This window comes from Artemia franciscana, unplaced genomic scaffold, assembly GCF_032884065.1.
Source record: "Artemia franciscana unplaced genomic scaffold, ASM3288406v1 PGA_scaffold_33, whole genome shotgun sequence".
In the NCBI taxonomy this organism is placed as follows: Eukaryota; Metazoa; Arthropoda; class Branchiopoda; order Anostraca; family Artemiidae; genus Artemia; species Artemia franciscana.
In genome coordinates, this window is record NW_027062668.1 from 191185 (window position 1) to 335363 (window position 144179).

Sequence of the window (144179 nt, forward strand, 5' to 3'; positions counted from 1 at the left end):
TTCAATGAAAATTACATAATTACAAAGTGTGAATTTAGTTTTTCGATTTAACGGAGTAGAATTTTCTTTTTAAAGTTCAAGAAATACTACTGTCTAAAAGGTTCTAGCATACCTGCTAGAAAGACGTTAAAAATCGGCTCAAAGAAAATCCAGTGCGCAATTAGGCAACTTTGGGAATTCCCTCTGGTGCTACCCACTGTCGTGGAAAACGTTGCTGATGCAGGGAACCTGTTATTTATGCTGTAAGTACATTGAATAGACAAAGCTCTGCTTAACAAAATCATTTATTTTTTTTTAAACTAGTCTCTCGTTACCTTTTATAACTATTGACTCAATTTAGATCTCCTATGAATTCTTATAAAATTTGAAGAATTATCATTCGAGCAATGTAGCAGAGTTGGGAGTTGGGTACTGGTAAAACTCACTAATAGATCCTTTGTTTTTGAGACAGTCAGCGAACGCTGAGGCGTTTTATTAGTACTTATTGGTTATATAATAAACACTCGAAAAGTGAATTTTTGATAAAACTAATGAAATAAAACAAAATATGATGAAAATATAATACTTGATTAGGAAAAATGTGAAATTAAAGCTTAGAAGTACGTACATAGAACGCAGAAATATAGTTAAGAATCGTGTTAAATGGAGGTCTTCCTTCTGCCTTTACTGCCGCCCGCCACATGTACTCTACTATGTATGATTGTAAGTGTTGGCGGTATGTACCTCGGTGCCGTTTATTATGCCACTTTACGGAACCCCACATTCTCTCTACTTTTTGGGGACACTATATTCTATCACTAGTCAAAGCAAACTAGCCAGTTATTATCCCTTCTGATCTTTGCCATCCCAATGATTGAGAGTGTAAAGAAGTTACTTGACCAGTTTCTTGTGTCGAAATTTTATAGTGTTTATTATACAACCGATAAGTACTGTTTTATTTATGAAAAATCTTCAAAATCTAGCTAGCTGTTTTTCGAAAAAGAATAAAGCACAAAAACAAGATACAAGGGAGATGAGAATAAACCAAAAAAGAATAAAGAATAAAGCTTGCGTTTTTTGTAGAGGCGTTTTGTTTCACAGTTCTTCTCCAGAAAAGATCGGGAACTTCTCAGAAGTCTGGTTCGTTCGACATGGCTTCCAAGGCTTTGGGCTCTTCTATTTGATTTCTCGATATCCTGTCCGATATCTGATATCCCTCTCTTATACCCGATATCCTTTCGGATATCCTGTCCGATATCCGCATTAGAAGCATTCTTCTATATGAAATTATCCTGCATATTCTTAAAGAATACTTTTTCAGTTTTAATGCAAACTTTTGTTTCTTTCCCAGCTTTATTAATTTATTTTATTATTTTTAGATGTTGTGTCGATATCGATTTGACAAAACCATAATGTTCAAATACAATCACAAAAGGTCACAAATTACAAAATTCCACAAAATGTAAACAAGACAAAGGCGTGGATTATTGCGTGATTACCATAGCTGAGCATTGTAGCTTAGCCAACAGTTCTAAAATACAAATTAACAGGTGAACGCAAATAGAGCGTTTTTAAAACCAAGCTGTACTGCCTTAAAATTTTATTATTATTCTTAAACATATTATTAAATATAAATTATTAAATTCTATTGAATATTATTATTTAAATATTATTTATTTTTTTATTTAAATATTATTATTAACATATTAAATATAATTATATTTAATCTTAAATTAAACGCAATGAAGTAAAATCTTTTCCAGCAAATAAAAGCTGCCTCAACAATTTTATATTAAGTTATTTTTACCATTGTTTTGGGTAGTTGTGACACATGGTAGTTTGTGACACATGGTAGTTTGGGTAGTTGTGATACATAATCAAATGAAATTTGATTTTTTGAAGGATATCGTGTCTCAGAGCTTTTATTTTAAATTTAGACCGGATCTGGTGAAATTGGGGGGGGGGAGTTGGGAGGGGGAACCTAAAATCTTGGAAAACACTTAGAGTGGAGGGATCGGGATGAAATTTGGTGGGAAAAATAAGCATAAGTCCTAGATACATGATTGACATAACCGGAACGGATCCGCTCTCTTTGGGGTAGTTGGGGGGGGTGGTATTTTTAACTTACGAACGGGTGATCGGATCTCAATGAAATTAAATGCAATGAAGTGAATTTTTTTTCAGCAAAAAAAGCTACTTCAACCATATTATATTATGTTATTTTTGCCATTGTTTTGGGTAGTAATGAAATATCCTGACATTGAAAGGACGCCGTTAAGATCCCCAAATATTAATAGATAAAACCAGGGTAGTACCCATTATCGTAAGTATTCTTAGGGAGGTTTCATAAGTAGCGCGTAGGTTAAGTAAACGATATTAGGGTGGGCTTGGAATAGCTATCTAAATCCGCATTTTCAGTGTTTAATGAATGAAAAATAAAATCTGAAGGAAAAAAATTTTTTCAAGAAAAATGTTTTATATTTCATGGTGGAAATTGTGTGAAATGGTCAGTAGACTTTTAGGTAAGTACTAAAACGAAGAGAAAGATCAAGATGAAGAAAACAAACGGGACTACGGCCAGTAGAAGCAAAAGACGAACTAAAACGACGCGGACATTTCGCTTCTATATAACAAGGCGTCTTCAATTGACTTTTTTTATTTACATTTTTGACTTGTATTTACATAATAAACAAAAATATTAACTATTACAAATATAAATCACTAAGCTCGGGAAGAATTAAAATTTTGCAAACGTAGTGAATAAACATTCCTAAAGACATAAAAACATGATAATAAGAGAAACCTAGATAAATGATCGTAGACGATACCTAAACTAATTAAAATAACAATGAAAAAAGAGAAAAAGACAATCACCTTCCCTCAAACACCCCCAGGGTAACAACCACCATCCAGATACAACTCCGTTCACTCCAACCCTTTCAACCTACTCCTCCCTCTATCCCTATAACCCACTCCAGTCACCTCTCCCAAAATAAAAAAAAAACAAAAAACTAAGATAGAACTACGATGTAAAACAATGCTAAGAAACAAAGATAAAATCCAAACTAACTTAAAATTAAATATAATCTAAAACCAAGAAACAAAAAAAAACAATGTCTATATATACAACTGTTGTTTTTGTTTAATAATTGAGGTAAATACTATCTAAACCTTACAATCCCAAAAATTAAAACAGTGTATTTAACCGTATTCCTTCATCCGATTCCATACCAAGAGTTACGTAAAATATAAATAATATAAAATGTTGTTTCAATCTACAAAAATAGTTCATTCCAATAGCCCACTAAATAAAGAAGACTGGTCAAGGGAAACAAAAACCGATTCTAAAGCTTTAAACGAATAGAACTTATCCTTTATGTGCTTATACACAGTTGATAGTTACCGTTTGTTTCTCTCTTTTTTTTTTTTTTTTTTACTGATTGCCGTTCGGAGCAATTCGACTCAAAATTCTATTGTCTGAAGCAACTGTGAATGAATGAACTTTCTGATTCAAGATGAACTGACTGATTCTGAATGAACTTTCTAAACTTTCTTATTTAAAAATAATTAACTTTTCATCATATTGCTGTTTTGTTAGAGCTTTGGTTTTTGAAGCATGGGAGGGTAAAAAAAATCTAAATGTTGCAAAAAGAGCTGCGGGTTGACGAGGCTGTGGCCCAACTCATATAAATAGAGTAATTTCTGTTACTTTTAAGCTTAAATATCGCTATTTGCTACCATTTGCAAAAGCTGTTTTCATTTTATATCCAAATTTCGCTATTTGGTTTCATTTGCATAAATTTTGGTACTTGTGTATTATTCAGAACACACTCAATAAGTGAAGTTAGATTCTTTCGTGAAACAAATTATGATGCAAGTACATTTTCTGAGAAAAACCGGTTTCATAGCCGCAAAGACGAAACTCAATTTAGTTTGCTACGCATAGTGATAGAAGATAGTGTCTGAACATGGATTTTGAAATGAAGATTTGGGATTTGCCAGAGACTGAAAAAGAGGCAACTACATTTTTCCGGGATAAGAGCTGTTGCCCACAACAAAACGGTTCTTCAATGAACACAACATGACTGTATACTCTTACGATCAGGAACATTTTTGTTTCTTCTGTTCCTATGTTTAACCTAACCTGAACCACAAAATAATTTTGTCGACTGTGTTCTGAATATTACACAAATATCCATTTTTTTATATATTTAATTTTGATTTATTTTTAAGGACTTATTTATGGTTATCCTATGTACAAAAAGCCCACCACTCCCCACTCTCATCCCCCACTGATTCTACAAAATTTTTGTATAAAAATTATCTGAAAGAAAGGGCTGTTTTGGCTCTGTTTTGCTTTCAAAAATAAAATATTATTTTTCGAAATATTAGGGAGGCTGCTACCCATCGCTGTTTGTACTTAAGTTTAACTTTTATCATCAAGCTTCAATGTACATGAAACTTAATGTATCTTCAATGAAAGGAGAGTTTCTGTCTCCTCCTTCCCTCAGTCAAAATTCGAGATCCACCTGCCCGCGTGACTCTCTTTGAAACTTCGAGCTGTTAATTTCATTTTGATAGCTTGGTAAGGCATTTATTGCAGGCTTAGTCGACATAAGTAGTTGAAAACAGAGGGAATTTAGGCTCCGTATTAAGGCCCTAAATTGAAATTTTGAGAATCAGGGCCTTAAAATTCACTATTTTAGGATATAAGTACCTCCCACACAGACACTTGGTTACCGCAACCCCCCTAGGCTGGTGCCCAACTATCCAATAGTGTTATTCTGTATACGAGTAGACGCTATATCCAATATAACTGTTAGTGTTACTCTAGTAACTTTGAAATGAACGAAAATAAAAACTGACAATCAAGTCAAACTTAATATGATCAGAAATTACCACAATTGAGATTGGATCGCCACTCCCCTAAACTCTCTAATGGCCGGATTCAGTCAGACATCAAGCGAAATTGGGCTTATCTTAGATGCCACAAATCCGTACAATCAAATTACTTTTCAATATTTTTTTATTTTCATTGAGGTCTCATTGTCCTTGTCTATATGCCCCGTACGTTTCAAGCCAGGTTTCGAGTTTGTTTTTTTACTGTTTTCAGCCAAAAACAAAATTGTTTTTGAAGTTCTTTTTCTGTGTATAGCGTTTGGACATGAGTTTGAAGCTTTTCAGAAATACATTTTAGTCCTATTTTCTGTGGACAATCATTTTGCAGACGCAAGTATTACGGCAATCTAAATCTCCCTCACAAATATGAGCTTTCAAGTCCTTTGTCCATCCCCTAATACGTCAGAAGAATTCAACACGATCCCCAAGTCGTTCCAAAGATTATGCAGATGTGGTGTTTTGATAGCTTTAGATCACCTAAAATCTTTTAATATATCTAGCTAATTCATCACAAAGGAAAAGTCCCACAAGGAATCATTGTCAAAAGATTTTGGGAGACGAAAATTATTTTGGGTTCCCTAATCCCTTTCCACAGACACCTAACTTTAGGGACCCCGATCCAATATTAACATCCATTAAAAGCTTCAACCCATTCCTCCAAGATGTTCCTATGATATTAGGGATACGCTATTTTGACGTCCAGGGTACAAATGGTTTCTTTTGATTTACTGTAAATACATAATAAATCCCACGAGGGCTTTAAGTTTCAAAAATTTTAGGAGGGATAGAAGAAAAAATATTTTACCTTACTTCCCAAGTGACCCTTCCCAAAGTCGACTTTGAGGTCTAATTGGCTCCCTCAACACTCTCTGAAAATTTCCATTTTATCGCTCAAGCCGTTCCTGATATATTGAAGATATGCTGATTTGACAACCTGGGTACACATATTGTCATTTGAATTACGTCGTTATTTCACCACAAATGGATTGTAAGTTCCACATGTACTGAGAGTGCAAACACTTCAAGATGGATCGAAGATGAATAAGGATTTGTCGCCCATCCCCTCTCCTAAACGCAAAATTTTAAGTAGCTTGCTCCCCCTCCCCACGCTCTGAAAGTCTCAATTCGATTCTATATCTGAAGTTCCACAAGGGTAATAGTACAAAAATCTTAATTGGATCGGAGACACTGTTTTTGGCTCACTTATTTTCTCCCTCTAAACGTAAAATTTAATGTTCACTTGTTCTCTCCCTCGAGTACCCTGAAAGTTTCAACTTGATACCCTTAATCCGTTCCCAGGATAATGCAGATATGCCATGTTAATTACGGACTCCACTTTGTGCCCAACATCCGCTAAAAGTTTCAATTCAATACCGAAACCAGTTCAAGAGATATGGCGGAGAGAATACTTCAATAACCTTGGTGTGCATAGCGTCTTTCGGTTTACAATACCACTTCACCAGGAATAAATCTTAGTTCCACAAGGGCTCATAGTACCAAAACTTGTAGGCGTATTGAAGACAGAAAATGTTAATCAGCCCTCTCTCTCCCTCCCCTCAGTCAAGATTCGAGATCCACCTGCCGTGTGACTCTCCTTGAAACTTCCAGCTGTTAGTTTTATTTTGATAGCCTGGTAATGCATAGTGTATACTGATTTATCTTGCTACTTAACCATGAAAAGATTCCAAGTCCTATAGGGGTTAACAGTGTTAAAACACTTTGGCGCATTGGAGGCAAAATACCACCTCTGACGCTCAACCCTTTTCCCCAGAGCCAAAATCTGAGGTCTACCCCCCTCCCCCCAAGTACCTGAAAGCTTCAACCTGATCCTAAGAAACCGTTCTCAAAAGATTGTAGATACATTCTCTTGATAACATGGCAATGAATATATTCTTTTTACTTAATTTGCTGGGGAATCATGAATAGATTACAAGTCTCTTGGGAAACTTACAATACTGAAACTTTTTGATGGAACTGGACAAAAACGTTTTAGCCTGCCCTCTCCTCCCTCAACACTAAATATGAAGTCCCTTGCCCCCATCTAAACTACCTGAAAGTTTGAACCCTATAATCAAGCGATTCCCAGAGATGCTGTAGATGTGATATTTTGATAACATAGTACATTTTGGTTAACCACTACCCCAGTCATAATTCAAGATTTCCTGGGCCCCTAACAACCCTACAAAACCTCAACTCGATTCCCCAAGCCGTTTCTGAGATATTTTGTATATGGGATTTTGAGGGCAAGAGCACGCATGGTGTCTTCCAATCTGCATCATTACCTTGCCGTGCTTAGTCTCTAGTTTTACAGGTCTATAGTGCAAAAGCGAAAAGGTGTATTCAAAACAAAATATCTTAGTCCCTTCGCTCAAGCCAAAATCTTAGTTCCATTAGCCCCCCTTTCAACGCTTCAAGGGAGTTCCAAATAGATATCACAAGCCATTACCAAGAAATTGCAAATGCGATAACACATAGGATCTATTGATTTACCTTGCTATTGAACCGTTAATAGATGCCAAGTCACAAAGAAGTTTGTTTGGAGTGAATTCGGAGACGCACATTTTTGGACTTCTATCCTTCTCTCTCCAAACACAAAACTTAAGGTCTCCTCGTCTCTCCCCCCCCCCCCCCAAACTAACTAAAAGTTTTCACCCCATCTCCCCAGCCGTTCCCAGGATATACCATTTTGATAGCCTGGAGCCCGATATTGTCTTTTGAATTAGCCCCAGTCCTCTCAAAAACAAAATTAGAAGGTTCAATTGCCCCCGTGACCTTCTTGAAAGTTTTAACTCGATCCCTTAAGTCGTCAAATGCATATAACGTCTTCTGATTTACTCAAGTATGCATGCCTTTCCGGGAGTATGCCACTGGAAAACTACGGAAAATCTTGCCCAGTGAACGATTCCAAGAAGTTCCAAGCAGATTGCACAACTAGAAACAAAACAATGAGTGTCTTTTCAACTAAAAATCCTACTAGTGAACAATTGGTAGTTTAAATAAAGTAGGGTTATTGCCCCTGAAGATACTGAGGTCCGGTGGGCCTTAGAGGATTTTTGTTAAATCTGTTGAGTATTCGGAATAAACAGACACTACAAAAACCTGATCTAATACCATTGGGGAGGGTGCCTTGGAAGAAAAGGGGGCATGAGAGGAGGCTGTTTCCAATCCAGTCACTTTTGGCCCTTAAAACGGGCAATAGAACTTTCAGTTTTTGGTCAAACAAACCCCTCCCAAGTTTTGCCAGTATGCGGCCCCTGAAGATATGGAATATATTCACTCTGAGTGGAGTGGTCTCAATTTCACTTAAACGTAAGAATTACAAATTGAGACCCGAATGGACCCTTCTTCGAAAATTTCTAACCACTGGTTTAATGTAAGCAACCGTGGAACAGAGCGATCACGCATCCATGACCATCTTTCTTGAAATAAACTTTAAAGTTGGTTCTATTTTTCATATAACATATGTTGGATTCAACGGTGCAATGTCTACCAAGACCACGTTTCTTCATGGGGAAGTTTTCCTTTCTAAAATTATGCAAATTTTTATATGTTAATGACCTTTAATACTTGAAGTTAAAATGAACTAGTGTTGCATATTTAGAATTAGCAGAAAAAGCGGGAATTTGAAAAAAATTGAAAAGTAGTCTATTTATTTATATATGAAAATTATATTTATATAGTCTTGGCTTCTATTGACAAGGGGTTCTCTTTATTTCTAGTTCTTTACGATAAACTGTTTGGGATCAGCCAAATGTAGTGAAAATGACTTCAAATAGAAAGATATGGAAACTATTTACGCTGTTGGGTGGAAGAGGAGTACTGCTATTCATTGCATTCGTAACTTCATTTAAAGCATGTGATGCAAAAGATGCTTTTTGGGAATTATTTATGAAAAAATCATATGGATAATTCTATTACGAAAAAATCTATTATGAAAAATTCTATCCCCTCAACTCCCAACAAGTTATTTTCAAGTTCAAATTTTGTCTAAAAGGTTTTTGAAAACGACAATCATCCTCTGAAAAGTACATTTTTAAAAGGATTCTTGGTGGGGGAGGGTAGGATGTCTCAGATGTATCAGAATCGACATGTTATAGTTAAGAGTCGTGTCTAAAATGCATCAGGTTTAAGAATAAAAAAAAATTAAACGTTCTGTCTTGAACAATAAATATACAAAAGGCTTAAATAATTTAATTGAAAGATTAAAATAGCGTAAGTTAAAAAAATTACAAATACATCCACAAAAAGGAAAAGTTTATAACTACTAGCGTCAAATAAAATTAATAAAACACACGGTAGAGCTTCAATTCCAATTGAAAATTAAATTAATTTAAATCTTAATTAAAATTAAATTAATTTAAAATTAATCCAATTAAATTAATTTAATTGAAAGATTAAAATAGCGTAAGTTAAAAAAATTACAAATACATCCACAAAAAGGAAAAGTTTATAACTACTAGCGTCAAATAAAATTAATAAAATACACGGTAGAGCTTCAATTCCAATTGAAAATTAAATTAATTTAAATCTTAATTAAAATTAAATTAATTTAAAATTAATCCAATTAAATTAATTTAATTGAAAGATTAAAATAGCGTAAGTTAAAAAATTACAAATACATCCACAAAAAGGAAAAGTTTATAACTACTAGCGTCAAATAAAATTAATAAAACACACGGTAGAGCTTCAATTCCAATTGAAAATTAAATTAATTTAAATCTTAATTAAAATTAAATTAATTAAAAATTAATCCAATTAAATTAATTTAATTGAAAGATTAAAATAGCGTAAGTTAAAAAATTACAAATACATCCACAAAAAGGAAAAGTTTATAACTACTAGCGTCAAATAAAAATTAATAAAACACACGGTAGAGCTTCAATTCCAATTGAAAATTAAATTAACTTAAATCTTAATTAAAATTAAATTAATTTATAATTAATCCAATTAAATTAATTTAATTGAAAGATTAAAATAGCGTAAGTTAAAAAAATTACAAATACATCCACAAAAAGGAAAAGTTTATAACTACTAGCGTCAAATAAAATTAATAAAACACACGGTAGAGCTTCAATTCCAATTGAAAATTAAATTAATTTAAATCTTAATTAAAATTCAATTAATTTAAAATTAATTCAATTAAATTAATTTAATTGAAAGATTAAAATAGCGTAAGTTAAAAAAATTACAAATACATCCACAAAAAGGAAAAGTTTATAACTACTAGCGTCAAATAAAATTAATAAAACACACGGTAGAGCTTCAATTCCAATTGAAAATTAAATTAATTTAAATCTTAATTAAAATTAAATTAATTTAAAATTAATCCAATTAAATTAATTTAATTGAAAGATTAAAATAGCGTAAGTTAAAAAATTACAAATACATCCACAAAAAGGAAAAGTTTATAATTACTAGCGTCAAATAAAATTAATAAAACACACGGTAGAGCTTCAATTCCAATTGAAAATGTGTTGAGTGTATTTGAGTATGTGGCCTCTACTGGGCTGCGCAAGGTGGCTGGGCTGGGCTGCGCAAGGTGGTGGTTATTATTGAGCAGCCAAATATAGAAACTATGTGCCAAAGGATTGTTTGAAATTTAAGCTTTTTCCCTGAATTGTTGGCTTCCTAGGTGACAGCACTTTGTTGCAGCACGCTGGTGGCTGAGTGCTACAATGAGCAGGGTTGTCACTTGGGGTAGGGGCAAGGTGGGGTGATTTACCCCCTCAATAATTTGGAAAAGAAACATTATGCAGCCCATGCCCCTTGGCTACCCAGATATAAGCCCCTTATACCCCTTCCTCCACAATAAAAATGCTGCAGATTCGCCCCTGGAAACGAATTGTCAGTAACAATATTTACACATATGCGGCTTTAATTAGAAAAAAACGAGAGGGAAAAAGTACAGGGTAAGTGACTATTACAGGAATAAAAATGGAATCCAAAATACTTTTCTCCTAATTGTTATTTTGAATCTTATTGTTTAAACCGGTCAAAACATTAGAGAACATGCATACCGACATCAAATTTAGACTCTGGAGAAACCCAGATTTTCTCTCAGCCTAGTCATTGAGTGTAAGTAGGATGTTTCGTAATTGTCACCAACGTCAAGAAATATATATTCCCTGGCTAGTACTGTACTTGTCGCATTCAGGTATACTAACATGTTCAGTAAGCGGAAGTGGATGTATTCCTAAAACCAATTTGCACAGCCTCGCTGTACTCGCAAAATGTCTATCGAAGGACAGGAAATGAAAGACTATTCCCTCGGTGTGAAATTTAATATTATAAATAGCTTAAATGTTTGTCTCTATAGTACTGAGTGCAAATAGAGTTTTGATGTTCTCATAATATTAATTGTATGCACAACTCCATCCAAAATACATTTCTTAGCTATGTTTTGTGGTAATTTTAGGAAGGTGAGTAGCAGAACTGCTAAGAGGGAAAAGGATAATCTCTTGGACCTAGGTCCAAAATTAGACTGAATAAGATTGATATTCTCATAATATTAACTGTACACACAACTACATCCAAAATACAATTCGTAGCTATGTTTTGTGGTAATTTTAGGAAGGTGAGTAGCAGAACTGCTAAGAGGGAAAAGGATAATCTCCCGGACCTAGGTCCAAAATTAGACTGCATCTATGTATTTTTGACACAGTCCTAGAAAAAGAAACTGACGAAAGAGAAAGCACCCCATGAAGTGGTTGAAAGTCCCCAGATGTGACGTATGAAACATTCATTGACGTCAGGTTAAACTTTTCATGTAAGAGCAGTGACAGAACTTTGGTATTGGTATACCACATTACCGAACAACATATGTAACATGTATATGACAATGTAAATTATGAGTATTGCATAATAATATGACATTTATTTTGGAAAAAATGGTTGTTCGTTCAAGGTCGTATCCAGGGGGAAGGGGGTTTAAACCCCCCTCCTCACCCCTCAATGTTTAGCCGACTCGTACAAACGTAACAAAAATAAATATAAACAAATTTTGGATGTGCTTTTTTACGTTTATTGTACCCCTCCCCCTGATAATCCTTTTGTAAACCCCTCCCCCAAAAAATCCAAAAATACAGCCCTTTTCGTACTGTATAACATAAAGTTGACAGAAAAAGATGAATAGAAACAAAGATGTTTGCAGTGAAGGAGATAAGTATTCCTTCATCATCAAAAATGTAGTTTCTTACTACAAAAAAGTAAAAACGGGACGAAGCATGCTACCTATCCAAAGATGTGATTTTCAATGTTGTTATTGAAGTTTGGAACTGGAAACTCCGATTTTAGGGGGGGGGTTCGATAACAGCAATTTCAGTACTGTCTTTTTATTTCAATTGAATGCCAATCTAGAGGGGCTTCAGGCTCTTTTTTTTGCATCTCCAAAAATTTCTTCTCGTATTTTATTGATTAGTGCTCAGCTGAATTAATAAGTTGAAAGAAGATTAGTTTTTGAAAATATTATTAGGTGCGAAATATTTTTCAGTCAACATTTTCTTTAGAAACCCGTTTCTTTAAGCTTTAGTTGTAAATTCACGTGGTGCCAACTCGCGAAAATTTAGTAAGGATAAGTTTTTTTTATTCCAATGAAGACACAAAAAGTTATTTGTAAAGGGAGCAGTTGCTCCCTCCTCCCTAATTGGGGCCACTGGGCGTGGTTCACTATTCACTAGGCTGGAATTACTGCTTCAACCATGACTGGACATGGATAGACCGTGCGTAGTGGCATAGCATACTTTTGCTTAGCCAATTCGCTACTCGGCCCCTTGCCCCTGACCTTTGGCCTCACACGTACTAAATGTGACACACTTTTCAGTTACCTTGGCCATCAGCTACAATGTTTGGAAATCCTCCGAACAATGTTATCCGATAATTGTCGTAAGGAAACAAGAAAAAGAAGCCATATTAGAATTTACATATGCCTCAGGGATAATTATCTTCCATATGCAGCAGGCTACTAACAAGATTTAAATAATAGTTTTTCGTTTTAATACCTGATTTCCTGATAGGACACGTCAATTGTCCAATTTAGCAAAGTACCACAATTTATAAGATATGTTGGCAATGAACATTAGAGCGGGGGGGGGGGATAAACAGAAATTAAATAGCAAGGAGTTTATGTTGAAAATATAGGACACAGGTACATGAAATGGGAGAGGGACTTCAATTAATTTTTAACATAACAAACTATTTTTGGATTAAATATCCTGCGTTTTATGCTTTTGACAATTTTAGCCATGACAACAAGTATACTTAAGACAGTGGGTACAAGGGGTGACATCGCCTAGTTAATCTCATATGGAAATGCTCATGTAAAAGCAATGGCGTAAAGGAGGTTACTGGGTTGACCCAATCACTCCGCCACGTTTAAAATTTGGAAGATGTATCCCCTAAAACCTCTTTTAAGGTCCTAGGTACTCCCTCCCCTAATTAAAATATTTAATTTTGTACTTTTAAGGAAATGAGCCTCAAATTTCTGATGTAGGGCTCTCAGACATGTCATATACCAACATCATGTTGAAGGCTACTCCAAATAAGAGGGAAGGGCTTCCATCTCCCTTAGTTCCCCAGTCTTAACGCTGAAGTTTAAAAACTCCCTTCGCAACCCCACAGCATTTATCCTGTATTTATACTGTAGGATTTATCCTGTAGCCTACGTATGTTAGCAAGTACCTGTATGTGTATCTACATGCATCAATATAGCATGTATCTGTATACTGTAGCCTACGTATGTTAACAAGTACCTGTGTATGTATCTATATGTATCTACATGTATCTATATACTGTAGCCTACGCATGTTAAAAAGTACCTGTATATGCATCTGCATGTATCAATATAGGATGTATTTGTGCATGTATGTCTGTATTTTCAAAAAAAAAGGCTATTGGGCCATAGGAAAAAAAGAGCATAAGCAGAACAAAATCAACAAAAAACATAAATAAATTAAAAAGCAAAACCGTACTTATATATGAATCTTCACAAAATTATTTATAAAGAGATGCATCTTTCACGATGCATCAGCCCTTTTTCAACATACTTAGCCAGATTCTTTAATGTCGTTTTAACTCGTGATCTTACAATCCCTTCCATCCACCTTCTATATGTCAACGCTAATGAAAAACACACATTTCTCAGATCCGCCGATTCCTTACAATTCTTCCCAAAAATGAAAAATATCTTCTTCATCTTCCCCACACATCGGACAAGGAACTGGGTTAACACTATGACCCCTAAATTTCCTCTCTCTTTCCCAAATATCAATCGACCCTCCCCTTAAATTCAAGATCCATTTTATTTCTTCCCCTTTCAACCCCGACTTAAAATAAACTTCTTCCTCCCATGTGTCTTTCACCGTACTATACAGACTCAAAGATCCCGAGACCTCCTTCCGAGCTTGCCACTGCTGCATTTCTTGCTCGTGCAACCTTTCTTTAACCTTATCAACCCATGTATCCAAATTTGATCCTTTATCTTCATTCTAAAAAAGATAATATCTTACTTCGTCTAAAATTTTCTTAATTTCCTGCGGCCACACTACCTCTATCTTATCCTCCAACAAAATAAAATACACTTCTTTCGCTAGCCTATTTTTATGGCACTTGGTATTAACCAAGTGACATATAGCAATCGCCAATTCTGTCGGTCTGTCGGTCTGTCGGTCTGTCTGTCTGTCGGTCCCGGTTTTGCTATTTTAGGCACTTCCAGGTAAGCTAGGACGATGAAATTTGGCAAGCGTATCAGGGACAGGACCAGATTAAATTAGAAATAGTCGTTTTCCCGATTTGACCACCTGGGGGGAGTGGCGGCCCGGTTAATTCGCAAAAAATAGAAAAAATGAAGTATTTTTAACTTATCAGCGGGTGATTGAATCTAAATGAAATTTGATGTTTGGAATGATATTGTGTCTCAAAGCTCTTAATTTAAATCCCGACTGGATCTGATGACATTGGGGGGAGTTGGAGGGGGAAAACCTAAAGTCCCGGTTTTGCTACTTTAGGCACTTCCAGGTAAGCTAGGACGATGAAATTTGGCAAGCGTATCAGGGACCGGACCAGATTAAATTAGAAATTGTCGTTTTCCCAATTTCTCCATCTGGGGGGGGGAGGGGGCAGTAGGGGCCGGTTAATTCGGAAAAAATAGAAAAAATGAAGTATTTTTAACTTATGAGCGGGTGATTGGATCTTAATGAAATTTGATGTTTGGAATGATATTGTGTCTCAGAGCTCTTATTTTAAATCCCGACTGGGTCTGACGACATTGGGGGGAGTTGGAGGGGGGAAACCTAAAATCTAGGAAAACACTTAGAGTGGAAGGATCGGGTGAAACTTGATGGGAAAAATAAGCGCAAGTCCCAGATACATGATTGACATAATCGGAACTGATTTGCTCTCTTTGGGGTAGTGGGGGGGGGGGGAGTAATTCTTAAAAATTAGAAAAATGAGGTATTTTCAACTTACGAACGGGTGATCGGATCTCAATGAAATTTGATGTTTAGAAGGATATCGTGTCTTAGAGCTCTTGTTTTAAATCCCGACCGGATCTGGTGAGGGGGGCGGGGAGTTGGGAGGGGGAGACCTAAAACTTGGAAAACACTTAGAGTGGAGGGATCGGGATGAAACATGGTGGGAAAAATAAACACAAGTCCTAGATAGATGATTGACATAAACAGAACGGATCCGCTCTCTTTTGGGTAGTTGGGGGGGGGGGGTGTATTTCTGAAAAAAAGAGGTATTTTTAACTTACGAACGGGTGATCGGATCTCAATGAAATTTGATATTTAGAAGGATATCGTGGCTCAAAGCTCTTATTTTAAACCCGACCGGATCTGGTGACATTGGGGGGGGGGGTTGTTGGGAGGGAGAAACCTAAAAATTGGTAAACACTTAGAGTGAAGGGATTGGGATGAAACTTGGTGGGAAAAATAAACACAAGTCCTAGATAGATGATTGACATAAACAGAACGGATCCGATCTCTTTTGGGTAGTTGGGGGGGTATTTCTGAAAAAAAGAGGTATTTTTAACTTACGAACGGGTGATCGGATCTCAATGAAATTTGATATTTAGAAGGATATCGTGGCTCAGAGCTCTTATTTTAAACCCGACCGGATCTGGTGACATTGGGGGGGGGGGGGTTGTTGGGAGGGAGAAATCTAAAAATTGGAAAACACTTAGAGTGGAGGGATCGGGATGAAACTTGGTGGAAAAAAAACACGAGTCCTAGATACATGATTGACACAACCATAACGCATCCGCACTCTTTGGGGTAGTTGGGGAGGGGGGGGGGGGGGTTAATTCTGAAAAATTAGAAAAAATGAGGTATTTTTAACTTATGAACGGGTGATTGGATCTCCATGAAATTTGATTTTTAGAAGGATATCGTGTCTCAAAGTTCTTATTTTAAATCCTGACCGGATCTGGTGACATTGGGGGAATTTTGGGGTGGGGAAACCTAAAATGATGGGAAACTCATAGATTGGAGGGATTGGGATGAAACTTGGTTGGAAAAATAAGCAGAAGTCTTGCATACGTGATTTACATAATTGGAACGGATCTGCTCAATTGCGGGGGAGGGGGGTAATTCTGAAAAATAAGAAAAATGACGTATTTTTAACTTACGAAGGATTGATCGGATCTTCTTGAAACTTCATATTTAGAAGGACCTCGTAACTCCGATATCTTATTTTAAATCTCAACCGGATCAAGCGTAATTAGGGGGGGCAGTTGGGGGGACCGGAAATCTTAGAAAATACTTAAAGCGGTGAGATCAGGATGAAACTGGATATGAAGAATAGAAATGCTGTCTAAGATACGTGACTGACATAACTGGACCGGATCTGCTCTCTTTGGTGGAATTGCGGGGGGGGGGGGTAATTTTGGAAATTGAGGTATTTGTCACTTACGAAAGGGTGACCAGATCTTAATGAAATTTGATATTTAGAAGGATCTTGTGCTTTAAAGCTCTAATTTCAAATTCCGACCAGATCCTGTAACATTCGGGGGAGTTGGAGGGGGGAACCGGAATTCTTGGAAAACATGAAAATTAGAGTATTTATATCTTACGAATAGATGATCGGATCGTAATGAAATTTGATTTTTAGAAGGAATTCATGTCTCAGAGCTCTTATTTCAAATCCCGACCAGATCTTTTGACATTGTGGGGATTTGGAGGGGGAAATCTTGGAAAAACACTTGGAGTGTAGGAATCGGGATGAAGCTTGGTGGATAGAATAAACAAATGTCCTTGATACGTGATTGACAGAATCGTACTGGATTCACTCTCTTTGGGGGAGTTGGGGGGAGGGGTTCAGTGATTTGGCGAGTTCGGTGCTTCTGGACGTGCTAGGACGATGAAAATTGGTAGGCGTGTCACGGAGCTGCACAATTTGACTTGATAAAGTTGTTTTCCCAGATTCGACCATCTGGGGGCAAAAGGGAGAGGGAAAATTAGAAAAAATTAGGTATTTATGACTTGCGAGTGGGTGATCGGATCTTAATGAATTTTGATATTTAGAAGGACTTTGTGACTCAGAGCTCTTATTTTAAATCTTGACCGGCATTAAGCCTCTTATTTTCCTTTTTAAATCAATCTATTGATTCATAGAATTTTGTTAGAGCTCATACCATATGATCTCTTGGCTCTTAGCTCTTCTCGCCTCGTCACAAGTGCCATATGAGCTCTTAGCTCTTGTTACTTCTTAAAATTTGTATCCAAAGCTTCACCATTCTTATCAACCTAACTTTTCTTAACCTACTTAGTCCCAAATCTAGTACAACACTGTGAGTGGATTTATGGGCCCAAAAAAACTCTCTTAAAATATTTCCTTTTCATTCTCCTCAACTCCTCGCTTTCTCTAAAACCCCACAGCTCACACCCGTAATGCATAACCAGGAGTAATTTAGTCCTGAACTGAATATTTATGCATTGCTAAATCCCTATTTTTTCCATCTTCACTTTTTGAAATTACATTCATACACATATTTCCTTTTTGTACTGTATGCTTTACCTCCTGTGCATACTTACCATTCGAAAAAAATAAATAAATACATGAATTCTTTTTTAATCTCTATAAAATCACCTTTTAATCTAAATTAAACTTCTCTCCTTAATTTTCCACCTAACCTACTTATTTTAACAAGTACCTGTATGTGTATCTACATGTATAAACGTAGCATGTATCTATATATTGTAGCCTACGTATGTTAACAAGTACCTGTATATGCATCCACATGTATCAATATAGCATGTATCTATATACTGTAGTCTACTTATGCTAACAAGTACCTGTATATGGATTTACATGTATCAATATAGCATGTATCTATTATATACTGTAGCCTAGGCATGTTAACAAGTACCTGTATCTGCATCTACATGTATCGATATAGCATGTATCTGTATACATATGTTAAAAAGTACCTGTATATGTATCTACATGCATCAATATAGCGTGTATCTATATACTGTAGCCTACGTTAGTTAACAAGTACCTGTAAATGCATCTGCAGGTATCAATATAGCATGCATCTATATACTGTAGCCTACTTATGTTAACATTTTTATTTAAGAATTTTTAATTTATTATTTAAGAATTAACGACGCTTCTTGACTACAAAGGTTCCTGCGTCGGCTACTTATGTTAACAAGTACCTGTATATGTATCTACATGTACCAATATAGCAGGTATCTACATACTGTACCTATATACTATATAATGTGTGTATCCCTAGATGCGCAGTTTTGTATCTATAGATACGAAACTCACCAAATGCGTATGTATTCTCAAACCTTTTGACCGCCTCCTAGACGCAGAGGAGTGATTTTTGTTTTGTATCCATCACAAAGTATCTGGGGATTTCCGCTTTACAAACAAGTCGAGGAATCAAGACGTACAATTTTAAAGTTTACAAACTTGGTTAGGAATGAAGAAAACATCTAAATTTCCAGTCTGTCAGGTTGTTTTGCTTAAACAGTAATGAGATCTAAATTGTTTTTGAACAAACAAAAGGCATTTGGATTTTTAGTAAAAATTATAGAAATTTGAGCTCACTCTGAAAAAAAAGTTGAAGTCAAACAGAATTCTAAATATTGTTTTTAGTTTTTTTTTGTTACCTCAGCGAGGCACAGATAAGATTCTTTACCAGAAAGGTTTGAAAAATTTTGTAAGAGGTCCAAGCAGGTTTTAATTTCTTTTTCCTGTCATTGTAAATACTTGGAAATTTTGCCATTTTGCTTATAAAAGGCAGGGAATTACGCAGGGGATGTCTCTTAAGCCCTCACCCCAAAATCCTATATTTTCCTGAGTATCTGGGCACTTCTTGTTCAAATTACTAAATGAAATTTATTCTATTTATTATTGCCCATTACAATTATTTTTCATTATTGATCCCAGCAAAAATCCTTCGAATCTGCCTGTGTGGAGACAGGGGGTTAGGAATAATGGTTGTAGCGGCAGCTGCAACCTAGTAAAGAGCGAACAACAGCCCATAGTAACCAAAAGTTAAAAAATATGTTTTGAAAAAAAAATTGCCTTGTCTCTACTCTAAGCGTTTTCCAAGATTTCCGGTTTCCCCCTCCAACTCCCCTCAATGTCAACAGATCTGGTCAGAATTTGAAATAAGAGCTCTGAGACATGAGTTCCTTCTAAATATCAAATTTTATTAAGTTACGATCACCCGTCCTTAAGTTGAAAATTCCTAATTTTTTCCAAATCAATACCCCTCCGGTCCTCCAAAGTGAACAGATCCACTCCAAATATGTCAATCACGTATCTATAGCTTGTGCTTATTCTTCCCATCAAGTTTCATCCCGATCTCTCCACTCTAAGCGTTGTCCAAGATTTCTGTTTCCCCCTCCAACCCCCAATGTCCCCGGATCCGATTCGAATTGAAAATAGAGCATCTGAGACATAAGATCATTCTATATATCAGGTTCATTAAGATCCGATCACCCATTCGTAAGATAAAGATACCTCAATTTTCACGTTTTCCAAGAATTTCGGTTTTCCCCTCCAGCTCCCCCCAAGGTCACCAGATCTGGTCCGGATTTAAAATGAGAGCTCTAAAGCACAAGAATCTTCTAAATATCAAATTTCATTAAGATCTGATCACCCGTTCGTAAGTTACAAATACCTCATTTTTTCTAATTTTTCCGAATTGCTCCCTCCCCCAACTCCACCAAAGAGGGCAGATCCAGTCCGGTTATGTCAGTCATGTATATTGGACATGTTTTTATTCCTCCCACCAAGTTTCATCCTAATCTCTCCGCTTTAAGTGTTTTCCAAGATTTCCACCACCCCCACTCCTCAATGACGATGGATCCGGTCGGGATTTGAAATGAGAGATCTGAGTTACGAGATCCTTCTAAATATGAGATTTCATTAAGATACGATCACTCCTTCGTAAGTTAAAAATACCTCATTTTTTCCGATTTTTCAGAATCCCCCCCCCCAACTCCCCCAAATAGCAACTAGAACTTTTATTTTTTTACGAATGTTTTTATTAGTAAAAGATATACGTAACTTACAAGTTAGGCTATGTAACGAACTTCTGTATTCTCATGTTTTTATTACGGATATGAAGGGGTTCACCCCCTCGTCGGTACCTCGCTCTTTACACTAAAGCTTCAATTTTGTCCCAATTTCTTAAGAATGACCCCTGAATCACAAAAGCCGTAGAATAAATAGTTGAAATTACTAAAAATACTTTAGCGTAAAGAACACTGTATTAGGAGGAGGTGAGCCCATCATATGCGTAATAATTACTGTTCGTTTTAAGTTTTAATGCTTCTCCTTGCTTTCAGTGGAAAAAAAACTTTTTGTCCAGTGCTTTGGTGAGTTTGGTGCTTCTGGAAGTGCTAGGACGACGTCAATTGGTAGGCGTGTCAGGGACCTGCACAAATTGACTTGATAAAGTTTTGTTTTCCCCGATTATCACCTGGGGGGCTGAAGGGAGAGGAAAAATTAGAAAAAATGAGGTATTTCTATCTTACGAGTGGGTGATTGGATCTTAATAAATTTTGATATTTAGAAGGACCTCGTGTCTCAGAGCTCTTATTTTAAATCCCGACCGGCATTAAACCTCTGATTTTCCTTTTAAATCAGTCTTTTGATTCTTATAATTTTGCTAGAGCTCATGCCATATGAGCTCTTGGCTCTTCCGACCTCGTCACAAGTGCCATATGAACTTTTATCTCTTGTTTTTGTTCTTTTTTCCATGCCTAACGGTTTACCAGAACATCATAGAGAGATGCTTAATGGCTCATTCAAAAGTTATTTCTCATATCTACGCGCACTTTTTACAAATTCCGCCATCTGCAAGTGCCATATGGAACTAAAATGGGATAAATTGAGTAGGCATAAATTGATCTTGATTTTCGATTTGGGCACCAAACGACGTCATTTGGAAACATGAATTATATTTTCGGATGTTTGATAAAAAAAAAAAAAAAAAAAAAAAAAAACGCTTAGATTCTGACGTAGTTCCAGTAAGCAAAGTCTTCAATGGCTCTGGTGGTGCAGCCAGTTGAGGAAGTTTAACTTTTCCTGAGGCGCAACACATTCCCATTGTTTCACAATTAAATTTCAAGGCCTTGTAATAGGGACAAATTTTAGACAGAGTCCCGATTTGAACACATCTACTCAAGCTATAATCACCAACTGGGCTGTACCTGAATGCCAGGCGATAATTTTCAGGTTGCTCTTGTGATTCCTCGGCACGCTTTCTTTTGGCATTATCTCTTTGAGCCTCAAGCCTGTTTTCACGATGTTCTTGTGATTCCTCGGCACGCTTTCTTTTGGTAATTTCTCTTTGAGCCGCGAGCCTGTTTTCACGTTGTTCTTGTGATTCCTCGGCACAATTTTTTTGGTAATTTCTCTTTGAGACGCAAGCCTGTTTTCACGCTGTTCTTGTGATTCCTCGGCACAGTTTCTTTTCTTACTTTCTCTATTAGCCACAAGCCTTTTGGCATTAACTCTTTGAGCAGCTTCCTCGGCTGTTTCTTCTGCCATTGTAGGATTTATACTAAAATTTCTCTTTGAATTAACTCTTTGAGCAGCTTCCTCGGCTGTTTCTTCTGCCATTGCAGGATTTATACTAAAATTTCCCTTTGAATCGTCCCTAAAATACTTATAATGACGTCATATGCGTACAAACAAACAAACATACAACTTATATATATATATATATTATATATATATTATATATATATATATATATATATATATATATATATATATATATATATATATATATATATATATATATATATATATATATATATATATATGAAGTGTCTGTGTCCCTAGACGTGAAATTAATAAACAATAAAATTATTAAAACTAAAAATTCTGAATTTTCGCTTGATGATTATATTATAGAATTTGTTCTTGAGACATTCAGGAAAATAATACAAGCTTAAAAAAGCGAGCGGAGTTGAAAAGGGTGGATGCCACCTTCATATGAACAATAATTTGTGTAGGTTTTAAGTATTAACCGGAATCTCTGCTTTCATTTTGGAACTGTTTTCACTCTCTATGCTCATTTTGGAATTCTGTTATTTAGAACCAGGTATTGATTGTATTCTCAGCTCACTCACTTTTCCTCCTGTTTTGAGTCTTTCCGCCCCTCTCTCTTCTTCTCTAAGCTTGATGCTTTCTTTCTCTGCTTCATCTCTGCTTTGTTCCATCACCACAAGCTAATCCTTTACTTTCTATCGGTTATTACATAACCGATAGAAAGCGGTTTTACATAACCGATATCATAACCGATATTACATAACCGATATCTATCGGTTATTATGGGTTATTACAAAAATAGGAGCAATCAAAATTTTAAAATCAATCTTTTTGAAATCCCTTCCCTTTCTGAAATCCTTTTTTTTAAATCCTTTTTAAGGTACGATAATCTCACTTTCAAGCCACGACAAATTTAAAACTAAGTAGCAAAAAGTTACAGTAAAATCTGACACTCCCTAAGACCAAAATCGAGATAACAGTAAAGATCAATATATTTTATTCCAAATTAAATAGTTTTCATGTACAGGATTGACAAAAACTGAGATCAATCTCATAAAAAAGTAAGTCAACGCCACTTCTTAAAGCAAAGATTTTTTCAGGAAACAAATAAAGAAAAAAAAATACACAAAAAAATATTACAAATCAAGATTTGTAATTTTTAGGCTTGCATATAAATAAGCCTGACCTCTGACAAAGCTACAATTACAATAAGCCAAACTGAAACTTGCTTCCTTGTCACCAGGGCCGTATCCAGAATTTTTTCGAAGGGGGGGGGGGGGGTACAGAAGCATTTTTTCTCTTTTTTTACAAAAAAATTTAAAAACCCACCAAACCCCAAACCTCCTCCCCGGGATATAGCCTTTCTTGCCACAAAATCAATTAACAACTTCAAAGGAAAAAGACTAAGAATTTGATATGGAGCTAGAATAGAAAAAAAACAAAACAAAAAAGAAATGAAATATAGAGTCAAAATATGTTCCTTCCAAAAATGCAGATTACTAGCTAGCACTGAACCTGATCCTTAGCCCTTTCTGCTGTCAAATTTAGTATCATACAAGCGTATACCAAAGTCACCCTTGCCAATTCAGACCGAAAACGCCCAAGGGAGGTGTAAAAAAGATCCGAATATTGATTCTAAAGACTTGATTCTTCGAGGGAGGTGCAAAAAAGATCTTAAAAGGATGTGCACTGAACTTGATCCTTAACTCTTTCTGCTGTCAAACTTAATTTCACACAAGCGAATACCAAAGTCACCCTTACCTATTCAGACCCAGAACACCCAAGGAAGGTGCAAAAAAGATCCAAATTTTGATTCTTAGGACTGGATTCTTTAAGGGAAGTGCAAAAAAAACGATCTTAAAGGGAGGTGCAAAAATATCCACACACAAAAAATCCCTTTACAATCCTTTTTTACTATTTTGTCCTCTACAAAGAAAAAATCCTTTACTATTTTGAACAAAATGGCTACATCTAAATTTTGACCGAATGCCTTTGAAGAAAGGGAGGTGGGGGGGGGGGCTGGTTGTCCTTTGATTATTTTTGACTCTTAAAAAACAAGAAGTTTAAATTTCCAATCAAAGGAGCCCCCACCGAAGTTAATACCTGAAAAGTCAACCCAAATTGACTTCCAAAGCCGATTTGAGTTAAGATGAAGTGTCACCCCCTAAATTTAGTCAGTTGCCGTGTCAATTTGAGTCAAGATCAAGCTCTAGTGTGATGCCTAAATTTGTTTGGTTGCTGTGCACTCATGTCTGCATTAACACGGTACAAATGATAAGCTCACAAAATGAAAGACTTGCTGAATTTGTAAGAAAATTGTTAGAGCTTATTTTCAATAGACCTTAGTATCTTCTGGAAACGTTCGAAATTCCTAGAATCGTGAGTGACATGGATCAATCATTTGAGAGTTCTAGAGAAAATTCTCTTGGAAAGGAAAATAAGCGAGTGATGTCAGATTATTGATTTGTAATTTTGATACTGGAAACAGGGCAATAGCACGTTAACAAATAAACTCCCATTTGACGACAAGGAGACGAGATAGTATCTATGATTTCGCTTTTCAAATTCGAAACATACCACGGGCAAAAATAACTATCGAACAATCAGTTTTCGATGAAGCATTTTGTATACTATATTAAATATATAACATAAAATATTTGTATATAATAGTAAATATAAATAATATTGTGTATTTAACATATAGCATTATTAAAAATATTCAATATTATAAATATAATGTTAAACATTATATTAATATTTGGAACCGAGAATATTGAAAACGAGGGAAGTGGTGTCTTTGATGTTACCAGTTAGTACAAAAGGACTCAAAACTAAATATTTTCGTCTAGCTCAAAATTGTAACCTACAGACATAGTTTGCTTTTTTGTGAACGACGGATTTGCACCCTTCTCCCCTCCCCCTCCTCTCCCTTCTCCCCTCAACTCCTTCCCATCTCTCCATGATGGTAGAATACTGTCTTAAATGACAATGATTTCTAGATAACCCTTAGAGGTTCAATCTTAATTTTCAAGAGCTCTTCGTAAGGAACTTAGAACTTAAATCTAACTTCCGAGAACACTTAAAACAATTTTCCAATTCACCAAAACTATGGAAGAATATGGAAACATTGTCAGGCAGTAATGCTATTGCTATTGTCATGGGTCAAATTACCCCGACTGAGTTGGAGGTCAGGCTTTCTATACAGTATACAGTTATTATAGTCTTAGAAAGAACAAACGTCTAAATAATTATTTTAAATATAACATGTAAATTTGAAACTAAGATACTCTGGAGTCTGATTTAGTTGATAAATTCTGCAAAGACACTCTTTGATGTTCAGGGCCATCAGGGATTGGCAAAATAAGAGGAGTAGTGCCAATTTACAAAAATGAAGGGAGGGGGGCAAAAAAAATTCCGATTTCTTAAAATGAAGATACAGCAGGGTACATGTTTAGTTTTCTTCGAATTCTTTTTAATGAACAGATTTTTTTAATCTATGGAGTAATTGCTCCCTTCCGCCATATATATCCCTGATCGAGACAGCTAAACCATGCAAATACTATAAACTTTCCAAAATTAAAGGGGTAGGGGCCAACTTCAATTTTTACGAAGATATTCAGAAAAGATATATCAGAAAAGATACTCTGACTCATTAATAATACGGAAATATAATCAGAAAATACAAGTATCCCGCAAATGGTCCAGGAAATTTGTCTGAAAAAATTTATTTTTTTTCAAAAAATTTTTCTACACCAATCCAACCATCCAGCAAATGGAAGAGGGATACAGGGATACAGCATCAAACTAGCCTTGGCTTATGTATACTTTTGTGTACTAATAATGTGCTAAATATAGTGTGCTAATAATATACACTATATAATATAGTATGCTATAATAATAATGTAATAATAATATAGTGTACTAATTATTCAGATATGCTTAAAATTTCAACGCAGCCTATCCTATCCCGTTTCAACAAATAAAATAAGCATACTAGCCCGTGGTACTAACGAAAAGGTCACAGTTCAAAATTGTAATAATTAACCAAAAGGAGTTAGGATTTTTTGCTAGTTGAAATGAAAAAAGCCCGAATAACATATGAAAAATAAATATAAAAAAATAATAATATATGAATAAATGAATATGAATATGAAATAATATATGAATATGAATAAAAAAAAATAATATATGAAAAATAGAGTACGTAAGCTTAAACTAATATATTCTGTAAGATTTGATCTTGGTTAAGACATTCTGCAAATAAAAATCTTCAAATTTCCAGAATGTGCACCAAAAAATTAAAACAAAAGGGATTGCACTCAGCATGGTTGCACACAGATGCACCCCTAAAGGGGGGGGGGGTCCATCGCTTTCCCCTCGGCGATTCGAAATCAGAACGTCATTTTTACTTCTGACCCATCTAAAAGAGGATTCCCCCTAATTAATTCGGTCTGACTTTAAAACTAAACAGTTGTTATAATTTAAAACTAAAGGACAGGGAAAACGAAGCAAATCTCAAATAGCTTTTTTAGAAATAAATTGAAATGAATTTTTCCTTTGAAGTCGCATGTACTGAATAATAAATACTTGTTCCAAAAAATTTAATGCCTTCGTGTTCAGATCTGGTCTAGGTTCATCATAGTAAGTTGAAAATGGTTCCAATGCGCTGGAAGTAAGTACCTATGTAGCCTTTATAGCCCTTCTGACCATTTTATGGAAGGGGGGAGGGGCAAATTCGTGCCCTAGCGCTTATTCTAGACGTAGCTCTGACCCCACAAATAACCACAAATCTTCCACCTGTCACCTTGAATAAATACAAAAAAGGTTGGAAAGAAACAAGAAACAAATTGTACAACCAAAGAGAGCAGAAAAATCACGTGGTTTACGCGAATAAATAATCAGCTTTTTTGTACTTAATTTATTATTGCATGGTATAGTTTCATCATTTCGCTCTGATTGCTCCGTCCAATGCCGTATCCAGGCGGGATAGGGGTTTGAACCCCTCCCCATCAAACATTTTTGTCCGACTCGTAAAAACGTAACAAATATGAATATAAACTTTTTTTGATGCGTTTTTAAAGTTTTCGGTATAGCCCCCAGAAAAAATATCTCCTCCCCCTCTAAAAAAAAAAATTCTGGATAGGGTCTTGGTTCAGTCACCTCAAAATTTACCTGATAAAATAAGAAGCAGGATTATTTAGTAACATCACAACTTTAACGTAAAGAAACATTTTGAGTGTGTAGGCATTTAAAAACCCGTCCTCCCCAAAATTCACGGGCGGATGTAGAGCAAAATCTTGGGGGGGGGGGCAATATGACGAGGGTGCAAATAATTGACCAAATTGACAGATCTAGTTTAAAAAAAAAGAGAGGAAGCAGGAAAAAAAACAAGGAAATAAAGCGCCAGAAGAAATCTTGAGGGGAGTGAAAAGGGGTTCCCCGACCACCTGGATCCACCACTGTCAATATTAAATCATTTATTGAATTCAAGAAGAAAAAAAAATATGCAAATTTGCAGTAACTAAAATACATTAAAGGCTTGCACACAGAAAAAGGAAAAAGAAAAGAAAAAAGAGTACACAACATGTGGAATGCATGTCTCCGGCGCTTTTCTAAAGCCACTGATTACGTATCAGCCAGTAACTTCAGATTTTCACTGGTTTGTTTTTATATACAGGGTATTATCACAGTTCAAAAAGCTTAACTTATACTGCTTGAAGCTAACAAAGAGAAACACAAATTTAGTGGAACCAAAAACCCATTAACTGTCTAAGCATACTTAGATGATAATTGCTTTGCAAGTTCACTATACTTGAGGAACTTGGCATGCGGGGTTTCCTCAATGGGAGGGGGTTGGGGGCTTTGGCTGCTTGCTTTGCCATTGGCAGATTTGCCCGTGTCTTTAACAAAGTGGACCTTTGATAGATGATGTCTGTAGGTCCCTTTGCAGGCAAACTGGGTGTCACAGAATGTACATTTTATAGTCACCGAGTCATTATTAATGGCATCACTACAAGCCCAGCTGAAAGCTAATATTGCACCTCCTTGACCACTCGACCTAGGTGGTTGCACAGTGTTTTCTGTTGTGTCACATAGTTTCTGTAAAGCAGCTAAGGGATGGGCCTTCCCTGGAGGCTTAAGGTTATCAATCATTGAACCTAATGCAGAAAGTCCTGATTCAGATCTTGGACTGGGAGGAAGGATATTACTTGCTGAGTGATCACTCGCTGAACTAGGAGAGGGACTTGGATTTTCTAGCTTGGTAGGTAAATCAGTTAGCGGTGATTGTGATTTCTGTTCCTCAGCATCCATTTTCTCTTCCTTTATTAGGGGACTTGAGGGTTTTATTTCACTTCTTTCAGAAAAAGAAGTTGACTCACTTGCACTTCGATGTCTAGGTAGCTGAAATGAAGCTGAATCAATAGCTGGTCGCGAAAATTCGGTGGATACATCTTGTTCTACAATAATAGTTTTCTTTGGTGTATATAAGCTTCCACCACTAGAGGTACGTCGAGAACTATCGAAACTCTTTTCTATCAGTTTTTCAAGAGCATTCAACACATTTGGTGGTTCATCAACAACTGAATTTGGGCTTGCGCAGGTCCCTTCGTTACTACTCGGCCTGGACACATCTTGAAGATTACTAGGAGAAATATTTGATACGGATGATAAGAGCTTTTCATTTTGCTCCCGACCACCTTCATCACACTTTTCATCACTGTCTTTATGAAAGTCTGATTGAGCTCTTTCTATTTCCAAGAGTTTTCGTACTGGCAGCGCCTTTTTTCTCTTGTCTCTTGCTGCTCGTCGTTTCCCACCAGTTTCACTTAACGATCGCATGATATGTTCTTTATAGTGTGAATTTTTTACCATGTGATTGCTAAGCTCTTTCAAACTTGAGAATGCTTGATCACAAACTTTACAAGTTAATACGGTATTTACGGGGTTCAAAGCATTTGTTTTGTCATCGGTACTTTTCCAGGAGATGATTTGCTCCTGTGATATAATATTTGTATAATGCTGCGTCTGTTGCATATGAGACGTCATTTCTGCTAAGGATCTAAAACTCTGTCCACACCACATGCACTTTAGAATTTGTCTAGTCTGTTCAGCTCCTTTACCAAGCCATACATCCTGACCGCGGACAAGTTTACGCGGAAGTTGTACTCCATCTTTAGCAGTATCAGCGTTGATGCTGTTCCGTGGGCTTTTATTAGAAGTTGTTGAAGATGTAGAAGATAAGCTGCTTGGCGACTGGCTGGCGAGTGCAGCTGTCATACCACATTGCTTAGATTCACGCATATGAGATGTCAGTGCTGCCAGAGAATCAAAACTTTGCTTACACCATACGCATTTTAGCACATCACGAGTCGCATCACCACCTTTACTAAGCCAGTGATTTTGCCAAGTTGACTGACGGCTAGCGGTTAGTCGTTCATTAGGCAGTCGGCTTAGCTCACTCATACGCTCTAGAGCGTGGGTAGCATCAGCAGGAGAAACATTCGCTGGAGCTATAGGTGATATAAGAGACTTTAATCCGTTCTTTTGCGGAAAGATAGTCTTATCAAGGCGAGGAATTTTAGCCTCTTGAATCTTATCTGGGAGTGCATCCTTGCGTTTATACGTAGAAAGATCAAGAGCACCATGATCAACACTTTCTAACTTCTTTTCAATTATTTCTTGTTTTGTCTCAACAGGGGAAGGAGTTCGCTTAGCCAAGGGTTGTATTGCTTGCTGCTGGTGTGTTGCAAAGGCAGTTAAAAGAGGGTGACCATAGGGTAGCCCTCCAATGCCCAGAGGGAAGTTCGTTGGCATAAAAACACCGTTATTAGGGAGAAAACCAGGAACTCCGGCCCCAAAAAGAAACGATTGGGCTAGGGCATCCATGGGAAAGCCAGAAGGTAGAGTTGGTGGTAACATGCTCCCAAACAAACTTGCAATGTGCTGTGTCTCAATTTGATGGACTTCCCCTTCCTTTCCGTAACTTTGAGAAGCATCTTGGGGTTCCCTAGAAGAAAAAGGAAACTTTTAGGAATTAATCAAACGAGCCGAACAAGATCGGATAGTAGAAGGTACGCGAGTTTTTGCATATAAGTCAATTATAGGTGTCAATAAGATATCAACTGAATTATTATTCAGATATTTACCTGGCTAGTGATCAGAGAGAAGAAATAGCCATTTCTATATGGCAATTTAACTCAATAAAGAAGTTATCTAAACGCTTTTTAGGTATAGGCAACCTCCTATACAGTGATATCGCCACCGAAAATATTAAAAAATTCAAATTATCTTACGGATATTTTATCTTTAACGTTACTTTTACATATGCATTTTTCTACGGCGAATGACAGGCACTTACGCAGATTGGAAGGAAACCTCAGTTCCATGCCATACAGCAAAATACCTAGGTTTTCCCAAGGGCCATATCGACGATTATTTTTTCAGGAGGGGGGAGGGGGTACGGAAAATATTTACAGGACGCAAAAAATTCTTTTACATGCATGCTCGTAACTTTCGTACGAGTTGGGCAAAAATTTTAAAATGGGTGGAGGTTCAAACTAATTTTCCAAATTACATCTTATATATACTCTACACAATATATTATTTCCCCTGTTTCTGATTTTTTTTTTTGAAGATGCACCTTATCTTTGAGAATCAGCCCACTCAAAAATAAATTCCTGCTTACGCGCCTATTGTGGAGGCCTTTAAAGGAACATATCTCACAAACTTCTGTCCAATTACTGCAATTATGAAAAACAAAGTCATCAACTTATACAATTAAGAAGTATCTTTGCACAGTTATGAATAAATAATTAAAATCAGAAAATATTGCCGTTCGGTTTCCCCTTTCTGTCAGACAAGGAAGGGCAAGCCGGACAAATTAGGCTTACAAATGCGAATCATATACAATCATTATGCTACCGAATTTCCATTATAAATGAGATTCCTTACTCGCGACTGTCAGTCATACACAAGGATAATTGTAGTCGTGGTTAGAATTTCAAAAGCTGAAAAGGTGGCAATAAATTCAAAAACCTTTCATTGCAAGAAATTGATATCCAAAATGAGAATTTGCCCAAAACAGGAATTTTATGCCACCAAATGTTTCCAATGCAAAGTTCCTAATTAGGGAAAAGTTCCTAATGCAAATTCTAGTTCTTTTATAAATGATCTTTTAATCTTCAATATTTATTTTTATTGTTCGTATATAAGGTATAAAACTATTGTTAAGTAGCAAAGATCAGATCTTAATTGTTTTCTCTCTCCAGGGGCACCAATTTACGGCAATGTAAGGGCGAATGTACTTTTAAAATCTAGGGGGAGAATAATATCTTTTTTATACTGAAAATACTGAAAAAGGTATTTGCAATGGAAATATGAAAATAATTATTTTTTTTAAATCTAGGGGGGGCAATTAACCTAGAGAGGAGTGAATGCCTCAATTCATGACGCCTTTCTCTTTATCTTAGCAATCTTAGATGGTATGACAGGAAAGAAAAATGGTCTTCAACAAAGGTAACGTCTTAACTGTTTTCTCTCTCCCTCTCTCTCCAGGGGCACCAATTCACGAAAACGTAAGGGGGGAATGTACTTTTTTAAATCTAGGGGCGGTAATTATGTTTTTTTTCAAATTTGTTCAATGCCAAAAAAAGTATTTTTAATGGAAATACTATAATATTTATTTTGTTCGAAATCTAGGGGGGCAAAAACCTAGAGGGGAGCGATTTCATACACTTCAATTGATGGCCCCCTCTCTCTTTATCTTAGTAATCTTAGATGGAATGACAGGAAAGAAAAATTGTTTTCTAGTCACCCAGCTATGTATGCCCTGAGGATGGGAGATAGGGGTTGTGTCCTCTTTAGGATATTGGTATTATCTGTTTTCTATAAATAGCCTACGCCTATTTTTGGATGGTTTTTAAGTTCTGACCAGTGAAGTTTCAACTTATCAAAAAGGCTAAAAAAAAAGGAACAAAATAGCAATGAATAACCAAAAATATCCCAAAAAGTTTGTTGACAATTGAACCGTAAATTCCGTTTTTATTTGATTTGACTAAACATGAACTTAAACATGGGGGCTGGTCGCCTGACGTCTTTTTTTATGAGCGAAATTTTTTAAGGAAAGCGACACTTTGGAGTACCCCAAGGTTTATAAGGACATAGTTGCCGTGCGTTGATACATTTTTCTATAGAAATATGCAATCGATATAAAATGAAAAGCTATTTTGCACCAGTGGTTATACATATGGTTGTTAAGATCTAAAGAAAAGAGCATACAAAGTTAATATTCAATTTTGTGCTAATTCTCGATTCAGTATGTTTGGTCTAATTTTGTTTCGCAGTATCAAGATTTAAATTTGTAGGGTTTGATTTTTCGGCCTGAGGTAAACCCAAAATGAGGTTATGGGAACATACAGCTTACGTTGAAAGAGAATCTGCCTATTTAGGCCTAAATTTACATCTCGTAGCAGTTGCCAGCCCTCTCCACTCCCCTCCTGTTACTATCCTTAGTTATTAGTCACAAATTTTAGTGATTTTTCCCTCCTTGAAATGTTTTCCTTATACCAAATTTTACTGATATCTTTGTGACTGTCTAGTTGGAGTCGTCTGGTTCAAAACTAGCAAAACTTGTATTTGAAACCACTCCAAAATGAAAAACAGTTGAGCGGTGTCTTTCAACAGAATATAGAGAGAGGGGGGAAAATTCATTGTTCAAGGTTTAAGTAGAAAAAGTAGAAGTTGAAGTTCAAAGTTTTTCAATAAAACACCAAAAAATAATTTTTTAATGAAATTACCAAAGCAGAATTTTTTTTTAATCTAAGAGGGATACAAGGGGTTACTCTTTGTCAGAAAGTCGTCTTTTTGAGTTGTTTTTGTCAATCTTTTTCGAGGTGAACACTCTTTATTGGAGCCTGCCAAGCATTTCAGAAATGTACCAAGCATGGCGGAACTGTGCAGCACATGTGGCATTCCAAGATCTACACCAGGTGGTGGGAAGTCAGCACCCTCTCAGTTGGATATTCATCCTTTTACAGGAAACTTTTTAAAAGCGGTGAGTAAGTTATGAGTCAAATAGCTAAATGAAACCAAGACTCCAATGAACTCTCGTGAATGGCATTACGCAAGTCTAGAGATATTGGGTATTTTTTTGTTATTTATTAGGTCCTTCTTTATTGGCAACCTTGACCGTCCTCTCTCTCCTCTAGGACAACAATTCATCCTCCCTTAAAGGTAAAAATTGTAAAAGGGGATGTACAGCGGAAGAGGTCAGTTATTCAACAGCACTCCATGGTTAGACCAAGATATTACAGATTTTTTTTTTTAATTCAAAATTTGACAAATTTCGTGAAAAATTCCCCCTACTTCTTTCTCCCAGCTTGCCCCTTTCTGAAAATATTCCGATTGGCCCCGTAGACACTGTCGCCAAACGATATTAAGTTAGAGATACATCGATCAAGTGCTCTAAAAAATGATTTGGGTTTGAGTTTTTCCTGTACAAAATACAAGTCAAAAGTTCTGGATTCTATGACTCCAGAGATCGCAAGTAATAAATATAATGGCACATTTATATCTGATACTAGCTGTTGGGGTGGCGCTTCGCGCCACCCCAACACCTAGTAGGTGGGGGCGCTTCGCAACCCCCACCCCCCAAGCCCCCCCGCGCGCGTAAGTCGTTACGCGCCATATTAGTTATGCGCCATTGTAGTTGTGTCCCTGTGTCCCACCTGTGAATATAGATAGATATATATATTTATGTTTTTAACTACGTAAAACCTGCGAATATACAACATTCTTCGCTGTCCCATTGTCTGTACATATAAATAGATTGTCAGGTTTACCGACTCTTGAACATGCAACATATAATTGTCCATGGGAAAAACAATCCGTATTCAGATCTATACCTCATTATTCTAATGATTGCCCTTGAGCTTTGTTGATGGTGATTGCTAATCAAACATTCCCCGTGTCCCCATCGTCATTTATATATCCCCCTGTGCCCCCCGGCGTCCCCGTTGTAGCTGTGTCCCTGTGTCCCAGTCGTCATTTATAGTCGACAAACATGACGTCAGTCGACACACAAACATGACGTCAGTCGACACACACATCCCAGTCGTCATTTGTGTCCCGGTGTCCCAGTCTGTAATTTCTCTTTGAGTGTCCCGGTCGTCATTTATATTCCCTGTGTCCCGGTCTGTATATACATTCGTTTTTGAATTGGTATATATTTTGAATTGGTATATTGGTATATGATAAAATAAATTTTTTGTTTTTTTTTTCCTTTTTTTCTTTTTAGTTTTTTTTTGGTTTTTACCTTTTTTTTAGCTTTTTAGTTTCTTTTTCTTTTTTCTTTTTAGTTTTTTTTTGGTTTTTGCCTTTTTTAGTTTTTTTATTTTATTTTTTTTAGTTTTCTTTTTCTCCTTTATTTTTCAGTTTTTTGCCTTTTTTTAGTTTTTTCTCTTTTTCAGTTTTAGTTTTTTTATTAGTTTTTAGTTTTTTTTTCTTTTTAGTTTTTTGCTGTTTTTACCTTTTTTTTAGTTTTTTTCTTTTTTTTTTCTTTTTTATTTTTCAGTTTTTTGCCTTTTTTTTAGTTTTTTTGCTTTTTTAATTATTTTAGTAGTTTTTACCTGTTTTTTAGTTTTTTTTCTTTTTTAGTTTTTTTTCTTCTTTTGTATTAATGCTAAAGCCAAGGTTCGAACCTGGAACCTCTCGGACCTAGAATCTGGAACATAACGCTTTACCGACTCGGCTACTTCGGCGTGAATACATTTACCTTTTTTAGTTTGTTTTTTATTTTTATTTTTTTAGTTTTTTTTCTCCTTTATTTGTCAGTTTTTTCCTTTTTTTAGTTTTTTTCTTTTTCAGCATTTAGTTTTTTTAGTTTTTTACTGGTTTTTAGTTTTTTTTTCTTTTTAGTTTTTTTTGTAGTTTTTACCTTTTTTTAGTTTTTTTTTGTTTTTTTTCTTTTTTAGTTTTTAGTTTTTTACCCTTTTTTTTAGATTTTTTTAGTTTTTTTTAGCTTTTTTAGTTTTTTTTAGTATTTTCTTTTTAGTTTTTTTGTAGTTTTTATCTTTTTTAGTTGTTTTTCTTCTTTTGTATTAATGCTAAAGCCAAGGTTCGAACCTGGAACCTCTCAGACCTAGAACCTGGAACATAACGCTTTACCAACTGAGCTACTGTATTTGTATTTGTATCGGATTAACGACGCTTCTTGACTACTAAGGTCCCTGCGTCGGCCCTGTAGTGCATTCCTGCAGCATGGTTCGATCTCTGGGTCCCGTATTACCACGCTAAGGTCAAACCCGCTGCGCCAACACAGGTAGCTTGAATGCATTCGTTTTTGAATTGGTATTGTGATGAAATAATTCATACGTCATATGCGGACAGTGACGTCACTCGACACACAGGCACACAGACAATTTATTTTTATATATATAGATGATGTCATTCAGCATATAGCTGCCAATATCAGACAAAAACTGAAACCCAAAAGTTGTGATTCGGGATAAAAACGGAGAATTACTATAAAGGATAACTTTGATCAGTCACAAGCGTCAGTTTCTTCGATGCTAATGGCCAAAATCTATTCAGCCGAAACACCGCAAATCACTCAACATTTCAGGAACTCTTAAATAATAGTGAAAAAATTAGGAGGCAGCAACTTGGCAGCTGGAGTACACCACTGATTGACGAACTTTTTTCCTCTGTCTCGAGGGTATGTTAAAATTGTGAAGGTTCTGTGGATTTCTCGTAAACAGAAAAGCGTTAACTTTTCCGGAGAAAAAAAAAATGCATTTGCCACTTCTTTTGTCACTCTTGTCAGGAAGAAACAGATAGGCTACTTGTGAAAAATTTTGTGACTCAAAAACAGCTTGTTCTTTTTGCATGCTTATAATGTCACGCGGGGTAGCCAATCATGCGGAGTTCAGTTCTTGTTATTGGCCCCTGGTACACAGAAGAACCAATCAGGTGTTAAAAAAGTCGGGGCAATTTGTATCTCCAAAAACCTCCCTTTCTAGCATACGCTATAGGAATAATGTCACATCACTGAATTAAAAACTTTTCTTTTTCTCGGTTTTCTCAAATTTTCTTTGTTTTCTGTTATCTTAAATTTCTTTCTTTTCAAATTTCAACAATTTTCTTTTTCTCAAACTTTTCGTTTTTTGGGAGAAGAAAACTTACAACTTTTTTTGTTAGCACAGAAAAAAAGAGGGAGTACTTAGGAAAAATCTTGTGACGCAAAACTAGTGAGTCTTTAATTGATCAAAATGTCAGACAGGAGAACCAATCAGGTCAAATTTAAGTTTTTATTTTCTTTTATTGGCTCCTAGTACACAGGAGCACCATTACGTGTTAAAAAAGATGGGTCATTTGTCTCTTCGGAAGTCTCTCTTTATGTCATACCTCAAAGGAATAGTTTGCTAGCCCTAGTAAACTAAGTTACAGACACAAACCAATCATCTTAGAGGACTTTTAATTTTGTGTTTGGGAGTAGGTTTAGATTTCTTTATGCGCAAACAGAAAACCAAATTTTACTATTTACAAAAGCTGAATTTATGAAAAACGTTTTATTCGGGTGCAGCAAAGATACAAGCCAGTAACTTCAACCTAAACACAGCAATAAAAAATGAAAAAGAGGAACACAACAGCTAAACAATAAAATAGACTTTCAACAATATCATTCACTTATCATACCCATAACACAGCCATTACCTCCCTGCCACCGCATCACCTTTCCTCCTGTAACCCCACCTCCCTACCACCCTTCATTCCTACTACCTTCCATCACATCAGACCATCGAACTCAACCTTCAAAGTAACGATCTTCCCCCTCCCTACCAACAGAAAAAAATACTCATTTTAATAACTACTCTTTTACTTTCCTCTTAAAATCTAAAAGATGTTTAGCCGTCCTGATGCTCAACGGTAACGGATTCCACACAGGAAATGCAAGAAACTGAGATCTTAATCCGGACCAACGTTCAGCAAATTCAAAGAATTAAGACAAGCAAGGAGGACGAAATATTTTTCCTCGGTTCTCATGAAAGAGTATAGACAGATAGATAGATTTATTCACACGAAAGCCCTATTGGTCCATGGTGGCACACAACAAACAAGCAAAAAAAAAACAACAAAACGTAAGCTGACAAAACACTAAAATTGATTATTCAAGAAGATCTTCACGATACCTCATACCTATCCGGACGAACGTTCCAATATTATTCATATCTAAATAACACCTACTTTTTTAAATTTCCAAAGTCCAATCCCTCCCCCGACCTCCCAAATATTTCCAGCCGCCATTCCCTAATTTCTTACATTCCCCTAAAAAATGATGCAAAGACTCATCCGTTTCTCCACACATAGGGCAACTGTAAGGACCATCCCTCAATCTAGCACTCCCTAAATATTTCCTTCATTCTCCAAGAGGCAACAAATTACCCCTCACAGACCTTACCCATACTAAATCTTCTGGACGTAACTCATTTTTAGATAAAATTCTTCGCCCAGTTCTCCTTTACCTCCGCATAAAGACCCAGGCATGATGAGGCGGCCTTCTCAGCTTGCCAAACCTGAACTTCCTGAACCTCTAACCTAGTAGCAACTAACCAAGATACAATCCCTACCATATACGCGACGTTTTTTCTGTTTTATGCCTATCATTGAGCAGGCTCTTTGGCAAGTTTAGCAAATAAAAAATTTAAATAAGCACCAACCAAGACGCATGTCAGTAGCCATTCTGCAAAAGCAGTAAAAATGTATTATTCTGACTCACACTCAATTAGTTTTTATTCGCTGATAGATGGTGAACATTTATTACATCAAATACGAAAGGCTTTTAAACAAGAAAATTTATGTTCGTCAAAGAACCTGAGCGAGTCGCCGCTCGGGCGCTCTGAAGAATTTCAATTAGACCAGTTGGCAACATCAATCCGCCAATTCCGATGTGACAGCCATCAATCTAACCTTTTTTGTGTCGAATCAGACGTTAGTCATTCGTCATTTCGGATTCCTCATTTATTTTCTGGATTCGACATTAGTTTCAAGTAAAGAGCCAAGATGAATTTTCCCTTCGATTTATGTCATCAAAGGATTGATACCAATCACATCAATATCGACGGATTGATAAATAATAAATTGGGTTTCAAAAGTTCTTCTAAATTCACTTGGTTCATTCAAGTTTTAACGGTGAACAGTTTATTGTTGGCAACCGTCCAACGATAACAGCAGGTTTCTTTAAAAACTGAAAATCGCAGTTTACTAAGGCTTTTTTATGGTTGCTTCAAAATTATAAAGTTTTTAGGGCAGTACCATATTTTTGTAAGTGTTGTCACTTAGAACCGTAAAAATAAATAAGCAGAAACTAGGCCTAACTATTTAAATTTCACAGCATCTCATGTTCGTAATAATTCAAACATAAACATTTTTTTTATTACCAAAGGTAAACTTCAAAATAAATCTTCACCTTTATAAGCGGTTTGGTGCCATGTTTTTTATTTCACTCGGTTTTTGCTGATTTTTACCCAAAAAATAATTTTTGAAAAATCAGTTTAAAAAATCAAAACTACAGGATTGAAGGAAAAAAAATGCCAAAAAATATGCACAGGGAACATATCTCTTAACATAATTTTTATACGAATCAAAACTTCTAGCGCAACAGACCGTTCAATGTTTTTTTTATTGGAAAAAAGTCCAACGATGCTTAGCTAAACTAGATAACTTTTTCGTTTTTTATTTTTCTAAAAATATAAAAAAAATGAAAAAAAAAATGATCCTTCAGTGCTCAGAAAAAACAAAAAATAAAAAAAAATCTAACCTTTTGAAATATAACTTCACGAAAGAGTAGTGTCTGTTCTCCTCTCGTGTCTTCTCTTTAGTGCCAATCCTCTTCTCGTGAAGTTTACTTCAAAGGTTAGATTTTGTTTTTGTTTTTTATTTTTCCTGAGCACTGAAGACGACTTGGCGGAGGTCCTTGTCAAAATGTCTGCTTATTTTCGTTTCACATTTTCCACTGGCTGACACTACCCTTCTTTTTCTCGCCTATTTGATTTTATTTTTCATTTATATTTTTTCTTCTTTGCTTTATGCATGATGTATATAGCCAGTATGGTCTTGTGTGTATTTAAGTAAAACTAAATTATATACAGATGCCCAGGGTATACCCTTTTGCCTCTTTTTTTTGCCAAATGTAAAGCAAAAATTAAAAATAGATAACGACAAAAACTGGAGTTGCCTCTTTCAAAATTTCTAATAGTTTTTGGCATAAATTATCCCAAATTTTTAGAAGGTAGCTTTTTCTCAATTTTATTGAATAAGAATACAATGAAAGTATTTTCCCAAAGGAAATACCCAAAAAAGTTTCTTTTCATAATCTAGGGGGTTGGACCATACCCCTACCACCCCTTCTTTCAACTGACGCCGCTGTTTGTAGGGGATAATCATGGAGAGCCACAGAGACTTCTCCAGAAACGAGATAAATGAAAAATATCTGCACGAGCGAGGCATAGGCCCCCTCTTTTTGGACAACTTACTTACGAAATAAGCAGTATCTTCAGCGCAAGCTGTAATTGGTTTCGCTAAATGTTTATTACAAATTAAAGTAAACCCACAAAGAATCGGCAAGTAAAGGTAAGTAGGTAAGTAATACCCCACAATAGGGAAGTAAAGAATTACAATAGAAATCGTAAAAAAATTGGTGGGGGGGGGCAAGGATTGATTATATTCAAGTAATGAAAATATTATGTCGTTTTAGATTTTCTTTGTGATTTCTATCTGAATAAATACTGTTCTTTTTCACTGTCTTATTTTGCTCTATTTTATCACTTTTTATAACATTTACTTTTTATTCGATTATTTTCTTATTTTATTTACTTCTATTTGATTACTTTAATTATTTTATTAGATTGCTTTTACTACTACATTTCTTGAACAAATCGTTACAAATTTTTATACACGAAAAGTACATAATTACAATAGAAATCGTAAAAGACCTTGGGGAGCAGGGGCCGATTATTATGAAATACTGGAAATGTTGTTTGATTTTAGATTTGTTTTATGATTATTATCTGATTAAATACTGTTCTTTTTCACTATCTTATTTTACTTTATTTTTCACTGCTTTTAGCATTTACTTTTTATTCGATTATGTTTTTTACTTTAAATACTTTTATGTGTTATTTATTTCATTTAGGCTGCTCTGTATTACAGTATTTTTGAACTGACCGTTATAAATTTTTATACATGGAAAGTACATAATTACAATAGAAATCTTAAAAAAAAAAACAAGATTTTGGGGAGCAAGGGCCGATTATATTGAAATAATGAAAATATTTTGTGACTTTATATTTTTTATGATTATTATCTGATTAAATGCTGTTCTTTTTCACTATCTTATTTTACTTTATTTTTCACTACTTTTAGCATTTACTTTTTAATCGATTATGTTTCTACTTTATTTACTTTATGTGTGTTATTTATTTCATTTAGACTGCTCTGTATTACAGTATTTTTAACTAAACAGTTTATGCTTAGGAGCGTTCATTTTTAAAGTCTTTTGATTGATACGATATAAATGATAAACGAATAGAAAAAGATTAAGGCTAAAAAAGAGATGGTTACTTCATTTTTATTTTCGATTAGTTTGCTTTTATATTCTTGTTATTTTAAGTTTTTCATCACAAAAAAAGAAAGAAAATGCTAGCTAACCTTGATGCTACAGGACAATCGCCTTCATCCTTCGCAATTTCGCTTTTTTGTTCTTCTTCATCCACTCGCAGTTCTCCTTCATCTTCAGTTTTACAGCTTTCCTCGTCACTCTTGTCGTCCTCTTCTGGATGAGGAAATTGAGGAAGAATGGAACTTCCAGTTGCAGCAGCAGCTGCAGCAAGTGCTGCCATCTCCTCTTCCCCTTAAAAAAGGAAAGCTATATGATAATCAAAATATAATTATAGAATGTTGACTAGTATGGGTGCTCATAAATACACATAAAAATACGCTTGGGGGAAGAATGGAACTACCAGTTGCAGCAGCAGCTGCAGCAAGTGCTGCCATCTCCTCTTCCCCTTAAAAAAGGAAAGCTATATAATAATCAAAATATAATAATAGAATGTTGACTAGCATGGGTGCTCATAAATACACATAAAAATACGCTTGGGGGAAGAATGGAACTACCAGTTGCAGCAGCAGCTGCAGCAAGTGCTGCCACCTCCTCTTCCCCTTAAAAAAGGAAAGCTATATGATAATCAAAATATAATTATAGAATGTTGACTAGTATGGGTGCTCATAAATACACATAAAAATAAGCTTGGGGGAAGAATGGAACTACCAGTTGCAGCAGCAGCTGCGGCAAGTGCTGCCATCTCCTCTTCCCCTTAAAAAAGGAAAGCTATATAATAGTCAAAAATATAATTATAGAATGTTGACTAGAATGAGCGCTCATACACATAAAAATAGTCAAATTGGTCAATTTAGTCAAAATAGTCAATTTAGTCAAATTGGATTCTTTACGAATCAATTAGTGTTCGGTGACAGAAAGGTGAATTTCCATCTTTTGGTACTAACCGTTGTCATGAGGGTATAACCTTATACATGTACTGAATAACTTTGACGGAAGTTCAAAAATGGAAACGTGGGTTTTGGCTTCTGTAGAGCTCAAATCACAAGCCACTATTCCACATTCGGACGGCTGTCTAAAGTTATTAGGTCAAAGAAATGAATTACCGTTAGAACCGTGTAATTTCAATAACCTTTAACTCCAGTAAACGTTAAACACTCCACTTATAACTCCAATAGCCGTTAAAAAGTAACTCCAATAGAATCGCAACCGTTAGAATCGTAGTAACTGACAAAACACCATTTGAAAATGACGCCACCTTATATACTCCCTAGTTCAAGAACGACTGAGCAAAAAATATAAACAGAACAGTACTCAAATGTTTAGAGCCGTCAATTTGAACTGCTTTCAGCCGGGCGTCAACTGTCATTCAAATTTGATTGACGTCTGATTGACATCTAGAGGCGATAAGTTGTAGTATACTGATGACAATAATAGACTCTTGACTTTGCTATGGAGGCTAGTGCTAACATATAAGAGCTTCCTGGCGTTTTGAACTAGTCATATTAGAAAGAGTGACACGTCTACGACAGTCGCTGACTGTAGCACTAATGGAGTATCAACGAGAAGGCATGTCAGTGGTCAACAAAAAAGAAACAAAAAACCACTTTTGAGGTGTCAACTAATCACGATCTGCCAATAGCGTTGTAATTTTGTCGTTATTTCATTGCTGTTCCTAAAGGTCGGTATCTGACATTTTCAAACTTGTAGAATATTTACCGAAACCAACTGCTCAGCTTCATTCGAAGGGAAGATCGGTAGGTCAATGCTTGATCTTCCCCTTGAGAGTAGCTTAGCAATAATTTTCGGCAATTACATGGAAAATAATTGCCAAAAACCGACTGTTGAGCTACATTCTAAGGGATGATCGACAGGGCGATGCATGTTCAATCACACGTCAATCCTCCTTATTTTGGTGATATTCCCCTTGAGAGAGATTTGCAAGCCGCTTTTAGCAATTACTTCTAAAATAATTACCGAAACAGATTCCTGAGCTGCATTTAAAGGGAAGATCGGCAAGGGATTGCATGTTCAATCACTCTTCAGTCTTCCTTACCTACATTACTCTGATAACCTTCCCTTTGAGAGTAGCTTAGCAAACGATTTTTGGCAATAACTTCTAAAACAGTAGCATAAAACCGACTGCTCAACTGCGTTCAAAGGGAAGATCGGCAGAGTAATGCATGAACAGTCACGCTTCGATCCTCTTTACCTATATTACCTTGATGATCTTTCTCTTGAGGGTAGCTTAGCAACAGTTTTTGGCAATAACTTCTAAAACAGTAGCATAAAACCAATTGCTCAACTGCATTCAAAGAGAAGATCGGCAGAGTAATGCATGATTTGCTTGAGGGTAGCTTAGCAACAGTTTTCGGCAATTATATCTAAAATAGTTGCAAAAAACCGATTACTGAGCAACATTAAAAAGAAATATCGGCAGGGCAATGCATGTTCAATCATACGTCCATCCTCCTTATCCTGCTGATCTTGCCCCTGAGAGAAGCTTAGCAAAAAGTTTTTGGCAATTACTTCGAAAATAATTACCGAAATCGATTGCTGAGCTGCATTTAAAGGGAAAATTGGCAGGTCAAAATCTTCCTTACCTACGTCACCCTGATGACACTCACAGTTTTCTAGGTCACAAAAGGAGCTAATAAATAGTTTTGTTTCATAGGGACCAATAAGAGTGCCAATTCGTAGGGTGGCAGGTAAGGACCATTGCCTGCCTGGACTTTTTTCCTCCTCCCCAAGTAAAAAAATAGCTTGTTTTCGGTGTTTTCATTGAAAAAGTCTGAAAAGTAGCAAATCATCCTCTTACATTTTAAAAAATACATCTTGGGCCTCCCTATATTTTTACAAATTTTAACCGGCCACATGGTGACCGGAACAATTCAAGTTTTATCTGGAAAAAGTGTAGCCTTTTTTTATATCCACATGATCAACAAGTGTAATTTTTTAAAAAAGAAAAAAATGGGGGAAGGCCCAATCCTATTTTGGACAATTGCAAATAAATATTTTAATTTGAAATATTTTTGTAAGCATGATTTGCATTAGGAGGAGAATGCCTCATATATCATTCCAAGATAGCATCCTTATGCTACCTAAATCAAGCATTTAACTCTTACTTTTACAGTGATCTGTACCAAAACTTTAAGTTGAAAATTTCGTCAGAATTTAAGCACTGGTTTTCAATCATTTTAAAATATCAAAAAAACGTCACACTGTTCAAAAACATAATTACAGTAACATACAAACAATTTAATAGTAACCCAATTTTAGCTATAAAAACAGCAAATAAATAAGCACTATTTATACTGTTGCCCATAAGTATTTTAGGCGGACATTAATTTCAAGAGTGATTATCAAGATGGCTTTTTAAACTGAGACAATAATTGAAGATGAAGAAGAACCATTGTCTGTCTCTCATTGCTGTTAGAGAGTGATTATGAATAGATTGTAAATATAACCAAGATAAAAGATCAGCGATATATTAAGACCGTAATTTTTTTACTCCAAGAAATTTTGTAAAAAGCAAGAATAACAGTAATATTTTCTATATAAAATAGTCAATTATTAAAGCTTACTACTACTACTACTAATAATAACTCACTGTAGCACCAAGCCGCCTGAGGCCAACACAGCTACGCACGCTCCTCCTCCAACCTAATCTATTCAAGGTCTCCCTCTTTACACCCTGCCAAGAAGCTCCCGTTTCCTTTAAATCTTTATTTATGACATCCTCCCAACCCAGACGAGGACGACCCGCTTTCCGTGTAGCCCCAGACGGTTGGCCAAAAAGGACGATCTTCGGCAATCTGTCATCCTTCATCCGCAGAACGTGGCCTAGCCATCTCAAAGCTCGTAAAGTTTACGCTAACAATACAACTATACGTTCAAATTGTATGTAAAAAATAGACGTTAAATTAGAGGCAAGACCCATCACGGACACGTTCCATAGACCAGAAATAAATCTATGGTTTATTTTTTCACTATTTCAGTTCCAAAACATTAGATAACCATTTTTTTAATACCTATTCCCATTATTATAAGTACAGGAAAGGAATACTTAATCAGCTGCCTTTTACTAATAATTCATATTAAGCTGCGAAATTGGTTATGATCCCCGAAGGATCGTCCACTTTTTGCCACCTGGTGTAAGTCTCAGAGCACCATGTGCGCCAAACAGCTCCGCCACGTATGGCATAGTTCCTCCACTTTTGGCAGAGTCTTCGCAATGCTTGACACACTTTCACCACTTTTGGCACGCGTCACCTGGAGTGCGTGATTTTTAAGTGAACGATTCCTGGTGTCTCCTATTTTAGAATGAAGGTAATAAATAAAAAATTATATAATAATTATTAGTAATAGCTGATTTCTGGAATACAATGCCTAGATTACCCTCCCCTAGATTTTGATAATGCCTTTTCTTTTTCTGTAAAAAATGACAGAATCCCCTCCCCCAATATTTTGGATAGTACATTTCTTTCGTATCGTCATTCAAAGAAAACAGAGGAAAGTTTGTCCCCACCTACATTTTCTTGAATTGGGGCTCCTGAGGTCGGTCGATAGCTTCAACACTACAGTCCTAAACAGCTGAGTTTAGTCCAAGAATCGCTATTCCGTCACTCGTGCTTGCAATAATTTTCTTGCTTACTCATATATCTGTATACTTTACAAATTTTAGTAATAAGGGAAAAAATTATGGTAAAGCAGCAAAAACAGGGAAAATAAAACCTAATGGTTTGAGTTTGTTAAATGGAAACTTGAATAGCCATATATTTCTTTAATAATAGGATAAACCGGGAATCCAAGTTTTAACGAAAAAGACTTCCATTTGTAGTTAAGCAGTTTTCGGTAGTAGCTGGCACCAAATGAAAAACAAACAACCAGAAACTCGGACGAAAAATCAGCCAAAAATAAGCTAAATAAATATGAACCTAGCCAAGGTTCAATCCAGGGTAGGGGGTACCGGGTTTGAATCCTCCCTAAAGTTTTGTCCGACACGTTAAAAACGCAACAAATATGCATATAAACACATTTTTGATATATTTTTAGTTTTCTAGCCCCTCCCCCCAAAAAATCTTGGTTAAACCCTTGGGCCTAGCGCCAAACAGCTTAAGAAGCTGTAACTTCCCTTCCAAGATGTAGTTGTTGTGGGTATCAACAGGTTGTTAGTATTTGAATTACGGACGAAAAGCGCTGTCAAAATCTAAGTAACTGATTTGGCTCAATAATATTCACAATTGATAGTGGCAACTCAGACAAAAACTCTCCGAAACTTCAAAATTTTGAAGCAGCCAAAAAAAAATATTAGAAGATCGCACTTTTAGGCATGGCTGAATTTAAGATGGGTCTGGGGGGGATGGCATTTTTTTTATTTTGATGCCATTCGTACTTTAAAGATTACCTCAATCGTAAAGGGACCTCACTAAGAAATTCAAAATTTCCCGTGATCTAATTATGCCATTAGAGGAAAAAACTGGTGATTTTTTGATTGATAACAAGCGGCTAAGAGCTTTATAATGACGAAATACTGGTATTAGCATAAAAAATTCCACCATTTCGCTGATAAGGAGTAATCCTAGTAATCCTGTAACAATAAACACAGCGATATTGTTAGAATCGAACCATTTATTTTTGGATTAGTAAATGACATTATCACTCATTCACACTGAAATCTTGTATGCGGTACGTTTTATTAGTAGGCTAATGTTTAAAGAAAGAATTACATGACAAATCCAAATTCGTTACGCGTTTTATTAATAAGAAAGAAAAGATGTAGAAGATGACAATAGAAACTAAGGAAAAGCATATTTTCGCATATTTATTTTCACAGTTCAACGGGGCAACTCAGACGAAAAGGTAATACCATATTATAAACTTTATAATTTTGAAACACCAAACAGAAAAATCTTTTTAATATCCTCGGTACTTGAAGAATTACTTCAGTAATTGTAATCAGCACTCAATAAGAAAGTCGAAAATTCCTAATTATGCCATTAGAGGAAAAAAGTTTCCAATATTTTTTTTTTTTTATATAATAAGCGGCTAAGAGCTTTATAATGACGAAAGACGGGTTTTAGCACACAAGAAAATGCAATGTTTAGCTGATAAGCTGTAATCCAGCAACAATAAACATTAAAATATTTTTACAAACATCATTATTAAGTTTCTGTTTTTTAAGATTCTTCCCTCTTTTGGTCAACATTTATCATTATTGTAAAAATAAGACCAAATACAATGAAGCTTTTAAAATGGTTTTACTAGCAATTCACAGGTTATAGAATCTTAGCGTGGAAAAGGCGAGTACGGCGTTGAGCTTTACCTCACAATATGATAAGAAATCTCTCAACCCCTGATAAGAAATCCCTCTGTATATCTTGGCATGGAAACCTCCTGGAAGGCCAAGTTCAAAGCTAAGGGTAAAACGTAATAAAAGAGAGGTGCAGTCTTTATCGTTTTAGTTCCAGGGTTGCCACTGCACCTCACAGTGAGGAAATGAATGCAAGTGAAGCTGATTTTACCCTTTAGGTATAACACGTGGCTCCAGAAATTGCCAGATTATATGTTATTTCCTAATGGCAAACGTTACAAAAAGGCCTGTAACTTAAAAACAAAATTTATTTTTAGCTTTTGCAATAGTCTTCAGAGGCAGTTTTAGGGGGGAGACAGATGGGTCATTTGCCCCGGGCGCAGAAATTTTAGAAGTACAAAATTTCAAATAAACAGTCTAAAGGTTACAATCATTCTGTAATTTTTACGGTCTATTTTTATTAAAATAAAGTAGAGGGCGTGGTTGGAAAAATTGTCAATAAATGAAAATTTTGTTAAAATTTGACCTTAATTTTTTTTTGGGGGGGGGGGGGGGGGTACTAATCAAGATTTTACCCAGAACAAAAGAGAGGCCAGAACCACCGCTGATTGTCCTATATAAAATAGCCATAGAATTTAAACTACGAGGGACAGTGAAAATTGTATCTAATTGTTTAAATTGTTTAACTTACACAACCATACATGTTTTAAAAGATTAGAAAAAATTGAGATTAGAAATAGCTGAGATTTTCATCTTATTTTTTTTTTGAAAAGGATCTTTATATGAAGTTATGCAGCTTTTGGTAATTGGAGGCGCCAAATTTAGAGAAAATAAACGTGGGTAAAAATCAGCAAAAAATAAGCTAAAGACATATGGCACCAAACAACTTTGCTTTGAAAGTATAACTATTATTTGGAAGCAACAAGTTATTAATGCTCAAATTTTTATTGACAAAAAGCATTGCCAAATTCAACTTATTAGGTTTTCTTAATTGTTTTCACGGTTCAACGTGGCAACACTGAAGAAAATGTGACACTGTCGTTAACGCCCCACATTTTTGAAGCAGCTACGAGAAAAATCTTAGAAAATCGAGGTTCCTGAGATTTGAGTCAACTTCAGATGGGTTCAGAGTGTAAAAATGTCTTTATTTTGATGTCCATGGTATTTTAAGAGCGTTGTGGCCTAAATATTTAAACATTTTTTGTGGCCCACCCCTTTCGATATTAAAAAAATCCTTCTACTTAAAAAACAAGAGCTAAGAGCTCATATGGCCCTTGTGACGAGGCGAGAAGAGCTAAGAGCCAAGAGATCATATGGTATGAGCTCTAACAAAATTCTATGAATCAATAGATTGATTTAAAAAGGAAAATAAGAGGCTTAATGCCGGTCAGGATTTAAAATATGAGTTCTGAGTCACGATGTCCTTCTAAATATCAAAATTCATTAAGATCCGATCACACACTCGTAAGTTATAAATACCTAATTTTTTCTAATTTTTCCTCTTCCTTTAGCCCTCCAGATGGTCGAATCTGGGAAAAAGACTTTATCAAGTCAAATTGTGCAGCTCCCTGACACGCCTATCAATTTTCATCGCCCTAGCACGTCCAGAAGCACCAAACTCGCCAAATCACTGAACCCCTCCCCCAACTCCACCATAGAGAGCGAATCCAGTACGATTCTGTCAATCACGTATCAAGGACATTAGTTTATTCTATCCAACAAGCTTCATCCCGATTCCTACACTCCATGTGTTTTCCCAAGATTTCCCCCTCCAACTCCCCCCAATGTCGAACGATCTGGTTGGGATTTGAAATAAGAGCTTTGAGACATGAATTCTTTCTAAAAATTAAATTTCATTAAGATCCGATCATCTATTCGTAAGATAAAAATACCCCAATTTTCACGTTTTCCAAGAATTCCGGTTTCCCCCTCCAAATCCCCCCAACGTCACAGGATCTGGTCGGAATTTAAAATAAAACTTTATAGCACAAGATCCTTCTAAATATCAAATTTCATTAAGATCTGGTCACCCTTTCGTAAGTTAAAAATACCTACATTTTCAAAATTAACCCCCCCCCTCCAATTCCACCAAAGAGAGCAGATCCGGTCCGGTTATGTCAGTCACGTATCTTAGACAGGTTTTTATTCTTCCCGTCCAGTTTCATCCTGATCTCACCGCCTTAAGTATTTTCTAAGATTTCCGGTCCCCCCCCCCCCACTGCCCCCCAAATACGCTTGATCCGATTGAGATTTAAAATAAGAGATCTGAGTTACGAGGTCCTTCTAAATATGAAGTTTCATGAAGATCCGATCACTCCTTCGTAAGTTAAAAATACGTCATTTTTTCTTATTTTTAAGAATTAAACCAACCCCCCCCCCCCAATAGATCGGATCCGTTCCAATTATGTAAGTCAGGTATGTAAGACTTCTGCTTATTTTTCCCACCTAGGTTCATCCTGATCCCTCAAATCTAAGCGTTTTCTATGATTTTAGGTTCCTCCACCCCAACTTCCCCCAACGTCACCAGATCCAGTCAGAATTTAAAATAAAAGCTTTGAGACACGATATCCTTCTAAATATCAAATTTCATTGAGATCCGATAACCCGTTCGTAAGTTAAAAATGCCTCATTTCTTCTAATTTTTCAGAAATAAACCCCCCCCCCCAACTATCCCAAAGAGAGCGGATCCGTTCCGTTTATGTCAATAATGTATCTAGCACTTGTGTTTATTTTTCCCACCAAGTTTCATCCCGATCCCTCCACTCTAAGTGTTTTCCAAGTTTTAGGTTTCTCCCTCCCAACTCCTCCCCCAATGTCACCAGATCCGGTCGGGATTTAAAATAAGAGCTCTAAGACACGATATCCTTCTAAACATCAAATTTCATTGAGATCCGATCACCCGTTCGTAAGTTAAAAAATACCTCATTTTTTCTAATTTTTCAGAATTACCCCGCCCCCAACTACCCCAAAGAGAGCGGATCCGTTCCGATTATTTCAATCATGTATCTGGGACTTGTGCTTATTTTTCCCATCAAGTTTCATCCCGATCCCTCCACTCTAAGTGTTTTCCAAGATGTTAGGTTTCCCCCCTCCAACTCCCCCCAATGTCATCAGATTCGGTCGGGATTTAAAATAAGAGCTCTGAGACACAATATCATTCCAAACATCAAATTTCATTAAGATCCCATCACCCACTCATAAGTTAAAAATACTTTATTTTTTCTATTTTTTTCCGAATTAACCGGCCCCATTCCCCCCCCCAATCCCACACGGTCAAATCGGGAAAACGACTATTTCTAATTTAATCTGGTCCAGTCCCTGATACGCTTGCCAAATTTCATCGTCCTAGCTTACCTGGAAGTGCCTAAAGTAGCAAACCGGGACCGACAGACAGACAGACCGACAGACAGACAGACCGACAGAATTTGCGATTGCTATATGCCACTTGGTTAATACCAAATGCCATAAAAACTCTTCAAAAGGTATATTCTTTTACCATGTAACATCTGCAAATGTGAGGGGTTCCTTACTTTCCACAAACTAGTGTACATCTTAAAACGCCCATTGTTTCGTAACGCTTGGTTCAACTCCCACCATGTGATTGCGCCGTTCCACTATATTGTCTTTCTCAAACCATGCGGGGTAACTGCCATTACATGGCACGCACCACATGGTATATACAATTCTGTGAGTTGGAAAACCCTTATTGTAATCACACTATAATTTGAAAATGACTGCCCACTGTCAAGTTTCTAATAAGAATAGTTAAAGAAAAAAGATAGAGGATTTAAGTAATATCACCACATTTGTAGGCGTACCATTTGTAGGTGGAACTAAAAGCCTAAGTAAAACACAATCTAAATATTTCTCAGGTCTCAAGCTTTTCCCTGGAAACAGGAGCTTGCATTAACCTTCTAATTTGGTCAGAGCAAGTGATACAAAGAAGCCATTATTGTCAGATAAGCACCATAAGGACTTCTAATGACGTTTCGTGCATCTCACTCATTAAAAGATATACTTTGTGTAAATAATATCGAGCCTCCATTAATCTATAATGACTTCTTTTTGCAGTTAGAATAATTGTCACCGTCTTCAGATACAACTTGGGAAAGGATTATAGGATCCCCGATAAATTACAGAGGGGAGGGGGAATTAGGAGCGATGTGATATTCAGATACTTCTGGATTATCATGTTTCACCCAATTCAGATACGCTACCTTTAGGTTAGTCGTCAGTGCCAACATACCATTACCAAGATACATAAGAATTAAAAAAAAACTCAAGAAAGATGGATCCAACAATATCTCATTGTATATTGTACGTGTACACAAAACTATGCATACTTGCTAGGATCCAAAAATGGATCCTAGTAATAACAATATTCATTTGAAAAGTAAGGTTTTGAGCAATGTTTAAACATTATCTATATCAGGGTAGCCACAAAATTGTATAAAAAATGATATAAAATTGGATTTAAGTAACAAAAATAAGACCCATCTTACATGTTTTCTAATCATTATCCAATGTTGAAAAGCAGGTGAAGATTGCAACTTAAAAAAAAAAAAAAAATAAATAAAAAATGTAATTGGCGGTGACCCTAATCATTTAGGCGAAAGCTTGTCAGGATCCAATCAGGATAGTTAATCCGAATAATTTTAACCGATTTTTAATGATAATTTTCCTCTTTTCCTAAACAAAATGTTGAAATGTATTTAAACAAACTTATACAACGTATTTAAACATCAGAGAACACTATCTTGGAAGTCATGATGGCTTCAGCCACGAAAAAGACCAAGTTATGTAGAACTTCCATCCACATGGACAGCAATACTCGTTTCTGTCCACCGGAATTTCTTTAGTAAAATTATTATTAAGAACTTATTCAACAAAACTACAGTCCATCAAAAATTTTTATTAAATAATCAAATATTGGTCGGACATTTTACTCACAATCCAATATTTGAATCCTCAAGCAGAAAGCTGAAAAAGCAGGAAGCTACCAACCAATTTATAAGTAGCCTATTGGTATAGATTCTTTAACAGCAATAAATAACTTTTAATTTCCCTTCTAATAAACATCTGGAATTATCCAGGGAGAATATGGGTGGAAAATATTCGGGGGGATTTTCCAGGGAAAGTACACCAGGGGGAATATACCGGGGGGATTTTACAAGGGAAATACACCGGCTCTCAGAGAAATTATGAGGCACAAAATTAGAATAAAATAAAGTCCTTCTAACCTAACTTCACTTCTTTGGTGTGGTCACTATAACACATAAGTACCTGAAGTCCTTGCAGGTCTACTTCACGTCTACGAACTACCTTGCAGGTCTATTTTAATAAAATATTGAATATATAGAGGTGGTTAGGTATTTAATATACTGCATTAGGTATTTAATATACTGCATTCAGTCCCTGCACATTTTCAATAATGCATAATCAGTTTAGTAAAATACATACTCAGTTATCTAGATTGATTTGGATTTATTATTTTGCGTAAAATTTAAATTGACGCGGAAGACAAACTAATACTCGTCACACAGGTGTTAGGGGTCATCGATAAATATAAGAGTGACATTCAAAAGGAGAAAGACGAACGATCTACATGTCAGAGAAATATGAACAACATTGTGCTTCAAGTTGTCGATTCAGCGATCTTTGTTCATCAATTCCAATGATGTTTCTGCAAAGGAGAAGGGGTAAAAAAAATTGGACATGACCACCTGCTATTCTGGTGACGTTTGATTGATGAGTGATGTCAAAGGTGAGACTCTGATGAAATCAGATATATGGCCATGTCTTTCACTATGAAAAAAAGGACTGTATTCCCTTAATTTTGTCTCGTTCTTATCACAGAAAATCAAAGATGATCAGTCAACTATCAGCATCATATTTTTTGGTAGTTAAAATCAGTATCAGATTGTATAAATGTCAAACATATTTGTCATTATGTATGTTAAGAAGCTCTTCACGTGAATGATCCTTCACATTGCATTCTTGCGTTCCGTTCTTCCCTTCAGATCGAATCCCCCGACGATTTCAAAACCCTACGCGAGACCTTACGTCATTCTTACAATAAGGCGGAACAAAATGTAAGATTTTTGACGAAAAATTAAGAAATTAACGAAATTTCAACTCCTTTCTTGCGTTAGCGTGTTAAAAATAAATACATCTGATGAAATAAAATTTGAGTTTGTGGAAACTAAAAATACTTGTATTGATTTTAGACGTTCTGCTGATGGTGATTATGATCGTTGTCCATGATGATGCTGAACTTCCGTTACAACAAAATAATTTGCAGTGCGGAGGTAGAAATTTTGATTTGAAAAGAGATAGATGTGAAAGCTGAAGAACAAAATGTAATAGTCTTAGCATTAAGCCTAAAGCATTAAGCATTTAAAGAAAACATGGGAAGTAAATCGACAGATATTTCAGAAACTCAGCCTGGTCTAGAAAACAGCTCTGAGAAAGTTGTCTGAATTAAGGGTCTCAAATTCAATTGCTTGTTCTCAAAACCGCATCTAGAAATCTTTTAAAGAAAAGGACCGAAACCTTTGTCCGATTCGTAAAAACATAACAAAACTGCATGTAAATAAATATTTGACGTGATTTTTAAAGTTTAATTGTACACAACCCCCACCCCTTGAAAAATAACCCCCACCCCCGAACAAGATCTTGGATACGACCTTGCTTGTTTTCGTCATAATTTTCCAAGCTTGGCAAAACAGGCATAGTAACTCATGGGGAAAAACTGATTATACGATCGACAAGATGATTACGCAAGACGAGCTAAGAGTGAAAGATATCCCACCCACTACGACCTTATAATGCTTTCACGACTGGCTCGTTCCGAGGGGTCGCCAACTTTCCCATCTCGTGTAAATCTCGGAGCGCCACGTGTGCCACACAGTTCCGCAATGCTTGGTACAGTCCCCAAAAGCTTGGCACAGTCCATAAAACATATGGCACAGTTCAGCCACGCTTGATATGTTTTCACGTTTCACCACGCACCACCTGGAGTACGTGGTTTCTGAAAGTTGGCACCCCCTCGGGCTGGTCTCAGATAGTTTTGAAAATTCTCCAAGCCACCCAATAACTTTCGACTTTATAAATTTGTGAAGCGGGGGGGGGGGAATAATCTCTGAGGTGTGTTTTTGGACCCTTCGTCACAAAACTTAAAAAAATATTTGCTTAAACACAGTTTCTTAATCAACTCATCTGACAAATGGAATAGTGAGTATGTGATCTCACAATCAAAATAAACCAGGAATCAAAGGCAGGTAAGCTAAACTTTTTCCCTTTTCTGTTTCCTGCAACCAAATCATAGGAGCCAAACTTATTTTTCTCATATTAGTCTATACAGATCGGATCTTTATTTTACCTTTATTCCCCAATTTACCGGTTAGAATTATTCTTCAACTCCCTTATTACTGTCTGTCTATCTGTCAAAGAATGATTGTCAGTCGTTTCTATAATAATGTGCCGTTTTTTAATCCCGTCTTTTCGAATCATTTTTCTCCTAGACACTAATCCATCAAAAGCACATCAACTGACTGATTGAGTAAAAAAGTGATAGTCGAAGATTTGCATCCAAAGAGCTATTTTACCCCTTAGATAGCAGCAAAATTACACTTAAATGCTGCTTGATTGAACAACCTTTTTGCAAGTCTGAATTGCTTGACTTTCCAATATTCGGGTTATTCCATTTTACATTTTGATGACCAGAAAAACTGTCGATTATCGAAGAAGAAAAAGGAATTCATGATCAGTGATCAATCAAATATATCGACATCAAATTCTAGATTTTGCAGCTACGTTTCAAGTTTGCAACTACATACGCCAAGCCGTTTTGGCTAAGTGATGGACACGCTGGTTTGAGAATTCCTTGTCCAGGGGGCACAGGTTCGATCCCAGATATAGCGAATTATTTGGCTTGGGACGGAGGGTCAGTGGCAGGACTCTGTAAGCTTAGCCAGAGTCGACCCAACTCTAAATAGGTACCTGGAGAAATCCGGGGAAGGTAAGCAGGAAGGGTGTGCGAAAGCACAGGATGGTTGGCATTCAGCCCCCCCCCCCATTGCACTTCCTGGCCGAAGGACCATGAAACAGAGATCAGCACCGCTGGCCTTAAGGGTCTAGTTACGTCTTACTTACTTAAATACTTTTCAAGTGGATAGGATATCCGTATTTTCATAAGATAATTAGTTATATTGTAGTTAATCATCTTAGCAAAAAAATGAAAAAGAAAAGATAGACTTGGTACCAAGGCCGAATTCAGGAGAGGGGTTAGATTGTTTGAACCTCCCCCTTCCCCCGAAGTGTTAGTCCGACTCGTAAAATTGTAATAAAAACCGATTAAAACACAATTTTTATGCGTTTTTATTTTTTTAAACCCTCCCCCCTGAAGTAAAACCTTAGGATACAGCCCTGCTTGGTACGGAGGTAATGGTTGGAAATTTAGCGCATAAAATATGCTAAGAATGCATACAGTTGGGTGACAAAGAAACTGTGTTCGCGGTGACAAATCAGTATCAGAAAATTACAGCCAACCGATCCAGTGTTTACTAAACCACTCTTAAGAAAGGGGTTTTTCTTCAAATTGTCTAAGTTTTTTCATTTTATCTATAATGCCTTATCTATTGTGTGTTGCAGTAGTCGCAACACCATTCTGATATATGTTTGATATGTGTAGGGGTTCCTCAAGGCAAAGTTCTGGGACTGATACAATTTCTTATGTTCATAAATGACCTGCCTGAGGTGCTACAACTTCGTAAAAATATCTTTATGAATCTTCACTAACCTAATCTTTAGTAAAAAAAAAAGAAAAATCAGACGAGTCTGCTTTCCCTCAAAAAAATCTTATTTTATTAAAAGAAATCTTAGATAAAACTTTTCTGCCTAAACTACCTCTTATCTTCTAACATGGATGGGCTTTTGATCTCAAAAGCATTTTATGATATACCTTAAGCTGATTTGTTCACTTTCCACTGAGCAGCAGTGGCATTAAACTCAAGAACTGCAAATTCCATCTAATCTGTACGCCTAATTCTACCCACCTATCATAGCTGGTATAACTTTTAAATCTATAGTTTTTTTTAAATCGAAATGTAGAAACATGGTAGCCTTAAACCTTTAACCACACCTTAGTTTATGGGAGTACACATGATCCACTTTTAATGGAGTTCCGAGGGTTTTTCCAACACAGTAATGCACGGCCGTATCCAGGATTTTCCAGGGGGGAGGTTACGAAACGTTTTTTTGGGAGGGGAGGGTTTCCACAAAAACAACTAATAAACATCTACAAAATTTGTTTGTATTCATTTTGTTACATTTTTACGAGTCGGACAAAGATTTTAAGGGGGAACAAACCCCCACTCCCCCTGGATACGGCCTTGGAGCAATGGGTAACACCACAAAAAAGGGTTTTAGTCATTATTTTAAATATTTTGTTGGCAGGGGGTACTTCAAACAAATCTTAGGGAAAATAATTTCAAATACCCCACCTCCCTTAAATGCACACACTACTGGCCACCAGAAACAAATTACCCACCAACCAATGTTGGAACAACTTTTAACTCAGTAGTTTGTTTTTGTATCGAAATACATACACGTAGGGGTACGGAAGATTTCAATCATCAGCATAAAAAAATGATAACGCCATAGTTTATAGGATTACAGAAATATCCGACATTTAGAGAGGACCAAAAGACTTTTCCAAGGAGGGAGTATATCAACTGGAAAAATAAGAACTTGAAAGATTTAAATCTTTCCTTCTCCAAAAAAAAAATGAAGGCTTAATTATTTCAGACTCAGGGGCGATCGAATTTGAATCTTCTGGAAATGTTAATTCAGTCATTTAAAAGGTGACGTTTTTCTAACGTTCTGACGTTTTTGTAAATGTTTGGTCAATATTCCATCCATTAAAACAAAGAAAGTTCTACCGATTGAGCAAGTATGAAAATTCCCAAATTATTGTCTAAATTATGGAATACTTATCAACTTTGAAGCTTGAGTCTTCCAGAATCTTTTTTTTAAAAAAGGTGGCGCCTTTTTTGTGAAATTTTGGCCGCTTGAAAACATTTTTATAAGGACCCATGAAACGGTTATTGGCATGAGCAGAGTCTTTCTTGATAACTTAATTATTATCTTTTTCGAGAGAGTTCATTTTCGTCAAATGTCATTGCCAGGCAAAGCCCCTTTGCCCTGTCAAATTCATTTCAAAATGTGGCTTTGAATATGGTGCTAGTGAGCTTTGAAAAAGCTAATGAGATCCGTTGCAGTATTTTCTAATTGTGGAGGACATCAAAGGTTGCATCCTGTTTGATCCTTTGACAAGTTGTCTTTTCCAGAATGTTGCTGCTTCTCTTTCCTTCTCATAGTGGTTATCAGTGCAAGGTACAAGAAATCAAGATTTTTTTTCCTCTAATTTTTTTGTTTAATATCAGTCACAGCTTTGACGTCCAAATTTGAAATATATCACGTACGTTTTTGTAGTTGGTTGTACGCACGTGGTTGGTTATGTGACATGCAGTGAAGGTCAGCGGGTAGGGATAAACAATTATCCCTAAGATTTGTCTGAAGGGCACCCGCCCCCCTAAAACGGAAGCGAAATCGCGGTAACAACTGACTTTTTATCGTATTACTAGTTTCCCAGTGGGAGGAAAATATCCCCTACACATTATAGGCCCCCGTAAATGTGGTTGATATGCATCTGGAAACCCTGAATCTTATTTTCATAGGCGCATGCATCCAATATTTTAGGGGATTCTGGGGGTTTCTCAGAGAGGGGGAGGTTAGTCGAACTCCAAGACAAAAAAAAAGAGTGGATTTGCATAGCCTTCTAAGGCTGAACATTTTTTTTTCTCTGCTTAAAAATTTTAATCTTAAATTTTGGATGTTTCTTCCAAAAACGGATCTTTTTTCCAAGCACAACTGTAACCGAAGAAATACTCCAAATGCAAATCACAACATATCATAACCGACTATTTTGCGTCACGTTAAAGTTTATTTAGGCTAGAAATTTCTTAGGCTAAATTTCTTAGATTTAAAAATATTTTCAAAATTGGTTGAATATTTGCAAAAAAAAAACTTTATTCACACCTACTTTCAAGCAAAGTTAAATCATTCTCTAGGAAAAGTATAAGAAATGTCGTAATTCTGACTCGATTAATGGATAGCTCAGAGGCAGTTTTAGGGCTCATGGGGGGCACTTGCCCCGGGTGCAGAAACTTTAGGGGCGCAAAATAGCAAATAAATAATCTAACGGTTATAATCATTTTCTAATTTTTGAAATTTTATTTCTATTAAAATAAAGTCGTGGGTGCAGTTAATGCATGATAATAATTAACAAACTATTAATTAACTAAAATAATAAATTACAAAATAAAAATTTTTTATTTAGGTAGAAGAAAAGAAAGTCGTGTTGAAATCACAGAATTTGTCGTTATTCCGTCTGTCAAACTCTAATCTCTAATTTCGTCATTATCATCATTCCAAGCCAAAAATAATACAATAGTATGTCAGTATATTTGTTCATGTTAAAAGTTTAATGTTAAGATGTGAAAAGCATCCAAGCCAATAAAAGATTTAAAGTCAAGATTTTAGAAGAATAGGCATGATCAATGGGTTCCACAAAATATTGCACACAAAGACACAAACACACACACACACACACACACACACACACACACACACACACGTATATATATATATATATATATATATATATATATATATATATATATATATATATATATATATATATATATATATATATATATATATATATATATGTTATATATTATGAAAAGAGAAATCACCAGTGCAACAGCACAAACACATAAAAAAAAGACAGAAACTTAGCGTAACCCATAGCACCACTAGTGATCAAAGTTAGACACATAATCAATGTTTGGAGGGGGGCAAAGATGAAAACTTGGTTCCCCCGGCGGTATTTTTTGCCCCTCCGACCCTTAGCTAGTGCAAATTTCAACTTTCTGGGAGGGACACGTGTCCCTACAACCATCTCCTGGACCCATTCCTGCTGGCAATCCATTAGCACCGTTGGAGAAAACTCTGTCCAGTCTGTCTTAATTTGATTCCAGCGCTAAAATAAGAACAATAACGTTTTTTTCAAATCTTAGAAAATTCAAAACTGTAAATGTCATTTATCTGATGACAACGATCATCTGAAACAATTGGTGACTGTTTCCTCAAAATTATGGTCTAAAATAAAAACCAATGAATAATTTAATAAACTTAAATAACACAAATAATTAATAATAATAAAATAAGTAGAAAAATAATAATACCAATACTTTGTTATGCATGCTATCATCGTCTTTTATTAGTTTTATTATTATAATTTTCACTTTATTATATAACGTTGTTATAAATAATAATAAAATAAACTTCTTAATAGATAGAAAAAAATAAATAATAAGTAATTTGAAATGTAAATAATAATGAGAAATCAAACAATAACAAATTTATTAAAAGACCTATTACTATTAACCAATTCAAAATTCAGCGACGTTTACGCGATGACAATAAACACCCAACAGGTATCATACTGGGGACTCTACCAAAACGTGCAGTACCTTTAATATTTGAAAAAAATATCATTGTTCTCTAGCAAAAAAGGGACTTGTTTTCAATTTTTTGTTCTCCCTCCTAGCAATATTTTTGCAGCCTTTCGTCATATTAAACAAAAATGTGCAGGAAACCATGGCGACGCAGGCTTTCTAAAAGCCTACTTTTAGAAAACAGGCTTTTAGAAAGAGAGATAGTTTAATAAACCTTCCAGAAAGCCGCTTTTCCTGTTTGAAAAGTAATATTAGGTCTTTTAATCCTCCTCAGGATCATAAGACCCCTTGATGCAGCCAAATTTTCTCCTCACAATACAGAGGGCCGACTACTTTGAAATATAATTTCACAGAATATAAATTCATTTTCGAATACCGTCTGATCCATAGACCCGAGATGATGGACACTCAGTTACAACCCACAGTTTTCAGTTGGTAATTTCAATTCAAAGTTTTAGCTCAAAACCATCCATAGTAATACTTGAGAAAATTAAATTACAATTTAAGTGAGGCTACTTTTACTTGAATTGTACTTGGGCCGTAAACGTAGAGCGCGGAGGCCAAGGCACAGCCTCAGACAACATGGGGGGTCAGCCCCTAAGAAGCTAGGGTTTCCAGTCTGAAATGTTTACAAATATATACAAAAAAGTTTTTAGTACCAGAGTTGACCCTTGCCCCCTCACGCGTGAAATCTAAATTCTTTACATTTGATTTGGGCGACAGTACTTCCATCTACGTTCTCTCGGTCACGGACGGGAAAAGAAGACGAGCAGAACAGCAAAACTTATTATTTATTATTCATTAAATTTAAAAATTAAATTCAATTGTGTTCACTGGGCTATGTGGTTGAATCCGTTTACAAACATTTTTTATCGTTTATGCTTCTGAGACTTTTGTCTCGCTAAGTCAAAACCTTAAAAAGTTTTGACTTTCGTTATCTAACTCACCTCAAAAATGAAATAAGATACCAATACCTCACTTGTATGAGGGACACGGCATATCAAATATCATTTCCTTCAAGTGACATAATCTATTAAGACACCTGCCAGCCCGCATTACCTCATGGAACACAATGAAGTGTCAACTTAAACAAAAAGAGTTAAGTATCAATGTAGAAATCCCGAAGACGTATAATAGGGGGGATTAAAAGTCTCCATGATACGATCTTCTCCTTCTTCATCGCCGGGTACTTTAATGGATTATTTCCTGTTACTCATTGTTAAAAGTGAAACGGATCCCTGATCGATTTATATTCTAGTAATTATATGGGGGCTATGTTGAGAAATTTCCCTTCCAAGTTGAAAAAGAATAAAATATAAAACTACCTTTATATTTAATCAACTTTGCCTTTGGTTTATAACTTCTACAAATTATGTAATCAAATTTACCAAACTTACTAAAAATGTTTAAAAAAAGGAAAAGTTCAAGCTAAAGAGTAACAGCAACTTATTAGAGCGAAAACTGGCACTAGTGTCATAAAAATTCCCACGCCATCTACCGTTCGGTGGTGCTCGACATTTTATTTCAAGCTTCGTAATTATATTTTTGGGAAACTGAGATTGGACACTTAATAATAATAATAATTTATTTATAACCCACAAAGTACATTAAACTGTGGAGTAAACACACAAAAAAAAGAAAAAACAAGACAAAAAACATAACAACAAATTGTTAGACACTTTTTATTGTTAGACACTTTTCGCTAATTGCACTAATTTTGCCTTATCATTAAACTCGAAAAATTTCAAGAAGCGGCAAACCCTTTATGGCGTTGGTGAATTCTATGTCGACAATAGCGCCAGTTTCAACTCTTGTCAAGTTAAACAGAGCCGTATCCGGGGGCATGAGGTTGCCCCCTCTAAAAAAAAAGTTTATCCAACTCGTAAAGACGTAAAAATGAATATAAAAAAAAATGATGCGTTTTTTAATTTTTTTTTGTAAGACCCCCAGAAAAAATCCTTTTGTACCACCCCCCCCCAAGATAAGAAATTATGGATACGGCCCTAAAGTTAATCAGGCGACTTGGTTCAGTTCAGGCTTTCAAACAAACCGACAAGGTTCATGGCGTAAAAAAATAGCTAGAGCCGTCTGAACTCTCCAAAATAAAATTTTGGCTGCACTCTAAGTATTGGTTTTAAATAAAACAAATAGTTAAAAAATCGCCAGTCAACTCTATATTAACGAACAGTATTCATGTTGCTATAAAGATTCTTTTCTAGCCTTAAAAGAGGTAGTAACGGACTTTATATTTGGCAGCAAACCCAGGTCACCAAGATTTAATCCCCCTTTACTTGGTACTAAAACGTTACATTACGCACATATCATCGCTGTAATACTGGAAGGGCGTATCTGACAGTTTCACACGTTTGAGATAATAACCATTTGATAAGCTGTTCTCAAAGGGAGGATAATCAGGTTAACGTAGATAAGAAGGATCGCAATACGATGTACACTGCCCTGCAGATCTTTCCCTTTAATGCAGCTAATCAAAGCTTTTTTGGAAATTATTTCAAGTTGGAAAATACCAAATGCGACCAGGGGTAATAGCGATGATATATGTGCTGCACCTTTGTGTCAGATACCATAAATCTACAATGGAGCGAAATAAAGAAATGGAGCTCTCATTCAGGAGTTATATTTTTTATTTCGGCGAAAAAGAGGCAAAAACACAGTTAGCATTCCGCTCCATGGGCCCTCTACCCCACTCACAATTTTTTTTTATTTTCGGTGTTTTTCATCTATTATTCAATTTTCTCCGGGCTGGGCCATATCCAAGGAGGTTAGGGGATTGAACCTCCCGCCCCAGAAATTTCTGTCAGACTTGCTCTCGCAAACGTAACAAAAATACACATATATAAACAAAACACAGTTAAGAAGTTTGCTGAATGTAAGTTTGAGAAAACTGGTTTTATAGCCACAAAAACAAATGACAGGTGACAGAATGCGTTGGACCTGTATAATTTGGGCAATATATTCGCACATTAGGCACATTAGGGTGGGAAAGGGGGTTAAGTTAGGGGCACTATACAAACACCCCCCCGCTCTTGCTAATATGCAGATATATACAAATTATATGATTATATAAACTAAAGGTAATATTTCATTATGATCTAACTTCATTTCTTGGGCGTGTTACGCATAAATAACAAGGACCCTTTTTCTTAAACCCCCCCCCCCCGAGCAAAAATCCTGTATACAGCCATGGTGCCAGGTCATACTAAGATTTACACTACAACAATCAATTCCTCCGATCATTTTAGAAGCAATTCTTGTTCAATTAAAAAAGGACAGCAACGAAGTAAGAACAAACACATTTCTTAGCATCATTAACTGTAAACCCGCGGCAAATCTGCTCATTATTTTGATGTAATCCTGCGTCATCGAAGTGACCAAGCATCAGGATAATAAGGCAGCTAGATGCGAAATTTCGGGTCGACTTTATTTTTTCGTCATTTAGCTAAGACATTCGATTGACGAGGGAATACGAGAAAGGGGTGTATTATCGCTAAGAAAAAGTCCAGACTGTCAGGTGAAGTGGCCCATGAATGATGATGGGCGACAGTGAGTTGATCGACTTTGAAAATCTCAAATGACAGTGGTTTTTTCTTTGAGGATGAAAACCGGTCTAGAAGTGCCAAATATACCCGAGTAAGTCTGCAGCACAAAAAGGTGACAAAACTAAATAAATAGATATTGCTGATAATGACGCTGATCTCAATTCTGGTCTTAAAACTTGGCTACGAATTAACAGGAAAATAATGCTACTAATGGTGCTACTTACGCGTTATCCAGACCACGCTCAAGAAGTGAAGTTCGTTAAATAATGAAATATACCAAAATATAATGAAAATATGATAGTTTAGTAATAAAATTATGTAAACTACAGCAAAAAAATTTTGAAAGCAGACCGCCCAGAACACATTATATTAAATACCTAGCCTAATCGAAATACCAACTCTGTATATTATAAATTTAATTAAAATATATCTACAACGTAGTTTTTCCCTTGAGCCTAAGCTAATTGTCTCTGAATAAAGACAACTATAAACCAGTTATCTCAGATTCAACGAATATTTCTTGATTGTGTTCTGGTTAATACGGAAGTATTCTAATAGCTCAACGTAGCACAAAACCACCCACAACAATGCATCTGCACACACTCCTCTCCCCAAACTCAGAGCTATACTCTTTGGTCTTTCCTATTGGCTGTCTTAGGCCTTTAATGTTAATCCAACTTTATTTTGTTACCCTCATCATATTGTTTACCATAATCAAAAATGGTTATGAGTATATCTTCACAGTCCATTTTATAGAGTATATAAATAGTATTTTTTCAGATTAAAAAACGAAGTTTCTGGCCTGGAGGAGGGCAGTGGTTATTCTGGCCTCTCTTGTGCCCAGGAAAAATGTTGATTAGCCCCCCCCCCCTAATGTCTCCCAACCATTTGTAGACCAAACTTTAACAACATTTTCAATCATCAACAAAATTTTGCCAAATACATCCTCTACTTCAATGTAAGAAAAAAAAATTAAAAAAGTTACAAAATAATATTTTTCAGAAGCGTCATATTTGTTACAAACAAATCATCCTTTAGATATCCATTTGGCTTCCATGGGGGGACTACCCCTCCTGCATTTTATTGCAGATGTTCTTAGTTTAAGACCTAAAATCATGTGGATCTATAACTAATAATTTACACGTCTTAAGGTTTAAGCTCCCTGTGAAACACACGATTATGTCACAAGCCTACAGATGTAATCTGTAATGGATAGACAAGGTACTTATGCCATTCGAATCATTACTTCCATAGTTGATCCAATGGTTGTAGCTCTTGTGCCAAGAGCAAAATTTTGATTAGGCCCCCCCCCCCTGTCTCCCACAAAATCTTCAGGCCAAATTTCTACACAATATTCATTTATTAACGAAATTATTTTCGATTTATTAATTAATAAACAGCTTATTTCTTAATTATTTAATTATAAATTTATTATGTTAAGTATTATTACTTATTATATTTTTTTATTTTGTAATTTATTATTTTAGTTAATTAATAGTTTGTTAATTATTATCACGCATTAACTGCACCCACGACTTTATTTTAATAGAAATAAAATTTCAAAAATTACAAAATGATTATAACCGTTAGATTATTTATTTGCTATTTTGCGCCCCTAAAGTTTCTGCACCTGGGGCAAGTGCCCCCCATGAGCCCTAAAACTGCCTCTGAGCTATCCATTAATCGAGTCAGAATTACGACATTTCTTATACTTTTCCTAGAGAATGATATAACTTTGCTTGAAAGTAGGTGTGAATAAAGTTTTTTTTTTGCAAATATTCAACCAATTTTGAAATATTTTTAAATCTAAGAAAAAATTATTATAAATCTTAGCAATTCGGTAGATGGGTAAAGCTGGATGTCAGCAATCAAAGACAACAGTTGTCCTAAACCCAAAACCCAAGCCCTTAAACCCAAAAACCCAAAACTTTGCAAGGAACGTAGAATAAACATTGAAGTGGCATTCACACTACGAACATGATGATCTATCTTTGGTGGTTAAGTCACGTTACATTATGTAAAAACCTTTCACAATTATACAGGTCCTTGCAGATTGTTTATCACTATTATCATAAAAATCCTCATAGTCATCAAGAGCAAGCTATTCAAAAACTACAAGTTTGGGAAGGAGAGGGAGAACAAGCATGAGGGGACTAAATACTCTTCCAGAATGATGCTATATTGACTTTGCCGTAAGGTAAGATAAATGTAAGCAAGGAAAAATCCTAAGCAGAGCTAAAATCTCCTCGGCAATGCTTACGTTACGGACAGAATTACTCCGTAAGGTTACATAATGAAACTTTTACTTTTAAGTCATGCTAGTGGGAAAGTTCTTCTGTATAGTGCAATGGAACCATAAGGGTTCAGACTTTCAGTTAAATATAGCAGATCCATCGTATAGTTTTAGGGGCATATACCCCCCCCACAAAAAAAAGACCGAAAGTTGCACTAATTACAGGGTCAGAGGGGGCGAAATATGCCAATAGAGAAGACCAAATTTTTATTGGCACCTCCGCCCAAACATAAATTGGGTGCCCGGCCTTGAATCTAACTTATAAGAGCGAATGACAAGTTTCAGTAAAATCTTATTATGGACCTCACTATGTAACGCTATGCAAGCTGCCAAAAAGTTTCAAACCTTATTTATAGCATAATAAAAAAATGAAATAAATGCTACAGAATTCATAGCAACGTTAAATCGCTTATATGACGACCATAAATCAATCTGGTGTCAAACCTGAGTGAAATAAAATTTCCACTCATTTCACGAAACATTCGTTAACGGTAAATTTGATTGTATACATTTCGCTTTTCAGCTGAAAGGTGTTTGAAGTATAATCTTCGGAAAGAAAAAGGAGTGATTACAATATCGTTTTTTACTGCAATTTTACTGCCAGTGTATATACTAACGAAGCTAATAAGTAGGTTGTAGATCCCAGTTGGCTATTTAAGAATTGCAGCTAACTAGGATAAATATAATCAAAAATCTTTAAGTAACTTATTTTTTATATTAGTGACAACTCTCATTCTGTTTTATGTGAGGGGGTGTTCACTTTTTACAACCATTTACACCGGCTAACGTAAGCTACGCCTGGTTGGTTCACCACGCCCGGCGTGAAGTTTGACACGTGTTGTATGTTGACGTTTGTTGGAGTGAAAGCGTACCATGCGTGTCTGAACAAGTATAATCTTCGGAAAGAAAAAGGAGTGATTGCAAAGTCGTTTTATACTGCAATTTTACAGCCAGTGTATAAACTAACGAAGCTAATAAGTAGGTTGTAGATCCGAGTTGGCTATTTAAGAATTGCACCTAACTAGGATAAATATAATCAAAAATCTTTAAGTAACTTATTTTTCATATTAGTGACAACTCTCATTCTGTTTTGTGTGAGGGGGTGTTCACTTTTTACAACCATTTACACCGGCTAACGTAAGCCACGCCTGGTTATTTCCCCACGCCCGGCGTGAGGCTTGACACACATTGTATGTTGACGTTTGTTGTAGTGAAAGCGTACCATGCGTGTCTGAGCAAGTGCGCTTCAAAGTATACCATCTGGTGGAGATTGGAAACTCCTCAGTTATTTTTTTCTAAGGAAACATGATACTCAGTGTAAGTGTTTAGTACTTAGAGCGTTCTAAATTGCTTCTATATCTTCAATTTCGGAGGAGGGATCACATTTGAAAAAAAGATAAAAATGGCAAATTTTGCGAAAAATAAAGAGTAATACGGAGAAAATCGTAATAATCATGCAATTTCAATAAAGTATCCTGCCAGAAGCGAACCCCCTCCCATCGGCCTATATTACCTGCTTAAAATTACAAATTTGTAACTTCTTTTGTTAGTAGTTTTTCTTCGGGAATTACCGAATTACCAAATTTTCTTTACGAATTAGCGAATTTTTCTTCACGAATGTTGGTAGTTTTTCATGAATATTTAATTTTTTATCATAATCATTTTAAGCTAATTAATAATGATGGGCTATTGATACACTAGATTGACACGAATAGTTTCTAGGAAGCTACCAAACAAAGTTAAAATTAAGTCGTATGATTTTTAAACCCCTTTTTTCTTCCGCTCTTTATTTTCATTTCAATGCAATAATATACCCAATTTTTAACGCTTTGGTCATTGTTAAATCACCTTTCCTTTTAAACATTTTCAGCATGTTTAAAATTATAATAAGAAGTTAATAAAATGCCATACTGAAGGGAATTAAAGTTCTTAGTTGGTGGCCCTGCTAAAAACTGTAGTTTGAAAATGGGTGCAGGGACATTAATCGGTGATGTACAACTGAGATACCATTTTTGTTACCTTCAATTAAGCAGGTGTCAAGGATTTTTTGCAGGAGGGGGGGGGCAATAGTAAGAAAATACTTTTCATTTGATAATTTAAATGAGAAATGCCCATAGACTCGATTTTAATTTTGGGGAGACCAAGGCCTGGGGCACCTTTGGGTAGGTCCCTGCATTTTGCGGTAGTTCAAAATTTATTTACTCGTGGGAAAAAAACTCAAAACTTCGAGAAAGGAATAGATACTGGCGATGGTTTTGACCTAAAGTGTATCACAATAAATAAAATTATAGGTTAAGTCAGGTTGTTTGAACACAAGAAGAATCTTCAGGCTCGCCTCCTGAAACTCTCAAGATATTTCCAAAGAATTTTCTTTTTTTTGCTTGTTTTCTCCCTTATTTGAAGTTGGATTTCCAAAGAAATTTCTGTGCGTGTGTCTTGATGGGAGTTCAACCCCATTACTCATATTTGGACAAAAGTTACTTTTCTACCATTCAAAACATACAAAATAGCAAATAGTCAAATTTAGTTCGAGTTTAGTTATTAATCGGGATGGAGGAGGAGCGTGCATCGCTGTGTTGGCCTCAGGGGGGCTTGGTGCTACAGTGAGTTGTTAGTAGTTGTACTAGTAGTTAGTGTCTTTCTCGTGCTGAATGCCTATATTACTTTTTGCCAAAAAACTGTTACCAAAACAAAATACTTCTATTTAATTATAAAACTTTTAGATTTGATATAAAAAAATTTAAGTAGTTACAGCTTATTACCAAAATTGGACTTGAGGTATATTCGAAATGAGCCATGAAAGATTAATATAAAAAATTGCGAATTCTTTACCGAAAAATTATATTGGCGTTTGACGCCAGGGCGGCGCTAAGACTGAATTGAATTATCACTAATTTGGGTGCACCTTTAGTATTTCAATAGGACTTAGGTTTCCTAAATCTCCAAAGCGGACATTTCTTTCAAAAAGGGTTGAGAATCTTTTGAAGCATTCATGGTGAAAAGAGCTTTGAAAAAAACTTCTGGCTACACTCCAGGTCTTTATATCTGTCTAGGACGGGAAAATTTTTAGTTACTTCTTTTCCCCCCGTCCATATAGCCTTACACTAACGTGACTGTCTGCTTTAACATAGCCTACAATGCTGCAGAACGAGTTTTAAATATAATCCTTTTTAGAGGACTTTAAAACTGAACCTTGATTTCTTTTCATAAATAGAGCTTATAGGGTCTTTGAAAGAAGTGGAGGGTGGTCTAGCCGATTTAACCCAGAGAAAATTTGAAAGATGAGAAGCAAAGAACCTTACTAGCCTTTATAGTTTATCTCACGGTTACGGCGCCCGTCTAGCCCTTCACGACAATATCCGGTATTGGGTCATCAATAAAATAGACATTGATCATTGTTAGATAAGAAAGGGCCACGCCTTATGGAAAGCACAAATTTGACTGAAAATCTTTTGACTATATCGTAACTGTCGCGCAGAGATCGTATATGACATTTTTACACGTCTGAAATAATTCCCAAGATCAGGTTACTCTCAAAGGAAGGATCAGCAAGGTAACATAGAGCAGGAATATTGCATTCTAATTGGAGATTCATTACCCTTTTGGTTCGTCCTCCAAAAACAACTTAGGAAACGTTCTTTTTTCAAAATCGAAAATGTCATATACGGCCTTTTCGCGTGATAGCGACAACATGACGACAAATAAAGCTCTGACTGTCAAAAATATATACAGGCTACCGGTTCATATTTCTGGAAAATATTACAAATAGAAAAAGAAATTTTCTAGGATAAAAAAAGAGAAACAACAAAGAATATCGGGAGATCTTACTAAAAATGACAGAAATACAAAGTTTACTAAGAAACAATTTTTATTTTTGCCTCTTATATTAGCATAGAAAAGCATTTATGTCTGAAATATGGCTGTCCAATTTAATAAAAGTTTTATCTATTGGTATCATAGAAATAAATAGCTTATGTTATTGCTTTTTAAGCAAAAGTACCTTCATACAATATTTTGGAGCTTTAACGAGTGTTGGCACTTCTTGCCAACGACGCATGTCCAAACAATCCCTTCCTAAAAGAACTTTGATGTGTCTAGCAAAGTCCTACAATAAAAAACAAGAATACATTGAATTTTCTCCCCTACTACCAGGGTAAAGTGTACTGACTGAATTGGAAGACGTCTCCTTACTAAGATTTAAGTATCTCCAGTTAAAACCTCGTTTTCGTTCTTGTAAAACTGATATTACCTTTTCCTGGAGACACATCACAGTCTCTGGGCAGGTGTCAATCACCTAGCAGGTTACCATGACTACCTCACTAGCGCCACTGAAGTTTTGCGATCAATAGTCGCACTAATTACTGCCATATCAAACACCCCGACGTCTGTCACATCAAGAATTGCATTGCCTCACGATTCTGTCGGATCTGATTGATGGAGGACAGAGAGAGAGATAGAGAAAGCGGGCGAAAAAGAGAGACAGTCTCTAAACTAATTTTCTCTCTTTCGTTAGAAATTAACGATGGATTTAAAAGTTGAGCCAAATATACTAACAGAATCATAATGGGATAAAATTTATTTGAACCAACAGTACAGCACTAATACGTAACCTGTAAAACATTTTATGATAATCCTTTAGCAAATACATTCGCCTTCGTAGTTATACAGTCATTTAATTTTTGTAAAAAGCTACGAAGTTTTTTTGTGGAGGATTTTAAAGGAGCTTTGTTTTAGGTAATTGTCAATTATAACATGATGTTTATTTAATATTAATCAATAATTTTAGTTTTTTTAATTGATTTCTTGATCAAATTAATATTTAATTAAAAATTTAATAAACTAATTTTAGTACTTCAGTATTAGCCAGTACATACTTGAAAAGTGAAGTTATGTAAATAATATGTTAATCATTTCCAGTGGGGGCATACCCCCCTGAAAATTTGGGACTATAAAGTAATTTTAAGGAAACCAAAGGAAAGAGAGCAGAGTAAGGAAAAACACTGGGAAAAAAATGTAAGTTGCCCCATTGCTGCCTGCCTGCCAGATTTTGACCCTTTTTTGTATCCATGAAATCAAACAGTTCGTGGTAACGAACTGTAGTAAGGAACGACCCGGCTCAATAGTAACCGAAACTCTAAAAAATGGAATTTTGATGCCAATAGTTACATCAAAAGAATCGCATTTTAATGCTGATTTTAGATATACAAGTTTCATCAAGATAAGTTTTACCCATCAAAAGTTACGAGCCTGATAAGATTTGCCTCGTTTTAGAAAATAGGGGCTTTTCCTCCTCAACGCCCCGCTCTTTACGCTAAAGTTTCTTACTGTTTTAAAAAGTAGAGTTAAGAGAAAGGGTCAAACTTTAGCGTAAAGAGTGAGGCGTTGAGGAGGAAAAGCCCCTTTCATATACGGAGTAATTTCTGTTCGTTTTAAGTTTTAATGTCGCTCCTTACTTTCCGTTACAAAAACTTGTTTTTTTTATTTAATTATATAAAGGAGTCATTCCTTTAATTGACAATATTTTGTAGAATGATACTTTCTTTGAGGCAGCCGAGATCGAACCTCAGTGCCCAAACTTTCTAGACATGACTGTATCTACCATACTGTTACAATGTAAAAATTCTCTCCAATGGCGAATCGAACCACGTGACAGGCAAAAATACTAACCACTATACTATTGGAGACTTTTTTGACCCTTAATCAGGAAAATATAAGTTCTAATTTGTGACAGAATGACACCTTTCAGATTTCCACAAAAAAAATTCTATATGATTTGTTTGGAGTAACAAACAAAAAATAAAATTCTTCATAGTAATGAACGGTAAGTAAATAGCGATCCTTGTCCATAACGAAAGTATAACATCCTAACTATTGGTAACATTAAATCGAAGAATCAGCTTTTTATGGTGATCCTAAATGTGTATTTGTCCGTATAATTATAAAAAAAACACGGAAAACTACATAATAAGGAACCATTTCAGTAGATGTAAGCCATAAAATTTTGTTTGCATTGCAAGAGGCCCCATGAGCTGATATATGAAGCTACTATAATCAAAAATGTTTCCCCTGAACGGAATGCTGAGAATGTTTGTATTTTCCCCTGAACGGTTACGTTTTTGGGTTTTGAAGTTTATATCTTAGTTTCTGTAAGTAAGCTATTGGTTTGAGTATTTCTTAATTAATTATTATTTTCATTTTTATACATTTTTACTTTATTTGACATAGTTTTTTATTGCCAATAGAAAAATGTTTGTCTCTAAGCTATATTAAATAAAAAAAAAAAAAATTCAACTGAAAGTAGGGAGCAACTTTAAAACTTAAAAAGGAACAGAAACTATTACGTATATGAGGGGGGGGGTTCTCCCCCTCCTCAACAACTGATTCTTCACGCTAAAGTTTTTTGACACTTGAAAAACAAAGTTACTTATTGTTCTAATTAAACGACCTTTGTGTTTCAGAAGCCGTTTTAAAGAATTGGGGTAAAATTTAATTTTTAGCGTAAAGAACGAGGTGCTGAGGAGGGGGCAACCTTTCTTTCAGTTGAAAAACTTGTTTTTTAATTTAATTTTTATCGTTTTTTAAATGACGCCAGGATATATGGCTCTACCTTACCGAAAAAATCCCCCTCGCCAAAGAAAAATAGTCTGGGTAATTCAATAATGGCGAAAATTAACCCCGGAATCACCTTTAACATCTCCACGCGTAAATTTGAATTGGTAAAGAGAAAGCAAGACATATAATGAAATTTTGTTACAGGAATTCTGGCAAATTCACCCAGTGTAAAATTTCCCCTGAAAAGTTCGCTTCCTGAAAAATTGTCTCTCCATGGAAAATCCTTCCCGCTCAAAATCCTCCAAGCGGAAAATTTGTCCTCCCCTCCCCATCCAAAAAATGTATTCATACTTCCCGATAACAAATACTCAATGTAAACAATGGGCCAATCTTATAACTTAAAAACATTTCTCCAGGGGTTGCAGGGGGTTGTTTTATCTCCAAAAATTATGCTAAACAAAATAGCTACCTCACAATTTTGATCGGACGGTTCTGGGAGAAAATTGGCGTGGGAGAGGGCCTAGTTGCCTTCCAAATTTTTGTGTCACTTAAAAAGGACACAAAAACAATTCATTTTCGTAAAATGAGCCCTCTCCCGACGTTCTAGGTCCACTGAATCGCTACAATAATTCCTGGGAAAAAACGAAAAAAAAAATAAACACGTATCTTTCTAGAACGATCTTCTTCGTTGTAGAAAGATCTTTTAGATCACGTAAAGATCTTCCATGATCTTTGTTCTGGTAAAAATAAAAAAATCCACAATTTTGTAGACCCTATCTTGAAACCTCCACAATAGGGTTTTTTGATAGTTTCGGTTACTTTTGAGCCGGGTCACTCCTTACTTAAAGTTCTTTACTACCAACTGTTTGATTACCTACCAAAATCCGAACAAACACCAATAAAATACTGATCTTTTCTGTGTTACCAAAAGTATTGTATTCATAAAACTTTACAGTTTGATGAAATATAATTAAACACATAAAAAAGGTTTTTCAACTAATTTAAAGAGCAAGTTTAAAATTCACAACAAATTGTGATTACTCTGTATATAATGTGGACTGCCCCCTTCTGAACACCTTGCTCAGTAAACAAACGTTTTTTAGTGCTTTGACAACTTTTTTTCCAAGTACAATTTTTTTTTTTTATTTGGACAAAAGCCAAACTTCACAGAATAAAATAAGGAGCTAAGGAGAAGACAGTCCCCTTCATATAAAGAATAATCTAACCAACATATAATTTTAGGTAAAGGTCCTAACCAAGACGGGATTTGAGGTAAAGGTCCCTTAAATCCCTGATAGATTGCTTTTAAAATGTGTAAATCAATAATTGTAGGGAGGTTAATACCCTACTACGTTTAAATTTGCAATTTCAATTTTGGATAAAATTTGAATATACTTAAAAATTGGCGATGAATAGTAATGTTCGTAAAAAGTCATTGTTAATATTACTACTCAATAATTTCGGTTGGATGAAAAAAAGTATTATTGTTTGCATGGATGGAAATTCTGTAAGACTTTTGATCTTTTACATAACTGAAGCCATCACAACCTCTACAATACGATTTTCTTATCGATAAATACATTACCTACATTTTTTTTCAATGCATTGAAGTACTTCATATAAATAGAAAAAGGAAAATATTACCATTTAAAATTGGCATAGACTAAGCTCCTGGCAGAATTTGCCATACCAAAGAAATTTCCTGGCGAGGGTGAGGATGGCCTGCCTTGCCTTTTCCACCTCTGTGCTAGTAAATATGAGAATGTAACATTTTAGCTATGTAGCGAAGCATTTTGATTTATTCCTATTCTTCCTACCTCTTACAACATTTATCTGAAGCCTCATAAAGAGTAAGCAGTTTGTCCATTAAAATGTAACTTTTCAGAAATCTACACTACCCTTACCTAAACAATGACTCACTTCCCCCTCATTATAGCTGATGCGCAATTACAATCACCAAACGTAGCCTAATTTCGTTACAAATAAAGCGAATCAAGTTGGTTGAATCCAGTACTGCCACCGTGTGGCATTACTTCTTTTGCAACTGGAAGGCCTGGAATATAGCTTTTGATACTTTTAAATGAATTACCTTCTCAGAATTTTAAGTTGATTGCAAATTTGTCCTCTTTGGGGTAGTCTTAGTTTGGTGCACTAAAATGACAGAAAACAAGACTTTCCCCTCGCCCAATCTGTATAGTCAGATTGGTCACTTAAAAAAGAGCTATAAATTTACGTTTGAATGAGCTCCCCCTCAATTATCCTGGACTTTTGGTTTGATACAGTCACCACAGGGAACAAAACAAACAAATAAACATGCATCGACGATGTTTCTTCTGAAAAAAAGAAGCTAAATTCCACATTTTGAAGATTGGAGCTTGAAACCTCTACGATCGGTTCTCTGAAATGATATATCTAATATAGGGATTTTCAATAAGATCGCTATCTTTTTGGGGAGGGTTTTCTCCTTTTTTTCAAAAATCAGGCAAATTTTCTCAAATTTTTGTTTTGGGTGGGTAATAATAAACTGAAAGAAATTTATACATTTAGAATCAGTAAAAAAGCCAAGACTGCCAGTGTAGCTATTGTCACGAGAATTCCGTTTTTAGTTGGTGAATACTGGCCCAAGTCACTTTTTACTTCCAGTTCTTTATCGCAAACTATTTGATAAGATTCTCTTGTGACGAAATTTTTTTTACCTGTTCATTTTATTTAGCTGAATAGGACAATAAACAGAAAGTGGATTAACTTGACAGCTGGATAGTAAGTTTAAATTTTGTTTTTCTTTCGCTACTCTATTTTTTATTGTCTGAATATATAAGGAATTTAAGTTCGAGGGGGAATTGTCCTATTATAAAAGAGGTACATTTTACATGGCCGTTATAAAACCGAAACGTGGTATCTATGCAGGCAGGAAGATTTTTGAGTATCTCTATTCCTTCTGTAAACTATTCTAAGGCGTAGGAAATTGCATAGACAAGTCTACATCTGTTATAATCTACGGAAGCAATAAATCTTTCTGTAATTTTGATTTGAGTTTAATTTTTTCTTTTAAGATTAAATACACAATAATTAAATATATTCTTGATTGAATAAATTGATCCCTTTGTCAGGAGCCCTGTCGTTTCAAATTCCCCGTATTTTGTTTCATTTTACATGCAAGTTAATTGTGTTTTTCATTTGGGAGTTTTTTTTATAAGCATTTAAAAATAAACTTATCCCTGCAAAAAATATCCTGAAATATATTCCCTGTCACCCAACCACCGTTGTGATTTTGTGGTCTGCCCCCCCCCCCTGGAAAATTTTCTACCGGCGCCCTTAGTTGATTAGCATGTTTAATTTATTTTTTAGTTAATAGGATGTAGAGGTGCCTAGAGTGGTTATTCTAGGGCGATCGTTGTCAAAGAGTTTGTGTTGTTCCCCAAGATATCAAAAGTATTTCCACTATCAGAAGCAACGCCGTATTTAGGATTTTTGTTCAGAGGAGGAGGGTAAAAAGTTTTTAAAAACGCAATAAAGATTTCTCTATATCATGTTATTACTTATTTACGAATCGGACAAACATTCCGAGATAGGTGGGGGGGTGAAACGGGCACCCCCCTCGACACGGCCCTGATCAAAAGTTTGCGCTATATTTTTCTAGCTCGCAAAGCTTGTTTTTAGGAATCATTTGAATTATTCAAATTATATTTAATTACGTTTTTGTTATGGGCGGTTTATTTCAAGCTTTAGCTGTTGTTCCCTCCTTTATCCAATCTAGTCAACGTTTGTAGTGAATAGAACTTACCCTTGACCAAGTTTCGCTTTAGTTAAATACTAGCTAAATTCATTCCTTCACCGAAAAAAAGAGTCAGAAATGATGAGGAATGAATTAAAATGAGGGTTTCTTAATGAAATACTCCTTTATGTTCAGAAATAAAAATGTAACATTGATCTTAATGAAAAAAAAATATAATATTATGAAAGACTTTTAATTTTCCAATGTCTAAGTGTAATTGTTTGCATAAAATCTATCAAATTTTTTACTGATATAACAATGAAATCGAATAAAATGAAACAAAAATAAATAAAACCCTAATGCTATTTAAATAATTAATGTTAGAAGTTGCAGCGCAGAAAGTATATCACAAGGTGCCCGCATCGCATCTAACCAAAACAATAACCTGCCAATGTGAAGTGATGTCAAATGAAGACTAAGTCGTTGACAACCAAACATTAAACTTAAGTTTGTAAACACACCTCCCTAGTTATAATCCTTATTTAAGGGGCTAATATGTCCGAGGTTCCATAGTGGCCTCCCACTGGCTTTGAAAGGCGGCATGACGGGTAGACCGTGTGCTAGGGCAGGTGTCATTGATCACAACATCTCGATTCAGAAATCAAAGCAACGTCTATTAGCTTGTTACAATATGTCAGTTCAGTCATAGAGTGGACAAGACGCAAGCAGAAAAATCGACAGGGAGTATGGAGTGGCATCCTCAGGTTCTGATCTTGAAAGTTTACATGTGCCACAAAATTTCAAAAGCATCTCAAGGATACACAGATATCAAATCCCTAAACCGTTTTTATTCGATAACTAGTAAGGGGAATCAATGTTAAGACGCAGATGCCCTAGCTGTTGCTGGGACAATAATATTATTATTTATTCAGGGGCAGCCAAAGAATAAGCTTTTCTAAACTTGGTGGAATCAAGAAGTGGCGTTCGCTGGCATCCCAGCATAAGACGGATTAACGTTACAGCAAGTTTTTACTAATACGAGTAGTGATATCGTGATAGTGACGAAACCAAGATTTTTTTTTTTCAGAACGGGTTCTGCTCTATGGAGTTGAGGAAAGATAAGGAGGGGATGAGACTAAGAAAAATATCTGGATGGCCATTATGTAACACGAGTTATATTTTAAAGAGTTTCCATCCGATAGGAAGGCTGTTGAGACTCCAAACCCCGGTTTTAGCCCAATTGTTTTCTGTCCTAGCATATAGTAATGAGGGAGCATCCCCCGGGGCTAAAAAAACAAGATTCTATTATTATATTTCCCTTATTATATTCTTGATTATTCGGAAAAGTCACTTATTACCCCCTCCCCTAGGAAATTCTTGTTAATTTTCCTTCTTCCATCGCAAATTTTCAAAATGAGCCTTGCATATTATTGCTTTAATAACCATTTAATGAATACTAAAGGCGAGGCTTATTTGAAAAGATAATAAATAATTGCAATAAAAATTTTAGATAATAATTGGGGGAAGTAAAGACTTCTCGGAGAACTTAAAATAATTTGAAGAGTATACTGCCTTGTTTTGCAACTAAGTTATACCTATGTCAATAAATCTGGTTTTTGGGTAATCATCATTTTATTGAGGCCATCTATCACATCTAATTAAGATACCCGTGGTCTTGCGAGTAGCTTCAGATTAATCATATTTAAGGAAGGGTTCTTCTATTAAGGAATACGGGAGGAACACGAGTACCACAAACCCTCATAAACCCCCATAAATTTTAACTTTCTCACTTTACAGACGAACTTGAGAGTAACTTGATACAATTGATACAAAAAAAGTACTGGAAAAAAGAGTGTCTGAATTTGAGAAATTTGAACGAAAAATTGTTTTTAGCTTCGCTTCGCTTGTAGTTAAGGATTTTATTCAATTTTACTTAATATAAGGCTAATAAGATAATATATTTAACTTTACTTTTTTTCGTGTTTTTAGAAATGTGAATGGCGAACAGGTGAAGCCGAGATCTCCCCGCTTCACACGGAGCATGAAGACAACCTCATCACGTGACCCAAACGAAATAATGATGGAAATCAAGAAGGTGTTCTAGTTCGAATGAGAACCTGGCAACCTCCCTCATTTTGAACCCTTGTCACTTGTTTATGAACACGAATTGTTTGTGAACACGGAAGGAACACGAGTACCCTCATGAATCCAAAAATCCACAGTGGTTATTGCACTTAAAAAAAGTTATTCGCCCATTAGAATGTGGAGGGAGGATCAGGGCTCTCCCAAACACGATTTTTTTTTATTTCTGGGCACTTCCTATTTAAATCACGAAATAAAATTATTTTTAATTATTGACCCCCACCCAACAAAAGTTCATATATACGTGCCTATTTCATACAACTAGGGCAGCTGATCATTTAAACCCATTTTTTTTTCTAATTTATAAACACTATATATAACAACAAAATTTGACTTCATCTTGTTAGTAGCCAATAGGTGATTTTCAATAATTTTGTGCCAGTAGGTTTCCAAAAAAAAACGAATCAATTTTTTCCCAAGAAATAAAATCGGACGACGACAATCGCTTAATTGCTTGGTAGAATTTTAATTATTTAAAAACATTAAAAAAATAATTTATATGTATCTTTTACAACGCGTACAAAAAAATAAAATTTTATGAAATCCCCCTAAAAAGTGGCTTCTAGAAGCATCAAAAATTAACACCCTTCGTATGATGTGAAAATGAATCGGCAGGTTGCCAGAATCGTTTGAACAAAAATTTTGTTATAAGCTTTCTTAACAAAAAGAATTTCTTAGTCTGTGTTATCGTTCTTACACGTTCACAAGGTCACTTTTAAACCTGACAATTTATGGTTTGTGGCAACTCTGGATATGGATTCCACTGTCATTCAAGTTGGAAGTGTAACTTATCAACTTGGGGGAAATTCGTAAACCAGACAAGTAGCTATCAAATTAATTATTGAAAGAGACATTTAAAAATGTTGAACTGAAAATGAAAGACGTTTTCCAGGTGACAGATAAATGAATGTCTGCTGACAACTTAAAAAAAAGTACTTCTAGTACAATGGTATTTTCCTGGGATATTATCAGACAAAGATTAGAGAGTGTTTTGTAAAAAAGGATTCCAATGATGTTGGAATCAGAAATAAATTGATTTTGAAGTGATATAGGAGAAGAAATTTAGAAAATTGATAATTTCATCTTGTTGAACGGAAAATTATTTTTTGATGTAGTTTTGAAAAGTTATTACAAAAGAATGAATAGGTACTTATGTATATACGAAAAACATTCGAGAAATTACCCGGTTTTCATCCCGGTTAATTTGCAATGTATAGTGATAGAATATAGTGTCTGACCATGGATGGCTATATTTTACTTAAACATTTAGTTGGTATTTTGGTTAGGTTAGGTTAGAATAGGTTTGTTTAGGTTACGTGTTTAGTGTATGCTATGTTTTACCCCCCGCCCCCTTAATATGCATACATGCAGCCCAAATTTGTTTCTAAACAATTGTATTTTTATCTTACTTAGGCATATTTTATTAGCATTTACCAAACTTCACTTCTCGAGTGTTTCTCGTACAATACTTAGGTACCAATAAATATTCCGATCATAAAGCGTATATTATCGTAGAATGTCGAATATAGTGCTTTTGAGAAAGGGTTCTGTTCACAATCGTCGATGCTTTGATGTATCTAATCTATAATTTTGTCGAAGAATTGAGTTTAGAAGGCGAGGCTGCTGGGATCTTTAGAGGTTTTATTTCCCAGGAGTTCTAGATTTTACGTTGAATCCACAAGCTACTAAAAATAAGTCGGATCAACCCAGGGGAGGAGGGCAAATTGCTTATTAATTCGAATAAGAAGTGCCCAGAAATTCAGGAGAATCTAGGATATCGGGGGTGGAGTGGGGAAACCGACATCCTCAAACTAAGCAGACTCTATCGATGGATCTAATCATCTTCCTCTTGTATAATTTTTCTCTGGAGGTATTGCGGACTTATTAAAAATAAGTCGGATCAACCCAGGGGAGGAGGGCAAATTACTTAATAATTCGGATAAGAAGTGCCCAGAAATTCAGGAGAATCTAGGATGTCGGGGGTGGAGTGGGGGAACCGACATCCTCAAACTAAGCAGACTCTATCGATGGATCTAATCATCTTCCTCTTGTATAATTTTTCTCTGGAGGTATTGCGGACTTATTAAAAATAAGTCGGATCAACCCAGGGGAGGAGGGCAAATTACTTAATAATTCGGATAAGAAATGCCGGAAATTCAGGAGGATCTAGGATGTCAGGGGTGGAGTGGGGGAACCGATATCCTCAAACTAAGCAGACTCTATCGATGGATCTAATCATCTTCCTCTTGTATAATTTTTCTCTGGAGATATTTAGAAGTTGTTGTTTCCAAAACGCGTTGTATCTTTTTTTTTTCTCCTCCGTAGAATAGTTGCGAAATACAGCTTTTGATTTGAAAACACTACGTTACCAGTATGATTTATTTTGTCAATTTTCTTTGAATTTTTTTTAAAGCTAACCAGATATGCATTTTCCAAATTAGTTATCCCGATGGGTACTTTTATTTAGAGCCAGAATCAAAACATGCATTGAGTAAAAACGTTCAGAAATTAAATAAAAAAAACAAGTTTTTTTAACTGAAAGTAAGGAGCGACATTGAAACTTAAAACGAACAGAAATTACTTCGTATACGAAAGGGGCTGCTTCCTCATCAACGCCCCGCTCTTTGCGCTAAAGATTTTTACTGTTTTAAAAAGAAGAGTTGAGAGAAAGAGTCAAACTTATACAAGAGGAGTTATACAAGAGTCAAAAATTATACAAGAGGAAGATGATTATATCCATCGATAGAGTCTGCTTAGTTTGAGGATATCGGTTCCCCCACTCCACCCCTGACATCCTAGATCCTCCTGAATTTCCGGCATTTCTAATCCGAATTATTAAGTAATTTGCCCTCCTCCCCTGGGTTGATCCGACTTATTTTTAATAAGTCCGCAATACCTCCAGAGAAAAATTATACAAGAGGAAGATGATTAGATCCATCGATAGAGTCTGCTTAGTTTGAGGATGCCGGTTTCCCCCTATGGAAAGTCCCCCAAACATATCCCCCAATATATCCCCCTCTTCTCAACCCCTCCCCCTACTAAAAAATTCCCCTGAAAACGTCTGTACACTTCCCAATAACCATTACTATATATAAGCACCGGTCAAAGATTGTAACTTGTAGCCCCTCCCACGGGGACTGTGGGGGAGTAAGTGGTCCCCAAAGACATAGTTATAAGGTTTTTCGACTACGTTGAGTAAAATGGCTATCTCGGAATTTTGATCCGTTGACTTTGGGAAAATAATTGGCGTGGGAGGGGGCCTAGGTGCCCTCCAATTTTTTGGTCACTTAAAAAGGGCACTAGAACTTTTCATTTCCATTAGAATGAGCCCTCTCGCAACATTCTAGGACCACTGGATCGATACGATCACCCCTGGAAAAAAAAAATAACAAAAAAATAAACACGCATCCGTAATCTGCCTTCTGGCAAAAAATACAAAATTCCACATCTTTTGTAGATCGGAGCTTGAAACTTCTACAATGGGGTTCTCTGATACGCTGAATCTGATGGTGTGATTTTCGTTAAGATTCTATGACTTTTAGGGAGTGTCTCCCCCTATTTTCTAAAATAGGGCAAATTTTCTCAGGCTCGTAACTTTTGATGGGTAAGACTAAACTTGATGAAACTTATATATTTAAAATCAGCATTAAAATGCGATTCTTTTGATGTAGCTATTGGTATCAAAATTCCATTTTTTAGAGTTTTGGTTACTATTGAGCCGGGTCGCTCCTTACTACAGTTCGTTACCACGAACTGTTTGATAGGCACCACAGATGGGTACTTTTGTCTTGTAGGCACCACACTCAAGATCTTGTATCGCGAATATGAGACAATAACCGGTTTTCATGTTCTTTATACCATACAATATTAGCTTCGGCTCGGTGGGAAACTACATTGTATGTAGATATATCTTAAATGTTTAGTTGGTATTTTGGCTAGGTTAGCTTAGGTTGCGTATTTAATATAATACGGTCTGGGGGCCCCCCTTCCATAATTCTTCGTTGTAATTTTCATTATTTTGTGGATAAAGTATTACATTTTCATCATATTTTATTTCTTTAGCATTAACCAAATTTCACTTCTTGACAGATCTTGAGTGTGATGGCTATAAGACACAAGTACCATCCGATGCTTATATTATCCCCCCCCCCAAAAAAAAGCCATAAATTCCTAAAGTCCCCCTTCCCCTGGGGCAATCTCAAAATTTAGTTTAATGAAATACATTGGCCTACGGTTTATCTTTTTATGTATATGCCGTGATCAGGCAATTAAAATTACTAGTATATGCAATTTTTCATTGTTCTTTCCCTTTTTTATGACCGGGGAGTGAAGTGATAAGAGCGATATATAGATCATAAATTCATTTCAAAACTATGAATTCTGTGTCTGGGTGCGTTTTCACATATCTACAATTTGACGCAAAGAAGCTAAAACAAGTCATGGGATGACTTTTATAAATCCGAGGGGTTGATCACTTTCAATAATCGTGTACACGAAATGGCTCAAGCCATATATTGTGGAAGCGTGCCATGTGTACAACATTTTTGCCAAGAGTGACAAGACGCAGCTAAACTTTGCATAAAATTAAACTTGTCTTGGGGTCACGAACTAAGTCATAGCGAAAAAAAAGATAAATATTGCTCCACTTTTGTTTAATTCACTGGGAATATTAAAAAATAATTTTAAGGTTCTTTTCTTGGCATTGTTGCCAAAAAACGATGTAATAGCCAACGGAACAAATAGGGTAAAAATATGTCTATTTTTATTACTGAAAGTTAAGTAAATTTTCGGAGAATTTTAGCTTTGAAAGCAAGTACCTCTGGAAGTACTCATTTCTATTATCATTTTTTTTTACAGTCCTATTAACTACAGTATCTACTATCAAACGTGTAAGACTAAACTAAAATTTACAAAAGTTACTTGCTTCAGTGTTTCCCCCCCTCTATACCACTGGGCAGGGCCTTATCTTTTTCCGAGATCTTTTTTTCGGAGAGTTTTACAAAGAGAAAACTTTTATTGTAGAGACACGCCAATTTTATTTAGACACACCAAAAATTGGTTTATATTCATTTTTGTTACATTTAACGAGTCGGACAAACATTTTGAGGGGATCCAAACCCACCTAGCCCCCCTGGATGCGGCCTTGACACTGGGGCCAAGGAGAGGGTGTGAAGGTGTTAGAGGTTTTACAACAGTATATTTTTGTATTTTTCATTGAGGATCAAAACAAAAAGGACATTTAGAAAATACATATTACTTTGGAGTAGAAATAAGAGAAACTCAATGTCTAAGTTAGTAGTTTGGGTTAAAAAGTCATCTGCGTCAATTTTTGATTTTTTTAAAAATCCTTAAAAGAAATTAAATACAGACTATACAGATACTGATCCACACAACTCCACTACTCTGATTGTGCAATAAGGTAGTAGTTTGGGTTAAAAATTTATCTGCGTCAATTTTTGGATGTTTTTGAAAATTCTTAAAAAAAATTACATACAGATTATGCAGATCCTGATCCACTTACAACTTCACTACCCTGATTCTGCAATAAGGTAGTAGTTTGGGTTAAAAATTCATCTGCATCAATTTTTGGATTTTTTTTTAATTCTTAAGAAAATCACATACAGATTATACAGATCCTGACCCACTTACAACTTCACAACCCTGATTCTACAATAAGGTAGTAGTCTGGGTTAAATATTCATCTGCGTCAATTTTCGGATTTTTTTCAAAATTCTCAAAACAATTACATACAGATTATATAGATCCTCATACACTTACAACTTCACTACCCTGATTCTGCAATAAGGTAGTAGTTTGGGTTAAAAATTCATCTGCGTCAATTTTTGGATTTTTTTTTATTCTTAAGAAAATCACATACAGATTATACAGATCCTGACCCACTTACAACTTCACAACCCTGATTCTACAATAAGGTAGTAGTCTGGGTTAAATATTCATCTGCGTCAATTTTCGGATTTTTTTCAAAATTCTCAAAACAATTACATACAGATTATATAGATCATCATACACTTACGACTTCACTACCCTGATTCTGCAATAAGGTAGTAATTTGGGTTAATAATCCATCTGCGTCAATTTTTGGATTTTTTTATTGTTCTTAAGAAAACCACAAACAGATTATGCAGATCCTGACCCACTTACAACTTCACAACCCTGATTCTGCAATAAGGTAGTAGTTTGGGTTAAAAATTCATCTGTGTCAATTTTTGGATTATTTTGAAAATTCTTTAAAAAAATTACATACAGATTATACATATCCAGATCCTGACCCACTTACAGCTTCACTACCCTGATTCTGCAATAAGGTAGTAGTTTGGGTTAAAAATTCATCTGCGTCAATTTTTGGAATTTTTTTTATTGTTCTTAAGAAAATCACAAACAGATTATACAGATCCTGACCCACTTACAACTTCACTACCCTGATTCTGCAATAAGGTAGTAGTTTGGGTTAAAAATTAATCTGTGTCAATTTTTGGATTTTTTTTAAAATTCTTAAAAAAAAATTACCTACAGATTATACAGATCCTGATCCACTTACAACGTCACTACCCTGATTCTGCAATAAGGTAGTAGTTTGGGTTAAGAATTCATCTGCGTCAATTTTTGGATTTTTTTGAGAATTTACATACAGATTTCTGCACAGTATGACCCAAAAAAATTAAAGGCCAATATTCCATTTTACAAAAACAAGCAATTTAATACTTACAATTTTCTTTGTTCAATAAATGCTTTATAGGTTTGGGCAGATTTATGCAATTCTTCGGCGCAGTTCATCGAATAGGTGTCATTTCAGAAAAGAATAAAAGTCTATTTAAACATAACTTTGAGATTTATTCATCATTTTTGAAAATTCAGGTTTTACGACGAAGACTGGCTTTTCACCGTAAGTAATACAGTTTTTGCGTGCATAGAACCGTCAAAACTTGAATTTTCATGATATGATTGATTTGGTTCTGAGCGAAAGGATGAAGAAAATGCTTCGTGCATAGAAATGACCAAGGAATTACCTGTTTTGCTATCTGATTCAGACGAGTAAAGGGAGGAGTTCGGACAGTTTGTCGTATGATGGATGAATGGCATATTGCTTGCTCGTGAAATTCCCTTTTTAAGACTTCTTGACAGAATTCTGGTATATTTGAGCAAAAATTGCATATCTCATCAATGTCTCAAATCAACATAAAAAGATGAACAGATTTCAATGAAGAAAACACTTAGATTAAAGGGCTATTCACTCTTTGGCGGTTTAAATTAAATAGTAATTCCACCGCTATCTCCAGGGTAGCCGTCAGTGAAAAAAAATCATTAGATTTTAGTAACTTTTTAGTGACAATAAAAAGTAATTTCTTAGTTCAATAATCTAGTCATTTATGTGCTAATTTGGTGATTTTTTTTGTTTAGGCAATATAAAGATCACTAGAAATAGTGAAAAATCACTTGGGGTGGCAACCATGGCTATCTTACGTGCCTCTGACCAAGCCAATCGGGCCGACATCCAGTTTTAGAACTGTCTCTCGAGTACTACCTCGGTGTATTAATATTATTGGTGTACACAAGTCAACCAAATGAGTAACTCCTTGCTCAAACCCGATCACCGACACGACTACTTCAAAAGAGCCGACACGTTCCTCAAAAACTGAACTTACTTCTTTCTTTAAAAATAAATATAAATTAAAATGAATAATTTAACAATACTTGATATTAACAGATTCAGTAATATAAAAAAAAGAGTGAAGCACAAAATCACGAGCATTAAGATCTTAATTCAGAGAATCTATAAGGATATCAAACAAAATCTTTAGAAGGGTCAGTTTTTATTCAAATGCATCCGCATTTATTCAAAATGCGGAATGTATGCTGATCAAACAGTTCGTGGTAACGAACTGTAGTAAGGAGCGATCCGGCTCAATAGTAACAAAAACTCTAAAAAATTGAATTTTGATATCAATAGCTACATCAAAAGAATCGCATTTTAATGCTGATTTTAAATATATAAGTTTCATCAAGTTTAGTCTTACCCATCAAAAGTTACGAGCCTGAGAAAATTTGCCTTATTTAGGAAAATAGGGGGAAACATCCCCTAAAATTCGTAGGATCTTAACGAAAATGACGCCATCAGATTCAGCGTCTCAGAGAACCCTACTGTAGAAGTTTCAAGCTCCTATCTACAAAAATGTGGAATTTTGTATTTTTTGCCAGAAGAAAAATCACGGGTGCGTGTTTATTTGTTTTTTTTTTTGTTTTTTTTTCCCAGGGGTCATCGTATCGACCAAGTGGTCCTAGAATGTCGCAAGAGGGCTCATTCTAACGGAAATGAAAAGTTCTAGTGCCCTTTTTAAGTGACCGAAAAAATTGGAGGGCATCTAGGCCCCCTCCCACGCTCATTTTTTTCCTAAAGTCAACGGATCAAAATTTTGAGATAGTCATTTTGTTCAGCATAGTCAAAAACCATAAAAACTATGTCTTTGGGATGACTTACTCCCCCACAGTCCCTGGGGGAGGGGCTACAAGTTACAAAATTTGACCAGTGCTTACATATAGTAATGGTTATTGGGAAGTGTGAAGGCGTTTTCAGTAGGATTTTTTGGTTGGGGGGAGGGGTTGAGAATAGGGGGATAGGCTGGGGGAGCTTTCCAAGGAAGAATTTGTCATGGTAGAAGAAAATTTCCATGAAGGGAGCGCAGGATTTACTAGCATTATTAAAAAAAAACAATGAAAAAAGAAATATGAAAAAGTTTTTTTCAGCTGGAAGTAAAGAGCAAAATTAAAACTTAAAACTAACGGAAATTATTACCCAAATGAGGAGCTCACCTCCTCCTAATACGCCGATCTTTACGCTAAAGTATTTTTAGTAATTTCAACTATTTATTTTACGGCTTTGGTGATTCAGGGGTCATTCTTAATGAATTGGGACAAAATCTAAGCTTTAGTGTAAAGAGCGAGGTACTGACGAGGGGGCGAACCCCCTCATATATGTAATAAAAACATGAGAATAAAAATCTTCTTTACGTAAGCTAATTTATAAGTTACGTATATCTTTTACTAAAAAAAAGATTCGTAAAAAATTAAAAGTTCTAGTTGCCTTTATCTTAATTAACCAAAAAACCGGAGGGCAACTAGGCTTCCTCCCCCGCTCTTTTTTCTCAAAATCATTCAATCAAAATTATGAGAAAGTCATTTAGCAAAAAAAAAAAATAATAAATATGCAAATTTCGTTTTAATTATTCCTCTGCGGAGAGCCAAAATCAAAACATGCATTGATGGAAAAACGTTCAGAAATTAAATAAAAAAAAAAAACAAGTTTTTTTTTAACTAAAAGTAAGGAGCAAAATTAAAACTTAAAACGAACAGAAATTACTTCGTATATGAAAGGGGCTGCTTCCTCACAAACATCCCACTCTTTACGCTAAAGTTTTTTACTGTTTTAAAAAGAAGAGTTGAGAGAAAGAGTCAAACTTTAGCGTCAAGAGCGGGATGTTGGTGAGGAAGCAGCCCCTTTCATATACGAAGTAATTTCTGTTCGTTTTAAGTTTTAATTTTGCTCCTTACTTTCAGTTAAAAAAAACTTGTTTTTTTTTTATTTAATCTTAAGAAAGCCTTGATCATCATAGCCTTTATCTTTCTCGAAAGGCAGTCACCATAGTTTTTTTTTCATCTTGTTTCTTTTTTTTAGTCTCATCATTATTAAATTAATGACACACTAGGCAGCTCACATAACTCCTGCTGAAAAGTTCATCTGTAACAATATTTGATGAGTTTCCTTGTAATGAGATTGCACTTACATTCCATTACTTAGAGACTTTGTATCCCCACGAAGGTTTATTTAATCGCCATTGTACATCCTCCTTGTTTCACACCACTTACTTCAATTAGCGCAATGCTTAAACTTTAAAAACTGTATGGTAAGTTTCAAACTAGCAGTTTCAAAAAGCCGAGATATATAAACAATAGCATATTTGGGGGTTTTCTTTTCGGGATGGAGGAATTACAAGAAAAACTTCAAAAATTACATCAAAGATTTGTTTATATGCATTTTTGTTACGGTTTTACGATTCGGACAAAAATTTCAAGGGGGGTCAAACTTAGTGCGCCCCCCTGGATACGGCCTTGTTCATGAATGATATATGATTTTCTTCATAGTTTTATTACAGAAACAGAAAACTGGAATGACAAGCATTTTGAAAAGTTTGAATCAACACTAATTTATTCCCAAGCATTACCCACTAATGTACTTATATTTTTTATCTTTCTACAGATTTATATTACCGACAGGCCTAAGCTTATATATTTTATAATTTCATAAGACATGCCTTACTTCTTCACCTTAATTGGCCAATCACAAATCTTATGTTTCAGAGCTGAACATTGTTCATTCCGATAAATTACAAATTGGATACATTTTTGGAACTATAGTCCCGCGTTTGTTTTTATCAAAAAGCTTGACAAGAATGTGGCCTGGCCATAGTACTCAAATGCCCCATCAGTACATAATTGAGTAAGCCTGTCCTGTCCGAATAGTTAGCACACTGAACTCGCAGTCCTATGTCTTTCAAGGCTGAGGTTCGAATCCTACTGTAGCCAATAATTTTGTTTAGGATAGGGGTCAGTGGCATAACTCTATAAGCACAGCCTGGGTCGACCCAACTCTAAATGGTATATGGAGAAATATGGGGAAGGGAAACAAAAAGGGTGTGCGAAAGCACAGGTCTGCTTGGTTCCAACTCCCAATCCCAGATGCCCTTTCTGATTGAATGGCCTGGGAAAAAAAATATTAACACTCTAAGTTTCGGCAATGAAGTCTTATGCCATTCTTTCACTTTTCTTTTTGCTCCAAACCACTACCATGACCAATTCAATATAAATAATCAAAACAAATTATATTGAAGATCAAATTATCCAAAAGTAAGTCATACTTGGAATTTATATAATTCATATTGGATAGTGATTATGGTGATTTAGATACTGAGCTAGAAACACAGATTCTTTCTTGATATTTGAATTTAACTGTAACTTAAAATTTTAACTTTAATAATTCAGATCACGGGTTGCATCTTAATTTTCAAGGCGCTATTCATAGCCTGAGTGCCATATTTTTGATAACTAGATATGCTGGAAGAAAAGATGCAAACCGATCATAAAGCCTCTATGCCTAGAAGAAAACTTGATTCTTTCAATGAATTGTCTTTAAATTTAAAAATCAAACAGACTCCTATTCTTCACTTGAAGTACCGAAATTTGTCGTAAGATTGAACATTTGCCCAATTTTCCTGCTTGAATTCCCCCTCCACTGAATTATTTGCCTTATAATATTCGACAACACTGTCAGCTGTATATTACACAAGGGCTACACAGAAACAAACAATGCAGAAAGATGCAAAAGCGAAGTCCAAGAGACAGAAATCATAAATTTGAGCCGAATGTATTTTTGATAGAAGTCTCCGGCCGTGAAAAATAGTCCAATATATCTTCCGAGTCAGGACATAGAGAAGAAAGGACTTGGGGTCGGAAACTAGTGAATTTGGACGAGAATTTAATTATTCACTGAATATACAATCGTTTATTTATAACAAATGTTGGAAATATAAAGACTAAGGGTTAAATCACATTGTCTTATTCTTCTTGTTCTTCCAAGGTGTAAGAGGTTCTTGTTTGAGAGGCCACGAATAATGACCGTGAAGAGATGTGGGTCCGAAATATGCCCTGATTAGAAGTCGTCTCTAGTCTATGTTGCCAGCTAGAGCTTTATTCGCATTTTCTTGACTGTAGACGTACCTCAGTCAGAAGGGGGGATCCATATCAGTGGTTGGGATAATCTAACAAACGTAAGTAAAATTGCATAAAATTAAACTACATCAAATTTAGGGGGAGGAAACTCTGTCTTCCATAAGATTCCCACTAATATTACTAACTTTTATGTTTATGCCTTAATTTTACAGCCTTGTTTTGCTTCTTTTTTTCCTATGATAAATTTTATGGTACTGGAATTTTTTTAAGTAGAATCTACTCGGTTTTATGTTTTCTCTGTAATTAAAGTAAGTCTTAACTCATATTTCTTATGTTAACTCGCATAGATTATTCCAAGGGGGTTAGGCCTGCTAATTTTTTCCTAGAGCGGAGAAGGGGAGCGGCATGATCAATTTGAAGTTTTAAGATACAAAATTGTTTTATGCATATGTAAGATCTTCCGGGGGGAGGGTGGTGTTGATCAATTTTTTGACGGTGCCCAAGCAAATAGTTATATGTTTGTAAGATGAAGATTTATTTACATTTTGAAACTAAAAAGATTAGTCAATCCAACCATAAGAAAAAGACAAACCCTAATGTTCTATGATTCACGCCTCCTCGATACGGCAAATTATCTTGTTTTTTTTTTTTTTTTTGTTTATTTTTTTGCACTACTTCAAAGGCCCTCTCCTAACAATCTTAACTGCCACCAATGAAAATTATTCGACTATGGTGCATAAGATTCTTAGGCTTTCAATTTTTACTAAAAAATAAAAGTCTCTGAATGGGCCTAAAAATAGCTTAGCCAAATATCAAACAAATTATGTGATTTATTAACGATTTTTAGCAAGACGTAACAGTTAAGGTCGTAACGTGTTTTAGAATATCCTCCTTACTCTATTGATTAGTAAAAATCACTAGACTTTTTCCGATTCACTTCTAAAGATACAATATGAGGGAGCGGGATCAAGGCCCAACCCCCGAAACCTTACAGTATTTGTCTTTCGTTCTTGGTCCCCACCGATTTTTTTATTAGGCTACCCTCTTCCAAAATTACCTTGGTGTGCGCTTGTACAATAGGTACTCACATGTCCAACAGAGAGCACAAAATTTCATCAAGGGAAAAGGTCAGAAAGGAAAAGGAAATTAAAAGATTTAAAATATGAATCTTTAATAGAAGGAGGGGATCCTTCGGGTGAATTTTACATAGAGATATTCACCCCCTTTCATCCTATGAGGTGTGCAGGCATGTGTGTCATAATCATCAAGCTAACTTGGTAACTTTAAGCAGCAATTTCTAAAAATGTGTGTTTATTTTTCTTTTAATTTGTTTGGTTGGTTGATGTGTTTGTAACGCGTTCCAGGTTGATTGGCTGTGCACGTGAAGACTGGTTTTTAACTGCTTTAAACGGAAAATATTTTTAACTGCTTTAAACGGAAAATAGAAACTTGCACAAAAAAGATATACAAAGGGTAGAAGACCAAGTTGCGATATTGTTTTTCTTTTGGTTGGGCGTATTCAGCCAACCTAATCTAAAAATGTGTGCAAATGGTCCCCACTGCCCCTTTATGTTTCTGATAGTGAATAATTGATGCCTCTGTTGTTGGAAACAAGTATGTCAGTAATCAATCAATTGCATCCAGTCCGTCACATCAAGAAACGCATAATCAATCATTTGTTCGTCAGGGTTGGCTATCAAGGACTTTGAAAACTGAAGTCGGGTTAGAGGCCGGGACAGATATAGCACGTTCAGGTGATTTCAAACCCATAAAAATATAAATATCCTACGTTTAACAATAGCGAAAACTCAAAGTACCAAGGACAGAGACAATGAAATCCGATTGTTTGATTTGGTAAGTGGAAACTTACACAACCATGTATGTCTTAAAAAAATTGGAAGGAAAGGGAAACCCAATATTTTATGAAAAAGATCTCCATGTGCAACAATGAAACTTTTTGAGGAGTTGCTTACTTTCCGACACATGGTGTGCATTTTAGACAGACAAGCGTACCACACAGTTCTGCAACGCTTGGCAAGGTCAAATTCTGGCATACTTGTCACAGTTCAACAACGCTTGGTATGCGTCACCTGGTATACACTATATCTGAGATTGAGCGACCCCTCAAAACTTTTGGTAGCATTGGGAACCAAATCAAACAAATTGAATTCAATTTCAAACGAAATGAAGCAAATCAAACGATTGAAAAATCAAAAGAAATTAAGCCAAAAACATATGGCAACCAACAGCTTAAGAAAGTATAGGTTTCCTTTGAAGGTGAAGTTGTCTTTAGGAAGCAACAGATCTTTAATGCCTGAATTTTTACGAACGAGAAGCGCAGTTAGGTAAAGGATACGGCATTAGAAACCTTAAAGTCCAAATCGGCGTTGCTGATTTCCGTTTCAAGGCCCTTCAGCCAGAAACTTCAATGGGGGTTGGGGGCCAGCCATCCTGTGCTTTCGCACACCTTCCTGCTTACCTTCTTCATATTTCTCCAGGTAACCATTTGGAGCTGGGTTGACTCTGGCTGAGCTTACAGAATCATGCCATTGAGCCCCCATCCTGAACCAAATAACTGGGCACACCAGGAATCGACCCCTCACACTTGGGTCAAAGGATTCCAAATACAGGGCGTCAACCACTCTGTTGAAATCGGTTTTGCTCATCTATTTTCCCCGCTCAGCAGTGGCGAAAACCTGGTACTGCCCCTTAGACTTAATAATTTTGAAACAACCACAAAAAAAAAATCTTAGAAAACCGTGACTTTAGCTTATGAAAAGACTAAGGAAGGGTGTAGGGATCGAAAAATATTTCTATTTTTATGTCCTTGGTACTCAATAGAGAAAAACAGTATTTTTCTTACTTGCCTGATCTTTGAGAAACGGCAGATTTTTACCCTTGAAAGTCGGGTTCGGCATATTCAATACTTTTTTTTTTCGAATTTTTCAAGTAGAAAGGTTCTGACTCTTGGGAATCAATGACTCAATATTCATTTCATTAAAAAGTTAACCTTATAGAGTTTATTATAACCATAATGTCTGCACGAAGGAGCACTTAACTTTCGCTACCTAGCGTACATCTCGTAACATCATATGTGCCGCAAAATTCCTTCACACCCCATTTGGTGTAGGCCTACGTGATTTGTTAAAGAGGGGGGGCTCCTTCGTAACTGCACAAAGGGCAAATGTTCGGGATTCTCCCTTAGATTAGTAATCTATGGACTTATGGAAGTAATTAAGGAAGTAGCCCGCTTTAGAAAATTTTCGGTCTCAGCAACCCGTAATCTCACACGATTGGCTAGGTGTTAAAAACATTCCAGAAATTCTTAGAAGATAATTGTTATTATTTGTAAAGAAAAAAAATCGAATGACATACCACAAAAACCAAAACAAACATATGAAAAGGCCAATGAAACCTGCAACACACAATATTTATAAGATTTCAGTTCAAAGAAGGAAGAAAAAGAACGACCAATTATAGCCAAAATTATTATTATTCCTACTTTTCGGTTGTTATTATCTTCTCCCTAGTTTAGGCTTATTTGGAAATCCAGGGGAAGTACTAGTTAATTGGAACATTATTTTGCTCCAATCTTCAGTCACTGCTCAATATCAAAAACAAATTTCTCCAAAGATGAATGGGGTCAAGTTCCTGCGTCGTAATGCCAGCTAGCTTTAAGGTAGATGCTCCCTCTGAACCTGTGATTCCCAGCGTGGGGGCATGCCCCACTGGTGGAGCAAGGCAATATTTTGGTCGGTCATAGGCAAGGACGTGGACATTTCGGCTGACTATTCTTTAGAGCCTTAATAAAAAAGATACTTTTCATGTGAATGAAGTCACATTTAAAGAACAGTGACGTTATACATTGAATAAAAGTATTGTACTCAGACAATATTTTTCATTGGTATAAAACATGCCCAGAGAAAGATCTAAAAGAGATACCATTCTAATGGCCTTTTAAGTTTTCATCAGGTAAGCACACGTAAAATTTCGAATAACAAAATTTAAATATCACAAAATAAACACAAGGATTTTAGGAATGCCTAGGTGGGGCATGGCCCAAAATTGGCTGGGAACCACTGCTCTAAAACGAGTGAATTTACGACAAGCTTAAAGCTGTGACTTGCACCAAAAGAAAAGAAACTTTGCAATCATCGTGTTTATAGCGGTAGTTGCAACCTAGTAAAAAACGAATCAAACAGTTTGTGGTAACGAACTGTAGTAAGGAGCGACCCGGCTCAATAGTAACCAAAACTCTAAAAAAAATGGAATTTTGATACCAGTAGCTAAATCGAAAGAATCGCATTTTAATGCTCATTTTAAACATATAAGCTTCATCAAGTTTAATCTTACCCATCAAGAGTTACGAGCCTGAGAAAATTTGCCTTATTTTAGAAAATAGGGGGAAACAACCCCCAATAGTCATAGACTTTGTTGTTGCTTTTCTTCAACAACGTTCAGGGTATTTTCAGCCTCAAAGAAATCCTGCACTCAAAATCTAAAATTTAATTCCTTAGATAGAAGGAACTGAATCTCAGTGCTGAAATAATAGCCACATTTCATTTTCGTTGAGGACCCCTTATATTGGAAACCTTAGGAAAGCAGAAAAATAATAACAAGAAACTTGTATAGGGATCGTAAACTTTAGATAAAGGAAATAGAAACCCCAACTCAAGCCCACAATTTCTCGACATGAGCACCCTATTTAGGTATATTTCTAATGACAGAATCACAGGTGTAAATATGCCGAGTCACACGCCGAAGTTATGTTTGATTGATACCGCAACGCGACTAAAAAGTTTGCCGGTGACTTAGCAGCTTCCCAATAGATTTTGACATGAGACCGATTGACGTTCTCCATCAGAGGCTCTATTGTAGTATTGACTATTAATATGCCATGGTTGATGTGGACCTTAATTACACCGAAGAATTCTTCAAGTCCTATCTCTTTGAACAAAGGAGAACGATTCACGACTTGGAGTTGATTTATGTGACCCACAGTCCGACAGTTGATGGACTCCTGCTGTAGAAATTTATAACTTCGTCATTCAAACACAGTTGAGAATGACTCAGGACAGAACAATTAATAGTTTTTTTGTGGTTACTTTATAAAAAATTGAAGAACATTTATTTTTTGCCTTGGGTGTTCCAGAAACATACAAACTAAAAGGGCCCGCAAAGTCTGATGTATGTGCCATAGTGTGGTCACACTCGTGAATAAATTCAAAGTTACGCAAGACTACAGCGTCAATTATTTACTCCGTTTATCGTTTGTCGAGTTGAACTTTCGAGCATAAAATTTATGATTGATTAGTCAGAGCAGAGATTTAAAGCCTAACTTTACAAGATCCAAAAAGAAAGATTTTGAAATAGCGAAATTAATGGTTAAAAGTTTACAAAAAGCATCAAAAATTGGTTTACATGCAGGTTTGTTACTTTTTTATGAGTTGAACAAAAAATTCGACGGATGAAGTCGAACACAGCACCCCTCTCTGGATATGGCCTTGGATGTAACTATAGTATATCTAGGGCATAAATTAGAGTACATTTTGTGGAGTGATTTTCAACCACGGTTGTTTATTAATAAAAATTCGGGTGTTTTAGGATAATATTGTAAAAATGTTTCTAATACGACTTTCTATGCTATATTCAAAGATTTAATAAGATTTTTCGCCCCCAGAGTTTATGCGTGTTATTTTGTGATTATTTTTTTTTGTTCTTTTATTGGTGTCTCATGCAAACCAAAGTCAAACAGAAATGTTACAAAAACAGAGACCCAGAGAAGAATGCAAGATCTCGTTTTGAAAGGGGATTCAAAACCTCATGAAGAGGCGGGAATCTTCGACAAGAATAAAGTAAAGTAAGTGAATTATATATAGACTTACGGGAAAATATTGAAAAAAGTGGTATAGAAAAATTTTGGGAAAAAAATGTTAAAAAGCTGTTTCTTTTGGGGAGGGGGGAGGGTCACGTCCAGAGTCCCCTGGGGTACAATCTTACGTAGCCGCTAGAACAGATATGCTAATGATTTGAATTTGACATGAAAGATGGCATTGGAAATTTTTTTTAAAGCTTATATACTTTCCTTTCCAGTCAAAACAGCCAAAACTCAAAATTTTATTTTGCAAAAACTGCAACAACGCAAAAACTGCTGGTAGGCTAATAGAAAAAATCAAAAAATACTTTTGATTTCAACCCGAAAAAGAAATTCATCGTTATTTACTAGAGAAAGAGTGGTTTTATTCAGCAGTTTAATTATATGCCGTTCTTTTGCAAAAAATATTTATTGAAACAACAATTCTTTTTGACACAGCATCACAATTATCAATATGGACATCACCAAAATAAGAATCCCAAAACTGCTTCTTCTCCGCATGTCATGCATCATAACCAGTACTTATATGAAGGGTGGCTGAAACTGGCAGACGTTGATTTACTGACGAATGCCCGTCTCAGTCTTTTTGACTGATTTATAGTGGCGTCTGCTTTAACGCTATATTTATTATCCGCGGCCTTTCTTCGCAGCTGCCCCATAAAAAGGCACTTCTTTTGACATTCTTATGACCATGTGATCTGGATAGCAAAAGCAAAGATTTGATGCAAAATAGAAAGGGTCCATAAGCTATTCATCGTCGTATCTGATCGGATAAATCGTATTTCATTCTGACAAATACCAGTCAACCAATATTCAGATCTAAAGGAATTAAATCAAGCTTGTGTTTTTCGATTCTAATGCAATTCATTCCATCTAAGCATCCACGAAACGGCTTGAGGGAGGGCCCACATTCCTCAAAATAGAGATTTTAAAATACTTCAGACTTTAGAGGGACCGCTACCTCTCTAAGTGCCTCACTCCCCATACTGAGGCCTGATCCAGCTAATTTTCATAACTATACTTTTTAAAGTCTAGTTAAGTCTCTGAGTTTCGGAATTCCTGATCGGCCTGACAAGGGTTGCGAATGAGGTCAAAGCGTGTTATTTACGTAACCAGCCGGTGTTTTTTTTTCACCATTACATTTGCGCACTGTGAAGATTTTAGCTATGCCAAACGTCCCAAGATTGGAACCAACGGTCCCATTTTTTTGGGGGGGGATAAATAAACATGATTTTTCTTACTTTTCTCTTCAAGTTCCTTATAGTTAAAATTTTACAGTGGGCCAGCGCAATGGTGGAAAATAGCAGGACTGGCTAGTTACTTTCTTAAAAAGATCGTGGAACGGGACGAAAACATGTAAGTACATGTAAGCTTGCGGTTTTAAACATAAATACTCGTTTTTACCAAGCATGTACATGTAAGTAGCAGCAAGTAAATATATATAAACAAAAAATTTGAGAGGGGACAGAAGTACATTCTTCAAAATAGGGACCGTAAAATTCATCGGACTCTGGGAGGGACCTGTCTAACTCTGTACACTGAGGCCAGATTGAACTAATTTTTCCCAACTGTTTTTACTGAAGTTTTGTTTAGCTTCTGAGTTTCTAAATTTTCGATTGGTTAAACAAAACGAACATGTTGCAAAAACTCCGAACAAAATAGACAAATACACCGAGATCTGTAAAATGACGAATTGCAGAATATTAAACTCTGAATTACTATAAGAAATTAATAATTGAAAGATTTTGCCATAAAGGCTTTGGCATATAGATCCAACTACAGTCCGTTTTTTTTTGGGGGGGGGGGGGCAATAATTTGTTCTAAAAATGCAACTATTTTGAAATTAATCACACAGGCAGATCTTCCGATGGTGGCACGAAGATAAGAGAGGAAAAGTATAACCAGAATGGAGAGTCACTTCTACATCATATGATGACCGTGGAAGATCGAGTTCGAATTTGTAAAGATGTCGAAACAGCCGTTGCAAACATTGCGGTAGATCGTGGTCTGGATTCAGAAATGGAAATTGTTGTTACCAAAGTTGAATGTCCTACTTTGAAATCCTAAATCTTTCATTGTCAAGCTTCCTGACAACTTTTTATCAAATAGAGGGTTACAGCTTCGAGATTTGCTCTTTCGATTCAAGACTGAATCCTTTGGTCCCTTTTTAAGAGAGCTTTTAAAACCGCGGTCCCACCCACAGTCACAAACCAGGAGTTCACAGAATTAACTTAAGTTTATTCTAGTGCATCGTAGATGTAATCCAATCATTTATTATGTTTTAATATTTGCGTAAATAATTACTCCATTGCGTTATATGTATCGTGCTCACAAAAAAAAATTACACAGTTGAATAGCATTAATGTCACTCCCATCGTTTTCTAAAGTTTTAAAGCACAGAATGGGGTGATTACTCGTCAGAGTCAGAAAGCCAGTGGCACTTTTAGAGTCCATCGCGGGTGGCACCCTTGCTAGTTGCACCACTGCCTATTACCATATTGCAGAAACTGACAGGAGACCAGACTCTTATTTTGAAGAGGCAACTGGTTCCGTTTTTCTTGGAGGGGGGGGGGGGGAAGAGGAAGGATATTTGAGTAATTATGTGTTCAAAGGCAGGCCTTTGACAAGCAATTAAAGACTACAGTCACGTGACGAGGGCATCAACGTGAGCTGAATATTGATTGAAGCCCGAGATTTATTGTATTATAGTTTTCCCCTTCCAAAGAGGTAGAAAACTTTCCTGGATATATCAATGCTTCATAACAGACTCACGCATTAAAAATACACTCTGGGGGATATCTTACGTCCATTCTCGTCTCCATGTGCTAAACCGGGAAAATAGTGCCACTAAAAGAAAAAGTGAGATAATAAAGACGTAAATCTGTCAAACTAGTCGACAAATACTCCGAACAGAATAGAAAGACGGATGATATTGCAAAGAGACTGTTTCTGCTCAAATATATTCCTTAGGTTGAAATGACTGGCATAGATTAACGAAAGTAGGGATATTAGGGATAATTGGGATAGGTAGGGATAGTTACTTACTATGGCGGCATTTATAATGTCTAGTTTTTATTACTCATATTAATAAGGCGGGTACTTATTAATATGAGATAATTTTTTTTTAGATTTTTTTTTTTATTGGAAGTTTATTGGATAGTTTCAATAAGAAGCGCCCAAAAAACTTAGGAAATTTAGGATTTCAGGAGGGCAAGGCCCCTATCAGTATATCCCTGTAATAAGTCGATATCTACAATGCCGTAATTACCCTACTTGTTGTGTAACATCGAAACAATAAAACAAATTTCTAGGCAACCACGCCGGGAATTTATCGCATAGTTTTTCCTTGAAGGCATGCAAGCATTAAATAGCCTTTGTGCACGGACCGGGACGAACTCTTTGTCCTTTCCCCTCGAAGCCTCCCGCCAACTCCCCGTCTTAATATACCCGTTTTTGTATTAACAGCCAAAAAAAAGTGCAAACACATATTTGACCAATATTTAAGAATTATTAAAACCTCACCACTCCCAAGAGGAATTTAAAAGACTCCGTAAAGGTAATACTTCTGATACCTTGTGACGCAAAATCTAGCCTATGAGAAAAAGACAAACTTGGAATTTGTCTGGTCAATTTGAATATCTTCCATGCCAAATCTGACTAAATTCAAAGAGGGGACAAAACCGAGACATAGGGTTCATTGAATGACAGTGAAAAACGACTTCCAAACAGTCATAAAACTCATTAAGGATCACCCTAGTGACCGCAGATTGTGGAATGGAGAGGACATCATTATGTCGATCCTTTCACCAGGGTCACCACAAACAGTAGTTACTAGACACGCTTCATCTGGGTTATAGCAACCACTTTTACCGAAGACTAGCTTTCATAAAGTAATAACTTCGAAACCCATTTCATAGGGTAAAATTAACCCTTTTCAGAATAATTTAAAATTGTAATTCTTGGTATACTATTCTATGTTATGCTTGTTATTACCTGTCCAAATACTCATTCATCACATTGAACTGGACACAAATTCACCCCCCCCCTTGCTTTTCATTCCCCTTGATTATGGGGGCTTCAAATATCTCTTAGTGGCTCTGCTATTTTTTAACTAACTTTTTTACCCACTTAATTCTCTAGTATATTATTTTTACCCAGTGGTAAGATGGAAGCAGACATACATTGCCAAGATAATTAATTTTGTCCCCAATTTCTGCCAAATTAATTATTAGTCTGAATATAACCGAAATAAGGATGTCTTAGATATAAATTTATCTGGCTTATGGCAACCACTTTTACCAAAGACTAAAGCTTTCATAAAGGAATTACCTTAAAATCCATTCCACAGGGTAAAATTAAGTAAGTAATTTATTGATGCCCACTCATAGAACATGAAAAAGTGGAGTAAAAAAAGAAAATAATATGACTTCTAATACAACACAACTTTAAAAATCGCACATTTACAAAATATGTACAGGTAAGAAACTTGCCAGTTTACGAAGGGACCTAGACCTTACCGACTCTTCCACCTCAGGTATCATATCCAGAGGATCATGCATATTAGGCCTATAACGGTTTAGCAATGGGGAATTTCTTTCTTGAAGCGGCATACGTAGTAAAAATTTTAAGTACTTGCAATAAGTTGGATGCAGCTTCTATTTTTACCCTTTTCACAATAATTTAAAACTGTAATTCTCGTTTTCTTAAATCTTACCTTGGTACAATATCAACTGGTTTACTGATAGAAGAGTTGTTTGGAAAAGAGACCCTCACAGGGAGGGCAAGAGGGACAGAGGTGGCTTTAGGGAGAGAGACAGACGGGGCACTTGCCCCGTGCTCAGAAATTTTAGGGCTGGAAAATTCCAAATAAATAACATAGCCTTTACAATAATTTATAGTTTTTGAAATTTTATATTTATTAAAATAGAGAGCGCAAGTTGGCTGTAACTATAATTGAATCCAAAACTTTCATTTCTTTTATATCTTTTCACATACCAAGTACGAAAAGTCAGGTTTAAATAAATGAATTTTTTTTCATAAATATATTTTTTTAATTTGCCCAGAAAATTTTGAGATACAGGGGAGGGGCACTGTACAAGATTCTCCCCCGGGCGCGAGAGAAGCCAGAACTACCATTGGAGAGGGGTAGGCTTCTCCCTCTATAAAACCAAACTTAACATAAAATTGACAAAAGAAAAGAAACTGACAAAAGCAACACTTCTGTCACTCATTATGGCACTGTCATTATGGCATCATTATGTCGTATATGATACTGAATATATATAATATATTCAAATTGCTGATGACTAATCAATTCTTTTGATTATTTCAAAATTAGAAACTCTGGGCAGTTTCAAATTTTCGTCATTGCTGGAACGTAAGAAATTAAAAACAAAAATTTGAAAACGCCTTTCGACCTTAAAAATTAAAAACTATGAAAAAAATCAAATATGATCTGTTGATTTCCCAGAGATAACAACACTTTAAAGGAAAGCTACATATGTTAAGATGTCTAGTATCATATGTTTTAGCTAATTTTTCATCCATGTATCTTTTTTGAATTTGGTATCCGCAACTGCAAAAAACTGCACACAGAGGTATTTTCATTGAAATTGCATATCCGATTTCTCCATTTTTTTTTTTCTTTTATGACACATATGGCTGTGCAAATTTCCGCTTAAAAAATCAAAACAATAAAATTTCATTTTGACTGTCCATAGCACTTCAATACTATAAAACATTACTAAAATGTTTCGGTGAATTAAACAAGTTAAGGTTTTTATTTAATTTGTCGGGAACACAAGTCAAAAATTAAGCACGGTTTGTACTACTCGTGCATTAGTTAATCCATTGGCTAAAAAAATATTGACATACATGCTAAGTTGGAGTAATAATAGACAATGGGGCCTTCAGGAGAATTTAAGGGGTGGGGCAAAATTTATTCTTTAAATCTAGGGGGTTAAATTTGGCATTTTTTCAGTAAAAACAGGCAACCAAAAAAGGCAGTTTTTAATGAGAATGGCCCAAATACCGCTCTTTCCAAAATCTAAGGGCGATAACAAAAATCCAAGGGGAACATGCCCCCCCCCCAGTTGAAGCCACTGAACATAGAAACACAAAAATATACTTAGGCCTTTTTCCTTTTTTTTCAAATAATTTTTGGTTGAAACGTATTTTACCGTACTCAGAAGAAGTAAATACAGACAGCGTCGTCAATTCAAAGAAATCAAACAGTTCATGGCAACGAACTGTAGTAAGGAGCGACCCGGCTCAATTGTAATCGAAACTCTAAAAAATGGAATTTTGATACCAATAGTTACATTAAAAGAATTGCATTTTAATGCTTATTTTAAATATATAAGTTTCATCAAGATCAGTTACACCCATCAAAAGTTAGAAGCCTGAGAACATTTGCCTCATTTTAGAAAATAGGGGGAAACACCCCCTAAAAGTCATAGAATCTCAACGAAAATCCCACCATCAGACTCAGCGTATCAGAAAACTCTACTGTAGAAGTTTCAAGCTCCTATCTACAAAAATGTAGAATTTTGTATTTTTTGCCAGAAGGCAGATCACGGATGCGTGTTTATTTGTTTGTTTTATTCCCAGGGGTGATCGTATCGACCCAGTGGTCCTAGAATGTTGCGAGAGGGCTCATTCTAACGGAAATGAAAAGTTCTAGTGCCCTTTTTAAGTTACCAAAAAAATTGGAGGGCACCAAGGCCCCATCCCACGCTAATTATTTTCCCAAAGTCAACGGATCAAAATTCTGAGATAGCCATTTTATTCAGCGTAGTCAAAAACCCTTATAACTATGACTTTGGGGACGACTTACTCCCCCAAAGTCCCCGTGGGAGGGGCTACAAGTTAAAAACTTAGACCAGTGCTTACATATAGTAATGGTTATGAGGAAGTGTACAGACGTTTTCAGGGGGATTTTTTGGTTGGGGGAGGAGTTGAGAAGAGGGGATATGTTGGGGGAGCTTTCCGTCGAGGACTTTGTCATGGGAGAAGAAAATTTCCATTAAGGGAGCGCAGGATTTTCTAGCATTATTTAAAAAAAAAAATGAAAAATAAATTTGAAAAAGTTTTTCAACTGGAAGTAAGGAGCAGCATTAAAACTTAAAACGAACAGAAATTATTACGTATATGAGGGGCTCGCCTCCTCCTAATACCTCGCTCTTTACGCTAAAGTATTTTTAGTAATTTCAACTAATTATTCTACGGCTTTTGTGATTCAGGGGTCATTCTTAATGAATTGGGACAGAATTTAAGCTTTAGTGTAAAGAGCGAGGTACTGAAGAGGGGGTGAACCCCTCATATATGTAATAAAAACATGAGAAACAAAAGTTCGTTACGTAAGCTAATTTATAAGTTACGTATATCTTTTGCTAATAAAAACATTCGTAAAAAAATTAAAAGTTCTAGTTGCCTTTTTAAGTAACCAAAAAATCGGAGGGCTACTAGGCTTCCTCCCCCGCTCCTTTTTTTCTCAAAATCATTCGATCAAAACTATGAGAAAGCCATTTAGCCAAAAAATAAATATGCAAATTTCGTTTTACTTATTCCTCTGCGGAGAGCCAAAGTCAAAACACGCATTGATTCAAAAACGTTCAGAAATTAAATTAAGAAAAACAAGTTTTTTAGCTGAAAGTAAGGAGCGACATTAAAACTGAAAACGAACAGAAATTACTTCGTATATGAAAGGGGCTGCTTCCTCATCAACGCCCCGCTCTTTACGCTAAAGTTTTTTATACTGTTTTAAAAAGAAGAGTTGAGAGAATGAGTCAAACTTTAGCGTAAAGAGCGGGGCGTTGATGAGGAAGCAGCCCCTTTCATATACGAAGTAATTTCTGTTCGTTTTAAGTTTTAATGTCGCTCCTTACTTTCAGCTAAAAAACTTGTTTTTTTTTTTAATTTAGGAGAAGGGCTAAATCTATTTCTTAGAAACTAGGGATGACAATTTAAAAAAAAAAACAAAAAAAAACAAAACAAGTTATGCATTTTCAATGAAGCAAACACCAAAAAGGGCAGTTTTAAAAATTTAGGGGGGGGTGCCCTTTCTCCAATTGATACCATTGAACACTGAAACACAGAAAATTCCTTAATCATTTTTTTCTTTCTTTTTTCAGACAATTTTTGGCTGATATGTACTTTGCAATAAATGTATTATTGCGACACAATGTATGCGAGAATTACGAGCTATCATTTAAACTGAAAGAATCATTTGCAATTTTATCGATGTAGCAAGCTACTTTATCGTCTCCATTCATTGGAACATATATTTGACAACTGTCAGGATTCGACTTAATGGCAGAAATAATTAATCGTCAATTGACAACTTTTAAGAAGAATGAAGTCAGAATTATACATTTACTTCGAGGGGGCTAAGATCATCATATATATATATATATATATATATATATATATATATATATATATATATATATATATTTGAAATTTTAAGAGAAGAAAGGAGCAGGAAGTGGGAGGGGGGTTGAAAAGAGGCTCCGTCAGAAAAGACTTAAAGAGTTTTCTTAAATACAAAATTTTTGAGTGGTTACCCTGACATTATTATAGCCTAAAAACTAACAAGGTCACCCTTAAAATAAAGTCCATATAGATTATTCTTGGGGAGGTTTGAAACATTTTTACAAGAAAGGGGTAGATTTTTTCAAATATTCTAAAATTTTTTGCAAAATTCCAGGCCTACATAATGCCCATAAAAACAGTCAATACATCTAAAATTTTAAGAGAAGGAAGGGGGAGGAGGGTTTGAAAAGAGTCTTTGTCAGAAAAGTCTAAAGACTTTTCTTTTTTAAATTTATTTTGACTTAAACACAAAATCTTCAAGTGGATAATATTACCTATATATTATACGGAAGTTGGTCTTACAATAGGGCTTCCACATTATAGTCTCATCTGGTTACCCTGACATTATTATAGCATAAAAACTAACAAGGTCACCCTCAAAATCAAGTCCATAGAGATTATCCTGGGGGAGGTTTGAAGCATTTTTACAAGAAAGGGGTAGATTTTTTTCATATATACTAAAATTTTGTGCAAAATTTCAGGCCCACATAATGCTCATAAAAACAGTCTACACATGTAAAATCTTAAGAGAAGGAAGGGGGAAGAGGGTTTGAAAAGAGTCTTTGTCATATAAGTCTTAAGACTTTTTTTTAAATTTATTTTGACTTACATACAAAATCTTCTAGTGGATAATATTACCTGTATATTATACGGTAGTTGATTTTAAAATGGGACTTCCACATTACACTCTCTTCTGGTTATCCTGACATTATATAACCCAACAATTAACAAGGTCACCCTCAAAATTAAGTCAATATAGATTATTCTGGGGGAGATTTGAAACATTTTTACAAGACACGGGTAGATTTTTTCAAATATTCTAAAAAAAATTTGCAAAATTTCAGGCCCACAAAATGCTCATAAAAACAGTCAATACATCTAAAATCTTAAGAGAAGGAAGGGAAGGGGGAGTTTGAAAAGGGAATTGTCATAAAAGTCTAAAGACTTTTCTTTTTGAAATTTATTTTGACTTAAATACAATATCTTCTAGTGGATAATATTACCTATATATCATACGGTAGTTGGTCTTAAAATGGGACTTCGACATTACACTCTCTTCTGGTTACCCTGACATTATTATAGCCTAACAACTAACAAGGTCACCGTCAAAACCAAGCCCATATAGATTATTCTGGGGGAGGTTTGAAATATTTTTACAGAAAAGGGGTAATTTTTTCAAACATTTTAAAATTTTGCGCTTTTTGCGTATTATAAATATTCCACAGAGGGCCAACAACCCCTCTGGGTACTCTCGCAACGCCACGACATGAAATAGAAATCCAATATAAATTCCTGATTTTGCAAATTTCAAGCTCCCAAAATGTTCATAAAAAAAAACAATGTCATTTAAAATTTCAAGAGAGGCAGCCAAGCCTTATAACTGACATAAAAGTTGATAAGAGAAACAGTGATTTATAACTTTCAAAGACTGATTGCTGTATTTGAAGTCATAAACTTCTTATCAAGGCAGTAAGAAAAATAACAATACAAGAATGGAAAAGCCAGGCAAACTACTTTCTTGTTGGGCCATAGTGGAGGTGTAATTACAGTACAAATACAGCGGACATCTGTATTATTTGCCAAATTTTTGCCAAATTTGTCGGTATTAAGTAGCTAACTGCGCAGGGATATATTATTGTAATCCCTAGATGAAGCAAAACAAAATGATATCTAGACAAGTTAGAAAGATTTTGAAAAAAGAAAAGTCAGACAAAATACTTTCTTGATAGGCCACAGAGAACTGGTACATATGGAAGATTTTACTTTATGGGGGGGGGGGGGGTCCAATAATATAAAAAGAGCATGGTAAGTGGACGAGATAGAAAGAATTTCCAAGTTAAGAACTGTTTGTACTGGACTTTCTTACTCATCCACATTTTAATGTACAAAAGTATACACAATTATTTTATTGTCATATTAATTATGATAATATCCTATTTATAATTTTAATTTCCTGATATTGTACTATTTTTAAATAATATATTAATTTAAATGCATAATAGCCTTTTCAACAAAGTGATCGATAGAAATCGCATTTCAAAATCAGAAATGGCTTTAGCGAAAATCCTTAAGTCTAAGCTAAGGCCGTTAGAACGATTTTTTTTTGCATAAGGGGCTAAATTGAATTTATATAGGGGCTAAAGAATTTATATATAGGGGCTAAGTTTAAATTTTACCAAATTAAAGCAACAAAAAAGGTCATTTCCTATAAAAACTTTACTCTATGCTCAAAGGCTTCTCTGCCTATAAAATATTGTAGCCACATGTTATATATACTGATAAAATACTATTAGTTTAATTTTTTGCTGTTTTTTACACTTATTTCTACAATGGTGTAAATTGCAAGTACTCAGAACAAAGTTCCTAGTACGGAATCTATTTTCATAAAGTAAAGCCCCAACTTTAATGCGTCTTTGGCCCACTCGCTCCTCTGCACGGGTCATGTACTCCCTTCATTTGTCCTCTCCTATATTTTGAAAAATGTGTTTTGTCCCCTCTAAATTTTTGTAAGCTAACGCCACTGCTTATCAGGCCGCAGAAAAACCTTTATTAAAGTTATTTATGACATTATTGCAGTATTTCTAGAGTAAAAGCATCAAATGCCAAATAAATGAAGTTTTTTTTAACTGGATTGTTCTTGCTGTGGTCAGTGACTCAATAATAATAATGGATTGAAAAAAGCAAATCACCTTAAAAAGCACCGAATAGCGTCAATTTTCAAAAACCACGTACACCAAGTGGCGAGTGTGGTCAAAGTGTGCCAAGCGTGGCGGAAATGTGCCAAGCCTTAAGGGGACGGATATGCGTGGTGGATCTGCGTGGCACAGGTGGTGCACAAAGATTACACCAGGTAGCGAAAAGTAGGTAACCCCTCGAAAAAACACATTAATTCCTCACATAGATTCATTAGGATCAGATATCTTGTGACTGTAGAAACTGTTAACCTAATCCTAAGGGCTGCGAGGGAAGAGAAGTCGTACCTTCTACAAGCAGCCTGAGCCGATTTAGAAAGTTTAGCCAATATCTCCAAGGTATCTTTCACCTCAAGATTGAAATAATGGCTGCGGAGGTGATTTTGATTAAAATTAATTATTACGTCTGCCGGAAAATTATCATGCCCAGCTTTCCATGTGCTCTGGAAGACACGGTGGAGTAGTCTTCTAACGGAATTTTTGGCTGGCTTTTTATGGATTACATGGACAGGACAGGATTCTCACACGTCAACTAATCAGCAGATAAAGCCTTTTGATAAAAGTTACCATCTAAAAGTTTCTTGGCATACCTATACTGGACCTAAGCGACGTCAAGAGGCTTTCAACAGATCGGTCTATCGTAGTTCTCAATCCCCTCAAGGAGAGGAGTCTAACTCTAAGTCTATCCTCGATAGACTCAGGAGTCAATATAAGTTTAATTTCAATGTATTTTTCTTAGCATCTGAGCTCTGATAGTAATAAGTTATCTCACCATGGGAGGGGAGGGAGGCTGAAAAACACAGCTTACTTGCATAACAAAGAATTAGTTTCCACGTCGAGAGTTTCCTCGAGTGGCTGAAAGAGACCTGGATGCCTTGCCATAAATCGAGAACAGGGACGTTGACATTTCAACGTTGCCAGAGCTCAGGTGGAGCAAAACACGTCTTTTTGCCCCAGCAAAAAGTGAGCGAAAATAATAAATTATCGGTGTAAGGCACGTAATGCTACAATTGAGTTCTTCTGTTGATGTCCTATCTGTCGCTCTTCTGAGGCATTAAACCGATACTGAAACAGCTTTTGGTTTTTCTATTCCAGTGTCTTACAACATCGTATATGCAGATTTTCAAGGCCGGAATATGAATAGACAATCAAGCAATTTTTTACTTTTATGCAAAATATCATTTTTTTAAATATATAATGTTCTGCATCTCTATGCACTAAAGACGAATATCTTTACCAAAATACCACCTTTGTCTTTTCGTTTGGTTCGCTGAAAATCCCCCTCTTTTGAATTTTGTCCTGATTATTATTATTACATTTTTATCTTACATCTCAATTTCTTGATTAGAACACATTGCGTCACCACGTTTAAAATAAAAATCAAATACAAGGGGAAATGAATGAGGTGTTACGTGTTTAAAAATATGCTTTAGTTCCAGGGGCAGATCCAGGGGGCGTGCCTTCCCACAAAAGATTTTTCTGGTGCCCTTTTTTGTGTTTTCTCTTTTTTACCTCTTTTTTAAAATTAACTTGTCAATTTAGTCAATTATTGGTGCCCTTTTCACATTTCCCTCCCCCTCTAGATTTTACTCTAGATCCGCCTTTGTCCAATTCAGTTAGTTTATTTTTGTAACCTTAGTTGTAACAAATTTCTTCTAGCTATTTAGCTCAGATCATTCCTGATGAGTACGCCAGAAAGGGAAGCCAAATAGCCCCGCCTCTTTCACCCATTATTGTATTTACCTGTTGTTGTAATGTCAAATTTTGAGCCTGCATAAAAAAACTTATTTTTTTCTATGGATATATTAATTCAATAAAGAAAACACGAAAGTTTTTAATCATACACTATTTTTTAAACTCTGTTTCTAAGATTATTCTTACCATACTATTATATTCTCTGAGGCCAACCTGACTTTCATACATAATGATGATAGAAGGTAATAAGCTTACCTAAGCTATGGATGTCAGGTACAGGTCCTGTCGAAATTATCGTTAGAAGAAAAATCAATCACCTGACATCCATAGCTTAGGTAAGCTTATTACCTTCTATCATCATTCTTACCATACAATTTTTTTCTCGAGCCTCTTAAAATATTTATTGCCTACCTGTGTTAAAACTTTCGACTATGAATCTGGGAAGGTTGAAACAAAAATGAACAAGAACATATGCAGGATGTTTCTTTTTTTAGGGGGTTTTACAAAAAAAAATAAATAACACATTAAAAATGTGTTTATATTCATTTTATTACTATTCAGACAAACATTTTGGTGAGTGGGGGTCCAAACCCCCTAACCTCACCTTCCTGGATATGAACTTAGAAGTGAATGAGAGCTTCAATTTAGCAGTTTCCAATTATGTTCAAAACGTGGACTGTTCTATAATATTTACACGCTGTATAAAATTACATAGATGTAATTAAATTAAATTTATTTACATCTAATTAAATTTAATTAAGATTACATAGATAATGAAATTAAAATCTGGTACGCCAAATTGCTAAAAATAAATTTTTGCTTAGATTTTAGAGCAAAAGTGAATCACTTTTCTAGTGAAAAGAAAAGTGATTTTCAATGAAGACACCTGTCAAAAAGGTACTTTTCAAAATCTAAGGAGGGCACATTCCCTCTCCAACCCCCTCCCTAATTAACACGAATACTGATTAGTGACTACAAACCAATTCCGAGCCATTGTTCAGCCACGCATATCACCCAAACCGTCAAAAGGAAAAGGGTGCTAAGGAAAATGAAAGGAAAAATAATTGAAAAATGTTATAAAATGTTTTTTTATGCCAAAGCAATTTAACATTTTGTCTTATTCTATAGGAATAAAATTATGCTAAAAGTAAAATTTTCCTCATAAAAATATATTAAGGATTTTCGGAAAGATATTAAATAAAAGAATTTTTCTGCTTGAGGAAATTTTAAACGTTTTGAAAATACCAACCTTTTGTGATAGCTGAATTTCTTTAGTCAAATCATGGATTTTTTTTTTCTTGCATTAAAATGACATTTGGAAAACCGTACTTTAAAATTTTAAGCTATTGAACACAAATATTTTTATATATATATAAATTAAATTCTTATAGAAAAAATGTGCAAATAACATGTTTATGGACAGAGGAAAAGAAACGGAGAGGCAGAATTCGACTGAAGGCATTTCCCAGTATTTTTAAATACCTAGCCTTAAATACCTTTAAATACCTTTCTCGATTGTTGAATTTCCACTCTCACATTTATTTCTTAGTATTTTTAAACAGTCCTATTTTTCTTCCCAAAAAACCAAAAGGTCGTATTTGAAACGATCATAATTTTCCAGGGGAGCAAAAATAAAGTCTTAAAGCTTTGTGCGGGAACATATTTCTTTTGAGGAATTACCGGAGACAAACTCTTTAAACATTACAACGTGTAGTTGAATCACTGGAACTGGTCGTTAATTTTTCCTTTATTTTTCAATGGCTTAAAAAGAAGCGTAGCGTTAGATAGAACCTTGTAAAAACGAACAATAGCCCATAATAATTGAAAACTTAAATGCTCGTTAAAAACAAACTGTCAAGGAAGGAAGAGTTGCCATTCAAAGCTTAAATTAGAATTTACCCCCTAAATATTAAATTAATCCGTTAGAATGTTATTTCTGTTAATCCCCAAATTTAAAAATTTCAATTCGATAGTTGGATAGAACTGAATCATAGCTTTGAAATGATAGCACAATTTTCGTTGTTGTATTTCGTGATATAGCCAAATTTTGTTGTATTTCGTGATATAGCACAAATTTCGTGATATAGCCAATTAAAGCCGTAGGAAAGCAGAAAAATAACACCCCGAAATTTGCCGAAGGAACATAAAGGCTTAAGATTAACAGAAATAGCAGTTACCATTCCTGAATAACCTTCAAATGGTGATTCTTCCTCGTTTATAATTTTTTTTTAAAATATGGTTTTGAATTTTCAGTTATTATGGGCAAAATTTTGCTCTTTACCTGACCTGCAACCATGATTTTAATCCATTAAACAAAAAAGGTTAAATTCCATCTGATTGGTTCTACTGTGTGAAATTATAAGCCAGGGAAAAATAATGATAAGTTTGGGAATCGCAAGATTTTTTCCGAGTTCCTCTGGTGATTCAACTACACACCGCAATGTTTAAAGAGTTTCTCTCCAGCAATTCCTCAAAAGAAAAGTGTAGTTCCCCCAAAAAGATTTAAAACTTTATTTTCGTTTTCCTGTAAAATTAACATAATGTCAAATACACTCTATTTTGTCATAATAATAAGACAGTATGACAAATACAAACAAACAGATGCGAGTTTGTAAATCCGACAATCGAGAAACGCTGGGCATTTTAACGCACTTAGAAATGCCTTCAATATAATTTTGCCTCTCAGCATGTTTTCCTCTGTCGACATGCACTTTATTTACATATTCTATTTCTAAAATTTTAATTCTATATATAAAATTTTGTGTTGAATAAGCTAAAATTTTAAAATATAACTCTCTAATTGCCATTTTGTTACACGGAAAAAATACAAATGTGTAGTTCCGGTGAGGTAGTTCAACTATCGCAATTTTTTATTTTTTCACTTTTTAATCAAGTATTAATAAAATAAAGAAAACTGATGTTTTTAAGTTCTAGAGAGGGGGAGGGGCAAAAAAAATTGATTGTAAAAAAAAATCCTGACAAATTTAAACTTAATCGATTTTAACGCTACGTTAAGCCAGTGACTCTAGGAGCACCACTCTTATTTGCAAACTTTACTTGGTCATGTGATATTTTTTTTGCTGCATTATTGTTGATGTTATGACAAATAGAAAAGACACTACTGTATATAAAGATTGTTCTCATGTCTCAAATGAGACGCTAACCTTTAGAATTCTAGGGGACAGTAGCTCTAGTCCTGTGTGTGGTAATTTCTGTTCGCTATACTTGGCTGTTCGTTTTAATTTTTTTTTGTTTTTTTTTCAGACGTCATTGGTTCTTTTGTGTGAAATTTTGACCCACTAACAGGAAAGAACAATTTCTGTCACAACTTTTTTATACACACTCTCTGTTTCTCTGTCAAAGGGGTGCCTACTTATCGCCAGCCGTTGCAAATCTCAGAACGTTAGGCATACCACACAGTTCTGCTATCCTTGACACAGCTTCCACCATACATGGCACACTTCCACCACGCTTGGCCTGTGTCACCTTGTGTACGTCCTTTTTGAAAGTGGCCATGCCTTCGTTCTCTGTGCTAATCCCCAAATCAAATGCAACCAATATATGGAGCACACAAACTCCTAGAAGTAGCCTATTGTAACCCTTTTGCATGAAAAGTGCCATGTGTGGCATTTGGAGGAGGACATCAAAATATAAGATGGGAAATAAAGTGACGAAGTATATAATATACTACATCCATATTATTTCTTTTTTGATGAGACAGAAATAAGATGAATAAAATGTTAGTGGACAGGAAAAAGACTGAGAGGTATCATTTGATTGAGGACATTCCAAAGCAGTTCCAAACAGTCAGGGTTTCTGGATAGTCAAGTTCACTCATTCACATCTGTGGATGACATATCACATGTCAGCTCAAGGAACGAACAGAAGAGGAAAAATGAGTGACATTTATTAAGAGATATAAAAAAGCATTGTCTTGTCTATCACTTTTTTCTCCAAAGAAAATCGGAAAGGATGTGAGAAGTATTGTTTTTTACCTTCTGTCTTTGATACGTGTAACGAGAGAAGAAAATAATGACAATTAGATTCTAAGGAAATTCCCAATTTTTGTTTAAGTAAAACTTAATGGATAATATTCATTATCCATGAAGAGGAGTTCTTCTTTTAGGGAAAAACTAGGGAAGAGGAGTTCTTTTCGTGTTACCCCCCCCCCATACCTTGGGGTTTGATTTGTATGCACCTTTGTTTTTGACAGTCGGGTACAGCATCCTCTAAATTTCTCTGATACTCTCGCAATTTTTGTAGTGACAGAAACTCCAAAGATGGTAAGCTACACTTAACCGATGGAAGAGTGCCTGATCAGCACTGTTTACACTATCAGGCTGTTTGAGCCTTCCCCCGGGCAGTTGTGTGTGTTTATAGTTTTTGTAATTTAGTAGTTAATAAAGAGAGAGTTCATTCATAACTTAAGGGACATAAGGTTCCGAAAAAAAAATTCAAATGATACTCAACAAAGCTGTTTCACAAGGAAAACAGTAAGATTGATAGAAGAAAATCAAGAACATTTTCAAAAAAACTTGCTACAATATAATGTTAACTTAGATTTCATGACCATACCAACAAATTTGGAGAGAAAAATCTTCAAGTAGATTTTTCAAAGAAACCCATTCCGGTAAAAATTGTCCCCTGGAAATGTTTTTTGTGTAGCGAAACCCCCCTCCCTCAGGGATTCTTTAGTAATATGTCTCTGCAGTAATAACGACCCCCTAGATGGTAAGCATAGTGCTTACCATTGGTAATTCACAATTGGTGGATTTCCCAAACAGCATGGTACAGGACAATTCAAAGTTTCAAAAGGAAAATTGTCAATTGGAATGATACGAGAAAATCGACCAATTATCTTAAAACATTAAGACTACAAAAAGTTTACGTAAATTTGATGACGACACCTAAAAATTAGGGAGGAGGAATTTTTCTTTTAGGGAGAACTAGGGAAGAGGAGTTCTTTTTGTTTTACCCTCCTCCCCCCCCCATACCTTGGGGGTCTGACTTGTATACACCTGTGCTTTTGACAGTCGGATAAAGCATCCTCTATATTTAGCATTTATATGTTTAATGGTATTTTAAATGTTAAATATATACTTCTATGGAATATGATAGGAAAAATATGTTTCAATATCACTAGCTCATTATGTGCGTGTTCTTTTTTCAGTGAATCAATATTCCTGGCGGAATGAATCGAACTCTTCAAAACGGACTTGTTCTTCGCTGAAATGTTGAAGCGATCAAGGCACTGGAAATTACTCGAATCACGGATTTTCCGCCATGTGATTCATCTGAATATCTCTCGTTCTGATGCTTGAAAATTTTAGCTTATTATACAGATGGTCCGAGTAGATCAAAACCTGAGCACGAACAAAAACCCCAATTCAAAATTTGAGCACAGCGAAGCCTCGAACTCGAGTGCCTTCTCTAGCTTTCAAATTATATGCAATAAAAAGGGGAGCTAGGTCAACATATTTACAAGAACAAGGTCAAACAATCAAAAAATGAGACCTGGCATACAAGCTGTGATCAGCCAACCCGCAAAAACACTAGCATCAAAACCTACGGTGAAAAAGGGAGCTCGGTCTAACATATTTACAAGAGCCATATATTAATGGTCCAGTAGTCCGTTGTGGTATACGAATTGGGGTTGGCCACCCTCCAAAAACACTAGCAACAAAACCTACAGTTAAGAAGGAAGCTCGGTCTAACATGTTTACAAGAGCCATATATTAATGGTCCAGTAGTCCGTTGTGGTATACGAATTGGGGTTGGCCACCCTCCAAAAACACTAGCAACAAAAGTCCGTTGTGGTATACGAATTGGGGTTGGCCACCCTCCAAAAACACTAGCAACAAAAGTCCGTTGTGGTATACGAATTGGGGTTGGCCACCCTCCAAAAACACCCACAGTTTGTATTTGGACCTCAGCAAAGCAGATGTAGTTTGCAGAATTTTTTAACTCATATGTTGGCAATTCAACAACAATTTTATTTTATTGTAACAATTTTATTGTAACAATAACAAGAGTGCTATTTTCTTCTTTTAGGTAATCACTTGAATAAAAGCAATCTTCACCAACACCATAGCTCCTACACACAATACCACACAAATAGAAATCATTCTTTGCGAGATGCACTTGTATAAGGGGTTGTGATGTTTAATAAGAAGGTACAAGCCTGAATTCAAGCCAAGGATAGTTAAATTCACCAATCCATCAAGTCTAATAATGAAAAATCCTTTCACTGCAGCCGCTCGGCTATCCTGGGTCACCGACAGGGGCCTTGTGGTGTCAGCCATCAATCACAGAAGAATATCTTAGAACAACTAGGGGTTTCTTATACACCCCCTCAATCAAAAGAAGTTTGAAATGGTATTAAAATTAGTTGTTCTGGACTGGAGCCAAATTAGTGTAGCCTACATGAAATTTGTTATGAATAATTTTCCGAACTTTTATTGATTCATTCTCTACCAAAAGACCGATAAGTTCATTAATACGTATTTCAAGTCGCCCTGTCCTTGGTACTTCAAGTGTTTTAAAATTTCTGTTATATATGACACATTACGACTATATATATACATATATATATATATATATATATATATATATATATATATATATATATATATATATATATATAGTCAACGGTCTTGCTCAGCAAGGTTGCCAGTCTGATGGAAACTGGTTGACAGCGCCGTCAATCTTTTCCAAGTGATCCTGTCCAGGGCTAAGGATGCAAACTCGTTTGGGCTGATATTGCGGCTGAAGAGGTGTTTGTGCATTACATAAACCCATCTGGTGCATTACTAGGTACGTAGGAGAGGGGACTATATTAAATAACAAATTTTATTTGATAATTTGAATAAGAAGTTCCCAGAAATTTGGAATACTGAGGATTTCAGAGGAGGACCGGATTGTGAGATTCCTCCGGCGTACGTCCCTATGAATCGCCTCCCTGGAGGGCGTTATACGCTGCGCTGTGTTTGTGCTGTTGCATTGATGATTTCTCTTTTCGTTAAAATATATAGACTTTCTAAAATCCTTATCAAGTGAGGGAAAAGTCTAGAAAATAGGAATTTTCAATGATAAAACCCCAATAGAGGAACGTTTTAAATCCAGGGGGAACAAATACCCTGTTCTTCCCCCCCCCCCCAAGAAGCTACTGAGCATCCTCGCTTACTTAGAACGAGGCAAAAATGGATCACCCTAGACAGAAATAAGAGAAGGAGAAAACAATTTATGCTATCACATATAAGACCGACTTGGCATATTGACAAAAAGAAAACACTCCAAGGAACACAAAACAAACTTAGGGGCCCATACTCACTTGCCCCCCTTAGACTCTGAAAAATAACTTAATGACATTTTCATTGAAACATAAAGAAAAAACAACAACATTACTCCAAAGATATTTAAAAGTACATTTTCCCCTCCCTACATTCTCATGAATTATCCTTGTCCCTGCTTACTTCTGCACACTAAACATGTGAATACACTTCAGAATCCTTAAGACGACTTATTTGTGCTTCATCAACTCGAGCATTAGTATAAACTGCGAACAAAGTAAATACTATAGTCTGACAAGATATAGCCTACATGCTGGCACGAGAGGGGAGGGGGAGGAGGCTTAGTAGAGAAAGTTAGGAAAGTCCAGGCTTGTTTGATTTTGAAATTTTATCAAAATCACAAGAGTTCACTAGGCAACAATCTAAATGGGTGGCTTCACAGAAGGAAACATCGTCCACCAATGGATTCCAAGTTTTATGTTCTTGTCAAATATCATATTCACGTTTCCGGTAAATCCCCTCCTCCCTTTGATGACCCCAGATATAGCCGTATGATATATCCAAAACTAATAGGAGATATAAGAAATTCGTACCTTATAATGTGCAACATTGTCCTATTAATCACATTTTTTTTTCACAATTCACATCAATTTCAAATAATATTTAACATGCAACAGTTTTTAATTGAGGGGTATAGCCTAATGGTTTTAACGGATGGAGAAACATATTTACCAATTTCATCCACCCCAGCAGCCCCATCCACATTTATATGATTCATAAAATATGATTAAAACACATTTTCTGAATAATAGTAAAAATGTGGTTGTTATAATCTTTTCATGTGAAGTTTTGTATACAATCTAGGGCCAAAAGGGTGGTCTAACAGAATTTTATAAGTAAAAAGGTTATGTCTAGAAAGATGGTTGAATGGTTAATTGAATGGCACTACGCTGCTCTTTGTATAGACCCAGGGCTATATCTGGGACCATCAAGAGGGGATACATTGTCAGAAACGCCAATATGATGTATAGAAAGTTCTTAAAATAAGGAGTGTAACGATAGTACTACTTCATTTGGTAAAATTCTAGTTAATTGACTTCTTGCTATCTCGGAAAGGGTTTAGGTTAGGAAAATGAAACTTTCAGGAATGGGTCTACAAGCTAAAGTATGTCCCGGGAAGGTATTTTAAGGTACTTACCTCCACTCCTTCTCCCTCTAGAGGGGAGCAGCTACCCCTCCCAGACTTCGGTTTGCCTTTATAATATACCTTTATAGTACCAAATGGCTTTTTTTTTGTTTTTACAATCATTTTTACTTGATTTTGGAAAATTAAGGTAAAATTCTAGCTTAGGCTCCAATTTTATCCCCTTCCCTGAATTTTGGTAAAATTACGTCACTGCTAAATGGATCCTCACTGAACAGCCTATAAAAAAAAGGCCATTTAATAGCCTATATATATGTGCTTAAAAACAATTAAAAATGACTTACATTTCATTCGTTTAGGACAATCCTGTTTTCTTCTTGGCATTTTATTAAATACAAATTCACAATGCATTCATTAACACTCACATATTCCGTACTGACTAAATTGTGTACACACAGTCCGGACTCTATTGCGGTACTCTAATGTCAAAGTGGTGCCGCTCACTCATCTCCAAAGTTGTGAGGAGTCGGACGCCAATTGGCTTGCGCCGACAGCGCGAGTCTCCGCCCCTTTTGACAACCTCTTAACTAAATGTTGTGACTATGAGAAAACAGGTGTTATCTATTTCCGGAACTAAATTGATGATTTGCCTATTCATTCAATTAAAAACAATTTAAGTCTTTTTTTAAAGCAATAGTTTAATCCATTTGTTTTTGTGTGTGGGTTTGAACTTATATTGAGATAGATGAAGACGGTGGTGCAGGTTCACGAAAATTTCGGAGGAGGGGGAAGGGGAGATTTCTGTCGATTTTAATGAATAAAAAAGTGCTATTCAAAATCTTGTGGTCAATTTTGAAAAAGATTTAAAATGTATTTTCTATTTTCGTGTCGGGGGGGGGGGAGAATATTTATGTTCATTTTTATTTTTATTGAAGATATAAAGCAAAGGAATTTTGCAAAATATTGGGGTAAAGATTTTTCATGATTTTCTAAGATGAATATTAAAAAATTTACTTTTCAAAATCTAGCAGCCAATAAAAAAAATAAAGTGTTTTATAATGAGGGGAGGATTTATTTTTGTTTGTCTTTAGATGCAGGTAAAAACTAAGGTGTTTAGCAAAAAAAAAAATTGGAGGCAAATAAGACTTTCCTGTTAAATCCGCCAGCTGGAGCCCCTCGATGAAGATTAAGACATATTGTACGTTAAAGTTAGGACAATAGATTTTCTAAAAAAGTTTTAAAAATCTGGGGCGGGTGGGATATTTATGATTTTTTTTTTAGCATGTTTGACAGGTATTTTGCAAAATACCTTTACACCCCAGAAAGAACCCTCGGCACAATTACCGAGCTGAATTCACATTTCTTAATGCCTCGTATTGAGATTGATCTGTAGGGGAAGTGATGATGAATTTTTATAGTTAAGGAAAGGAAGATTTTCTTATTTATTCATTTAAAAACAATTTAAAAAGTTTGTTGGATCAGTGATTTTAGGTCATTTTTTTTTAGCTTTTTTTTTAACAAGTTTAGATAGAGATAGAGCAAGGTGTAGATAACTTCGAAGACCACACTGCCTTTCCCTGTCGAATAAAAGGTTTTATCCCTATTTTGAACTGTTATATTTTCGAGCAAGGTGAAGATGTGGTGGGTGTCAAAGTAGATGACCGATCTACCTATGGGGAGGGATGATCCTTTCAAATGATTATAGTTAATCAATGGGGGATTTGCAATGGGTGGAAGTTCCACCTTATTTGACACCCATCATTTGAAACAAGGCAGGCTATCATCTACTTTTGGAACTAGTTGATAATATGGTTAATAAAATAACTTGTACTATACTTTATTTAATCATTCTTTAAGTTAATACTAGGGAGCATTTATTTTACACACACACACACAGACACACACACACACAAACACACACACACACACACACACACACACACACACACACATATATATATATATATATATATATATATATATATATATATATATATATATATATATATATATATATATATATATATATATATGTTGTCTGTGTGTGTGTGTCGAGTGACGTCATGTTGTGTGTTGGCTGACGTCATGTTTGTCGACTGACGTCATTATAAGGACTGAGCTGTATGCGTCATGAAGTTGTTTGTCGACTGACGTCATGTTTGTCAACTGATGAAATTACATACCGGGACACCGGGACACAAATGACGACCGGGATACAGGGAATATAAATGACGACCGGGAACCTCAAAGAGAAATTACAGACTGGGACACCCGGACACAAATCACGACCGGGACACAGGGAATATAAATGACGACCGGGACACAGGGACACAACTACAACGGGGACGCCGGGGGCACAGGCGGGATAGATAAATGACGACCGGGACACAGGGATTGTTCGAATAGAAATTATAGACCGGGACAGCGGGACACAAATGACGACCGGGACACCGGGACACAGGGAATATAAATGACGACCGGGACACTCAAAGAGAAATTACAAACTGGGACACCGGGACACAAATGACGACCGCGAAACAGGGAATATAAATGACGACCGGGACACAGGGACACATCATTAGAATAATGAGGTATAGATCTGAATACGGATTGTTTTTCCCATGGACAATTATATGTTGCATGTTCAAGAGTCAGTAAACCTGACAATCTATTTATATGCATAGACAATGGGACAGCGAAGAATGTTGTATATTCGCATGTTTTACGTAGTTAAAAACATATATATCTATATATATAAAAATAAGTTGTCTCTGTGTGTGTGTGTGTTTCTGTCGAGTGACGTCATGGTTGTGTGTCGACTGACGTCATGTATGTCGACTGACTTCATTTTAAGGATTGAGCTGTATGCGTCATGAAGTTGTTGGTCGACTGACGTCATGTTTGTCAACTGATGAAATTACATACCGGGACAGCGGGACACAAATGACGACCGGGACACAGGGAATATAAATGACGACCGGGAACCTCAAAGAGAAATTACAGACTGGGAAACCCGGACACAAATCAGGACCGGGACACAGGGAATATAAATGACGACCGGGACACAGGGACACAACTACAACGGGGACGCCGGGGGCACAGGCGGGATATATAAATGACGACCGGGACATAGGGATTGTTCGAATAGATATTACAGACCGGGACACCGGGACACAAATGACGACCGGGACACCGGGACACAGGGAATATAAACGACGACCGGGACACTCAAAGAGAAATTACAAACTGGGACACCGGGACACAAATGACGACCGGGACACAGGGAATATAAATGACGACCAGGACACAGGGACACATCATTAGAATAATGAGGTATAGATCTGAATACGGATTGTTTTTCCCACGGACAATTATATGTTGCATGTTCAAGAGTCAGTAAACCTGACAATCTATTTATATGCATAGACAATGGGACAGCGAAGAATGTTGTATATTCGCATGTTTTACGTAGTTAAAAACACACACACATATATATATATATATATATATATATATATATACTAGCTGTTGGGGTGGCGCTCCGCGCCACCCCAACACCTAGTTGGTGGGGGTGCTTCACGCCCCCCCCCAAGCCCACCCGCGCACGCAAGTCGTTACGCGCCATATTAGTTACGCGCCATTGTAGTTGTGTCCCTATGTCCCACCTGTGAATATAGATAGATATATATATATATATATATATATATATATATATATATATATATATATATATATATATATATATATATATATATATATATATATATATATATATATATATATATATATATATATATATATATATATATATATATATATATATATATATATATATATATATATATATATATATATATATATATATATATATATATATATATATATATATATATATATATATATATATATGTTTTTAACTACGTAAAACTTGCGAATATACAACATTCTTTGCTGTCCCATTGTCTGTGCATATAAATAGATTGTCAGGTTTACCGACTCTTGAACATGCAACATATAATGGTCCATGGGAAAACAATCCGTATTCAGATCTATACCTCATGATTCTAATGATTGCCCTTGAGCTTTGTTGATGGTGATTGCTAATCGACCATTCCCTGAGTCGCCATCGTCATTTATATATCCCCCTGTGCACCCCGGCGTCCCCTTTGTAGTTATGTCCCTGTGTCCCGGTCGTCGTCATTTATACTCCCTGTGTCCCGGTGCTTTGTTGATTGCTAATCGAACATTCCTTTTGTCCCGGTCGCTTTCTCTTTGAGTGTCGTCATTTATTTAGATTGTCAGGTTTACCGACTCTTGAACATGCAACATATAATTGTCCATGGGAAAAACAATCCATATTCAGATCTATACCTCATGATTCTAATGATTGCCCTTGAGCTTTGTTGATGGTGATTGCTAATTGAACATTCCCTGTGTCCCGGTCGTCATTTATATTCCCAGTATCCCGGTCGTCATTTGTGTCCCAGTGTTCCCCTTTTAGTTTTTTTTTATTGGTTTTGACCTTTTTTTAGGTTTTTTAGTTTTTTTCTTTTTTCTTTTTAGTTTTTTTTTGAAGTTTTTATCTTTTTAGTTTTTTTATTTTTATTTATATTTTTCTAGTTTTCTTTTTCTCCTTTATTTTTCAGTTATTTTTCCTTTTTTTAGTTTTTTTTTTCTTTTTTAGTTCTTTTAGTTTTTACCTTTTTTAGTTTTTTTTAGTTTTTTAGATGAAAATTTTTTTTAGTTTTTTTCCTTTTTTTCTTTTTAGTTTTTTATTGGTTTTTACCTTTTTTTTTAGCTTTTTTAGTTTTTTTCGTGTTTTCTTTTTACTTTTTTTTTTAGTTTTTATCTTTTTTATTTTTTTTATTTTTATTCTTAATTTTATTAGTTTTCTTTTTCTCTTCTATTTTTCAGTTTTTACCTTTTTTTTAAGTTTTTTTTTTAGTTTTTAGTTTTTTTAGTTTTTTTTTCCTTTTTTTTTTTAGTTTTTTATTGGTTTTTACATTTTTTTTTTTAGCTTTTTTAGTTTTTTTTCGTTTTTTCTTTTTACTTTTTTTTTAGTTTTATCTTTTTTATTTTTTTTTTATTTTATTCTTAATTTTATTAGTTTTCTTTTCCTCTTCTATTTTTCAGTTTTTTCCTTTTTTTTAAGTTTTTTTTTAGTTTTTAGTTTTTTTAGTTTTTTAGTTTTTTTATTTTTTTATTCGTTTTTAGTTTTTTTTTGTAGTTTTTGCCTTTTTTTAGTTTTTTCAGTTTTTTTTTTAGTTTTTAGTTTTTTACCTTTTTTAGCCTAACCAGGATTTGAACCTGGGACCTTCATTCTCCGTTCTGACACCCTCTCTCACCGAGTGACTACTCCAGCATGTTCATTTTGGTGTTTTAAATGGTATATTATTAACCAAATTAATGTGTTTTACAATATACTAAGCATCGTCAAAGCAAAAATGACGACAACTAATTTCATGACGTCAGCCGACACAGAAACATGACGTCACCTGATCCACAGATCCACAGACAGACAACTTATTTTTATATATATAGATATATATATATATATATATATATATATATATATATATATATATATATATATATATATATATATATATATATATATATATATATATATATATATATATATATATATATATCTATATATATAAAAATAAGTTGTCTGTGGATCTGTGGATCGTGGATCAGGTGACGTCATGTTTCGGCTGACGTCATGAAATTAGTTGCCATCATTTTTGCTTTGAAGGTGACGTCATTCAAGTTATATAAGACATATGTTCGCGTAGAATTCTATTCATGTTTAAGTTTACAATGACTGATGAAGATGCTCAAAGAGTCTATGCCAAAAAACTTGCTGCTAATAGAGAAAGTCAGAAAAGAAAGCGTGCCGAGGAATCAAAAGAACAGCAAGGAAACAGGCTTGAGGCTAAAGAACGCAAAACCGCGCAGTTAGATGAAGATCCGCCTGGAGAGCGAGAGTCAAAACATATTAAAACTGAAAATGATAGCGATGATGATTGGGTTTGGGATTTTGACTTGGATAAGGTCATCAATGACTACCAGATTTTAGTTAAAAAAACAAAGGTTCGGCGATATGTATTTCATAGTGAAGCTGAAAAATAAAGAAGAAAAAGAAAACTGAAAAAAGAAAAAAGAGAAATTACAGACTGGGATACCGGGACACAAATGACGACCGGGACACAGGGAATATAAATGACGACCAGGACACAGGTATTTAAGAATATCGTTCAAAGACAAATTTTTAATTGTAAGAAGACCGTTGAAAGAGAAATTTCTAATTGTAAAATGACTGAAAAACCTACAATGGCAACGGTACCACCATCGAAGTAGATAACCAGTGGGTTTACGGCCAACCTACCATCTTCAAAGATACCACGATAGGAAGACTCTACACCGTTCACCCCAATCAACATGAATGCTTCTTTCTACGCCTGCTTTTGGTGAATGTACCCGGTCCGACATCCTTTGAGTATTTGAGAACTGTAAACGGTACTATACATGACACTTACCGTAGTGCATGCCAAGCTCTGAATTTATTGGAGAATGACCAACACTGGGATAACTGCATCAATGACGCGTGCGAAACGTCAACCCCAAGTCAAATTCTTACACTTGCTCTCCATCAGCTCCTACAGAGTTATGGGAAAAATATAAGTCAAAAATGTCCGAAGATATGCTCCATCGAAAACAGTTAGAGACGTCAGAAATGACTTTTGATTTTACATCAGAAATTTATAACGACACTTTAGTTATTATAGAAGATTTGTGCGTACGTATGGCAAACAAACCTCTTCAGGATTTGGGAATGCCTTCACCTAACCGTATCGCTGCTGTTTCGACATGTGTAGAATTGGATCGTGAACAAAGTTACAGTACGAGTGATCTATTGTCGTATGTACAAAATAACATTTACAAGTTAACGTCGGAACAAAAAGACATTTATGATACGATAGACTCAATTTCAGGACGTATACAACTACCTGCTGATTTCTGTAGTTTAGTGACGTCCAAAAATGATATTGGAGAATGACCAACACTGGGATAACTGCATCAATGACGCGTGCGAAACGTCAACCCCAAGTCAAATTTGTACACTTGCTCTCCATCAGCTCCTACAGAGTTATGGGAAAAATATAAGTCAAAAATGTCCGAAGATATACTCCATCGAAAACAGTTAGAGTCGTCAGAAATGACTTTTGATTTTACATCAGAAATTTATAACGACACTTTAGTTATTATAGAAGATTTGTGCGTACGTATGGCAAACAAACCTCTTCAGGATTTGGGAATGCCTTCACCTAACCGTATCGCTGCTGTTTCGACATGTGTAGAATTGGATCGTGAACAAAGTTACAGTACGAGTGATCTATTGTCGTATGTACAAAATAACATTTACAAGTTAACGTCGGAACAAAAAGACATTTATGATACGATAGACTCAATTTCAGGACGTATACAACTACCTGCTGATTTCTGTAGTTTAGTGACGTCCAAAAATGAATTGATTGAAAAAGTATTTCCGAATATTCTAAAAAATTATAAAAATAATAAATGGCTTTTAGTTATTATAGAAGATTTGTGCGTACGTATGGCAAACAAACCTCTTCAGGATTTGGGAATGCCTTCACCTAACCGTATCGCTGCTGTTTCGACATGTGTAGAATTGGATCGTGAACAAAGTTACAGTACGAGTGATCTATTGTCGTATGTACAAAATAACATTTACAAGTTAACGTCGGAACAAAAAGACATTTATGATACGACAGACTCAATTTCAGGACGTATACAACTACCTGCTGATTTCTGTAGTTTAGTGACGTCCAAAAATGAATTGATTGAAAAAGTATTTCCGAATATTCTAAAAAATTATAAAAATAATAAATGGCTAAGCGTTTGCATATGACGTCATTATTAGTGCATACGGCTTTGTATATGCACAGACAATGGGAAAGCCAAGAATGTTGTATATTCGCAATTTTTACGTAGTTTAACTCCTGCAGACGAAATGAATGCTTGCCTGAAAAATTCTAATTTATGGGCACACGTAAAAATATTAAAATTAACTACAAATATGCGTGTCCGATTGCAAAACGATGATTCTGGTCAAACATTTTCAGATCAATTGCTGGCAATTGGAAACGGAAAGCTTCCAGTAGTGGGAAAGCCAAAAATGTTGTATATTCGCAATTTTTGCGTAGTTTGAAACACATATATAAATCTATCTATATTCACAGGTGGGACACAGGGACACAACTACAATGGCGCGTAACTAATATGGCGCGTAACGACTTACGCGCGCGGGGGGGCTTGGGGGGGGGCGCAAAGCGCCCCACCAACTAGGTGTTGGGTTGGCGCGAAGCGCCACCCCAACAGCTAGTATATATATATATATATATATATATTCACAGGTGGGACACAGGGACACAACTACAATGGCGCGTAACTAATATGGCGCGTAACGACTTGCGCGCGCGGGAAGGCTTGGGGGGGGGCGCGAAGCGCCCCACCAACTAGGTGTTGGGGTGGCGCGAAGCGCCACCCCAACAGCTAGTAGGGAATATAAAAGACGACCGGGACACTCAATGAGAAAGCGACCGGGACAAGAAATTGCAGACCGGGACACCGGAACACAAATGACGACCGGGACAAAAATGACGACCGGGACACCGGGACACAGGGAATATAAATGACGACCGCGACACTCAAAGAGAAATTACAGACTGGGACACCGGGACACAAATGACGACCGGGACAAAGGGAAACAACGAGGACGCCGGGGGGGCACAGGGGGATATTTAAATGACCACAGGGACACAGGGAACGTTCGATTAGCAATCACCATCAAAAAAGTTCAAGGGCAATCATTAGAATAATGAGGTATAAATCTGAATACAGATTGTTTTTCCCATGGACAATTATATGTTGCATGTTCAAGAGTCGGTAAACCTGATAATCTATTTATATGCACAGACAATGGGACAGCCAAGAATGTTGTACATTCGCAAGTTTTACGTTGTTAAATATATATATATATATATATATATATATATATATATATATATATATATATATATATCTATATTCACAGGTGGGACACAGGGACACAACTACAATGGCGCGTAACTAATATGGCGCGTAACGACTTGCGCGCGCGGGGGGGCTTGGGGGGGGCGTGAAGCACCCCCACCAACTAGGTGTTGGGGTGGCGCGAAGCTCCACCCCAACAGCTAGTACATTTATATACATATATATATATATATATATATATATATATATATATATATATATATATATATATATATATATATATATATATATATATATATATATCTATTCACAGGTGGGACACAGGGACACAACTACAATCGCGCGTAACTAATATGGCGCGTAACGACTTACGCGCGCGGGGGGGGGGCTTGGGGGGGCGCTAAGCGCCCCACCAACTAGGTGTTGGGTTGGCGCGAAGCGCCACCCCAACAGCTAGTATATATATATATATATATATATATATATATATATATATATATATATATATATATATATATATATATATATATATATATATATATATATATGTATATATATATATATATATATAACTTCTTAAGTCTGGGAGAATGGCGTGAGAATGGCTGGGAGAACCCAGGGCGAGAATGGCATTTGGTGCCTCCCGATCAACAAACCCATTATAGATGTCAGATTATGGATGTTTTACTTCTCAAAAGAAGATTGTAGCTATATTAGTTCGATAAAGAACATAGAAGACATGGCTAAATTATAATTTAAATTACACATAGTGCCGTAAATTAAAAGTTAACTTGGTGTGCTTCTATCAGAGCCAGGCATTGAAGCCATATCATGTTCCATATATGTACTCAAGTTTGTCAAGTGTAACTCCGCCGTCCTGCTTCTAAGATAGTTGTTTAACTTTTCTTCCATTAAAAGTAACTGATATATGCCAAGTTAAGTTGGTCTTTAACTAAAACTTTGGCGTGTTTCAGAGCTAGACAACAGGGTTCAATTTTTGTTTAATTAGATGAAAAGCTCCTTCCGATCTTGTGCCCCCTACGATCCGGCACTCGGGGCAGGCTGCCCACCTTGTGCCGCTAGATCCGTCCTTGCTTAGGAATGGTAATACGTTTACTTTCCTCTTATTTTTGTTAAAAATGTGCAGAATTCTGTTTAAATAGGATTAGTTACCATTCATCGGATGATCTTCTTACGGTCCTCTTAAGGAAGTCATTTAAAAACATTAATGCCTGCCGGGGGGGGGGAGGTAAACCTAAAATTTCCTTCATAGAAAGAACTGAACAAATTTTCAGAAATGCAGGTTGGTACAAAATCAACAGTAAGTAAACGAATTTTAGAACCAAAGAGCAATAAGGAGGATTTGAAGAAGATTCGAAGAGCAACAGAGTGTAAGGAACAGGTGAGGAGGGAGCAGAAAGGTTAAATAGAGGTGGGTAAACAAAATTGTCAGTTTGTACTATAACCAACTCGTGCTTCTTTTTTAATAGATGCGGGTGAAGATAAAGTGTGCATTTGACATAGTCATCCTCATCTCATCCAAAATTCTTATCATGTTTGACGATCCTCAACAACTATTTTGTGACACTGAAACAGCAGATTAGGTGAAAAGCCCATTTTACATGTTAAATCATTGCGGTACCTTGCCTTCCATATTGATTCTAATCTATCGTGGAAGCATCATAGCGACATTATTTCCGCCAAAATTGTACGTCGAATTTCCATCCTCAGAAGACTGAAGCATATTCTGCCAGAACGTACTCTTCGCACGATATATTTTGCAATAAATAATCCGTATATATCATACGGATGTTTAGTTTGAAGCAGCAATTTTTCTGTTAATTACAAGCATATGCGAATTGTACAAAATAAAGCAGCAAGAATAATTGGGAAGTACGTAAGAAATGTTAAAGACACCAGTGCATGCTTTAATTCTTTAAGGCTACTCAATGTTGGACAGAAAAGGGGCTATCGAGCGACAGTTTTTGTGTTTAATTATGTGTATAATATAGTCTCGGAAACTTTTAAGGAGTTTTACCGTTTTAGAAGTTCTGTTCATGAGCATGATACAAGAAGATATGATAACTTGGTTGTGGATATTCAAAATTGTGTAAGATCTGGTTTCAGTTTGAAGTATCTTAGCCCTTCTGTATGGAATTCACTTCATGTGAGCGTTAGGGAGGCTGAGCACCTCCCACAGTTTAAAAAGGGATTAAGAGAGTATTTGTTGGGGGATTAGTTTTATATGTATTTTTTTGGGGGGTGGGGGGTGGGGTGGGAGTGGGTTATAGGGCTGGAGGGAGGAGCGGGTTGAAGGGGTTAGGGTGGAGGGAGTCGTATTTGGATGAGGGTTGTCACCCTGGTGATGTTTGAGAGAAGGTGATTGTATTTTTTCTTTTTCATTATTATTTTAATTAGTGTAGGATGCTTCTAGGAACATTTATGTAGGTTTTTTTATTATTATTTTTAATTTAGGATGCCTTTAGTAATGTTTATGTAGTTAATCGCTATGCTTTAGCAAAATTTAAATTTGTCCCTAGCATAGTGATTCATATCTGTAATAGTTTATATTTTTGTTTATTATGTACATAAATGTAAAAAAAAAGTCAAAAAGTTAACTTATTCAAACCTTCTATAGCTCAATATTCAGCGGAACAAATTAGAATTTTTTTCTAACTATTGTAGCTACCAAAGTAAAATAGCTTTATTATTTGTTTTATGTCTTTAAGACAATTTAAACTAGGTCCTGGGAACTATTGAACAAATTCAAGGGGGTAAGTCTGTAAGTAAGTCTTCTTTCTAAGAGAGGGGGATTTTCTTGAAGACTTTTATTTTTACTGAAAAAAATTGTTCTCCATAGTGGCATTTGTTGGGAAGGGGCAGGAGAAAATCACCTTCAAAAGAAAAACCTGCTCCACTAGGTTTTGAAAAAAATTTCGGTCGATAATTTAAAATGACGTTCTTTATTTTCTATGAAAATACTAGAAAAATTGCCCCCTAAAGCCTTTGCTTCTCTCCCCTCCTATATTTTTGTGAATTAACACCTCTCATTCCTCAAACCTATTTCTAGATTTTTGACTGTTTCCATACGATTTGCCGGAGTGGCGAATCGTCTACAGATACTTTGTCTGTTCCCCTTTCTGCTTCCTCAAAACAAGATCTTACTAATGCAAGGACTAGTTAGCAATAATTCAACCAATCAGATATTTTATACAATTTTCGGACTGGCTAAATGATTCTATTGAGGATTCTTATTTGCTTAAAATAGCGCCAGCTAATTCTCATTATTAATAAACTCCCATTGTAAATTAGCCTTTACTGATGCTAATCCATACTTTTATCATTATTTAAAATTAGATTAGCATGAGTTCAGAGATGGTTTCCCTGTAAAATTTATTTTCTTCAATTTATTATGAAAACTTTCATTTTAGGGTTTATGCAGAACTGTTGTACAGCCAGGCAGGCATTCAGAAGGGGAAAGGCTTCACGGCTGGTCCACTCGAAAAATAAATGCTTTTAATATTTGCTCCCAAGTTTTTCGTATAAACCGCTTGTTTACCTCTCCCCCTCTTCCTACTATAATTCCTTCCAACCAATAGACATTATTTTTCAAAGGTAATGCCCCTCTAAACAGCCTTACTAGATTTCTGTCGCTATTAACGTTTCAATAGATGAATAAGGAACATATTATTTTTAGCGTCTCTGTGGTCCTTGTGGTCTGTATGTTTGATTGGCATATGCTTTTTTGTATCTCCGTAACAATGATAAATGTAAAATTTCTGACTGTGTCAATCGATTCCTCAAGCTTAGTTTGCCCAGGCTGTATATATACTTCAGTTTCGGCCAAAAAAGGTCTCTGCCTCTTTTTTGGCTACGGCAGCCGATTGGGGCAATGTTGGATAAAGAAGCCATAATTACTGTACCTGACATAAAGCACCCTTTTCCCAACAGGCAACACTTTTATATACCCGCTTCCATAATAATTAACCAAACATCTCGCCCCTGAGCGATACTATTTTCTAAACGCATGTGTGATGTAAGAAAGAGAGGAATGGGGCTGCAGTCATCACAAGAGGGAGGAGGAAGCAGAATGTTTGCGGGCTGATGGAAATTACAAATATTTAAAAGAATAAAGACGAAGAGGAAAATGGTTTTAGGCAGAGGATGCTCGTAAGAAATGCTCCAGTTATCTAGCGAAGACATTCCCATTACTTTTTGGGTACCTACGTGTTATAACGACCACATTCAAGGAGCGAACTTTGTTTAATCTTTAGGATATATACCAAAATATGATAAAAATATAATACTTTAGCAACAAAATTATGGAAATTTTGTAATGTCCAGAACGCGTTATATACCACCTCTATATATTGAATATTTAATTAAGATATACCTGTGTAGTATTTTATTTCACTCAGGCTAGTCTGATTGTCTCCAAGTGGACACAGAAAACCGGTTTCATTACAGATCAAGAAGAAAATGCTTGATCAAGAACAGCTATACCACGCAAGTACCACTTTTGTAATTGGTTTATGTGATTTTATTTGTGCATTTGTATTTTCGGTGTGTGCTCAATGCATTACTATTTTTACTTGGGGGGGAGGGGAATGCATAATTTCAGGTTTAAGAAGACTCAGCAAACAGTTCTGAAATACAAAGAAACCAAAATATGTGTTATACTGTTTTATTATTGTAAAATGCTGTACTCAGTGGCTTAAAATATAGTCACTTTAAGTGACTCTTATGTAGCACAAATGATTTCACAGGAGGAACGTATTGCACCAAAGACTAAATGGTTGGAGGACTATACTTTGTTCTAAAACAGCTTCTTGTTCTAGTGTACACAAAGACCTTTCTAGAGATGCACATTTTTTTCCTGACGGTTTTTTGTCTCCTTAATATTGAAAACAAGGCCTGGCATAACAAGGAAAAAACACAAATATGATAAAAATAAGACTAATATATGTTCTGTGATTTTAATGCAACAACAGTAATGGGGTTTACTACTAAGAAGTTAAAAAACGTTATGCCGTCTTGTTGACGTTGTATTTTTCATGTTATCGAGAAATGTTTGCACTCGTACACAAATAAAATAATAGTTATAGAAAACAACAACACTTTCGCTGTCGAATTTTTTTTTATAAAAATATCAAGAAAGTCCATTTTTCTAAACCTAAAGGGGCACTAAATTCCACTTCTATTTCAACAAATGTCCCGACTATGCAGTGTGTCATGAGAAAACATGAGATATAAAATTTATATGTTCAATTTCTTATATCTTCATATGCCCGAGCAAAACTGAATACTCTCAAAATTAAAGTAAAAAATATAAAGCCTAATTAAGTTCTTATTTATTAAGTTCTTAAGCCTAAATTACTAATTGTAGATTAAACTAGTCAATTCATTAATTATTTAATTAGTCAATTGAATCAAATTGAAAATTTCAATTAGAGCTTAATTGATTTAAGATTAAATTAATAATTAAATGGATTTAGTCTTAAATCGACAATTTAAGTTTATAATAATTTAAGCTCAAAAGCTGGGCTAGTATAGCAGAGCAATTTTCCAAAATGTAATAATTTCCGGAATGCAACAGAAATGTATTTTACCATTCTGGTAAATGCCATTAGCTCAAAAAGGAACCAAATCAGTCGTCTTATGATTAAGGGATAGGGAATTTCCTAATTTGTCTTTATCTGTTTCACACTATTAGTTAGACATATCATTTCAAATGCAGCCCACTGAGTTGTTTTTTGATTGATCCTGTATTGGCCCAGCGGTGTTTATCTTACGTGGGCAATTTTCTTTCATTTTCTTTGGTATCTTTGTTTTGACGGGCTCCAAGTTCAAAGTTAGGTGCAGCAGCTCACTGCAGGGCCCCGAATTTAATTCCTAAAGTTTCGGTTACTACTGAGCCGCATCGCTCATTACTTACAGTTCGCTGCTATGAACTGTTTGATTATGATAAGGTGGCATAAAAAAGAAATATATGTTCAATTTCTTATATCCTCATATGCCCGAGCAAAACTGAATACTCTCAAAATTTAAGTAAAAAAAAAAAGTCTAATTAAGTTCTTAACGTTATGCATACGTAGTGAGTTTATTTAGTTCTAGCCCCTATGGGCACGGGCTTGAAGTGGCAATTTTAAAGACTCTTTGGCTCTTAAAATCGAAAAAAAAGTATATTTTCAATTTCTTATATCCTCATATGCCCGAGCAAAACTGAATACTCTCAAAATTAAAGTAAAAAATATAAAGTCTAATCAAGTTCTTAACGTTACGTAAACGTAATGAGTTTATTTTTGTCCTAGTCCCTATGGGTACAGGCTTGAAGTGGTAATTTTAAAGCCTCTTTGGCTCTCAAAATTGGAAAAAAAATCATATGTTCAATTTCTTATATCCTCATATGCCCGAGCAAAACTGAATACTCTCAAAATTAAAGTAAAAATATAAAGTATAATCAAGTTCTTAACGTTATGTAAACGTGATGAGTTTATTTTTGTCCTAGTCCCTATGGGTACGGGCTTGTAGTGGCCATTTGAAAGCCTCTTTGGCTCTCAAAATTGAAAAAAAAATCATATGTTCAATTTCTTATATCCTCATATGCCCGAGCAAAACTGAATACTCTCAAAATTAAAGTGAAAATATAAAGTATAATTAATTTCTTAACATTTTTTAAAAGTAATGACTTTATTTTAGTCATAGCCCCTATGGGTGCGGGCTTGAAGTGGCAATTTTAAAGCCTCTTTGGCTCTCAAAATAAAAAAAAATTATATGTTTAATTTCTTATATCCTCATATGCCCGAGCAAAACTGAATACTCTCAAAATTAAAGTAAAAAAAATTAAATTCTAATTAAAATCTTAACGTTATGTAAAAGTAATGAGTTTATTTTGGTCTTAGCCTCTATGGGCACGGGTTTTAAGTGACAATTTGAAAGCCTCTTGGGCTCTCAAAATTCAAAACAGAAGCTAGTCTCGCCAGCCTGTGATAAATGTCATAATGTTCTAGAAAAAAACCTCTAATAGAAGATAAAAGATATGTTGGTCCCCGTCCTGCACTGGTATCTGGGATCATTGCTTTTCCTGAGACCAAAATAATTTTAATGATTTAAAGAATATGAAAATTGGAACTTGGGATTTTACGACGTTAAAAAATGACTATCGTATCGACATTTTGACTGACGGATTCAGACGATTCGAACTAGACTTTTTAGGAGTTTCAGAAACTCATATCCCAGGAGTAGGAAGCGTGAAATTAGGTGATATAGAATTTGTTTACTCAGGCAGGAAGGATGGGGTACATAGACAGGGAACAGGGCTCATGATGAATAAGGGAGCTGCTAAGTCTTGTTTAGGCGGGGAAGGTATTAATAATAGAATACTAATGGCTCATTTTATGACTTAAAAGTTTGGGGCATCAGTTGTGGTAGTATATACCCCTGTTGAACCGACTAATGAAAATACTAGTGACTCAAATGAATTTTACCAACAGTTACAGGAGCAAATAGACAAGGTCCCAGTTAGAAATATGGTGTTTTTACTAGGAGATTTTAACACCCGGGGCGGTAGGAATAGGGATAGATGGGTAGAAATAGGGATACCCTAGCAGATGTAAATTTGGTCTATGAAATGAAAACAGTAATGCCTACAGACTTTTGCAATTCTGTAGGTATAACAATCTAATTATAACCAATAAGGTGTTTGGTCATAAAATGGCCCATAAGTTAACATGGTATTCACGTAAAAGTAAGATAGCAAGCCTTATTGATTATGTAATTCTAAACCACAGACTGGTACGATCAATACCAGATACTAGGGTATATAGGAGTTATTGATGTTATTGATGTTAAAAGTAAAGATCTCCATCTAGAAGTGTCTTGGGCTAATTTAAAGCTGAAATTTCGGTAGGGCAACTACCTCCCAGCAAGTTATGATGTTTGTAGACTCCAGGATGAAAATTTGAAAGAAATTTTCCAGGAACAGTTGAATATTACACTGAAGAGTTTAAAATTTGACAATGTGGAAGATGGATGGAATAATTTTAGAAAAAAAACAATTTGTGAAGCTACTTATAATGTCTTAGGGAAGAGATTTAGGATTGCAAGTAGGAATATTAATGAAAAAGCCATACTTTAATAGAGAGGAGAAGGAGCTTGTACAAGAATTGTCGGAGTGATAGATCAAATGAAAACAAAATTAATTTAAAGAAAATAGAGAAAGCATTAAAATACGAGATAAGGAGTATGAAGTGGAGGCCATGGATAAAATAGCTGAGGATTTGGAAGATACAGCTAGACGGCATAATAGTAAAATATTGCACTGTCATTTTAATAAATTGAGAGGGAGTAGTCAATCCTGAAATTTCCCAGTAAAAGATAGGAACGGGGCCACGCATAGTAATAAGGAAAGAGTTAAAGAGAGATGGGCAGAACATTTTGAGAATGTGCGATACCGAGATAGAGTCGCAGGAAAAGATATAGAGAGAAATGAAAAATTTTGTGATACCTTGGATGTGAAGAAAGATTTATTTTGTAAGGAAGAATTAGCGACAGTACTAAAAGGATTTAGAAATAATAAGGCTCCAAATGCGGATAGTGTGGTAAATAAGTTTCTTTAATGTGGTGGCACGGAAATTAGAAATAAGCTACTGGAGATTATGAATATGATTTCAAAAAAGGGGAAGTACCTAGCGATTTTAAGAAAACCTTAATTAAACCACTGTATAAGAAAGGTGATAAGAGTGAGAGTGGTGATTATCGAGGCATTAATGTGGTGTCTGTAGGTAGCAAATTAATTAGTAATATTATACTTTTTAGACCGAAGGATGCTATAGATAAAGTTTTAAGAGAAGAACAGTACGGTTTTAGAAAAGCTAGAGGATATGTCGACGAAATTTTTACTCTTAGGTTAATAATTAAGAAGTACCTGTGTTGTCAAATCGTTCTCGTTTGGAATGGGGGAGGGATGTCATAAAGAAAGATTTAAAGGAAACGGTATCTTCCTAAGAGGGCGTAAAGAGAGAGGTTTTGAATAGATTGGGATGATAGAGGAGAATGCGTAGCTGTGCTGGCCTCGGTTGGCTTGGTGCTGCGGTGAGCTGTTAGTAGTAGTAGTATTAATAAAAGATGAACACATGACATCTATCTCATTTTTTCTTATCCCGAATCTGAAGACTATGTGAAACAGAACCTGGAATCATTTTATTCTCCCCTCCCTGGTCAATCAGGACTTATCCTAAGCTTTCAAATAAATATTTGAAGCTATGGGTGATTAATGTTTGGGCTAGTTGCATCTATTTCTGTTTTATCTCCACTCTACTCTCCCTCCCCCCGAAAAGAGTAGATCTCCCCAGACTTTCTAGCTTTTTTGTTGCAATGTTGTGACAAGCCATATATTGGAATAGCTATGTGTAGTGATAAGACAATTTTTGACCGAAAATGTCTTATTTAATATTGTTGATACATAAAAAATCTTAAGCAAGAATCCGAGATCAAACAGTTTGTGGTAACGAACTGTAGTAAGGAGCGACCCGGCTCAATAGTAACCAAAACTCTAAAAAATGGAATTTTGATACCAATAGCTACATCAAAAGAATCGCATTTTAATGCTGGTTTTAAATATATAAGTTTCATCAAGTTTAGTCTTACCCATCAAAAGTTACGAGCCTGAGAAAATTTGCATTATTTTAGAAAATAGGGGGAAACGCCCCCTAAAAGTCATAGAATCTTAACGAAAATCACACCATCAGATTCAGCGTATCGGAGAACCCTACTGTAGAAGTTTCGAGCTCCTATCTACAAAAATGTGGAATTTTGCATTTTTTGCGAGAAGGCAGATCACGGATGCGTGTTTTTTTTTTTTTTTTTTTTTTTTTTTTTTTTTTTTTTTTTTTTTTTTTTTTTTTTTTTCTTTTTCCCAGGGGTGATCGTATCGACCCAGTTCTCCTAGAATGTTGCAAGAGGGCTCATTCTAACGGAAATGAAAAGTTCTAGTGCCCTTTTTAAGTGACCAAAAAAATTGGAGGGCACCTAGGCCCCCTCCCACGCTAATTATTTTCCCAAAGTCAACGGATCAAAATTCTGAGATAGCCATTTTATTCAGCGTAGTCGAAAAACCTTATAACTATGTCTTTGGGGACGACTTACTCCCCCACAGTCCCCGTGGGAGGGGCAACAAGTTACAAACTTTGACCTGTGCTTACATATAGTAATGGTTATTGGGAAGTATACAGGCGTTTTCAGGAGGATTTTTTTGGTTTGGGGGAGGGGTTGAGAAGAGGGGGATATGCTGGGGGAACTTTCCTTCGAGAATTTGTAATGGGAGAAGAAAATTTCCATGAAGGGAGAGCAGGATTTACTAGCATTATTTAAAAAAAAACAATTAAAAAATAAAAGTGAAAAAGCTTTTTCAGCTGAAAGTAAAGAACAGCAATAAAACTTAAAACGAACAGAAATTATTACCCATATGAGGGGCTCACCTCCTTCTAATACCTCGCTCTTTACGCTAAAGTATTTTCAGTAATTTCAACTACTTATTCTACGGCTTTTGTGATTCAGGGGGTCATTCTTAATGAATTGGGATAAAATTTAAGCTTTAGTGTAAAGAGCGAGGTACTGACGATGGGGCGAATCCCCTCATATATGTAATAAAAACATGAGAATACAAAAGTTTTTTACGTAAGCTAATTTATAAGTTACGTAAATCTTTTACTAATAAAAAGATTCGTAAAAAATTAAAAGTTCTAGTTGCCTTTTTAATTAACCAAAAAATCGGGGGGCAACTAGGCTTCGTCCCCCGCTCTTTTTTTCTCAAAATCATTGGATCAAAATTATGAGAAAGCCATTGAGCCAAAAAAAAAAAAATATGCAAATTTCGTTTTGATTATTCCTCTGCGGAGAGCCAAAATCAAAACATGCATTTGATTAAAAAACGTTCAGAAATTAAATAAAAAAAAACAAGTTTTTTTAACTGAAAGTAAGGAGCGACATTAAAACTTAAAACGCACAGAAATTACTTCGTATATGAAAGAGGCTGCTTCCTCATCAACGCCCCGCTCTTTACGCTAAAGTTTTTTACTGTTTTAAAAAGTAGAATTGAGAGAAAGAGTCAAACTTTAGCGTAAAGAGCGGGGCGTTGATGAGGAAGCAGCCTCTTTCATATACGAAGTAATTTCTGTGCGTTTTAAGTTTTAATGTCGCTCCTTACTTTCAGTTAAAAAAACTTGTTTTTTTTATTTAATAGCTTAAAAGCACGCTTCACAGATACGATAAATAATTTACTCAGTACATTTACCCTGTTTCAATTAATGTTCCAAGGACTTATCTCGAAAACCATGAAAATAGATATGATGACCATTGTTAATAAATTACAATATCTTGATAATTAACTCTGTAGCAGCACCATGGATTGACACACTGTTTGGGAATACGGGGCCAAGGGATCGACCCTACTACCGCAACGTTGGGTGACATGCTTACTACCTGAAAAAAATACCGAGCAACTGAAACCTCGATTTGACTACGCATGCGCCAGCAATGGCTCTGAAGGATCCTTATCCTTTTATCATGCACCTACTTGAATGAAAGTACGACTATTGCCAATTATAATTGACCCGCCACAGTGTGGAAGATCTCGATTGTAGAATAAGTGATCCTTTTTGTATACTGATTTCTTTTAGTCTCAGATAGAAGCCATCACACGAAGTTCCATCGGTAGGACAAGACAACAACGCTGGGATTCATCCAGGTGCAAAAAATGATTAACGATACATTGCCCTTTCCCTATAATATTATTTCTGATGTTGATGAATTGCTGTCAGATAGACAGACGGAAATTGCGGGTTTCATTCAGCAAATATGATTAAATATTTGATTGTACAACTGTTATTTTCAAAATTCAAGTACACTGAAAATACTAGTTATTTCCTAATCCTTTATTTGGTAGACACGAGTCAATGAGGCAAAAACAAATAAAATCGAGAAAACAGTAGAATTCTTAATAATTTAAACGTCAACCAAAGACTGTGATGGTCAGTCAAGCGCTGCCTTAAATATTACTCCATTCTTTTACTCCTACATTCAAATTTTGAAACTGTAACAATTCTAAAAAAAAACTAGACGTAATTTGTTTATATCAAACATTTACAAGTTTTTTATTTAATATAAAAATGCAGTGACATAAAATATTGGTCCTTATGTCTCCTAGATTTGGTATTTTATGATATCTTCATTGAAAAAAATCGATAAAAATGAAATTGCCCCCCCCCCCCAGAGTTATGTTTTTATTACAATTGATTTTTTTGGTATTTTCATTGACAAGATTTAAAAAAAAAACTAGATTTGAAAATACCTTTTTACCCCCTTTGTATATTCCCCTGAATTAAAACCACTATGCCTTATCATGTAGTGTTTGCCAGTGAGATTTCAAATATCGGACTTACAAGAAGTGGAGTAAATATAGAAGTAAATATAGTAATATAGTAAAAGTAATATAGTAAAATAGTAATAAAGTAAAAGTAATAAAGTAAATATAGTAAAAGAAGTAAATATAGTAGAAGTAAATATAGAAGTAAATATGGAATATAGAATAAGTGGAAAAATATTCTCGAGGATGTTTTTAGTTCACCGAGAAAGAAAAGTTGACGTACCGGCAAAATTCCACTCAAAATAAATATATCAGCATGGCTGCTCTAAACTGGCTGATTGACAGCTTCTCAAACAGAAAGCTGTACGAAAAATATGGTTAAATCCCACTTTCTAAGGCTATAATGAGAGAAAAGATGAGATGGCTAGAAGACGCTCTGCAGATAAAGGATGGACGATTGCCGTCACCGTCTAGGGCCAAACAAAAAGCAGACTGTCCTTGAATGAGGTGGGAGTATATCATAAGTAAATATTTAAAGAAAGTGATAACTTCTTGGGAGAGTGTAAAGGGTAAGAGTCTGAACAGATTGGGAGGGAAAGGGAGCTTATGTAGCTGTTTTGACCTCAGGTGGATTGGTGCTGCAGTAAGTTGTTAATAGTAGCAGCAGTAGTTAGTATAATTTATATTCGGCCAGTGTTTTCGCTTCCACCGATTTTTAGGAAGATCTACCAAATTCTAAATTCATATCTTGACAAAAAAAGAGTTTTTTGGAACTACGAAAATCTAAAAATCTCTTAATCCTCGGAAAAAGTACCTTGTGGTAATTTCTGAGATTTCGAGGTCAGTTTTGAGTTGACTGTGATAAAGCACAGATCAACGAAATCCCACACCTCTCTCCAGAAGGGCATCTGATTCCTATAGGTATGGTGTTTAAGCTTTAAGAATATGCAGCTAGAAAAATGAAAACTAGAATAGAATATAAAACTTGAATAAAATAGAATAGAAAACTTGTAAAGAAATTAGAACAAAAAACTTGAATAGAATAGAAAATTAGAACAGAATACTTTAGTCTCAAATTGTTTGAACACCTCCAAAATCATAGTTCGAAAAAAAACAGACCTAATGAAAATTCTATTGAATTTTAAGAGCATTCTACCGAGTTTCAGCGGAATATTGCCAAAGTTTTGCAGACTAATCGGGAAGAAAAGTAGCAACACCGTGGTTGACCTTTCCAACACAAGGCCAGTTTCTGCGGATTATTACCGAAGTTTTGCAGACTGATCGGGAAAAAGTAGCAACACCGTGGTTAACCTTTCTAGCACAAGGCGAGTTTCTGCGGAATACTACCAAAGTCTTACAGACTGATCGGGAAGAAAAGTAGCAACACCTTGGTGGACCTTTCCAGCACAAGGCCAGTTTCTAAGGATTATTACCGAAGTTTTGCAGACTGATCGGGAAAAAGTAGCAACACCGTGGTTAACCTTTCTAGCACAAGGCGAGTTTCTGCGGAATACTACCAAAGTTTTACAGACTGATCGGGAAGAAAAGTAGCAACACCGTGGTTGACCTTTCCAACACAAGGCCAGTTTCTGCGGATTATTACCGAAGTTTTGCAGACTGATCGGGAAAAAGTAGCAACACCGTGGTTAACCTTTCTAGCACAAGGCGAGTTTCTGCGGAATACTACCAAAGTCTTACAGACTGATCGGGAAGAAAAGTAGCAACACCGTGGTTGACCTTTCCAGCACAAGGCCAGTTTCTGCAGAATATTACCGAAGTTTTACAGACTGATCGGGAAAAAGTAGCAGCACCGTGATTGACCTTTCCAGCACAAGGCCAGTTTCAATTTCAAGAAGATATGCTTAGAGATAAGCAATCGTTACCAGCTTTGAAATGATGTTGACTATGTAGATTGTAGCGTCATAGGATAAGTTTTTCAGATGGTTTATTTTTTGTTATTCTTCACGTCATTCATGCACAAAAGCAGACGAAAAGGACCTAACATACTGCTCTAGCAACTTCAGATTTCATCAAAGACTAAAAGACTCCATGTATTCTAGGGGGAAGAATTGGGAAGATTTAACTGGGCCCAAGGTCCTTTAAAGATTACATGTTCTTTTAAATTATTCCGATTCGACATTCCTGTTTCAAACCACAGAGAAACTGAGAGGTTACTTGTAAAAGTGTTGTGACTCAAAAATGTTTGCTCTTTTCTTAAAATTTCAAACAAGAGAAAGAAGAGATAGAACATAACTTCTTTTTCATTCAAAGCTAAAAACTACACAAAATAGAAACAATCATGTCTTAGAAAGGGTGGATTATTTATCTCTCCAGAAATTGCAGTTCCATGGGGTGGAATGCACATCAAAACGCTATTTATCATAGAACTATGGGAGGTAATCACTTTCTGTTGCGGCTCCAGCCTTTAAACACTTGATTCCTACGAATGTTCTCCCCCCTGTTCTAAAAGAGAGAGTTAATGAAACAGAGAGAGAGACAGATAGGGAGAGATGGAGAGAAATTGTTTTTCTGTTTAACGTTTAATATTTCATTTTTTTAAAGCAAGAAGCTATTACAAATTGCAAATGACTTTGACGAAACTAAAGCGAAAGTCAAGTTCTTTAAAGATTTATTGCCTTACCAACAGCTTAGAAAGGGCTATCAAACAAATTCCTAAGTTTTGAATTTTTTCTCAACTCCATTTCAGAGTAGTTCCAGTGACTCTCTTGCTTATAAGAAAAACTCAGAAAAGAGCATCCAGTAGATCATGACTGACTCTTACTAGCATGAATTATATCTCCGGCAATGGCGATACAGTATTATTTTCGACTACAAATCTTCCTTATATGTCATTTTAACCAAGCACCAAGCTCGCTCTGACGACCGTCCGTCACCAGAGCAAAAACCATCCATGTCTTTGTCAATGGCCCGAAAACGACGACTCATAAGCAGTAAATCACTTGCCATAGCTGAAAGAAGACAGGCTAATGCATCAAAGAAAGAGGAACCACAGTATGGCTGGAAACTAAGCAAAAATTAAGAATGATTATCGAGAAATCAATACAATGAGGCAATTTTATTACTCAGATAAATCTATTTGTTTAACTGACAGTAACAACATCCAAAATCAAAACATATTAAGAGAAAATGTCAAGTTTGGGGATTCCAGCAACAGTAATTCAGAAGGCGGTAATTTTAAAGCAGGTATAAAAAAGAACAGCAGAATAATCAGAATATGTATTTTTGTTTTGTTAGTAAAACAATTTATTAATTATTAATAATAATTTTGTTAGTTGTTTTGTTAATAAAATATTTTTTTGTAGAGATTAAAGGGAAGTACAGTAGATATTAAGTTTTGACACAAAAAAGTTAACAGTAAAATGCTTCTGTTAATGTTACATTATATTAAAGTGAGTAGTTTCAAAGGAGACAGCCGAAATGAAATTTCAAGACAAATATTTGCAATTTTTTGAAGCCATTTTTTTTTAACCACTATTAAGAATTGATAAATCTTTAAAATTTCGGTAATGGATTTTCCATATTTGCGAGAAGAAGATTGACGACAACTTACTGCTTTTCTATGGTATTTAATTTAGATTAATTACAGATTTCCAGCCGTTTGGGACAAAAATAAATTTATTAGCCCGTTTTTGGCTCCTTACAGGTGGTTTAATATTTCTGGGTATTTCATTGTTTTTGATCTGATTTATCTTTTTAGAGGCGGTTAGTATTAAGATTTTGATTGCTTTCATATGCGTTATAGCATTCTTTTCTTGGACCACTTGCCCCTTCCCCTCATTTATTAACACTTTAACCAGCGGTTTAATGTGCCTGGATTTTAAGGTGTTTTCATCTGAGTTTAGGCTCGGAGATTGGGCCTTATCAAAACTTAGCAAGTACTTTCAAAAATTGGATAATTATAAATATATATATATATATATATATATATATATATATATATATATATATATATATATATATATATATATATGTTTATATATATATTAGCTTCCAATTAAAAAATCTTTAATATAATTTAGGATTAGATTTAGGAACATTGATGTTAAGCTAAATATATATGTATATATTTTTAATACATATAAAATGTAGAGACATAATTAGTTTACATCCAGCCGCTCTTTTAGTCCTATTCAAGTTGACAGTAAGACCAGTCCGATTTTAATAGCTTCTGTAATTATATTCTTAATAATAATGATAAAAAAAAATCTTCCTTGGATTAAAACAGGAGAACAGAAATATCGCTTGCAATTTTATTAGAAAAAGTTGTTGAAATGCCTCTTGTTACCATTTAACATTTTTTACTGTTGTTATTCTTTCTCAGGAAAGGGAAAAACATGCTTTCGTAGCTTGTTTTAAAATAACAACAAATCTACCAGTAGGAAAGCAATAAATCAAGAAGTATCCTTTCTAGACCTTTATCCATAGCTTGATGGTGTGAAAGATATTGAATATTTCTGTCAAATTCAAAATTATGGGATCAATACTAGCGTGGATATGACAAGAGCGAATAAAGAGTTTGAAAAGTTATTACACATTATGCATGTCAGTTAACTACAGCTGCTCCGTCAGGTCTAAATGAAAGATTTTCTCTATCGGACGATGTGTCACTGGCGCAAAAATATCCATGCTTCACGGAATAAATTGCTCATTTTGTCAAATAATCAACAGTAATAAATAGTATGCCACAAAGGGGTTCAGAGACGACATTTTTGCATCACCTTTTTGGACTAATTGGTTTTTTTTCAAACTATTTTGTATACTATTTTTGATTAATCACAAGGTATATTTATGAATAAACAATATACACATACGAACTTGTATGTACGAGCAGCCCTGTGAAATGATCTAGAGAATAAATTGCTCATTATCTTATGATAAGCGACAAGAAACAGGACAGTTCTACACAGAGGTTTAAAAAGGCTATAATTTTTTATTTTCCAATAAAAATCCCTACATGTTTAACAATGGGCAAATTGCATAATTTATAACCCTTGCTCAGAGACTGGGGGGGGGATGTGTTAACCCTAAAGCATAGCTATTCGACCTTTGAACTATTTTGAACAAAATGACCGTGTCAAATTTTGATTTTACGCATTTGGGAAAAAAGCGAGGGAGGGGGCTGGTTGCCTTTTGACCACATTTGACTCTTAACAAAGGTACTAAAACATTCGATTCCCAACCTAAGTTTAAACAATGTCCTTTCCATAAAAACCTTATATGTTAACTATAAGCAAACTACACAACTGACAGCCCTTCCCCTTAAGGTTGGAGGAGGCTCAACCCCGGAAGCATGGCCTATTGACCTTTGGACTATTTTGAACAAAATTGCTATCACAAAAACTTGACTGATTGTATTTGAGGGAAAAGTGCATGGGAGGTTGGTTGCCCCTTGATCACTTTTGACTCTTAAAAATGGAACTAGAACTTTTGATTAATCGAATGAGCTCCTTCAAAGCTTATACGACCACCTCTTTAACAAAAACCTTATACGTTAACATGGGCAACTTGCATAAGTTATAGTCCTTACCTCGGGGCTGTGGGAGATTTATCAACCCCTGAGTTATAGTTATTTGAGTTTCAGAGTGTTTTAAACAAATTAGCTGTCTCAAAATTTGATTGGGTGCATTTTGGGGAAAAAAGGGTGGAAGGAGGAGGGACTGGTTAACCACCGATCGCTTTCAACTCTTAAAAAGGACGTTAGAACTTTTGATTTTCAATCGAATGAGCCACCTCCAAAGTTTATGCGACCACCTCTTCCATATGAACCTTGTATATTAACAATGGGCAACTAGCATACTTATAGCCCTTGTCCCAATAGCTTTGGGGGCTTATCAAACCTTGAACCATAGGTTTTTGACCTTCAGGCTATTTTGAATAAAATGGCTCTCTCAAAATTCTGATCGGAGGCATTTGGGATAAGAGCCTTGGGAGGGGGTGGCTGATTACTCTCCGAGTACTTTTGATTCTTAAAAAGAAAACAAAGATTTTATATTTGAACTTGGGTGAGCCTCCTCCGTAGTATATAGCCTGCGACCACCCCT

General features: G+C 35.5%; 1 protein-coding gene across 1 annotated transcript; it reads right to left on the reverse strand.

The window, feature by feature from the left end:
* Positions 1 to 22874: 22874 nt before the first annotated feature.
* LOC136041700 (protein tiptop-like) lies at positions 22875 to 117178 on the reverse strand. The gene is made up of 3 exons (XM_065726429.1): positions 117038 to 117178; positions 40600 to 40801; positions 22875 to 29902 (listed from the first exon to the last, which is right to left on the reverse strand). The coding sequence occupies exons 1-3, from the start codon at positions 117102 to 117104 to the stop codon at positions 27664 to 27666; spliced, it is 2508 nt and encodes an 835-aa protein (XP_065582501.1). The 5' UTR covers positions 117105 to 117178; the 3' UTR covers positions 22875 to 27663.
* Positions 117179 to 144179: the final 27001 nt, after the last annotated feature.

Coding starts and splice junctions, on each gene's coding strand:
- LOC136041700 (XM_065726429.1), bottom strand. CDS start 117,104: ATGCATTGTGAATTTGTATTTAATAAAATGCCAAGAAGAAAACAGGAT. Junction 40,802..117,037: donor TTGTCCTAAACGAATGAAAT/GTAAGTCATTTT, acceptor TCCTTTTTTAAG/GGGAAGAGGAGATGGCAGCA. Junction 29,903..40,599: donor GATTGTCCTGTAGCATCAAG/GTTAGCTAGCAT, acceptor TTTTTCTTCTAG/GGAACCCCAAGATGCTTCTC.